The 144179-nt window shown below is 38.6% G+C and overlaps 1 protein-coding gene and 1 long non-coding RNA gene across 6 annotated transcripts; one reads left to right on the top strand and one right to left on the bottom strand.

Annotated features, from left to right (window-relative positions):
• Window positions 1-32280: 32280 nt before the first annotated feature.
• Window positions 32281-141104, top strand: ncor2 (nuclear receptor corepressor 2). 5 transcript variants are annotated; one of them, XM_051904428.1, is made up of 47 exons: window positions 32281-32728; window positions 61128-61324; window positions 62238-62368; window positions 70307-70484; window positions 81710-81898; window positions 84547-84660; window positions 89684-89740; window positions 90624-90676; window positions 92158-92224; window positions 92532-92704; window positions 92813-92903; window positions 93278-93292; window positions 93691-93869; window positions 96855-96909; window positions 97030-97128; window positions 101120-101247; window positions 103802-103959; window positions 104427-104489; window positions 112015-112157; window positions 112263-112401; window positions 119766-120183; window positions 120635-120740; window positions 122081-122321; window positions 123963-124010; window positions 124349-124510; window positions 124747-124859; window positions 125024-125126; window positions 125207-125305; window positions 125427-125530; window positions 126898-127045; window positions 127146-127268; window positions 127396-127470; window positions 127563-127777; window positions 128068-128428; window positions 128507-128719; window positions 130092-130346; window positions 130631-130726; window positions 130837-131079; window positions 131523-131703; window positions 131797-132317; window positions 134289-134392; window positions 135158-135495; window positions 135745-135881; window positions 136009-136062; window positions 136174-136392; window positions 136717-136884; window positions 138152-141104. In XM_051904428.1, the coding sequence occupies exons 2-47, from the start codon at window positions 61223-61225 to the stop codon at window positions 138346-138348; spliced, it is 7176 nt and encodes a 2391-aa protein (XP_051760388.1). In that variant the 5' UTR covers window positions 32281-32728; window positions 61128-61222; the 3' UTR covers window positions 138349-141104. The 5 variants fall into 5 exon arrangements, with proteins under 5 accessions (XP_051760388.1, XP_051760389.1, XP_051760392.1 ...); XM_051904431.1 differs by having other exon boundaries at window positions 32282-32728; window positions 131797-132203; XM_051904429.1 differs by lacking the exon at window positions 93278-93292.
• LOC127518089 (uncharacterized) lies at window positions 36265-45434 on the bottom strand. Its single transcript, XR_007931460.1, has 3 exons — window positions 42447-45434; window positions 41343-41503; window positions 36265-41269 (listed from the first exon to the last, which is right to left on the bottom strand). It is a non-coding gene; the product is annotated as an uncharacterized LOC127518089 (long non-coding RNA).
• Window positions 141105-144179: the final 3075 nt, after the last annotated feature.

Here is a 144179-nt window from a genome sequence, read left to right as displayed (position 1 = left end):
CATATTCCCAAACTAGATTTTGCAAAAAAAAATGCCACCACATTAATAGGGTGTTTCTGTGTGGTTGCTAAGGTGTACAAGGTGGTTGCCAGGTAATTGCTTACTGACCCAAGTCTGTATTTTAAAAATGTTTTATATACAGTTGGACTTTTTGTCGAAGACTTGAAACCTAGTCTATGCAAGTACATAAATATAATGTTATTATATGTTTGTTTTTAATTATTTATTATTATTATTTTTTTTTTTAATTTTTAAAGTGTTAATATTTTCAGATAATATTTTAGATAATAGATATTTTATGAATGCAGCATTCCCTGGTGAAAAATCCAGAATAAACCAGCATGTGTTCCAGTGTTGGTCCAGGCTGGTTTATGCTGGTTAGAGCTGGTATAGTGCTGGTCTAACTGGTGGACCAGCACAGTCATGCTGTTCACAAGCAAAACGTCTCAGGTTACGACTGTAATCAAGGTTCCCTGAGAAGGGGAATGAGACACTGCACCTTAGATTGATGCTATGGGAAACAGCATCAGGGTGACCAGTATCTGAAGCATGTGTGACAAACACACCGATTTTATTGGCTGACGACAGTCCATTACGTCACTACTGGAGCGTGAGTATAAGAGGGCGCCCTTAATACACGTCATCAACTCTTTTGTCTGAAGCTGATGCGTAGGCAGGCCTAAGGCATAGCAACAAGACAAAGTGTCTCGTTCCCCTTCTTACGAAACCGTGGTTACAGTCGTAACCTGAGACGTTCTTTTTCAAAGTGGAACTTCAACACTGCGTCTTGGATTGATGCTATGGGGAACAAATACCCACTACGCCATGCTGAGGGAATGCCTGCCTCATTAAGCTGTGAATATGCACAAACATAATGGGCATAGCATAAGTTGATAACTTAATTTATTCCATTAGTTGATATTTTTTTTCCATTGTTGGAAACATTTGGGATAACATAAATACACAAGTGAACAAAATATATAACACTTTGCTAGTGGTTTTTGGATATTTTAATGCAAAAATCGTACATATTGTGCCTTTAACGGAAATTTCTGTAAAAGTACTGGATAATGTCCTCAAATTGCCAGTACATTTTTTTTTTTTTTTATTAAAAAAAAATTTCAGTAACATTTCAATAATTGTAACTTTATTAGGTCCATAACTAAAAATAAACAAATATGCAACAAACAAAAAATAACAAGTTACAATATGGAATTAATTGTGCAGTGCTTTCACTGTGAAGTTGAGTTATCATCTGAGGAGCATAAATACTCCTTAGACTTCTGTGTCTATGTGTGTGAGAGAGTGAGTGAGTGAGTGGGTGAAGAACAAATGCTAACACAGTGGTTACTTCGACTGTTTATGTGAATACTCAACAAGGTGGGCATTTTGACGTATTTCTGTGTGTATTTGTCCATTTATGCGTGCAACCGAAGACAAAGGCTACTATGCTTGTCCATGTTCCGCTCTGAATGCATGCACAGAAAGCATCCTGTCAGTAGTAGATTCAATTCTCTTTCGCAGCTTATTTCACATTTAATATTTCTTTTTAATATCAATCATATTCCACTCTTTACTTTCTCATTCATCCATGTTTCTTTATTAATAACAGTCCCGCCCACTGAAAGCTGCGGGGATTATCATATAGACATAAATACGAAACAGTAATAGAAATAAAAGTTCTCTGCAGCAAAAGCGAAAGTACCCGGAAAATGTTTCAAAATGTCTGTTTGCATAGCAGAGCACCAGTTTCAATAAAAGGATATGTTTCTGTCCAGTCACTTTTTTATATACTTCTAAATCTTCGCTGCTGTTCTAAAAATCTTTCATAGAAACGTAGTTTAAGTGGTTTGCTGTTGATTGCTTTCGTGACCCGTGACACTGAACACGCACTGTGGCCGGTACAGCTTGAAATATATTATTATTCTAAACTTTTAATTAACTTTGGTAGGCTGTACAACAAAGGAATTGCTTTCCTGCAGAAATCTTATCTCTAGTTTTATCCAAAGGGATGAAAAAAAGGATCATTGAAGTTTTTAGAGTGCAAAATAATGAGGAATGCTCTTTACCAGGCAAACTACCTCTGCTTGTCAGGTTCTTTGAACATGGAACATACCAAACTTTACGTGGAACCCAACAAAAAGGGAGCAAAAGACACAACCTTAAGATCCAACAACAGTTGGGGAGGCAGGCAAACTAAACGGGGGATACAAATTGTCTGCCATACTTAAGTTCAGCTTACTCAACCCTAAGGGGTATCTTAAAGAGCAACTACCAAAGCCTTTCAGGCTACAACCTTGATGTTGCTGCTCCTCCAAGGGGGACCCTACATTCTTACACTTACTCTTACTTGTAAAGGAAGCCAAACAAGAGCAGGACATTATTTTGCAGGGGAGCTTAGGTCCTACTTAAAGACTCCAATGTAACTTGGGGAAGGCATCTCAACCTTGCAATGAGTAAAAGGCACTCTACGCAAGCCCTGCTTTAGCTAGCTCTTCATCATTTTCTTTTAGCACCAGACCATAGTATGTAACAGATAACAAGACACATAACTCCATTCACCTTGCATCAACCTTTAGGGCCATCCAAAGTGAAGATATCCCAGACAAGAGAAAGGCAGGCTGCAGTTTGCCAATAGCTCTCATCCACCATACTCTAACCCCATACTCTAAAGGCACTTCTCTAGGACCCGCTATATGTAGCGCTCTATTCTAGTGCTAACTATACTACATTTACTCATTTGGCAGACGCTTTTATCCAAAGCGACTTACAAGTGAGGAAAACAACAAGCGAGTCGTCATGACGAGGCAAATAGACACAAAAAGTGCTCACAATACAAGTCTTAGGTAACGCTCAGAGTATCATAAGCTTCAATAGAGAGGGATTAGAGGAAGTGAAAGGATAGGTATAAGAATTTTTTTCTTTTTTTAAGATGAGGTTAAGTGCTCACAAAAGAGATGAGTTTTCAGCTGTCTTTTGAATATTGCCAGGGATTCTGCATTCCGGATAAAGGCAGGAAGATCGTTCCACCAGCAAGGAACAGTGAACGAGAATGTCCTGGAGAGTGATTTCGTGCCTCTCTGTGATGGTACCACAAGCCTTCGCTCCTTTAATGAGCATAGGCTTCTGGTAGGAGTGTAGACTCGTAAGAGTGAGTGGAAGTAGGAGGGTGCAGAGCCTGTGGTAGATCTGTAAGCAAGCGTCAACGCCTTGAATTTGATGCGAGCAGCAATTGGTAGCCAGTGAAGAGAGATGAAGAGAGGCATGACGTGGGCTCTTTTGGGCTCGTTGAAGACGAGACGTGCTGCAGCGTTCTGAATCATTTGTAGAGGCCTGATTGTGCATGATGGCAGTCCAGCCAGAAGAGCATTGCAGTAATCAAGCCTAGAAATGACCAGGGCCTGGACCAGAAGTTGTGTTGCATGTTCTGTTAGAAAGGGCCTGATTTTCCTGATGCTGTATAGTGCAAATCTGCATGACCGAGTGGTCTTTGCAATGTGGTCTTTGAAGGTCAGTTGGTCATCAAGGATTACTCCAAGATTTATGGCCGAATTTGATGGGGTAATAGAAGATGTGCCTAGCTGGATGCTGAAATCATGATTTAGAGACGGATTGGCAGGGAAGACGAGAAGCTCAGTCTTTGCCAGGTTGAGCTGTAGATGATGTTCCTTCATCCATGCCAAGATGTCCGCCAGACAGCTTGAGATTTGTGCAGCTACTGTGTCATCTGGTTGGAATGAAAGGAAGAGTTGTGTGTCATCAGCATAGCAATGGTAGGAGAAACCATGTGCCTGAATGATGGGACCAAGTGATGTAGTGTAAATGGAGAAGAGGAGGGGTCCAAGCACTGAACCCTGAGGAACCCCTGTGGTCAGTTGATGAGCTTTGGATACCTCCCCTCTCCAGGCAACCCTGAAAGACCTTGAGAAGTGGAGTACCTGTTATGCCAAGTGATGAGAGGGTGGACAGAAGGATCTGATGATTCACCGTGTCAAAGGCAGCAGATAGATCGAGCAGAATGAGAACTGATGATTTGGAATTAGCCTTTGCAATCCGCAAGGATTCAGTAACCGACAGTAGTGCAGTCTCAGTCGAGTGGCCACTCTTGAAACCAGATTGATTGACGTCCAATTGGTTGCTCTGTGAGAGGAAAGATGACACCTGGTTGAAAACAACTCGTTCAATTGTTTTTGCTATGAATGGTAGGAGAGAAACAGGTCTGTAGCTGTCTACAAGAGACGTGCTTAATGTGGGTTTTTTAAGCAGTGGGGTTACCCGAGCCTGCTTGAATGTGTTAGGGAAAGTGCCAGTGTGGAGAGATGTGTTGATAATGTGTGTAAGTGCTGGTAAAAGTGTAGGAGCGATGGCTTGTAGAAGGTGTGAGGGGATGGGATCTAGAGGGCAGGTGGTGGGATGGCTGGAGAGGAGAAGTTTGGATTCTTCTGTCTCAGTGAGGGGAGAGAATGAAGAGAGGAGGTGTGCAGCTGTGTGTGTGATTGGTCTGAGTTCCTGTGTGTGTGGAGCGGAGAACTGACTGCTGATGGTAGATGTTTTGTCAGTGAAAAAATTAGCAAAATTATTAGCAGTTAGTAATGAGGTGGGTGGTGGTGGAGGGGGACAGAGGAGAGAGTTGAATGTTTTGAAAAGTGTGCGTGTGTTTGAACGTAAGTCATACTAGTGCAGCCTATGAAGCAAAGGGGAGCATACATCCCACTTCCAGACCCACCAGTAGTTGGGGAGGGAGGTGAACGAAGTAGAGGGAATCTATACTGCCCTACATAACTCTGTTTGCCCTGCATCAACGCTTAAGAGGGTACTTACTAAGCAACCCATTCACAGGGGAGCATAATTCCACTTTAGACCCTAAAATAGGGGAGAATATAGCTCAACCTTGGAAAAAAATACTTTCAGGATATCAGAGCAGAGAGAAAAAGATGTCTTCCAGAGACAACCAACCTCTGTCCACAGCCACTGACCACTGCCACACTCACCTTGGGGACAGGTGAAAGTATCTTGTCAAAAATGCACCAGCAGACTAGACTCTCATCCCTCAAGAGAGAATCAAGCCAGGGCGGAGCTTCTCACGGCGAATGCATCACAATAAATACATTCAGCTCCTTCAAGACCTGAACGTGCTCGGTACATATGCTAGAATCTTACATTGTTTAGAGAGAATCAAGAAATAACAGGGTTTCCTACCATGAATGCATTGCCATGAGTGCCTCCTATTCCCTCAAGCCGAACACGCTCCGTGCAAGCTCTATATTCTCATCCCTTGGGAGAGAATAAGACAAGAACAGAGCTTACCGCAAATGCAACGCAATGAGCACGTGTGCATACAAACAAGTGGCTCGTGAAGACAAAAAAGTTGATGACGTGCATTACAGGTGGCATCTTATACTCACGGGCGCTCTGCTAGTGACGTCATGGACTGTAGTCAGGCAATAAAATTGGCGTGTTTGTCACATGTGCTTCAGTAACCCAGTCACGCTGATGGCGTTCCCCATAGCACTCCTGCTTCCCGTGCTGTTGACCAGCAAACCAGCATCCCATGCTGGTCTTAGCATGCAAAACATACCTTATGCTGGTGACCAGCAATGCTGGATTTTTCAGCAGAGTTGGTGAGCTCAAGAGACTTCTTTCAAAAACATTTTAAGAAATCATAAGGCGCTTTTCCACTGCGTGGTACGACTCGGCTCGGCATGGCACGACTCGGCTCAGCTCGGCTTGGCTTGGCTTGCTTTACTTTGGGTCAGTTTGCTTTTCCACTGCATTTTAGTAGCGCTTCAAAGTGGGTGGGATTATAGACTGATTGTTATAGTTGCGCCGCCACCTCATCTACTGACCACGATACAGCCATTTCTTTTTTCAAGTTGCATGCGACGGTCGTTTAAAGCAAGTCGTTTAAAAAAGTTGAGCGAGCAAATTATACTGCGGTGGCTGTTGCTGACTATTTAAATCTAGCGGGTTTGGTGTCTCGTGTCGCAAATCAAATGACGCTGGTAGTGATGATTCTCTCTGACCTCTCTGATCAGTGATCTGCAATGTTTACATGTCACATTTTAGTATTGGTACGGCTCGCTTGGAACCTCAACCGAGGTGGTACTAAAAAAAGTACCAGGTACTAGGTACTGTACATAGTCAAAAAAAACAAACAAAAGTAAGCCTTACCTAGCCGTACCATGCAGTGGTAAAGCGCCATTACTAACCCCAAACATTTGAATGGTAGTGTAGTTTGGCATGTTTGCAACAAGTTTCCAAATAAGAACACATCTGGTTTTATGAGACGGACATGAGTACTGTAGTATGTTACATTAAATATGTTCATCAGGACCAAGTGTTTGCATACTTGTGGAATATATGTTACAATATATTACACAGGTTTACACAGTGCATGTGGAATATAGGCAAAAGGTAAACAGGTGTGGCCTCCATACTGACCGCAATGGCATGAAAACCCCTATGGCAAAGTATTTAGTTAAGGTGGATGAGAGAATCTTCCAAGATTTATGGTGGTGTATTCAATATGCATTCATCAAAGACAAACATGTCTTTCTCCATTTCCTTCTTTCTCTCTCACCCTCCTCCCCAGTGAGATCAAGATGACTCAGTGTATCTGTAGAGGACAAAAGTGTATTCTATCAGCCTGAGACTGTACAATACTTGGCTCTGCTTTGAGCGCAGGAATGCCTGCGATCGCATTACAGCCTTCTAACAGTGACCTATCAGTTCTCGATCTTCTACACTCTCAATTACTGATTTTCTATTACAAAAAAGCACTGTGGCGGCATTGAAAGTTTTTATCATCTGTCAGAGATTACAGCACATGCACTCATTAGGTTTCACACTCTGAGAGGACTTGGCTCAGAATACACACGGCCTCCCCCACACATTTGTGCATGCACACTCTCATCCATATTTATGGATCACTCACACTGTCACACATTATCGCATAGGTCTACAAGCTAATTGAGCCTCTCTTGGTCTCAGTTTCTCTCTCTTTCTTCTCCTTCTCTGCTCCGGGGGCTCAATGAAGGAGACTTTATCTTGATATTTCAGCACTTTTCGGAGCAGCTCTGTTTATTCCGCTGTTAACGGCATGCCTGTCGAGGGGGGAGGGGAGGATTTCTGCTGAGACACACCAGCCGCTCTATCAGCTGTATCATCTATCACCACAGATACCAGCATACAGAGAGCACTGACAGAAAGAAAAATACAGTTAACAGCAGATAACCTTGAGACTCTATATCTAGAATAGAGTGGATGCCTTCACACACTCAACGGAAGAAAAGTCGGCTGTAAAATAAATGCTAATGAAAGACATTTTGCCATAATTGTGCTTTTTCAAAACCTTGAGCTGCCCTCCAAGACCATTGACATTCTCCTGATTTGAAGGCCGACTCGAAAAATCATGTTGCTTTCTAAGATACCTCATTTACATCAGCAAGATACATCAGTGAGTACTTAACAAACTATAAATGTGTTTTAATGTGTATTTAAATGTCTGAAACCTAAAATAAACATAATGTGGTTGAAAACACTGAATAGTTGTGATATATGAAAAATGCACTTTCAAAGTGAAATGTCCAGTGAATGCATTTAAAGAGCATTCAATTTTATCTGAAACATGAATCTGGCAATCTTTTATTATGTTAGTTGTTGTATGCATCATAGCAGTTCAGAAATGAAATGTCTGGTGAGTGGCGCAAAAAGGTTAGTGTTCTATCGATTTGAAAATAATGTACCACCTACCCCTACACTGATAGTGTCAGTGTAAGATAAAAACACATTTGCCAGTTTAACTTGCTTCTAAGTCTGACCAATGCTGACTATTATTGCCAAGGAGAGACTCGCCAAACTTTTTGAAATATTGTCATCTGTGATAATCACTTTAAAGGTGACAGAAGAAAACAGATGTTAAAATATCTCAGACGGGTGTTAAAATATGATGTATATTCTTTTTTTGGATGTTTCCAAAAAAATGTTTTCTAGGTCTGGGCAGGTTAGATGGTAAGCAGACAATCAGTTCTCCTAATCAACATGTTGGATTCAGGAGAAATGGGCGGGAATAAAGATCTGTACCAGGTGAGCTACCAAGCAAGTTTACTACATCACAAAAAGCCATACATATGGAGCTGGTTATGTGACGCAAATGTCAAACTGTAATATTTTACAAATTACTATGGTACAAGCCTTTTGAGGTCATAATGAATGAAAGTTGTTGTTTGTGTTTTTTTTGTTTTTTTGTCCATTTCAGCTGGAAAACGAAAGTGAATTGTATGTATAGTTATGTTTTGTTATCAGTTTTGCAAAAATGTAGGTAGAGGCATGTTTTTCCAATGAGCTCACACTCTTAAAAATAAAGATTCCAAAAGGTTTTTGCAGCGATGCCATAGAAGAACCATTTATGGTGCTCCAAACAACCTTTCAGTGAAAAATACTTAAAATAACCATATTTGTTTTAGTGTGAAGAACATTTTAATAATCTAAAGAACCCTTTTCCACTATAAAGAACCTTTTGTGCAATGTAAAGCATTCTTTAAGGAATAAATGCCAAGAGTGTATATGAGGCACTGTAATCTACTAAGGTTTATAATCTGTCCCTCCATTTCTCAGATTGTACCAGCACCCCTAGTATAACCATCTGATGCCTTCATATGTACCATGGTACCACCACAGTAGAGGTGTACACGTCACACGCTTATGGCAGAGACAGGACACCCCTACGGTGCTCATGGGGGTGTAGGGGGATTAAATGTTACTGGCGCTGGTTCAGAGTTTGTTCAAGGTATATCTGTCTAGCAACAGCAGAGCATATAAACAGCTTGAGCCTGCTATCCTTTCTTTTCTTGTCCTTTGTCCTACACGAGGGAAATGCGTGGGCCCACTGCACTGACTCATACAACACTCACACTGAGAGAAAAACAGCCCACCCTCAGAGAAAGAAGGATGACGCTCTATGGAGAAGAAGAAAGGCATAAAAATGAACAGTAAACCATCCAAGAGATATCTCTTTATTTTTCTGCTCTCTTTCTCTCTCCGTCCCACTCTTCTCTCCAGACCTCCCACGCAAGAGTCCCCACCGTTCTCTTCTTTTACAGATGGAGATCCTTTGAAAGCAGTTTGAGGTGTTCTATTTTTCTCCTCTTCTCACCCTCTACCTCTTTCATCTTTCTGCCAGCTCACAGCTCTTTGAATAACCTGAACGCCACTTCATACACTTCATTCTCTTCTGTATAATTACCCACAGCATGAGCCAAGTCAAATGGATCTGGCTTCAACCAACGCTGACCATTATTGGAATTGTTGAAGACTAATATGGGTAAAGAGGTTGTCAAGTACCCAAGTGAGAGGCCAAGGAAAGCAATTAGCCTTTTTGAAATATTGTCATCTGCGAAAATCACTTTACAGGTGACAGAAGAAAACGTCTCAGAAGGATGTTAAAATATGATGTATATTCTTTTTTGGATCTTTCCACTAATGTTTTCTAGGTCTGGGTAGATTAAATGATAAGCAAACAATCAGTTCTCTCAATCAATGTGGATACAGGAGAAATGGGCAGGAATAAAGAAAGACTGAAGATCCGAACAACCAAATTGTTAATGGCAAGGTGACTGGGTTAGAGTATCTTAAACAGCAAGGCTTGTGAGTTGCTCCTGATCAACAGTGGTGAAAATTTACCAACAGTGGTCCGAGAGGGACAAACCTCAAACCGGCGACAGGGTGTTGGGTCCCCAAGGCTCATCGATGCACGAAGGCAACGGAGGCTTTCCCATCTGGTCCGAGCCAACAGAAGGTCTACTGAGGCACAAGTCACACAAAATTTTCATGATGGTTATGGAACGAATGTGTCACAACACACAGTGCATCGCACTCTGCTGCGTATGGCCAGTCGAAGTGCCTATGATGACCCCTGTCCACGGTCGAACAATGGACATTCGACGAGTGCCGAAACTGGACCTTGGTGCAGTGGAAGAAGGTCGCCTGGTCTTTTACGTCACGTGGATGGCTGTGTACGTGTGCGTCGTTTACCTGGGGAAGTGATGGTACCAGGATGCACTGTGGGATGACGACAAGCCGATGGAGGGAGTGCAATGCTGTGTGCAAAGTTCTGCTGGGAAACCCTGGGTCCGGCCATTCATGTAGACATAATTTTGACACGTGCCAAGTACCTAAACATTGTTGTAGACCAGGTACACCCCTTGATAACTATAGTGTTCCCTGGTTGAAATGGCCTCCTTCAGCAAGATAATGAACCCTTCCACCCTGCACACATTGTTCAGGAATGGTTTGAGAAACGTGATCAAAAGTTCAAGGTGTTGACCTGGCCTCCAAGATCTCAATCCAATTGAGCATCTGTGGGATGTGCTGGACAAACAAGTTTGATCCACACCAGCTCCACCTTGCAACCTACAGGACTTGAAGGATCTGCTGCTAACGTCTTGGTGCCAGATACCACAGGACAGATACCCCCCTCCCCCTTTCACCTTTTAATTTAATTAGACTGAAACCACAGGATGTTGAACTGCAATGGCAGGAAGAAGAGTTAACAAAAGAGGAATTATATTAGCTTGTGACTAATATATTAGAAATATATTAGTCACAAGCAACACAACGAATAATCACACCATTAATTTTGACTATTTACACTTATTTATTCACTGATATAATCAAAACAATAATCATCAAAACCATTTTTTTTCACCTCAAAATAAATATTGGCATAAACAGTTTAAAGGTGCGGTAAGTAGTTTTTCAAAAACATTGTTCAGAAGTTAGTCGGGCCGACACCAACAACAAACGTGTAACCAATCAGCATTAGGGGGTGTATGACGATCGAGAGTTTTATGACTGGGCAAGCGCTTTAGGACCCGCGTTAATATTAGAAAAGCTTTCCAGCGCTGGAGAGAGCTAAGCGGGAAGGCCTGAAAACAGATGCGGAAGGTTCTTTGATTCTGCTTCACACGTGAGTAACACTGGGTTTGAGTGTCATTGATTGTCATTGGAGCTGCTGTGCTGTTGGCGATTAACAACGAACTCTTGTTTGTATTTACTCTTGTGTACTGTACATTCATTTTTTGTGCTTCCTTATCATTCGTTTGTCATCTGCGCTTTATTTTGTTGCTCGTCAGCTGTGACAAACAGAAATCCACTCTCGCATTGCGTGTGTAACAGTGGCCAGATAGTGAGAGTTGTGCAGGTAAACCACTGCGCACTGACACTCGCCTCATCTGCCAGCAGCGATCGGGCCGGGGTTCGAGACCGACTCGGAGCAGGGTGGTTAGGATTGGAGGGTGAGATTTGGAGGCGGAGCAATGAAGAGAGGGGTGGGTTTGTTTGGGTTGATTTCAAATATCAACAATGTCCAACAGCGTTTTTGAAAAACTACTTACCCCACCTTTAATCTTTTTATTTGACATTGATGTTGTTTGTGAAAAGACAAACTTCTCTCTGGTGATGTATGCAAGACTTCTCCAATCATTTGCTGTGTCTCATTTCGAACGGTGTATCATCTAGAGGTCACATTTGTCAGCTGCTTATGTTATTTCAGAAAAGTAACCACTACATTCCAAAGAAAGAAACTACAATAATTTACGCCTCACAGAGAATAACAGTCACTTTTATAATGGTTACTTTTCTGAAATGAGACATCCTCAATGATATATGCTCAGCTAATAAATGCGATCTCCGTAAGACACAGACTTTGAATTGAGAGTTTAATTTGCTTAAGTCTGCTTTAGTCTGCTTAAACTCCGCCCCTTTCTTATAATTAACTGCAAGCTTGCATTCAGATGTGCCTCCGTCCAATCAACAACCGAGAACCTACAACAACAGGAAGAAAACATATGTTGCTATTTCTGTTTCATCGCAACTTTAATTGTACTTACTTACAATTTATATTTAAATTAACAATCATATATTCTTTTTGCTTCTACAGTTTACATTCAGGAATTTGAATTCAAAGGCTTTATCATTTGACTTCTGAATGGCTCACAAACTTGTAATCACATGATCACATCATTAGCGAATACCAAACTCTGGAAACAGTTTTGCGTTTTGAGCCATGGTGCTCATGTGAATGATGCAAGTTCAAGTCTGCCTTTTTATGATTCCATTCTCACTTTCTCACGTCACATACCTGTGTTTCTGCCCAAAAGACAAAATCTAAATAAATGTCATACACTATTTCAAATCCCCAAAATAAAATAAAAAACTTACATCAGAGATCTGATTTGCAAGAACTGTTAACCCACTAAGCAGAGAAACTTTGCAGTGGTTTAATAAAAGTGGAGAGGAACAACTGGTGTGAGTTTGAACTGATTCTCCTGTTACATCCCTCCATACGACTGGTAATTATAACTGATGTGAGTCTTTGTCAAGCAGCCCGAGGGCCTGTTATTAATATCTCCTGACAACACACTCGCACATAGAGCAGAGAGAAGCAGAGTCGATAAAGACGTAACAATTGAAATAGACGCTCCATATCTCAATGTGATGTTAAGACATCCGTCTTTGCTCTGGATATGTGTTTATGAGAAAACGAGAGAGAAGCAGAAAGACTCTAACAAATGTATGAAACACAAGCCCACAGGAGTGCTGCTCCAGGCTGTGATGAATAATGTCGCTGCACAGACGCTCTCACACACACACACACACACACACACACACACACACACACACACACACACACACACACACACACACACACACACACCTACACACATATGCAATCCAAAGAGCTCCAAATGTGCCAATATTACACACAAATCCAGTGTGTGCCGTCACTTTAGAGAAATCCTCCTCGGTTTCTGTAGACAGACTGAGATTTTGGGCTGGTACGTATTAGACAGAGAAGTTGAAAAACCTTCCCATGAACAGGAGACACAGGAAGCAGTTAACCCTCAATGTTCTGGCCTGGGAAAGCTCAGAAATAATACGTAGAGTCAAAGTGTTTAGCCAAAAATGTAACTGTGACAGGTGATATGGTTCCGCATTTAATTGCAGACCAGATGTTAAACTGAAACCTGCTACCTGAATTCGTTAAACATTAAATTCAACCGCAGCTAATATTATAATTGATACTTTAATAAAGTCTTTTATAGACTGATCAGTAACTGTTCACAGTCAAGTTCATCTTCAGTGATGGTTATAATATAATTAAAATGCATTGTTTTAGGTCAAAAACCCTTTGAATAAAAGGTCCGCAAAATTCAGAAGAATGTAATTTCAATTCAGAAAGAGAAAGAAAAATAGGTTTTAATAAAATATGAGGATAGACTTGCACTGTGATGACCAGTGAAATATGTACCTTGTACTCTGATGGTCTTAAAGGCATTTTTGGGATTCACCCAAAAATGAAAATTATCCCATGATTTACTCATCCTCAAGCCATTCTAGGTGTATATGATTATCTTCTTTCAGGCAAACACAATCGGAGGTTTAAAAATATCCTTAGTCCTCCACCTCCGATGTGAATGGGGGGCCGCGTTTTGAAGCCAAAAATAATGCATCCATCCATAAAAAAAGTAAACCATACAACTCCAGTGGGTTAATAAAGGCCTTCTGAAGCAAAGCAATGCGTTTTTGTAAGAAAAATATCTATATTTACAACTTTATAAAATCAAATAACTAGCTTCCAGCGGATGACTGTACGCAGAATGCGCAAGTCGAATTGTGCCAAACGAGTAATCCTCTGACACGATGAATGTTGCAGGATGTAGGAGTATTGTAAGCTTAGACACCTCTCACGGTTCAAACAAATAGGGCTGTGCAAAAAATTTAAGCTCCTCTTCTCTTATCCTCTGACATTTCTCTTTAAAAATGATCACTTTAAACTTATAATCCTTGACCGGTGATTTGTTTTGCTCTATCCTCTGCACCTCCGCCTTCGTCATTACGTTATGCATCAGGTCAGAGGTTACTCTTCCGCCGCAAATCGACTTGCGCATTCTGTGAACGGTCATCCGCCAGAAGCTAGTTATTTGAATTTATAAAGTTTTAAATATGGATATTTTTCTTACAAAAATGCATCGCTTCACTTCAGAAGACCTTTATTAAGCCCCTGGAGTCGTATGGATTACTTTTTTTTTTTTTTTTTATGGATGGATGCATTTTGGCTTCAAAACATGCCCCCCCCATTCACAACCATTATAAACCTATATATTTTTAAATATACACTGTTAAAAAAAAAAAAAAAAAACGTAAAATTTACGGTAAAAAATCTGCAGCTGTGGTTGCCAGTGGTTGCAACTTCACCGTAAAAAAATATGGTAACAACATTTTAGGTTTTACGGGACAGCACTTAGTTTACTGTCTATTTTACAGTAAACATTAATTTAACAACATTACATGTAAAATAAACCCCTAATGTACATAACTGATTAGAAAAAACTAAGAAGAAACAGTTATTTCAACGAAAATACGTCAAATGTGAAGTGTCGCAGGGAATTGTGGGAATGTCAATTTACGGTTTTTCACTGTAAATTATACAATGATTTTTCACTTTCAAAAACTGTAGATTTAACAGTATTTTACCATAAAATTACATTAAATTTACCATTAGATCTATTACAGTTATTCACCGTATATAGTAGGGAAACTTTCTGTAAACCAGAAACTGCAAACTGTTTTTCAAGGTAGCATTTTTTAGTCTTTTGCTGTTAAAATCATGGTCGTTACAGTGCGATTGTGTTCGTCTGAAAGAAGATAGTCATATACACCTAGGATGGCTTGAGGGTGAGTAAATCATGGGATAATTTTCATTTTTGGGTGAATTATCCCTTTCATAAATGATTCGCAACCCCCAATATGTTCAATATTGTTTTTCTTATAGTTTTGCTGTAATTATGACAAGATATTTTTTTATAAACTTGGAGTACCTATCATTTAAAAACTTTATAAAAAATGCATCTTGAGGCCTTACGTTTTTTCTCCATTCTATTGTCAGCGTCTCGCGTTTTTCAAAGCAAAAACGTGAATGGTCCCTAATTCTGTCATTCTGCACTTTCCTTGGAGGTTTGTTGAGTCCCCCAGGGGACCACGGGCCCAAATAGTTCCTTTTCACAGACTGTGATGACGCATTTCCGTTTTAATTTAATTTATGATTTAATTTAATTGTCTTATCTATAATCTAGCAAACTTTTTTTAATATAATATAATATTTTTATAATTTAATGTCCATTTATAATACTATCCTCCTTTGCTGTTGGGACAGCTGCGTTTTCTTTTCTGTCTTTCTATATTTTTTGGAAAAGTCAATGCAATAGGTTTCTTCTTTTCTTTTTTCTTTTTTTTTGGCTGTTGGATCTCACAGGTGCCTGTATAAATGCTTACCCTGCTTTATAGTTTACCTGCACGTTCCAATGCCGTAAATGTTAAAAGAGTCTATATTTTAAGGAGTAAAAAGTATAATTTTTACAGTAGAAATGTTGAGTAAAAGTACAAGCATGAACTTTCAATCGTGCCCAAGTACAAATTGCCCAAAATAAAGCGTAATTAGAGTAACGAAGCACAATTACTGAAGTAATTTACACTCCTGGCTCTTGACGCGCTCTTCTCGTGGTTGTGGGTGCTAGATATATGTGAGCAACATGATATTAGTACCCTGGAATAGGATGTGTGTCTGGGGTGGGGGTGGGTGATAGGAAAAGAGGAGGTAAGAGGGAGAGAGAAAGAGAGAGAGGTGGATAGATGGGTCTGCTGTGTACTGGGACACAATCAGAGTAAATCAGGCTAAAGGCCTGGGCCTCAGCCATCTAAAGCACGTCATTTCATTAGCCTTATTTATGGCCCTCCAGCCCCCCAGATGACCCTCTCTCTCCTTCCACCCCATCATCCCTCTCTCTCTCTCCTGCTCTCTCTTTCATCCTCCCACAGAATCCTGGCAAGCTCTCCTATCTTTTTTCCTCCATCCTTGAACTTGCATCTATATCTTTTCCCATTGTGGATCTCCACCTTATTCATCGCAAGTAAACTGACAGAGCGGTGTAAAAATTCGCACGGGATGAGTTATTTTATTCAGCTTGGGGAGAATGTGCAGAGCTTATGTATGAGATCCATGAATGATGCCCTCTTGTTTTGATGCAGTGAGATAATATGTCTGTAACCGCATAAATATTTATGATACATTCAGCGGATCGTAGCTTGATAATCTCAGAAGATTTACTTCCCTGCCTGCTGCATTTTTATACGCGGCAGATCATCCGTTTCCCAAATGTTAACGCGGTGTCCTTATTTTTCCCTTCTGTACTCCCAGATATCTCCTGATCCCTGCAGAGTTATAGGGTGCAGGAGAGCATTTTAATGTGCTCTCTTTGATGAATATGGGATTTTCCTATCTAAAGGCTGTCAATCTTCTCTCTTTCGTGTTTTGTGCCAAGTTCCTGCTAGGAAGACAAACCGACTCAAACCTCTTTTCTCCTTGAAATAACTCAAAAATAGCCTGTGGAAATATCAAACAACTGTACTCTCATGTGGCACAATGGTTGGAAATGAAAAGAAAAGGCATGTGGAGATTGATGCTATAGGTTGTTTTGGGAATGCTGCAGGGTGTTGTGGGTGGTTGCTTACTGGCCTAAGTGAAAAGAACTAACACCCAGTTGTTTATGATATTCCTCATCCCTAGAAATTGATTTTTTTCCTCACAAACGTGATTGTTTAGAAAACTAAAAGCACACATATCCTCATCAAGCTGTGCTATTTGAGGTATCATTCATGTCCATGATTGTTTCCTTCCAAGTTGCGAATTTAATTTATATGATAAATCGGAATAAAAAATAATAAAAAAAAAACCTGAAAAAAAAAAAGCAGTGTGTCTTTCCCATTCCTAAAACATCCCTTTTGGGATAATGTGTGCAAAATGAAAGTTGGAAATGAAAGTTATAGCAGATGAAGAAGCGAATGTTGATTTTTTTTTTTTTTTTTTTTTTTTTTTTTTTGAAGTGCTCTCGCCAAACGCATTTACACACACAGGAGAATTTCCATTTCCAACACGTGTACATGAATTTGTTCTTAACCGTAATGTTAAAGTGAACCCCGGGTATTAAGACTTGTGTGGCTTATTATAAGGTAAATGATGTCTCTTGCTGAAATATGTAGTAGAAAACCCATGAAAGATTTACGTTATTTAAAAAAATCCACATTGTTTTATACATATTTTGGACAATGGGGGCGCCATTTTGTTTAGGTGTGCAGTGCATTCTGTGTCGATGATGTTAAATGGTTGCACTAAATGGTGAAGACTTACATCGCTTCTCTTGTTGCCCTTCGACTGAAAATTACAACCAAATACCGCATAATGTGACATCGTATTCCGTATGGCGAGTTGTGTAGAGGTAAAATAGCAACAGGGTGCTCAGGGTAGCTCAATGAATGCAACCGTTTGACGTCATTAACGAAGAATGCACTGCGCACCTAAACAAAATGGTGACATATGGTCTGTAATGGAAAGAAATGACCAGCAACTTTGCCAAATTCTGTTATAGTGAATGTAGAGGATAGGAAAGTGTGGGTGGTTTCTTTTTCTGTGTCTGTGCCCCCCATTGTCTAAAATATGTATAAAACTTTCATGGGTTTTCTACTACATATTTCAGTAAGAGACATCATTTATGTTATATTAAGCCATACAAGTCTTAATATCCAGGGTTCACTTTGATGAATTTAGAGTATTCTAGGACTAAATGAGCAACTGCAAGGTTACTAATTTGTATAAAACACGCACAACTCCTTTCCATATAAGGGGTTTCCGCACAGCCTTTTGTAACTCTTGGCAAACAACACTTTCTAAAGATGCAATCTCTCCTAAGAGAACATGCAACAAATTTCTCCAGCAATGCCAAGTGTGCTATCCTGAAGGCAAGTTTAAGGCCCTCGAGAGTATGTGATTTTTTGCATGCTTGTGGGTTTAGTTGTTCCCACATTTTTTGTAAATTTAGAATAATTTTTAGTACAAACATTATTAATAAATCATTATTTGTGCGTGAAAATGTAGATATTGCTCACAAAAATGTATGACATCAAAGTACCGCAGTAGTGATTCGAAAACATATGGAGCCGTCTGCTCGCGGTACTTTGATGTCATACACCGATCGGTCTGCGCAGCTCCGTTTCAAGTTGAACACACCTGTTGTCTCTGTGTGAATTATTCAATCACATGACCTGAAACAGTCACTTGACTTTGCATATAGGAACTTCACTTTCTTTGCATATATATAGGAATTTATTTGGAAACTGTGTTTTCATCATTATTTATGTGCATTATTATTATTATTATTATTATTATTATTATTATTATTATTATACACTTCAAACAAAGACATATGTTTTTTATATTTGCATTCTTGACATTTTTATTTGCATCTTTGTGTTTCTCTCCAGCATTTTTAATGCAGTATTTGAAAATTAGTCTCTGGAAGTCCAGCCAGGGAACATTCTCAGAACTTTGGCACAAGGTTCTCTCAAAGCTGAACGAAGGTTCTTTCAGTAATGTTTCTAGAATGTCCAATCAAAGTTATCTGGTCTTTATTAATGTTCTTAAAATTAATGTGCACAAAAACATTATCTATACATCGTTCATGGAACATTTTACTTGGATGTTCATCTGACATTTTCTTTTTACTATTTGTTTTTAGAATGTTGTTAGAACTTTCAAAAGTAACGTTCTATTAAAGTTTGCAAAAATGTTAAAATGGAATGTTCCGTTAACGTTCACATAACCAATAAAAACATTTAAAAAACTGGACGTTTTGAACTTTCAGAGAACATTCAGAAGTAAGGTTTTTATTTTAATTGAAATGGTTCTTAAGGGCAAAAATATAGCAACTGCCTTAATGGATGCTTGCCATGATGGGTTCTCCCAGGATCTATACTGTAACTATATGTAAACCTGTTTCTACAGTCATACAAACACTTCAGCTGACATATGGTCTGTAATGGAAAGAAATGACCGACAACTTTGCCAAATTCTGTTATAGTGAATGTAGAGGAAGGGAAAGTGTGGGTGGTTTCTTTTTCTGTGTGTGTGTGTGTGTGTGTGTGTGTATACAGAGAGTGTGCTGTGATTGCAGTCTACCAGGCTGTGCTCAGTACAGGCACTTTTCTGAGAGTGCTGAACATAACAACTTGAGAGAAAAAAAAAGAAATGGGGAAAAGAGTGTTGGCTGCAGGCCCAAGGAAGGCAGACACTGGAATACAGGCTGGAATGTCAAGTATGCGAGTGGTCAATAGGGCCATCTGTGTATGCCTGCTAAAGAACCAAAGAAAGAGAGAGAGAAAAGAAAGAAGAATGATTACACTAAAAGCCCTGGACACCAGTGCAAAAAGTTTCCTTTTAGGGTTTAGGTTAGGGTCAGGCTATATTAATTATAATTAGCTTTTTATATATATATATATATATATATATATATATATATAAAATGTCTCTAGATGTAGATGTCATAGTAGATGCTATGTCCTCATTCAGATAGCTAAATGAACATGAACAGGTTTAGCTCCTTCATAGTTTTAAAAATATCCTCACAAATATAGATAAAGAGTAAAAAATGATTGTGAGGACGCTTTACTTTAAATATACTGATTAGCTGGTTTATGAGAAGATAAGGTTTAGCTGTAGGTTAGTCGTAGTATGAAAACCACTGCATTGTAAAAATGTTTTAATCATAAACAGGGGCGTTTCTATCCTTAAACAATCCTTTCCATCGTCTGATAAGAATTTATCAGTAATATTTCTTTAGTGTGTGCCCTAACAAAAAGGGTCCAGTGATGCCCTGATCATAAATATGCTAAAATGTTTTATAAAACAGATCCGGTCCGAAAATATGATTGGTCGAGCAGCATTTCAAGTGTGCTAATAAGCAGTCCCGCAATACTTGGACTTAAGGTCTGTTTATATCATAAACGATATCTGTAAAGATAATAACTATAAAAAAACTATATTAGTGTCCACACCAACGGATGATAACGATCTGTTTATTATAGGTGCACGCTTTAGTTTTGTTGTTGTTTGCTGTTCTTTTTAAATGCACAAGCTCTTTAAAGTCAGTTGGATTCTGATTGGCTGTCAACGTTTTTTATCACTCATCAGCCGGAATCATTCTGAAAGACGGTGATTTCTCTCCCTATTTTGTTGCAGATCATTAAACCGTTATGCTTCCTCAGAAGTCTCTCTGAAATCAGTTTCATGAGGTACCTTTGTTGCACAAACTAGAACCCGGAAGTGCTGCACTGTGTTTACTACTTTAACAGCGTAGGAGACTGACAGGGAAGAGAAGAGATTGTTGAATAAAGTCTAGGGCTGCCCTCGACTAAAGATTTTTCTGGTCGACTAGTAGTCGTTCGTTTTAAGTGATTAGTCGACTAATCACACGTTTATTAATAAGTGTTTATATATTAATATAAATCATAATAAAGAGCCTTTAATGCCTACATAGCGTTCAAGCGCGTATTCAGCGTTCAAGCGCACACATAAAGCTTGCCACAGAGCATCAGCAGAAGTAATGATTATGAAAAACAGCAAGGAGATTGCTTTAACATTTTAATAATTAATTGATAAACTAGTGTTTTCTGTATTTTCGGCTGCAGTGATGAAGTTGACAATGCTGACTCATCATCTCCACAGTAGTGGATGTGCCTATATGCACGTTTCATATGGATTACATAACCTGAGAATATTTTCTTTTCCATTTGAATTGGTTCATTTAAAAGTAGACATTTCACTTTCTATAGATCTTTAATGTCTGTGAGGCAAGTTCACATTACGTTTTTTCAGCGCACTCAAGTTCACAGAGAGAGATGGCAGAAAGCGCACCCGGTTCATTATTTTAAAGCACAACGTTTTGTTGTTATTGTAAGTGCACACAAATAAAATTAGACTCTTCACAGATTCAAAAGATGTATTACTCTTATCTGTATGACCAAAATGACGGAGTATTTTAAAGGGTTAGTTCACCCAAAAATGAAAATTCTGTCATTAATTACTCACCCTCATGTCGTTCCAAACCTGTAAGACCTTCGTTCATCTTCAGAACACAAATTAAGATATTTTTCATAAAATCCAATGGCTCAGTGAGGCCTGCATTGCCAGCAAGACAATTAACACTTTCAATGCCCAGAAAGCTACTAAAGATATATTTAAAACAGTTCATGTGACTACAGTGGTTCAGCCTAAATGTTATAAAACAACGAGAATACTTGGTTGTGACACCAGTGGCAGGTTTTTGTAGGGAGTTTTGGGCGTACTCCGCCCAGAGCAGATAACGACTCCAGTCAGTCTGGTTGCGTTGGCAGTAGGTGCGTAGAAATCGTGTTAATTCTTGGTTCATGCGCTCTGTTTGGCCATTGGATTCTGGATGGTACCCTGAAGTGAGGCAGACTTTGATATTGAGATTCTTGAAGGATGACCAGACTCGAGATGTGAACTGTGGGCCCCTGTCTGACACAATGTCCTCGGGTAGTCCATAGAAACGGAACACATAAATTGCATAGAAGCTCAGCTGTTTCGAATGCTGTGGGTAGCTTGGCCAGTGGTATGAGTCTGCATGCTTTTGAGAAACGGTCGATGACTGTGAGAATGGTGGTGTGGCCCTGGGATTCTGGGAGATCCGTGACGAAATCAATGGCTATGTGAGACCAGGGACGTTGAGGAATGGGTAATGGTTGTAACAGTCCAGCTGGCGCTTGGTGTGATGCCTTGGTGGTTTGACAGGGTGAACAATTAGTGATGAAGCGGGTAGTGTCGGATAGCATGGAGTCCCACCAGAACTGGTTTTGTAGCAGATGGAGAGTGGCTGTAACACCCAGGTGACCAGAGCTTGGGAAGTCGTGCACGTGATGAAGTAGTCTGTCCCGAAGCTGTGCTGGGACGTAGGTGCGGTCCGGCGGGCATGTTGGAGGAGCGGTCTGTTCGTTAGCATGTGTGATCTCTGTGATAATGTCCCATTGAACTGGATCAAGCAGTAAAGTGTCAGGGATTATGTTCTCTGCGTTCTCTGTCCGTTCCACCTCCTCATGTTGCCGTGACAGCGCGTCTGCCTTGGTGTTTTTAGAGCCTGGTCTATAAGTTACCGAGAACTGGAAGCGTGTGAAGAACCAGGCCCATCTAGCTTGCCGTGGATTTAGACGCTTGGCGGAACGCAGGTATTCCAGGTTTTTATGGTCTGTGAGAATGGTGAACGGATGTTTTGCTCCCTCCAGCCAGTGACGCCACTCCTCCAGTGCTGCCTTCATAGCCAGTAATTCCTGATTGCCCACATCGTAATTACGTTCAGCCGCCGACATTTTCCTTGAATAAAAGGCACACGGGTACATCTTCTCTGGGTTACCTTGGCGCTGAGAAAGGACGGCCCCTATGCCCGTGCTGGAGGCGTCCACTTCTACAATGAAAGGGAGTTCAGGGTCTGGGTGACGGAGAATGGGTGCTGAAGTGAAACGCTCCTTTAGCTCCTGGAAAGCCTGTACTGCCTCAGAGGACCAGATGAGACGTGAAGACTGCCGCTTGGTCATGGACGTTAACGGGGCTGCAACGCCGCTGAAGTTCCGTATGAATCGCCTGTAGAAGTTGGCAAACCCCAAGAACTGTTGTAATTCCTTCAATGTGCGAGGTTGTGGCCAATCCAGTACCGCCCTCACCTTACTGTCATCCATGGCCACGCCCTCACGGCTGATAACGTAACCCAGAAAGGTTGTGGAGGTTTGGTGAAATTCGCATTTCTCGGCTTTTGCATATAGTTTATGTTGTATCAGTCTTTGAAGTACCGCCCGTACGTGCTGAACATGTTCCTCGAAAGAGTTGGAATAGATGAGGATGTCATCTATGTAGACTATGACCCAGTGATTGAGCATGTCACGGAAGACGTCGGTAATGAAGGACTGGAAGACAGAGGGACTGTTGGACAGCCCGAACGGCATGACGAGGGTCTCGTAGTGACCGGTGGCTGTGGAAAAGGCTGTCTTCCATTCATCTCTCTCTGATGCGGATTAAGTTGTACGCACAGCGGAGGTCCAGCTTGGTGAAGTATGCAGCTTGTCTGAGTTGTTCAAGGGCTGGGGGAACCAAAGGCAAGGGGTACCGGAACTTGACGGTGATGTCATTTAATCCACGGTAATCAATACAGGGCCTTAAACCACCATCTTTTTTCTTAACAAAGAAGAACCCTAATGCTGCTGGTGATGTGGACGGGCGGATAAACCCTTTGGCTAGTTCCTCCTCAATGTAGGTTTTCATTGCTGCCGACTCGGGTTGTGACAGGGGAAAGATCTTGCCCTTGGGAGGCGTGGTACCAGGCAGCAGGTCGATGGCACAGTCACCGGGACGATGAGGAGGTAGCTCAGTGGATTTGTTTTTACTGAATGCCACAGCCAGATCAGCATATATTTCGGGTATGTTAAGTTTTCCGGTGTCAGAATCGTGGAGTGAAGCAGTTTGAACTGGCAGGGGAGTGATTTGTTTCAAGCAACTTTTATGGCAGTTAGCGTCCCATTGCACAATCTGGCCATCTTTCCAGGAAACGTGAGGGTTATGAGTTCTGAGCCATGGTAGACCAAGGATCACAGGGTGAGTGAATAACGTAGAAGCGGATTTGTTCATGGTGAAGGGCTCCTACTTGCAAAGCGAGCTCGGCGGTGATATGGACTACTCTGCCTCCACCGATGAGCTTCCCATCTAGCGCCTCCACTGTCAACAGGGAATTACAGTCTGTTAGAGGGATGTTATGATCTTTGATGAATGAGTCTGACATGAAATTCCCAGCGGCTCCAGAATCCAGTAGAGCGTGAGTGGATAGATTTTGGCCATTAACGGTAATTTGAATTGGAATTTTGAAGCAGTTGGAAGAGTAGTTAGAGTGATGTGGAGAACTCACCGCTTTGGGATTGGAAGACTGAGGTCGTACGGGGCAATTGATCTTGACATGGCCAGCCTGGCCGCAATAGAGACACAGGTGTAGTTGTCGTCTCCTTTCTCTCTCTTCGGGAAGTAGTGGGGTATAGCCGAGTTGCATGGGTTCCAGAGCGGGACTGGCTGAGGCGGATTGCCGGACAGGGTGTCGGGTTCGTAGCAGGTTGTCAATGTGAATGGCAAGTTCAATGAAAGCGTTGAGCGAACTTCCCTCATCCCGGCATGCGAGTTCGGCCTGCAGTTCCAGTGTTAGGCCCCTTCGTAACAACAGCTTTAGAGTGTCTTCAACCCAGTTCGTTTGAGCGGCCAGAGTACGAAAGTTCAGCGCGTACTCGGCTGCTGTTTGTTTACCTTGGCTGAGAGAAAGTAACTGATCACCAGCGCTCTTGCCTCCTTCGGGATGTTCAAAGACTTCTTTAAAGTTTCGCAAGAAATCTTGAAAGGTGGAAAACACGGGGCTGTCATCTCTCCACACCGTGGTGGCCCAGTCCAGTGCTTTGCCAGTGAGCAAGTAACGCACAAACGATATCCGACTGGATTCGGTGGGATACAGAGACGGTTGCTGGTTGATGAACAGGGAACATTGGAGAAGGAACCCCTTACATCTGGCTGGAGTGCCGTCGAACTTTTCTGGGAGCGCTAGGCGAGGATTGACTGCAGGGGAGGCCGCGAAGCCTGGATTGGCAGGAGCAGCGGGCGGCGGCGTGACGGTTTCGGCAGGACTGAATCGGAGGCCTTGAAGCGTTTTCACCAGCTCTTCAGTAAGGGAAGTTAAGCGGTTGAGTTGATGTTGATGCACCGCAAGCTGGTTAGCCTGGGCAGTTAATTCAGATGAAATCTGCATGAGGGCTGCTGGATCGCTGTGTGGCGAAGTCTTCTGTAATGATGGGTCGACAGAATGTGGATCCATTTGCAGCTATTTTATTAAAAGGACTTACAGAGCAGACAGGGCAAAGGCAGAGGCATAAACAGGGACAGGCAATGGTCGAGGCAGGCGGCAGACAAACAGAATCAGGGTACAGGCAAGGATCAGGGCAGGCAGCAAAACAATCACAGTCCAGGAAACAGGCAAAGATCAGGGTAGGCAGCAAAGGGTCACAGGGAATAAACAGTCCACAGAAAAATGCTCAGAAATGAACACCAAGGCAAATCAAGATCAAGCCACATTCGTGACAATACAATCTGAGGGTACAAAAAAAAAAAAAAAAATCAAAATATTGAGAAAATCGCCTTTAAAGTTGTCCAAATTAAGTCCTTAGCAATGCATATCCACTTACAAAAATAATTTTTTTTATATATTTACGGTAGGAAATTTACAAAGTATCTTCATGGAACATGATCTTTACTTATTATCCTAATGATATTTGGCATAAAAGAAAAATCGATAATTTTGACCCGTACAATTTATTGTTGGCTATTGCTACAAATATACCAGTGTGACTTATGACTGGTTTTGTGGTCCAGGGTCACAATTGATTCAAAGTGCTCAAAAAAAAAAGTGCTGTAAATTTAGGTTGTAACTTTAATCTCTCTTTAAATTTAAGGCAGCAATTGAACTAAACTTTAGTGAGTTGAAATGTTTACAGTGTGTGTGTCTGAGTCTTTCTTACTAATATAGCTTCTAAGGTCTGTTTATGTAAACCGTATTGACTCTGTAGCCCATAAAGCCAAGCTCTTCCTCTAGACAGAGGGAGAAACGTTGAAGAGCTGATGATTTATCTCTACCATTACTCAACACACCCTACAGCCATTCTGCCAGAGCTCTTCTGTGTGTGTGTGTGTGTGTGTGTGTGTGTGTGTGTGTGTGTGGTGGGCTGGAGGATATGAGATTAATTTAAAGGCCACCCCACATCCACACTTTTATTGATGTTGTATTTCATACAGATATATTTTCTGTTCATTCTCCTGCTTTCTTTGAGCAAATGTCACCTGCTCCTCATATCCTCTATTCTTTTGTTCTCCCTCTCTTTCTCTCTCGGCTGGGGAGGGATAATTCTCTGGAATGTTCCCCCTGTTCTCTGGTTGCGGTAATGAATGCCAGCTCTGGTACGTTAAATTTTGTCTAGACCTGAAGATTGCACACACCTCTCTCTCTCTCTCTCTCTCTCTCTCTCTGTCCCTCTTTTGCTGATTGAGAATTTGTGATATAATTATAATGATGCTATATATAACCCACACGCTGTTCCAAATATGTCTCCTCATTTTTATTATCACAGCTCAAATCTTTTCCTATTACTTTTCCCTGTAGACTAATTATGTAATGCTTAAAATGGGTTCATTTTTCACAGTTTTGACTGGTGGCTTCATTTCCGCAGATGAGAAGTAACAAAAAGCGGAACGCAGTGTGTGTGTGTGTGCTGGAAGACTTTGAGTAATCTGTGTGGCGAGAGTCTGGAATGTAGATGATCTGTCCGAGGAATCCAGCATGTGGAATTGTTATCACAGATGTGGCTGTGTGAAGTAACCATCCGCCTGAGCGTATCTAAATAAAAGCGGCGTTTTCTTTTTCTCTTTCTTGTCAGCCAAATTCATTTGTCACTTTTGTGTCACGGTAATGTCTTCAGCTGTATCAACAGGGAGAGCTACTTTGAGCGCCTTCCATCATTTCCAACCCCCCTCTCTCTGCCCGCTGCCTCTGTTGATGTTGCTCATCATTAATTTGAGCTAGGCTAATGGCTCTCTCCTAGATAACCACCAATTTAGAGGCTTTGAAATCAATAGCTTGTAGCTAAAGCTTTGCTTGCAGAAGAACCAGCAGGAATAAGACTTTGATGCCGGCTTAGATATGAATGTGTGTGCGCAGCTGAGCAGATTTTTTTCCCCAAAGCCTGACAGAACAAAAGACCAGAAGAGGAAGGCGTTGTGGTGAGAAGGGACTTCCATTGCTTTGCTTCCAATGAATCTGAATGTTTTTTTAGTTTAATATGCAGAGACAACTGAAAGAATGCAATACGTAGGTTGATTCTCCCAAAGAAGTCTTAAAGACATTTTAAAATGGACTGTATTTAAATTCTTAATACATGTTCTTGGTCTTATTGGATGCATGTTATTCTGAGGAAGCAAACAGTTTGTTTTGTTTTTTGTCCATGATAAAGAAAAATTAAAAATCTGTAAATATCTGGTTTAAAACACTTAAATCAAATCAAAACTTAAATTCTTAAACTCAAATCCTTAGAAATGTCTTTGTATTCATGTTGGATTTGTGTGTTTTTTTTAAAAAAAACTTTTATCACATTTTCAAGAAATGTTTTGAAGTTAAAGTCATCATGAAATGGAAGTTCACTCTATGCATGATGATCTTATCTTAATGTGAATGTTTCATTTATGTATATTACTTAATTTTTTTCAATCAAACTTAATTTTTAATCAAATAAAAACTGCCTCCATCCAATTACCAATTCCAATTCATGTTTATTTATTTATTTGACATGTAAAGGCAAAGTATGGTAACCCATACTCGGAATTTGTCCTCTGCATTTAACCCATTAAAGTTAGTGCACACACATTAGGAGTAGTGAACACACACACACACACACCCCAGTGGGCAGCCATTTTTGTTGTGGCGCCCAGGGAGTTTTTGGGCAGTTTTTGTTCGTCGGCCGACTAAGTTTTCTCAGTGTGTTCCGTGCCGTCGAAGTTGGTCCTCGTCGGCTGATTCGACATGTTGAATCGGTTCCGGAGCTCGTCAGTCTGTCGGGCCATCTGATCATTCTGATTGGCTGTTCAGCTATTGCCACCTGCTGGTACGGAAAGGCATTTCATCTTACGCAGGCGCAGAACGGACGTGCTACTTGGCCGTCGGCTGTCGAGTGTCGGTTTGGTGTGTCAGGGCAACTTTGGACCCAGACGCTGCCGACGTGAGCCAACCCCGCAGTCTGCTTTCGTTGCCACTAGTTCGTCTGCGTTGGCTTGGTGTGTTCTTGCCTTAAGGGAACCTCAGTCATTTTCCTGCCGGTAATGAGAATCAAACCCGCAACCTTAAGGTTACCAGTCTGACTCTCTAACCATTAGGCCACGACTGCCCCCAAACCCCATGTCGTTCCAAACCTGTATGCATGTCTTTCTTCTGCCGAACACAAAAGAAGATATTTTGAAAAATGTTGGTAACCGAACAGTTTCGGTTCCCATTGACTTCCATTGTATTTTTTGTACATATTTTATGTTTTTTTTTTTTTTCTGCAAAATTATCATTAGCCCTAATGCTAACCAATAGCCAAATGGCAATTAAGTTTGGCTTCATTCTGTAATGCATACATTTCACCATTCATTTGTTTCCTGCTCTACATTTGTGTGTGTGTGTGTGCTCGATATTCTGTTTTACTGTTACACAGTTCATCTTTCTCTTCTCATCCAAATCTTTGAGCTTGTTTTCCATGGGCAGTTTGTTATAAGGAAACCACATTGTAATCTATTGCAAAACTATAAAAATAAGACTAAGTTATAAGGGGTGGTGGAATGTGATTGCAATATTTGATATACCCAGTTGGGGTTGCTTGTCTGTTAGTCCACACACACACACACAAGCAACTGTAACTGCTTTAACTTTATCGCAGTGCTGAGTAATTGGCCATTGTAGAGATTGAGGGTGAGATAACTCCGTGACACTTCAGGCTCTGGGGAACTTTGATAAAATAAACAACCCTCTTTCCTCTTTAGTGGTGGGTGACCCAGGAGAGAGAGAAAGACAGAGGAAGGGAGGAACGGTGGTTCAGCCACATGGATGGGCGGAAAACTGGATGGATAAAGAGAATGAAAAGACTGCAAAGCAGAAAGAAAAACAGAGCTAAAGAAAAACAAACCCTTCTGACATCATGGAGTAATTTGGAAACTGAATGTAGGTCAAACCCAACCTGGCCTTAATGTTACGGTATTACATATAAGACACATTTCCAGGCAGATAATCAGATCATATTGCCAAGGCATAGAAATCTGATCAAAACACTGAAAAGCATTCTTTCAACATTGTTCTTGAGCAGTGTTGGGGGAAGTTGCTTTTAAAAATAATGCATTACAATATTGTGATACTCCCTAAAAAAGTAACTAATTGCGTTAGTTACTTTTCATGGAAGTCATCTGGGCTGGGCTGTTTGTATTTTTAATAAAAAAAGTTAAATTTTTGGCAAATGTAAAGACCCTTTTACACCAAAAGTGAAATGAATAAGCCTCCTGTACAGTAGAGGGTGCATCTCAAACAAACAAGCCTTTCAGCTGTGTTGCCATTCTGAAATACAGAAGAATAGGACGCAGGAGAAGTAAATGAGTAAATGTATGCTCACATTTAGTCTAGAACTAGTCTCATAAAGTTCACTCACAGCGCACACGGCGCCCCTGTAGTGATGGGAGATACGAAGCTTTTCGAAGTTTCGAATCAATTGAACTAATTGCTTCGCCAAATGATTCACTGTTTTGAAGTGTTTCGAAGTGTAAATGCAACAAAAACTAAGGCCAAACATGCATAAAACAGCTTTTAAAAACCCATTTCAAGTGTTTTATTGAAAGTATTATCTATAAAATACAATTAACTAATCATCTAATATCATTAAATATTAAGTGTCTGTGTTATAATTATAATAATATGTTTTATTTATTTAGCACCTTTCAAGAACCCAAGGACGCTTTACATGAAGTTAATGTTATGTGTTCTTTTAGTAATGTTCAGGGCTTGTTTTGTGTGTTCTATGGATGGCTCAGCTAAACAGGCCAATAAGAGATTATTAACTACAAGTGCATAAAACCGATCAGAGATCAGGGGGCGAATCTCAGTGAATCCGCATTATTCATGGGTTCACAGAGATCGCCCCCAGCGGTGAACCATTGAAATTTTGAAACGTTTCGAAACAGTTATAATGTAACGAGGCCTCGTTTACTAAAATCACGTGACTTTGGCAGTTGTCTCCGAACCAATGATTCAAAACAAAAGATTTGTAAAAGCTTCGAAGCTTCATGAAGCAGTGTTTCGAAAGCACCCATCACTACGCCTCTGCACTTATTCCCGATTTCTCTCAACATTGGGACAGAGGTGTCAGTCAGTAAATTGGAAAATTACTGACTGACTTATTTAATAATTACTGACTTATTTGAAAAAGTAACTCAGATATTTTGTTGTAAATTTAAAAGTAATGCGTTACTTTACTAGTTACTTGAAATTAGTAATCTGATTATGTAACTCTCATTACTTGTAATGAGTTACCCTAACACTGTTCTTGAGTTAATTTCTCTCGTTTGACCTCTCCCTCAAGGCGAATAAGCACTGGAACATCAAGCGTTTGAGGCAATGTGAAAAACTACTGACTCACGCTTATGAATGTCAATTCAGAGATTGTTTTTTTTTTTTCCTGGCTCTCTGAAGGTTACCCTGACACACATCCATTGTAAATGTCAACATGCAAATCCGTAGACTCACACACATGAGATTAGCACCACAGGGCAAAGATATGAGGTGGCTGTGTGTCAGAGAATCATCCTGTGAGATCACTGCCATATTGTTATACTTTAGAAAAGCAGAATCGCATGTAATGAGCAGACAAAGCTATGAATGCTTACAGTAAAAAACACCAATTACACAAGAAGCTGCCCACACAAACAATATGCCCCTAGCGGGTCAACATCGTTTACACAGAGGTATGGAAATGATACTCTGTTGACATATAAGACTCCTCGGGAAGATTGTGTGTGAAAGGTTGATTAATTCTGGAGCGTCACGGATGCGTGGCTGTCGGTGCCTGATGGCCGTGGGTGGCTGAACTGCAGAGAAAAGGATTCAGATCATTAGAGAAACCACAGGTCATTTACTGAGCCAACAGTGTGATCTCTCTGACACTATTCTTCAATGTTAAAACACTGTATCCACAGCTTGTGTCTCTGCGGGCTTCAAATAGCCCAGATGTGGTGGGCCTGGAGAGACCGCTCAGGGGGTACAACACATTAGTGTCTGCAAGAGCCATTTGCAAAAGTGTGCATGTGTTTTCTGGAAGTGCAGTGATATTTCAGTTGGATGACAGAACCTCTGATATTTTGTTTGGCCATGTATTTTAGATCATTATGCAGACCAAGGTTTGTGGTCTAAATAAGTTAAAGTCACAAATACATGGATATGGTAATGCCAAACAGTTTCGTTTCCTATTTACTTCCATTGTAGTTTTTGTCTATATACAATGGAAATCAATGGGAACCGAAACTGTTACCAACATTTTTCAGAATATCTTGTGTTATGTTCCACAGAAGAAAAGTCAAGGGTGAGTAAATAATGACAGAATTTTCATTTTTGGGTGGATTATGCAATTAAATCTAACACAATGGACATATCTGCAAAACGTTCAACTGCAGAACCTTCTCATATTAATTATTCTATTGATTTTAGACATTAAATAATGGAAGTTTTTTCCTAACAAAATTTATACAGATTCATTAACATTTAAATCATAAATCATTCCATATGGATGTCTGAGCATTTGATTCTTCCTTTAATATGTCTCTTTTAGTATTTGATATTTGATTTGTCATTATTGAATTATAGTTTTAATTATGACGGTTGTTATGGATTGATAATGACAATTAAAAATAAATCAAACAATTCATTTGATTTTTGTTATAGTTTATGCTACCTCAAAAAGTAGAGTTTATGCTACCTGAAACTGAGTTTAAGCATTTGATTTATCATTTGAGCAGCTGTTTTGAGCATTTATCGTGTTAATTTTCTTAGGACAAAAACATTAGACTATTAAAGGCCAGATTTACTAAACAGGGCAAATTAGCGTGAGAGCGCAATTCCAAAAAACGCAGATGGGAGTGGAAAGTTCGCGCGTGATCTACTGACAACGTGCAAATTAAAAACACAGACGCAGCCGGATCATTTCCATAATGACCAACGCATTCTACCAAGAGCAACCAAATTAGCGTCTGGTTTAAGACATGCTTTTTTTGGGCATTAATTATGGTGCAAATACCAGTAAATTGACTAGCGCAAACCTTAGTAAATCACCTTGCATGATTAATTTAAATACTCTCCTCTTATAAATTTTGTGTCTGAAAGGAAAACTTCTACAAATGCATATGCAACAAGGTAAGCTGCAAAAATAACTGTCCCACACCTTTTCAGCGCTAATTTTTCACTGCGTGTCTTTAGTAAATCCTGACAGTAGTTTTTTAATGGCAAAAGAGGTTTTGCGTTAGTAAATAAGCCCTTAATGTTTTTGTTGTTGTTTTTTTTAATGCATGGCTTGTCTATACAATTTCCTCTATCTATCTATCTATCTATCTATCTATCTATCTATCTATCTATCTATCTATCGATCGTAATTTACATAGCAGTGGAACCTATTTTCTAAAGAAACGCACTGTCCCTTTAAGAGCTGAGAAGCTGCACTTGACGTCTAGCGACTATCGCTTTGCCAGCAGCAGTCAGTCAGTCAGTCAGTCACACACACGGACTCAAGTCATCTCTGATCCGCAGAGATTCTCGTTCAGTCCCTTCGTGTATTTACAGCCACTACTGCGAAAAACAACTACACAAAATGGACACGAACTGCTCTTCTCGAATAACAGCCGTTTGGAGATAAGAGGGCGGAAACGCGAGTAAAACAGACGGCGGAGAAAGAAAAACAGACGAGGAGCGCGAGAAGGCCAAACCATTGAGGGAGCGCGAGAGCAGCTTAGTTTCTCACGCGACAGAAGCGCGGCGCTCAAGTGGATTTAGGGCTCAAAGCAACGAGGACGAAAACACGCCCGTAGCAAACCGTACATGTGGATTAACGTTATTCGTGGAAATTTCTTTATTTCTTTCTCCACAGAAACTACATAAACGTCCGGTAGCGACAGACCTTCACCTTCCACGGAGTGGTAAGTTACTACAAGACGTTTTGCCCACGAGTCTGTCTGCAGTTTATCGGTTTTTAGGGTGCTGAGAGTTCTTAGATCCGTTTGACGGAGAAATGGGGTCTGTCGGCGGCAAACGGCCGTTATTCTTTCACTGAACCTCTACTAGATTGAATGAGTGTCCCTGCGCAAGGCGGAAATCAACCCCTCCGTGAAGACTGGCCGGCTAGTTAGCATAGCTAACAGTGTTTATGATTTAACGTTAGACGGAATGTTGTTAAATTTCGCTCGGCAGGTTACGTTATGTATTCAGTTAGCTTTCTAGCGTTATATACAATGTTTTGCAAAGCACACTGTTGCCGTTGAGCGGTTATTTGGTTTAAGCTAGTTGAGTTAGCTCGGTTTATGTGGTCTTGAATTGAATGCTTAGCTAGTTCTGTGGTAACGCTGCCGGGTGCAAGCAGAGAACAAGGCGTATATTTTCAATCTGTGAATGTTTCTTCGGTGTTTATCAGATTAAATGGGTGGTATTTAGGATTTCTTGTCAACATCTCGTTATTGAACGTGTCTAGGTGCTACATGGTCCTGGTATAGAAAGAATAGCGCCATAATGTTGTTTCTTAAAGATCATTTTGTTAGTTGAATCTTCTACTGGTGTAGTAAAAAAAATTGGGTTAGATCGACACATATCTTATGAAATATAAATAATGAACATAAGAAATAAATGTATTGCTATTAATCGTATGTTTTTCATGGGAATGGCCTTCATAGACTCCAGCAATATGTGGTTTATTGAGCCCATATTTAGAGCTGGAGCTCGTGCAGTGACGTACTGAACTGCGATTTATTTGTGTAGCACTTCACAAATCTCTACGCTGCCTCACTGTTCCATTGTTTTCATGTGAAGCGGAGACTTTGGTTTCCTTCACTGTACTGTAAATATCACTCAGAAAGTGTTGAAGACTTGCATAAACACGGTGAGATAACATCCCCGCCCCCTTCACAAAGGTCTCTAACACCTTCATAGCCCGCTGATTATAAGGCTAGACCTACACTCGCTCACTTTCCATGTCTCGGATGTTGTTATTAAGGGTCAATAAATCATAGTGGATACCAAATGCTTGTCAACAGCTGTTGATTTGCACATGAAAGGCAGTGGAATGTGAAAAATGGAGGCCACACAGCTTAAGTGTATTAGTGTAATTGGACATGGGCCAGCGGAGGGCTTTTTTTCTCTTGAGCTGCATTCTTTCCCACTGTACATTAGAAGAGAACAAAGCACAGTGTCATAAGTGGACCAGCGAGATGCCTGAACCCAAAACATAACTGGCCTCAGACAACCTCTTTGCTCTGCAGGGCTGCCAGAACTCATGGCCAGAAAACAACAGATTTGTTTTGGACTCACATCAACTCCAGTTCCACCCCTCTGCGTTGAGTATTGAGTAATGATATTCTTCCTCCCTCTCCTCACCGCTCCATGCAGATTAGTGATAAGCATTGAAAAGAAATGAGTTTGCCTTTTAAGCATTGTCTGGTGAAATGTGGAGCTAGTTTACCACTTTATCTCTGTCTGTTTTTGAAATGCTTTGCACAAACTCTAATACATGGTGCACAGCATTTTTGCAGCTGCAAGCTTTATTAAAGCAGGCCTTTTTGTTAATTCATGTCAGATGCCTTGTTTCTCCTTATATGAACTCTGGAACATGCTCAAGTAGTATTCAGGGACAAGATAAGGAGTTGATAGCTTACCAAGTGTTTGTCCTTGACCGTTCTTCATTTTGATAAACGAGCAGCTAGAGTGAAACATCGGAGGAAATTAACCATATGCAAAATGCTTTCTGTGTAAGCAGACTTCTTGGCTTCCCATCATGCCGTTACTCTTTGTATCGACTGTGGTGGACCACTTTGCTGAGTTGGCTGTGTTGTAATGAGTGGGTTTTGACCCTGCTGAAGTGCTGCTTCTATAAGGCTCCAGAAGATCTGCTCCTGCATTCACTGTGCATTGAAAAACACATTGTTTGTCTTATTCATTAAAGGTGTTCATCATCATCAGCCATGTCCATGTAGATTATATTTTATGGATCCACCGATGTGGAAAATTTTGCCCGATACCGATAATTATTTATTTTTGAAAGCCGAAAACCAATATATTGGCCAATAAATCTAAAAGATTTTTATATAATTTTTGAAAGCCTGATTACAAAAAGAAAAGTCTTGCTATTAGAAGCCTTTGTCCCAAGCACACAATTATAATGTTCTCATTACAATATTATGTAGTCTATATGACAGACTTGCGCTGTATGTTGCACTTAACTGTATTTTCCTTTTTGAAGTGATTTTAATCATATTTCAAGCAATTTAAAACCATAATGGTGGACAGTGTGCATCTGAAGTGTCTCAGCTGAAGGAAATAATCCATTATATATCGGCTTTAATATATCGGTCAAATTTTCTTATCGGGCTGATAAGGATAACATTAAAAATGAACATATATCGGCTGATACCGATATGGTGGCCGATTTTATATATATATATATATATATATATATATATATAACGAAACGACCCCAAACTTTTGAACGTTCGTGTTAAATATATAAACATTAATAATGTGTAAATATAGTAGGGATGCACAATATATAAATATTATATATATATATATATATATATATATATATATATATATATATTATTATTATTATTATTAATTTATTTTTTTAATGTTAAAAGAAGTTGCAAAATATTATTACTATTACTGTTGCTAAATATACTATTTTAATATACTTTAAATTACTCCAGTAAAGGCATCGTTGAATTTTCAGCATCATTACTCCAGTCTTCAGTGTCACACGATCATTTAGAAATCATTTTAATATGCTGATTTGGTGCTCAAGAAACATTTCTTATTATTATCAGTTAAAAATGGTTGTGTGCTACTTAATATTTTTGTGGAAAGTTGAAACAGTGATATTTGTTGAAAGAAGAGCATTTGGTTGAATTAGAAATCTTTTGTAACAAATCTTTGTCACTTTTTATAAATTGCAGAATAAAACTACTGATTTCACATTTTAGTTAATTAGCATCAGTTTGATGCTGTAAAGAGCATTTTACTATGATCTTCTAAATGTTGTTTTCACTACTTTCATTTTTACAGGTCTTTTGGGTCCATGAATTGCCCTGTTAGAAGAAAAAGCATTCTCCTGTCACCCACCTTTGTGTTCAGTTCTGTTGCCTGCTATCAGCATCAGTTGTGTCATATCAGGCACAGTTAGATAAGACAGAATTGCTGGAGTTCCCCCAGTGGTGGAGTGATATCAGCATGATGTAACCACTAGTGTGCTGTATGTGTAATGTTGACACTGCTGTGTTTGTTAGCTCAGTGAGGCAATAATACCCCATATCTGCTGTTGATGGCACCAAATCTGGAGAGGCGTTTATGCAGATCAGTCATGTATATAGGGTCAAAATATTTTTAGATTTAACCTTCTGACATACATTGAGTGAGATAAAGTCATTGTTCTGCTATTTGGAGTCATAAAAGTAAAAGAAATTCTCTAAATAAAAATGATAGTTTTTAAGGGTGTAACGGTACTCAAAACTAACGGTTCGGTACATACTTCGGTTTTGAAGTCACGGATCGGTTCGGTACAGCAGGGGGAGAAAACTAAACAAAATTTTTTTTTTTTTATTAAACAGTAGTTTACTGAACAAAATCTGTCTTTAAATGAATTCAATTCTAATTAAAAGTTTCTTAAGGATAAGGATTTCTTAATAATTACTATAATTATTATAGTAATTCTCTCAATAATTACTATAATATGAAAGGTTCAGAGCCCAAACTATTAGCCTAAATTCAGTTGCTATTTATTTTTAGATATGATAATCATTTTTGAAATATAATCATTTACACAGTGGCTGTCATTTTCATGACAGATATATTTAAACATACATTAAAAAAGACATCACTAATAAGTTAAGTAAAATATAATGAATATGTAGGCTAATATAGTGCATATATTTAGCGAGAGTTCATTTCTCTGGCGAACTAACAAGCTGTGGACTCACCTGAGGTAAATGCTACGTGACACAGTGTTTACAGGCTGTTTTATTGATGTCTTTCCGCAGTTGAAACACTGATTGAGCGATTACACAAGATATTATGTTTCAGTTAGGGCTGGACCAGAATATTCGAATATTTGAATATTTGTTTGGTAGGTTGGTATTTGATTTTCAATTTTGGGATTCAAATTTCGTGTTTGTTTGTTTTTTTGCACATCTGGCATCCCCCTTGCGAAACGGTTCTCATTTGCGCTTGAATGTGTACAGTATAAAATCTGGCGAAATACAATACTCTTTTTTTTTTTTTTAACAATAATCTTATAACCTAGCCGTTTTTAATATGACGGACAGTTTAAGGAACCCAACCTGGTTATACTTAATAAATATATTTGCTTCTTAACCTACTGATGTGTTCCCTGCAACTGGAGTATTCTCTGTCTGTAGCGCACAACTGCGTGAACTCGTATTTTGGGTTAAGCTGCACTGCTTTGTCATAGAAACAAAATATATTAGTCTTTTTACCTAAATGAATACTGCGAAATATAGGAGCTTGTTAAAACTCAAACGTGAGATTTTACTGTGACGGCGTGTTCTTTATTTATTACCATTCGTTCATTTATTTTTCGTTCTTCTTTTATTTAAATACCCTACCCTTTACTGTGTCAGGAATTACTGCTGCTGCTAATTTCTGATTTGGGAGCGATTTGTTTGTCAGAAAAATGTTAGGCTACCTTTTTAAAAGTATTGACTTAACAGACCTGTGTTTTGTATCACTCACTAGTGCAGTGTCCATTCTCGGAGCATATTAGCCCTGCCCGTGTGAGGCGCACCGCTTCTGGCTCGCAATATTTTGTAGTTTATTAAAAGTTTATTAATTCTGAGCGTGTTCTCGACATAATCAAAATGCAAACAGGCAGACAGACACACAGAGATTCCTGCTGTAACGCGTTGTCTACGGAGCAAATTGGGATAACGTTAGCTCACTTAGCTTGAGTTATTGTTACCAGACAGAGTTCACAGAGGCGATTGACATTTCAAAACTGGCGCTTTATTCCCCAAGAAACTCGTGTAACTGTCCGTTGCAAATGTTGTACCGTCCACAGCATTACTTAATAAAGAAAATAACTTTAAATAGCGACAGAAAAACAAATAACCCGCATACATGCGGTGGTCGAGTCTTTCGACATAGTTCAACCGGGAGCGTGCAGCTCTTAAAGGGGCTGCACCATATTTCTACTCGTTACACATGCCTTTATTAGAGAGAAGAATATCTTCAGCCCCCTCCTGCCGAAGCTTCGAATATTCGGTGCTGATTACTACCGAGCTTCGAAGCTCAAAAAATGGTATTCGGACCAGCCCTAGTTTCAGTAAGTTGTACTGTATCTTTCAACATACCTTCAGATGTTCATTAAAGTTTATTCTGTAACTAGTATTAAAGAGGAAGAGATGATCGCGTTCACTTGCGCTCCGCGCTGCTGGTTGGAACTGAGGTGCCTGTACATTGATCTGTCACGCCACATTAAATAGCGTCAAAACAGCATGTTTTGGGGGCGCAATAAGAGTATCGCAGTACATACCGTGAGTGGTGTATCGTGGTTTTTCGGTTCGGTTTATATATTGTTACACCCCTAATAGCTTTAGCGTTAGAGTGTTGGAAGGTAAAATGGACAATTTCTATATATTGGAGCAAAACTACATGGTAACAGTAATAAAGCTGTAAGTCAAATTTGTTTGTTTGTTTTTTTTTTTTTTTAGACAAAATGCACTATTGCAGAATAATGTCTTAATGTATGACTTGATTCGATCAGAATTGAGCCTGACTGATCCCATTAGCTAAGGCAGAGTTTTGGACTAACTCCCATGGCGTCTGTCCTGCCCTAGTGATGGTCAGTGTGAGTGTTGTAAACATGTGCCCATGGCCGAGTGTTTGATTGCTAAAAAAAGACCAGAGTAAATAGGCTGCAAATACCATTAAGACTATTTGACTAATGGCTACATGCCAAAGGTCGGGAAGCCTTTGTTTTTACTGCAAGGAATGTGTATGTTAGCGTTGTTGTTAGTGGGTGGTGTTTTGAACCATTTGAATGCATTATAAGAAGGTAATTTGAACTTAAGTGTCTGGTGGAGTGTGGAGTGGAGAGCACAGAGGCCTTCTGGGTGTTTTAGAAGAAGTCCTTGATCTGACATCAGTTTTGTATTTGGTCAGAATGGAGTACTAGTGCTGAGTGCCCCATTAAAGTTCAGTAAATGCACTGTCTGGAGGCCCTAACTGTCAACCACTCCCCACAGCCCCTCACAGGGATTGGGCAAACAGCCACTACTCACCTCTCCTCTACTCTCAGACGCCTCCCGTTTTATCTCTACAATCAGTTCCTCTTTCTTTGTTACGTAATGGTGACTTGCTACACAGCTTAAAATAACAGCAAAGTCTTTTAGATTTTTTATCACTGATTATGACCCGCATATACTTGAATATAAGCAAATGTATGCATGCTCGTTCTGTCGATATGAGAATTTTATCCAAGCACTGCTGACAGGTTTACCCTGTTTAATTTGACTGTAGAAGGTGATTATCACATGAACCCATCATATTCATATCAGCACAGCAGCATTTTGCGAGTATTTCCTGCTAAGCAAAATAGAACAGTTACAACTTCCTTTTTTCCCTACTGCTTTATTTGCTTGTGCTGTTTATGAGTAGTGAGCAATCTTAGAATACATTCTGATCACTTCTCACCTCAGATGTTTAATCAGTCTATTTAAACAGATTCTCTAAGGAAGTGAATGTACTTTAGTGCAGCTGTAGCATTAAACTAGCTGCATGCACTCGTGTTTGGGTGCACACTCAGCGTTTGTGCTCTTTGTAAGAGTTCTGTAGTTGTCAGCAGTGGTGTCAAGTGCAAGTGGTCTTACAGTGGTGGCGGTCTGTGGAGAAAGTCAGTGTCTGTCTACACAACCACATCAATAGCAGCTGCTACTTCTCTGACATTTTTAGTAATCTGGAGAGCAGCCAGCAAGAGGGACTAAAAATGTAGGTGTGCGTGTCTGTATGCGTTCATGTGACACTGGGTGTCAAGTACAGCGTGTATTCAGATAGTGATTGTGGTGTCGAGTGCTGGGGATAGACTGTATTGAGTGATAGAATGTATTCGTGTGTTCTACTGAGCCACATGAGCCCTGTGCGTTCCTGGCATTGAGTTGACTGCAGGCATTGTATGAATGCAGGCTCTTGCTATTGGAGAATAACAGAATTGTTGATGGTAAAATTGAAAGATTTCTGTAATGTTTTGTGACAGAAGTCACATTATTTTGGAGATTCGTCCTGTACTAAAGGCTCTTATCACTAAACGTTAGCAATCCAACAAGAGATTGGAGTTCATTCAGTTCAAAACAGATGACAAATAAAGCCCTTAAATCATGAAGTACAATGCCAAAAATGTTTTTCAGAAATGTGTTTTTAGTGGCTGATATTTAATTGATATAAGCTTTATGCTGATATTAAACATTTTTAAACAATATTTTCTCTATATTTAAAAACATAAAGTTGTGCATTATCCATTTGTCAAGGCTGTTGGGTTGAGGTTGAAACTGAAAGTCACTATGAAAATGTTTATAAATATAAATGATTTATCTGTGCAAATCATTATTTTTTAAAACTTCATGCACCCTCATAATCTTTAATAAAAATAACTTGCCCTTTCTCTTGAAGCAATATCTCTTCTCTTCTCTGATGACGGTTACTGGCGTGAGGGCGGGACAACCTGTCAGACATTAACAATCCATTCAGTTCCCAGTGGACAAAATTAGAGATGCACGGAAATTTCGGCCGAAAGAGAAAAATGACTGAAAATTTGAGTCGAAAATATAAGCCTCCCCTCTACGCTCTGCTCACATGCTCTGATAATAATAGCTTTGTAGGACTATACAGGTGCTGGTCATATAATTAGAATATCATCAAAAAGTTGATTTATTTCAATAATTCCATTCAAAAAGTGAAACTTGTATATTATATTCATTCATTACACACAGACTGATATATTTCAAATGTTTATTTCTTTTAATTTTGATGATTATAACTGACAACTAAGGAAAATCCCAAATTCAGTATCTCAGAAAATTAGAATATTACTTAAGACCAATACAAAGAAAGGATTTTTAGAAATCTTGGCCAACTGAAAATATGAACATGAAAAGTATGAGCATGTACAGCACTCAATACTTAGTTGGGGCTCCTTTTGCCTGAATTACTGCAGCGATGCGGCGTGGCATGGAGTCGATCAGTCTGTGGCACTGCTCAGGTGTTATAAGAGCCCAGGTTGCTCTGATAGTGGCCTTCAGCTCTTCTGCATTGTTGGGTCTGGCATATCGCATCTTCCTCTTCACAATACCCCATAGATTTTCTATGGGGTTAAGGTCAGGCGAGTTTGCTGGCCAATTAAGAACAGGGATGCCATGGTCCTTAAACCAGGTACTAGTAGCTTTGGCACTGTGTGCAGGTGCCAAGTCCTGTTGGAAAATGAAATCTGCATGTCCATAAAGTTGGTCAGCAGCAGGAAGCATGAAGTGCTCTAAAACTTACTGGTATACGGCTGCGTTGACCTTGGACCTCAGATAACACAGTGGACCAACACCAGCAGATGACATGGCACCCCAAACCATCACTGACTGTGGAAACTTTACACTGGACCTCAAGCAACGTGGATTGTGTGCCTCTCCTCTCTTCCTCCAGACTCTGGGACCCTGATTTCCAAAGGAAATGCAAAATTTACTTTCATCAGAGAACATAACTTTGGACCACTCAGCAGCAGTCCAGTCCTTTTTGTCTTTAGCCTTTCCTTAGTTGTCAGTTATAATCATCAAAATTAAAAGAAATAAACATTTGAAATATATCAGTCTGCGTGTAATGAATGAATATAATATACAAGTTTCACTTTTTGAATGGAATTAGTGAAATAAATCAACTTTTTGATGATATTCTAATTATATGACCAGCACCTGTATATTTGGATAATTGGTCAAAAAATAAATCTGTTAAATCTGATTCTGTTGCATAGAAATGAATAATATATTGATATTTAATATTAATATATTTCCTGTCAAGTGTTAGTTACTTTCAATAAAAGTGTGGTTATTTTATTATATTGGCTTGTATTTTTAAAATTCAGTATAAATAAAATGATTGAATTTCATTAAAACGTCTAATATAAATACAATTATACAAAAAAAAGAAAAAAAAGCTAATTTAAAATAGTAAATAAATAAATAATTTTGAAAAAGCATTTTCGGTTTCGGTTTTCGGCCAAGTGCATCCAGAAGTTTCGGTTTCGGCCCAGAGTTTTAATTTCTGTGCATCCCTAGACAAAATTAATCAATCATTTTACTTTTGGTAAAAGTAATCAGCAAATCCCCTGTTGGCTGTGATATGAAGTTATCACTGAAGACAGAAAAAATCAGTTAATAAAATCCATGGAATGCTTTCTGAAGTTTGCAAGCAAGGCTTTATCACTCGTTCTGTTTTAGTGGATCTTTTTACCAGTCTCTGTGTATCTAATGTCTGTGTTTTGAGTTTAGCTCAGCTGTTCTCTGGATTCTCACTCGACCTGCACTTCGACCTGAATATCAGGGTAGAGTAAAGGCTGTGTGTGGGCTGACTGTCATGCATCTGATGTGTTTTCTTCATTACCTTACATTATCCTCAGCAGCAGTTGTGAGGGTGTAGTGTATTGGTGGTGACTCTCTCTGCCTCAGGGTTTTGTACTCACTGGCCCATTATGAAACAAGCAACTGCTTATGAAACAGGATGCGAGGGCTGGACAGATTTTGCGTAGCAGAGCATATAGCAGCTGTGTGTGTAAGAACTGGCGAAATTGACAGATGTGTGTGAAGATGGAATGGAAACAGGCTGCACCTTCCTGCTATCAACCACTTATTGCTGACTTCAAGGATCTTCTTTCTCCACGCAAGTCACTCCTCTGAATATGAATGCCAGCTTTAGGATTTCTTTGCATAATATGAGCTAGGAAATATTGAGTGTGTTGAATAAGCCCAGTGATGTAACATTGTATCCATGAACAAAAAGCTTGTTTACCTGATAGAAACAAAAACTACTGTTTCTAATACCGTAAGTAGCTTATGCTATTCAAATGAACAAAATCATGGGGGTCAGTTAAAAATCAAGAGAGGTAGGAAAAGTAATCAAGTTGAGATGGAGAAGGATAGCCAAAGGCAAGACAGTGGAAATTGCCTGTTGGAAAAATCCCTCTGACACATCCTATTTCCCATTGTTTTCTTAGCAAGCCTGTAGGATGTCCAGAGTGGCCCGTTTAGAGCTATGAGCTGGATACAGCTCTGCATTTGAGATTTAAATATGTCTTTACCATCATCCCTTTACATCTACAAGTGCTTGTTCTTAAGCTGTAATAAATTCTTTAGCCCTCATGTCATTTAGCTTGAATACTCCTCAGGTCTCTGTTCTTTACCTGATGTCTTATATGAGGGCTGTAGCTTGTGGATTTTGTATGGAAGTTAGATCCAGTATGAGTTTGCTATATGTGTGAGTGAGTTTCTGGCAGCATAATAAAGTATTGACTCATGTGGAAGAGTGCCCAAGACTTTACTGGAAGAGAAGCTGTGCTTTCTATCAGTGTCTGTTGATCTAATAACAGCAGCAGTCTACGGTGAGCAGAGGTTGACTGATTTATCTATGTTAATCAGCACCGACAACAGCATTCAGTTATCTGAGAATATGAACACTGATAATAGATGTTTTTTTCCCCCCAGTATAACGCGTGACTACATTCTGCCAGGTATGTGATTTCTATCCATCTGGTCAGGTTGATGCATTTAGCAAGATTTGTTTCATTACCTGTTTGTGAGGAGCACAGACTTTTCAAAAAGAAGTCTTTGGTGTATCTCAAGCTAAATAGTCATTAGTGTAAATATTTTCTTTTTGGGTTGCACACATTTCACACATTATGAACTCCCGTAGCTTCCGTAGGTAGTAGGGATGGAACCGGTTGAAAATCGATTAAAATATGTGACCATTCAAGACGGTTGAGATGCTAAATGAATCGTGATACATTTCTGGGCAGGGTTTATATGAATGTATATCTGAGGAGAACTCAGAAAAGTTTAGATGGTATTTTCTTATCTTACCTCCGTACAATGCATTTTAAAGTAGTGTTTATAAGCACGCAGCGCTGCTTTTACAGCAGTAACCAAGGAAGTGCTGTATGGCCGCTGTTCCATAAGCGCCACCTGCTGTCAGACAGTGAATTTGTTCTCATGCAGCCGTCTGCTGTTATGAAGTTTTATGTAGCATATTTTCACAATGTTAAAGTCTGAGCATTCTGTTTTTTTGCTTCAAATGTTAAAAATTATACAATCTAATTTAAATTAAAAACTTGTAAGCATGTATGCAGCATCTTTGTTGGGATAGAGATTAAAATACAGTGGTTGCCTCTAAATTTAAATGGCTACTGATAGTTCAGCCTAGATTAATAAACATCTTGTTCATGTACTCATATGAAGAGATTTCTTTTATTTGTATTATTAATTTGTTTATTTATTTGATTTAGGATGTGTTTTAAAATTTCAATTTAGTTTTGTTAAAAAGATTTTTCAATTTCACAAAGAAATATGCAGCATTTTGTCTGAGAAATAATAATAAAAAGACACTCTCTCATTTATAATTTGCCTTAAATCTCATTTTGTTAAAAAAAAAAAAAAAAAAAATCTGAGAAAATCGTATTGTGAAACCAGTATTGTGAATCGTATCGAATCGTGAGTTGAGTTAATCGTTACATCCCTACTTGGTAGTGTTAATTTCGTTAATGAAATCTATGACAAAATGTTTGTTGATGAGCTAAGACGAGACGACAAAAAGTTCATTAAACAATAACTGACTATATCAACATGCAGTATCATTGGTGAAAAAAGACGAGACTAAAATGTAAAAAAGGAGACGTAATATTACAGACTGTAGTACAATCCTCTACTACGAGCTTTCATGTTTGTTTTTTGTTAAACGGATTTATTTTCTGCCCAGTTTTACTTAATCTTTGCAATCTGGAAACCATGTGCATTGTGCATGCGCTCTCTCTATACTATGGAAGAAGGGCTGATGATCTGAAAACACTGACAAACAAGTAAGCTGGAGTTCAGCGATCTCTACTGAGATATTCTGCTTAAATGAAAGTGTCATTCAGTCAGTCCGTGTTCTGTCACGACTCACGAGCCGCTTGGGCTGTTTGCTGCGACTAAATCTGCGATCAAACCTTCTCTGTGATGAACTGTAATAAATCCAAATATGGATTTTGACTGTTGTTTGCGATTGTGGTTGCGGATTAAATTCTCTTATGCAACCTCTGTGTGAAAACAGTGTCTTTTTTGCTGTTGTTTTAATAATATTGTATTGTTGCAACATATTTTCTATTTTAATATATTGTAAAATGTAATTTACTCCCGTGATGTCAGCATCATTATTCCAGTTTTTTTTAGTGTCATATGATCCTTCAGAAATCATTCTAATATGCTGATTTGCTGCTCAAGAAACATTTCTTATTATTATCAATGTTGAAAACAGTTGTGAAATCTTGTGTAACTGTAACATAAACATCTTTACTGTCGCTTTTAGTCAATTGTATGCATCTTTGCTGAATATAACTATCAATTTCTTGCCATATATATATATATAATATATATATATATATATATATATATATATATATAATATGTGTATTTCAATAATATTTTTAAAAATGTTAAACAGTCGATTAGTTGGAATTCGGACATTTGGGAAATGTGTAAGGGTTTACACAGAGTATCATATGAAGTGTGTTAGATTGTAGACGGATGTTATTGGTCTTCAGATCATTGTTTTGTTAAGCACTGATGATGTCATGCTAACAGAATGCCAGAGGGTTGTTTGGGTGCACCTGTATAAACAGCACAAGAGCAAAAGCAACTATCACTGAGCATCTCTCACTATGTGAGTTACAGATCTCTCTCTCTATCTTCATCTCTTTTCAAATTTCTTCACCATGTTAGTTTACAGTGCATTAACTAACTAATTTACAACTTTTGATACACTTTGAAAAGCAGAGGTTGTATTAGTAAATGTTGAAATTAGCATTTAAGATTAGTACATCCTATAGAAGTTGTATTAATTGTTAGCTCATGTTCACTAATGTTAACAAATGAAACCTTAGCTTGAAGCATTAATAAAAGATGTTTTTGATTTATGCCTGAAAGAGGAAATCTTTGCAGAAAATGTGATCACATAAGCATTCATTTAGCTGACAGCAACAAACTCGCATTTCAGCACACATTTTTAGATAGCCTAGGATACGATGAACGGTGAAGAGAGAAGAAGAAATAGGGGTCAGTGAGTTCAGACACACACATGCACTCAGCAAGTGTCAAGCAGAGAAGGTGTAAGAAAAGAAGAGGGGGAGTGGAGAGATTGTGAGCTCTTGAGTTACCCTCAGCAACCATGACCCTTGGTTTCGTTTCTGCACAAAAGAAGACAGCCTTAGAGACAAAGGCACTTAGAGAATTGAGACTTTCCCAATTCCAAAAGCCCCTCTCCCCAGCCTCTCTCTAATATCCATTCATAGCTTTACTGTAAAGTCTTCGTCTGTGACGTCTCTCTCTCCAGACTGTGGAGGATGTGAGCGCTTGGCTCAGGGGGAAATTCCAGACTGCTAAGAAGAGGCTTGCAGGTTATTGATGGTGGAATCTCATTTTCTGCTCGGCCGCTGCTGAAAAATGGTTGTCTGAAGCAGCTTTGGCAGACAAAAGGGTAGCTCTGCCGACAGCCAGCGGGAGTGTGTTTGGGGTTTGGAGTGCTAGGAGAGAGGCTACTGGTGTTCCCCTGCTAACTGTGTGTGTTTTGTTTTGATGAGAGGAAACGGGTGGAGATGTTTATCAACTGCATATACGCACGCACACACACACACACCTGATGCAACTCTCATTCATCCTGTGGGAGGTTTTGAGATGTGTGCATGGTCGTTTGTTTGTGTTGAGTAACTTTTAATCTGCACCTGAGACTATTTATGTACATATTGTAATTGTGGTTTTTGAGGGCAGTGTGAACAGTCATCCACACATTCTTACTTGGGATGTTTATTTTGTTTAGTTTGTTTCCTGACCATTAACCAACGCTCGTTTACCAACAAGATTGTTAAATTAGAATTAAATTAAATTAGAATAGATCGGTGTCTTTGACCCATTAAAAATGTCAATTTATTTCCATGGGTTTAGTTTTACATGTGCAAATAGCAACATAAACAACAGAACTTAATTCACACATCACGCACCTTCACCACTTCTATGAATGGAGAAAAACAGAATAAAATTAATATAATATATATAAAAGGAATAGGCTTATATGCAAAATATTCACTTAAATAACAGAAAAAAAAACAAAAAAAAAACTGTGCGACTACTTAGGGCTGCACGATTTGGAGAAAAAATCTAATTGCGATTTTTCTGGTTAAAATTGCGATATAAAATGTGATTTTATAAAACATGATAAAAGAAAAAAAATATATAAACAATACCACAATTTGGCCCGAAATTTTGTGCTAATATATTATTTTGACTAATTATTTTTATTATTTTTATTATCATTATTGTTAAATAAAAATATTAAACCAAATAAGAAATATTACTGTTGTAATAACTTTCATTATTAAAGTATTTAGCATTAGTTTTTAATTATAAATATAACCATAATAATTTGAAAATAATATTTAAAACTTGTATGACAAAATGTGGGGTTACCTGTTAACGTGCAAGCAGTATGTCTATAAATCATTAGAAAGGTCTAAGGATTTATTATCAAATATTATATTATTATGATAAAAATCTGTCTCAATAATTTCTTTATTTTTGTCAGGAGGTATGCAAAAGTCCATGTATTTAATATGAACTATGTGCCTCTTATGCATCCACTGTGGAAAAAAACCCCTGTACACTTATGTACGCTGGAGAAAAACATATTGATTATATGTTCCCCTTAAAGTTCTTTAGAGAGAGGAATTATTTTTCCTATTTTTACCCTGAATAGGATTGAGTGAGCTTTACTTGGCGCTAAACATGTCTGTTTCATACTGGACGCCGGAGGGCGCCCTTGAGCAGATACTCCGAATACTCCAAATATACGCAATATAACAAACGCTGTTCCAGGAAATCCCCAATGGGCATCATGCTATCGCTGTGACTGAATAAAAAGAAGGTAGAAATGCTTTGATTGATTAAACATAAAATAAACAGATGACTACAACAATACATGGTTTATATGTTTTCTTCAAGCCTTCTCTGGTATTTCCGTAATAATAAAGTATATTTATAATCCAGTGCTAATCAAAATGCTATTTCAAACACACAACTGACGTTATGAAGTGAGTTTGGAGTAAAAACACATTAAATGTTGTCTTTTGTTAGAAAAGAAGTTCATAAAGGCTTCTCATGTTTGGAAAGTTTGTATATTTGACGTGTGTTGCTTTTTCTAATGCGGTGCTCTCAGATGGAGCGTCATTTACTACTGATCACAGACGTGTACATATTTATATAATTAAAAATCGCAGCCTTTGTGATGTCATAATCGCACTAAGCCAAATTGCGATTTTCAATCCGATTACGATAAATCGTGCAGCGCTATGACTACTACTATATGCTGAGTTTCAGTTCATTTTTGTGACGCGTTCGGCAGACCAGTTCAGGGAAAGAAACTGAGACAGCAGAAAGTGGCATCCTGAATGTCTTATTCTTATCTGTATGACCATAATTGGCAGAGTATTTTAAGTTGTTTCCGCTGTTATAAGGAAGTGATTCCACAGGCGCCTTGCACACAACATACAAATTCTTACATTGCTAACTTGACATCCACAGTCTGTTATCAAAATAAAAATCAACCAAACATAAATTTATGTCAAAATGCCCGTATTAGCGAGTTTCCTTATAAACAGTCTGTTATGTCTTAAGTGAACATAGATATTATTGGAATAAATAAAACTATTGGAACCATTTTATTTTTTTCTTTTAACTATTTGAAAATAAAAATATTAAATAAATGTAATTAAGTATTAATGCTATTAATATTGTGTATTGCACTTACACTGCAAGACTTAATGCACAGATCTGTTTTTACATTCTCGATTATTTATTAATAAATTATTACTTTTTTGTTGCTTTGTGTTTATTTTATGAAACCTTGCCAGATATGTGGTAATTATTTACAAGGCCCGTCGTGTTCCAATAAGTTTAAATAAATTTCTGGAAAAAGCCAAGCTACCATCACATTATCTAGGTCAACTTCAGAAAAAATGGACTGGTGCATTTAAATAATTCATTTTTGTTTTAGTTTGACTGATCTCAATTTTTAAAGTGCATGCGAGCATAACATAAGCTAGATGGACTTGTTTGGCCACTGCGTCATGTCTTGCTATTTTTGTATTTCAATGTCTTAGTTCAAAGCAATTTAGTTTCTTGACACCCTCTCTGTAATAGTGTTGAATAAGCACGTGATTAACTGTTTGTTTTATTTTTGTGGTGCGAATGAAGTGTTCTCAGTTACTGCCATTTGTGCATTCCTAGTCATGAGACTGTGTTTCGTGTTTCACACTGTGACAAGTGTTTGTGTGTGCATGCATACACAAGATTCTAGCATCACTCTGTTTTCAGGCCGTCTACATCCTGTGTTACCTCTATAGTTGTGTAGTTGTGTATGCTCTACCCTGCCATCGCAGATATGTGGAAGCACCTTGTGGTTCATTATATGACCTTGATCAAAACAATCATGGTTTTGCTCTCTCACACAGAAAGACACTGATCATGAATGATGCAGGCAGAAAGGATTAGCGTAGATTATCCTGCACATTATTGGTAAGTCATTCACTCTGCTGTTATGCAACACAAATTCTTCTCTCTTTGTGTGTGCTTGTTAAAGGGATCAGGTTGTATGCATTCTTATGAGCGTATAGTAACTGTAGTTGTTCCTTGTAGGCCTGTTATAAATTATTTGTTTATGTGATTATTTGTATATCATTAGTTCATACGTGCTGTTTGGGGATCTTCTGTGTGGCTCTTCATGTTGCTTTTTGTCAAAACACGAGTGCTGAAAATATTCTAGGCGTTGATGTACAGGTGGGTGGGGGTTGTGTCCGTGCTCGTGTGTTTTGAGAGGTGGGGGATGGGTGAGATGTCTATGTATTTGAGAGCAGAGTGGAAATACTGTCAGGATGTCAGGAAATGATTGTACTTCCCGGTTTGGACTTCAAAAATCAGAACTCAATGTTAGCATGCCAAAAATTTTTTAGGGCTTTTTTGTCTTTTTTTTTTTTTCTTTTATCTTTTATTTATTTTTGGTCTAACTTGACAACCTCTGCATACAGTTTATTGGCCTTTTCCCATTTGGCATCCATTCAGAAACTCCTTAAATATGAATTATGGTAGTGTGGTTTATCAGCAGTGTTGAAAGGCAGATGGCTGATGATGGGATTTGAAGGTGAATGTGATTAGCTTTCATCGCTCTGAATGTAATTTTGCACAGAGCCGTAAGCATTTGACTCGAGTCCAGATCTGTAAATATGGGTTAAAGTGGTGTGAGAATGCAGAGAGTAATAGACAGTTTTAACTGTGTTAAGAGGGGGAGGGTGTTTTTATTCACAGCCCGTCGCAGAGGTCAGACAGCTGCCCTGCACTGTGACCCCAAATAACCTACAGGGGCCACTGGCTGAAAGAACAATGGAAAGGTCAGATGAGAGGGGAAAGAGGGAGGAAAGGAGAGAGAGGGGGTGGTACAGAGGAGAGAACAGAAAGAGGCACTGAAAAGGGGAAATACAGTTTGTCTTGTCTGTCTGTCTGACACACACACACACACACACACACACACACACACACAGGGCAGGTCTTTACCAGCAGGCCCACTGTAGACACAATAACCTCATCTGCTCGCAGTCACTGAGTGCATGTAAGCAGTAGTGATATTAAAAGCTTTGCTGGATGCAGGTGAAGGTGCATCCTAACAGCTGTCATATGCCATTCATCCTGCTCGACGTGTGTGTGTGTGTGTTTGAGCACCATAAATACTGCTCCTGTTTAAAGGCTTGTTCCACGAAATTCACACACCAAAGGCTTGTTAATGCAAAAGCTTGCATCTTACTAGTTAATGTGTAATGTAAATAAAACATCAACCTGCGTGAGGAATAAAAATGCTTTGTCAGTTGCATTTTTGATTTAACATCTTGTAAATAGGTCTTCAGAACAGAAAGGAGGCTGTTGTTTTTTTTTTTTTTTTTTTTTTTAACCTTTTTACACGGTTTTCCTGTGTCAAAAATGGTCTTCAGTGGTGGCGGACGAACGCAGTCATCCACACAGACATCCACACACCTTACCCTTGTAGGGTAATAATATTAACTTATCAGATTTATTTATGAAATAAAAAATAATAACTGTCAGGACAGATCATAAAACAAAGTGCTTAGAACTATTTTATATTTAAAAATTTATGTAAAAGAGACTGAGTTACTGATTTGAAAAGTTCGTAATAAAAATGGTCCACAAGAGAAATATTAAGCTAATAAATTAAGATGATATACTGTAATACTATACTGCTTTCGTTGTGTCTCAGAGAATTAATGCTCCATGCAGTGTCAGATGCCAAAAGCTCGGTCAGTTTTTGCTTTGACTTTCAGGGAATAATTGACTGTGGTTTGAGACTCCTTCACTGGCATAACCCTCGTGCAAAGTTTACAAATTGCATGTGTAATATCCCTGGGCTAGCCTTTTGGGTGAAATGTTTCTATGCGATGTGACATTTTTCATCATCACCAATTCCATCTTTGCTCACAAAATTATAGAAAAAGATTCTCATTTCCAGCAATAATAAAACAAAGTTAAAAAATAAATAAACAAGTACATAAGCAAATTAATAATGAAATAATTAATTGCATTACTGCATGTGATAATATTGTGTATCGGCAATCTCACAGGCTCATGATAGGGTTAGGTTTAGCAGCTTGAAAAATATATATTTGTATACAGAAAGTGAGCAAAGATCGCTGCTATCACTGAAGCTGTCAATTACAACGCAAAGTACACAAAGCAGCTCTTTTGCGAAAACTCCCGTTATAATCAATGAAGCTGTCTATGCTGCACAGTGAACACTAATGGGAGCATTTTAAAGCACTGCAGAATGCCAAAATATTTTCCATGCTGGAAAAACACTCAAAACATTAAAAACTTTCAAAAGTTTTGGGTTAGAAATGAATACTTTTATTATGCATCAAATTGATCAAAAGTGAGAGTAAATACATTTATAATAGGGGCTTTCGCACTGCATAGTTCTATGAACTCGGTTATAAGAACTAGCCACTAGGATAGTTCCCCAAGAACAATTTTTTTTTTCCCCCCCCCCCGGGGCCATGTTCCTGGTTGCATTCGCACTGGAAATCTGAACTCTGAAGCAGCCGACAGCGGTATCTTTAAGCACAGCATTTACAAATGCTAAAACCCGGTGGATTGAGGATAACGGGTTTTGTGAAAACGGAGATGGAATGTAGAACCGAAAGAGCAAAAAGTGGGGCTAAGAGACTAAATCTCCTATGAGAACTTTCAGTATTACATATCAACGAGGTGGAGAAAAGAACACAACCCTGCAGACAACAGTAGGGGTGGGCGCTATACCGGTATGAAAGTGACTACCGGTATTATGTTTTGCCATGATATAGATTTTGCTATGCCGTGGATACTGTTAAATATTCATGAATTCTAATTTTGCATTTATATTGTTTTGTTCAATTTTGTACTCTTTACAACTTTTAAAACTACTAATGTCGATGCTGAACGTTTAACGTTTAACGTTTAACCGTGTCCAGTGTCTTACTACACAGGCATTAGTAATCAAACACAGAGAGCATTGTAACAGTCCAAATTAATAGAGCACAAACCGCCTACTCAAAAACACAACAGCAACAAACAAGCGTGCATATAGACAATAGGGGTGAGAAAAAAAAAATCAATGCATAGATGCAACAATTCTGGATCGATTCTGAGCTTAGTTTTTAACTGCAGATGCGCGATGACGCTGCGTGTGCATGGTGCGTGTCCACTGGCACGGAGCAGAGAGAGCGTTTTCAATTAATACTGAAGTTGAGCGCGAAGCTCGGAAAGTTCGGAAAAGCTGAAGCACATTACGTTCGCGGGATTCATTGCACATGTATGAGAGAGCTGCGAGAAACGTGTGCTTTGCTTGATGTTACGTTTGCAGTTTGTGGTCTCGCTCGCCGGTAGGCCTATTTTCCTTACTTTATTCCTTTCCTTATTTTCCTTATGCTCTACGAAGGCATCATTTATGTTGTTTGGAATGCTGTGGGCTTATATTAAAATATGAAATTCACTGACAGAAGGCTGCTTTCAATTTCAAATTCTCATGTTCGCTTTGTGAAGCGCGCTCACGCGTGTGGCTGTGTGTGACTAGTGCTTAAATGTACTTCTCAAAATGCTTCTATGATGCGAAATTGATATAAACACAGTCAGTTATGTCTTGAAGTGTTAAACAGACAGGACAGAAATCTCTTATTTCAAAAGAGATCTGTGCATTAGTCTGGATGCAGCTTATTAGATCGCTATATCATCATAATAATCAAACAACTGTAAAGCCGAGAAAGTGAGAAATCACTCGCAGCTCTTGAATGGAAAATGTTCTGAAAGCACTCTTTTTTTTTTTTTTTTGCTTGTAATGTTTCGTTGTTCCTCTTTATTATTTACTAGGCGACTCACTTGCTTGTTTTGAAACTTTAAATAGGGTATGTCCCTAATATAAAATTCTTAACATACAGTTGTATTTTTTAACTTGTAATTATTTAAAAAGTAGACTACTTATAATTCCATATGTAATTAAAAAAATAATTAATAAACAAATTAATTAATAAGAAAAAAAAAAGTATCAAGAATCCTTTTAGAATCGGATCGTGACTCCTAGAATCGGAATCTGATCGTGAGGTGCCTAAGGATTCCATTTCCCACCCCTAGATAAGATACATATTTTGCCTGTAATTTAACTAAGGTCTACTCAAATTGATTCCAATTTTTTTTTTTCATATCGCGATATAATATCGATATCGTCTGGACAGTGGAAAATATCGTGATATGAATTTTAGCTCATATCGCCCACCCCTAGACAACAGGTAAATGCCATTGTTGCTGTTTTCCATGTTCGTGAGGTAAATATGTTTACACGGCTTTTTAAAAATGCTGGGTGCCGGTATTTGACATGCGTTTGACCAATCAACGTACACTTACGTCACTGATAGTTCCTATAGGAGCTAATTTAGTTCACCCAAAAGGAGAACTACAACTAAAATCATTCCTAGTTCCTGCAGTGCGAACGCGGCAAAATCCGGGTACTTCAGCCAATAGTACAGCCAATAGAACTATGAAATTGTTCCTCCTGTGTGAAAGCCAATTTTTCCATCCCAGAACTGGAAAGGTCCATTCAGCAGAAAGGCTGAATGAGAAAAATCCAGATAATCTGTGAAGAGTTGCTATATTTGGAAGAAGATTGATCCGTACTGACAGAATGAGAAGGAAGAGCTGTGTCTCAGTATATATTCCTGCCACAAGACATTCCTTTTCCGCCAGAGGATGATATACAGCCTGTCTTCAGAGGATGGAAATTAGATTGACAACATTTCTACAGTCTAAATGTGGTGCACTAATTAATACACAACATGCTTCACAGAGAGTGTCAGATTCAAACTAAAAGCCAGACTGAACATTCGAGCTCAAACACTGAAGGTGGGAAATTAGAGGTGATAATGACAGTGCTGATTGAAGTGGCATTTTGTGCCGTGGGATTATGGGAGATGTTGTGGCGTAGACATTGGTGATGCAGATGGATGGGAACATGCACACAGCCACCCCATCTCACGCTGTCTCTGACATTACGGGGCCAGCAGGAGGGACCTGATCCCAGCTCATCAGCTGATGCCTTTCTTCCAGTGCTAACACCTCACATTTATTACATCCATCATGACAGACAGAAAAACTGGGCTCAGCTTTTGTGAGAGTCAATAAAACACAAGATGTCAACCTAAAATGTGTGTTTGAATGATAGAAATACACAGTGGTTAGTGGTAAGGCAGTTAGCACTGGTTCTTTCCAGTTCTTTCAAGCTGAGTGTTTATCAGCAGAACGAGAGGCGGAAAAAGGTAGGAAGAGAGATGTAACACAAGAGCGAGGTGGAGAGAAAATAAGGGAGAGCGAACATACAAAAGCCAGCCACTCCTAGAAAGGGAGAATAAAGAGTTGGGAATGAGTGAGTGCTGTGATTGAAAGAGGGAGAATGAGAGAAAAGAGAGAGAGAGCGAGGGGTAAGTGAGTTCATTCGTGCTGTTGGCAGGGAGCCATGAGTTTGCCTGTGGGTGTCTGTATCCGTGCCAGGGCATGTGTTTCCCCTTCTGTCTGAGGGCCTAGTCTCTCTCTCTCATACAGATATCTCCTCTTTTCTTTCTCATTCCACAGGAATACTTTCCAGGTCTTTTGCTGTTCCTCACTCTTTTTTCACTCTTCCTCTTTCTTGTTATCTTTCACTTTCTTTCACAGTCTCTCTCTCCCTCTCCCTCTCTCTCTCTCTCTCTCTCTCTCTCTCTCTCTCTCTCTCTCCCTTTTTGTTGTAGCAGTTGTGGTTTTTTGTTCACAAAGCTAGATGATGCCAGAGAACAGTGGTAAGTTTGTTTCCAGATTTCCACAGTTCATACTGTGCCAGTAGATCAGCCAAACCGGACACATGTGCACTTCACACCCAGTGTCTTCCTTTTTAAATAAATCTTAGTTTCCCTGGGACTCATCTTTGGGAGGCTAGTTTGTGAAGCCTGTCAACGGACACATGATTAAGCCCATGACCGTTTGCAAAGACCCGCCCCCTTTAGTTACTGTTGCTATATCCGACAAGCCATGCTGCTCTCACGCCACACATCATGTTCTCACGCAGTGAAAAATACATTGCGGAGCAAAGAGGACACTGACAACGCGTTGACAGACAAGACAGAGCAGGTTACTTTTGATATGAAACAAAGTCTCAAATTTCAAATTTTGTCACTTTTTTTTTAAGAAATGTAAACAATAAATACCATTTTGTGGCTTTTTAATGTGTTGTGACAGATCGCTGTAGCGCCTCAGTTCAAGCGGCTCGTGAACCGATCATCACTTCCTACTTGTAAATTTATAGCATCAAATAAACATGAATGAACATCAGAAGTAATGTTGTTTCAAACGTGGAAAGTTGTCAGTACACACCATTTTTCAAGTTCAAGTCCACCTTCGTTAATCGGGTAACTCCCCTGACTGCTTTGTCAGACAAAATGGCGGATTCTGCATTATGATTGGTTAGATCACCTGTCAATCAAACTCCCGGCAAAGGGTCAATTAGCATCTTCTGTCATGACCAGCTAAATACTTTTGCTTGGCGTCTGTGCAAAAATGTCATGAAGAGATGGTTATGATCCACAGGAATTGTTAATAATAAAGAAGTTCCTCCATCTAGAGAAGTACCAAATCCAAAGGGCGAAAGTTTGTGTATAAATTCTTTGCAAAGTTTCTCTTTCAAATAAATGCTGTTCTTTTGAACTTTCTGGAAATCCTGGAAAAAATGTATCATTGTTTCCACAAAAATATTCAGCACAAGAATTTTGATAATAAGAAAAGTTTCTTGAGCAGAAAATCTGCATATTAGAATGACTTCTGAACGATTATGTGACAATGAAGACTGATTATCTTCAGCATCACAGCTCATGCAAAACAGATAACCCATAAGTGATCTTATTGCAAAAACAAGGAGCACATATCAGACTTGTGTTTTCTGTGAGTTATGTGTGATTGATTTGACACTGCATGTGGCTTCATGTGTTAGTCTACAATGTGCCTTCAGGATGACAAAGACTTTTTGTTTCTCCTCAGAGCTCCAAACATTCCTGGACTATTGAATATCCTCCCCCAGCACACATACACCCAGCACAGTAAAGCACGGCCAAGCGTTCTGCTCTTTCCATGTAAATCATTCAGTGACAGACAGGAAGGAAGAGGGACGGTAGTGTGCCTCACTTTGTGTAGTAAAAGAGCTCCAGGGGTTTAGAACAGAGGACCTGACTTTGTTTTAATGTCAAAGAATTTGACAACACTCAAGGACCTTGTTTTAAGTTGTAATGTACAGAGTAGACTAGGGCTGCATTATATATCGGTTTAGCATCGAAATTGCGATGTGCACATCCGCGATAGTCACGTTGCAGGATGTTAAGTATAGAGATCATTAATCCGTATGGACCAGACACCACGGATTAATTGCAAAGTTTGTCCATCATACGATGAAAGGTTATCATTTGAACGTGTTTTAGGTCCTGACAGTTTTAACAACATCCAAGCGATTTTATATCATTTGAGCTGTTTTCTGTGTTTTCTGTGCACACGCACACAGATGCACTTGAACACCGAATGCTGTTCTCTTCCGTGTCTATTTGTGCCTGAACGGACATGCAAAAAAAATAAAAAAATTGTCAATGCACGTAAACATCGAGTATCCTCCTAAACACAGTTACTTATGGCTTAGGTGAACGAAACAATTGAGAAAGAAAAAACTGGATGTGTAACAACATCCATGCATTCGGTCTTAAAGTGACAGCAACCTAATATTCCTGCTGTGTTTTGCATCATGAATGTTAATCAAACAAAAGACAAAGAGAAAAATTACTTTTGTTACTTTTTTAACACAGATTAATTATATTTAATTTATACAGTGAATACTATGCAGTGTTATTTTACATTTGATTATTCAATTTCTGTACCTGAATACTGTTAGACTTACCTGAAAAATATAAAGCGCAACTTATTTATTTTGTGTCTTTATTCTATTGTAATTTGTTCATTATTTTCTATGCGTATTTACTCACCTACAAAATCACCCGAATCATCCTAGAATGATTAATTCTTTCTAAATAGAGCTATTCAAGTCATCTGGTGAATCTTTTTCATATCGCAATATATATCACAGAAAAACAAAATATCGCAATGTCTGTTTTTTTCAGTATCGTGCAGCCCTAGAGTAGACACACAACTGTCTGTCTGTCAAATGTGTGTCTGTGAGAGAGAGGTCATGGGGCCCCTTGAGATGGCAGTGGGTTTGTATGTCTATTGAGCAGGAGGGCTAATGACACACAGCAATCACAGGGGGAAAAGCCCATTCAGAGAAGTGTGTCTGTTTGCATTTGTATTTATTAGTGTGATAGCACTACCTCCAGTTTATCTGAAGCCACAGAGTGTGAAGGGCTATTCTTTAACTTTTAACTAGAACAGCTTGATAGAATTAAATGGTTTGTAAATGTCATTCTATTGGACGCCCAGTGGTAAAATAGGTTGGAGGTATCTCTATAGCTGATCTATCAACTTTTTACCCACGACTGATCACCACAAATCTGTATGTCACCACGGTTCCCAAGATACGTTGCTTCACATGGGCTGTCTCTTTCTGTTACCTCAGAGGAGGCATGTTGTAGCCGTGAATGGTGTCACACCTGAGTTGACCATGTTCCAGTGCCCAGGTCAGAAAAAAAAGATGGACACGACCAGGCAAACCTTTATTGTCCTTGCTGTTTTGGTATACAAACGCATTAAAAGCAGTATTTTGCACAGATAATGGTAAAGTATTATGTCCAGAAATAGAGGTTGGATAGTAGTGTGTGTGCACCACTGAGTTTGAGACACAGACCAACTGAAGTGCTAATAAATAATATACTCTTTCAATATAGTTGATGCACTGAACAGCCATATTGGATTCTGAAGTTTCCCAGTCGCAACTCTGACCTCTGACTTGGTAAATGTTTGTAAGGGTGGTGATTTTGGGATTTAAAAGTCTTCTAACTTTGTTCATGGCACATTTCTCCTGTTTTCCTCATCAGTCTTGTTGAGAATGTTGAGGCTGATTCATCCGATTTAAAACTAGTTTAATCATGGAGTGATTTGTGGTTTGTAACTGAGAGGTGTGTGTCGAATTAAAATGCTTCTCACTGGATGTCTCAACGCTGTTTAATAATTGTATCCGGGACCGGGGATAAACACTGCTCCTTTAAGCTTTCGTTCCGTTATCCACTGGGCCGTGCTGCGTAAACTAGTGAAACACCTGAAAACAGCGCGCTTTGTTCTGTATTTGTTGTTACTGACCGAGAAACCACTTCAGATGATTCAGTGACAGAGCAGTCCGAATGAATCCAAATAATTTCAGATCGTTATGCAAGCGCGTTTGGCCAATTCACGGAAAAGAAAAAATCGAGACAAAAGAATGATTAATTCGTGAATGATTGGTATCGCTGGTTCAGTCGACAGAAATACGGGATAATAATAACATAATAACTGCTGAAATATTAGCACGGAAAACGTTTCTCAGGTCAGTCGGAGGAGCGTGCGTGGTACAAACAGTGCAGCTGCAGGCGCCACTGCGGCCACGTATCTAACCAAATTTAGCCAAACTACCAGGAAAAGAGGAGGGAGGTTGGGGTGCCCTCGGACCGGATTTAGATGATTGGTGGGCCGCCAGTTAAATAGCACTGCCATACGGCATATATTTAATTGAATCGCTGCCTTTGTGAATTTACAATAGCACTATGCTATAGTATGTTTTTTAAATGGTTTTAATACATCGTGCAGCCTTAGAAAATGGTCTAATAATAATGCGGTTCATGGATTCTCGTCCGTGGAATGCGCCACTTCCGCTATTTTGCCAGTTACTCAACACAGGTAAATTGCAATCGAGGATTTTTAAAAATCGAGTACTCGAATCTAATCGAGAAATCGTGACAGCCCTAGTTAATTCTGTTAATTTATTTGCAGTTGCAGTTTCAAAAGAGTAATGTTACATTTAACTGATAACCACAGTAGTTAAATGCATTTTATTTTTACATTTATAATCTCTCTCTTTTTTTAATAGATAAAATTTGGAATTACACTTTATATATTAATGTTGTTAGGTTAATATCATCTCCATTCTTGTCACCTGTTGAAGACATCTTTAGTGAAACCCAAGCGAAAGGGCCAATGGTCTATTTCACCTGTAGCTTACTTCAGCTTTCTGAGCTGTAGTAACACCATCATACCACAAGTAGGCCTGTATTTGAACAAAACAAGCCACACTACTTGGCTTCTTGTTACAAAGCAACCCTGTGGGTAACATCTGTTTGTGATGGTTCTTGTAAGGTCACTGCTTTAACATTATGTGAACCCATCCTTTAGGTCTCACTTGCTTGTGACGTTTTTGCATGAGCATTGTATTCATGTCCATTGAATTCTTGGGCATTGCCTGGTTTGTTTGGGATTCATCCATTCTGGGTTGGCACTCTCAACAACTGGTGCTTTGCTTTTCTTGTCTCCAGTTCACGCTGTGGTGAAAACAGTGTTGATGAGCTCCTTTTGGAAACTGGGCTTGTGAAAACACCACCTCTGATTGACACTGTCAGAGTTTTAAGACTGCAGTGTGTTCTTGGCCCTCCAGTCTCTCTTGTCTGACAGTTCAGTGATGCTTTGAGAACACAAAGAAACTGGTAGATTAAATGCATTTTAATATAAACATAGAGGTAAATGTAAAGTTCTTTGCTGCAGTTTTATTCTAGTTCAGCTGATATTTTCTCAGCCATCTCAATAGAACATGTAAATCTGCTCATGGTCGTGTGAGTTAAGCATGTTTTACAGTAAGCTCTTTTGCCTGATTTCACAAAATAAATGAATATTAAATGATCCAGGCGTTGTTTAATTTGATTTGTCTGTCCTCATTCAAGTAGGTTGTAGAGCTGTATAGAAAATAGCTAGCCAGGGATGTTACCAAGATAGTCGCTAAACTGACTTGCCGTAAAGGGACTTTGAACGTTAACTTAGTTTAGCCATACTATGTATTTTTGTTGTACCTGTGAAAAAAGGAGTTTCAGCATGCAGCACAGCACACCATCTGCCCTAATGAGGATAGGAAGAGATGAGAGGGGGGATACAGAGTGATCCATTCATTCACACAGTTTGCCTACATGTATCCGGCCAGCAGCAGGTGTTCTCTCTCTCTCTCTCTCTCTCTCTCTCTCTCTCTCTCTCTCTCTCTCTCTCTCTCTCTCTCTCTCTCTCTCTCTCTCTCTCTCTCTCTCTCTCTCTCTCTCTCTCTCTCGTGATCAAACTCTCAGTTGTTCTTCCTGGGTTTTCTTAAATTAGGTGCAATTAGATTTTTTTTTTAATCCCTAGGAGATTGTTTGTGTGTCAATACATTTTATTATTTTTATTATTATTATTATTAGCAATTAATCTACAATGTTTTCTCTCTTGTTCCTTCCAGGTCGGTGACTGCCAGGACTCAACACCCCATGATGCACAGCGTTTGTGACAAGACCACACCTACTTTTAGAGTGTAGAGGAAGTTGCATCGTCAGCATGTCCTCGCACCCTCAGTCAGTGCCTCAGGGTCGGAGGGCAGTGGACGCTCGTCACCTTCCCAGTCCTGCCACCCTTCCTCTGCAGCTGAGAGCCCATACGGTACTGCACTTACTGGCTACAAAACAAAAACATGAGAATTGCATTATTTATCACTAACAAGTCACCTGTGACTTTGACGAATGAGCTAAAAAGTGTTACACTAACTGTTATACAGTATGTAATAGTAATCTGTGTCTGTGGCTATTATACACACTACTAAGCATGCACACACTCCTGTGACGTACATACAGATCTGAACATTGACTCTGGGGTTTGGCTTATCTTGGGAAAAGTAATAATTATCTTGCATAGGATATGACTTGTTAATCATGTGAGATTTGACCCTCAGCCATCATCTTCATCCAGCAGAGATTACCATTTGCTCTTATTAACCACACTGAAGATATAGATCAGTGGGACTCAACCCTAGCCAGCCAAGTGAAACACTTCCTCATCCAAACCTTTGTTCATGTTGGAATATATCTGACACAAAGCAGATGTTGTTTTCGTACACCATTTGACTCCAAAAAATTGGTCATTCTTAATATTAGTCTTGATAAAATTTAGCCTAAACTAGCAATATAACTAGTAACTGTGTAACACTTCAGAGTTTGAGACTCTTAATTAGTTAATAAGTTTATTCTAATTGATGGATTAGTTTTCAGAGTAGGTGCATGACTGATATGACGTGAGCAATTTCGTGCAAAAAGTAAGACTTTCAGCTGCAACTAAAGGGCTGTATGATATCTGTAAGCTTTGGGTTGAGTATCAAGGACTTAGAATAATTGTTCTCAGTATTTAGCACTGATCTGGGATTTTTTCCCCCCTTTTTTTTCACCTCGTAAGGAGCATGGTTTAATCTGGAATCATTGCATTCAATATAGAATAGAATCATATAACTTATACTTCAGCCAGCACATTCTTCATACAATTTCATTTTCTGAGTATTTGAAATGTGTCATGTTTATTTTAGGATGTCGGTGGACTGGTGGACTATCACCCTCACGCTCGGGACTATGGTTCCCATCTTCCCCACGGATCCCTGTCCCAGCCTCATCGCCGCAGACCATCCCTTCTGTCTGAATTTCAGCCAGGCAGTGAAAGGTACACACAAACAAACAAACAAACACTTTGTGGCTGCCACAGTTGCCTAGCACTGAGATCTTGTCTATTTAGTCCTGTCCATTTATGTCCTTCTAGCTAGTTGCACATTCTGCCCACAATCTATTTTTGTGATTGTGCCACAATCAAAATTGTGGCAGAAGACTGTGACCACAATGACCAACATAGAGGAGACTTTCACTTTCGTTCAAGAAGCTGCTTTAGGGAAGCATTTATTAGTCCTGGACATAAAGTCCTGTTTTGTCACTGTCCATGTCAGTTTTACTCTGCTTCCTTGGCTCAAGGTGGTGACTGAAGCAGTCTACTGCTCTTATGTAATGCTTATGCAATGACACTGTAGAATGTCACCTTCGATATGAGGGGATGAATTTTCTTCTAGCGTGGTCTCTGAAGTGGTACTCCTGTGCAATCCTTTAGTGTCTTTACCAGTACCTATATATCAAAGGAAGGAGCCATATTAGTTGTTTGTTTATTTAGTCTACATCTGTGTTGCCATAAAAAAAATTTCTAATCAATAGTTTTTAACCTTTCACTTACTTAAAGGCAACATGAAATGAAAATGTACCCTATTTTCTAAATGGACAGTGCTGGGGAAAGTTACTTTTAAAAATAATGCATTACAATATTACATTACTCCCTAAAAAAAGTAACTAATTGCGTTACTTAGTTAGTTTTTATAGAAAGTAATGCATTATATTACTTTTGCGTTACTTTTTCTCACCTGGGCTGGGCTTGCCTGTTTGTTTGTTTTTAATAACAACAAAAAAGTTCTATTTTTGGCCCTTTCACACCAAAAGTGAAATGAATAAGCCTCAGGCTGAAAGAAGTAATGCGTTTCTTTACTATAGGCATGTGACGGTATCAAGTTTTCATGTTGCGATAATTGCTGAAGCTTTTATCACAGTATACGGTATTATCACAATATTGAAATAAGTTGCAAAAAAAGTGTTGTCATAGTATTTCAGGTTTAACAACTCTTTTTCTTAAACAAAAAGAACTCTGAACATTTAAATACAATAACGCAATACACAAAAAAATGTTTCAAACAGATTAAACTGCAAAAGAATTATAAAGAACAACAGGTAGCACTTTACAATAAGGTCTCATTATTTAACGTAAGTTAATGCATTAACTAAAATTAAGAATGAGCAATAGCTTTGTTACAGAAGGTATATTTTTGTTAATGTTAGTTAAGAAATACAAATGATCATTGTTAGTTTTAACTCAGGTCCATTAAATAATAGTTACAACTTTTGATTTTAGTAATGTTATTAAACATTAACTACGGGTGATGGGGAAAGTATTCTTAAAATGTATTATAACAATTTGAATAATTCATAATAAATAATTATTCATGGTATTTTGAAGTGTCCATGATAACAATATCGTGCATATTCATTATCGTGATATATCGTATTACCGAATATCGGCACATGTCTACTTTACTAGTTACTTGAAAAAGTAATCTGATTAAGTAACTCAAGTTACTTGTAATGCGTTACCTCCAACACTGTAAGGTTACTTATCGACAGACTTCAATCTGGTGATGTATGCCAGGCTTCTCCAATCATTTAATCCAAGTTGGCATTCAGATCTTTCTCCATCCAATCAACAGCTGATGCATAAAAACAAATCCCTGCCCTACTATTTTTTTTCTTTTTTCTTTTTCGATGTTCTGTTTCACACAGATGTATGTCACAATATGGAATAGAAGATCTCCCACTAATTCTGTAACATTGCGACTACGGTCAGCAAGAGTGTAAATGGCCAGGAGATCACAACCTCTTCGTTTAAGTGCTGTTATTGCCATTGTGCGGTTCATACTATCCTTACTATAATGCAGTGATATCAGTGTGTGTGCTCTAGGTTAAAAATATCATGTTTTTCCTGTCCTGCATACTGTGATTCTTTTTTGCCATATAAGAAGCACGGTGTTGAATACATATGTGAGTGTATTGGGAATAGCGGTGTTTCTTCTCAGTCTGAATGCTGAATGTGGAGTGGTGTGGTGTGGGGTGTGTGTGTTTGAGCTGAGCTGTATAATCAGAGCCTGGTACAGTGTTCTCACAGGAGATGGACTAACACCCCCTGAGATACCGAGAGCTGCTGGTAGGATGGATTAACTTGAATGCTAAAGTGTTTATGTGTGGGTAAGATTTGTATGTCTGCTCTTCAGGCTGCACAATATGAAGAAAAAGGATTGATTGCAGTTGGATCAATTGTATGCTTGTTAATTTTGGTCTAGTTTTGGCTGTGTAAATTCTGGTCTGCCTTTGGTGTTTTAAAGACGTAAGCCTTTTGTGTTGTTTTGTGATGACATGAGTGATAGGGATTGAAAAGGTGTTTTGTGGTCTAATCACCTTTTATCCTCTGCAGAGTGAGAGATGATAAGGGATAGATCAAAGCAAGATGGATGGAAAGGAAAAGGGTTGGGAAGTATGTGAGCGAAAGACTGAGAGATGGAATGATGGCAGTAGAGGGAGAAGAGGAGAGACAGAGAGCATGGCAGCAGTACAAGGGCAAAGTTCCTCTACAATAGCTCAAACACTCAGCATGCATGATCTGTCCTCAATTCAGAATGAGGTCAGGGGCCAGTTAAACCTCTCTCTGTCGCGCTCTCTCTCTCGTTGTGTGTGTGTGACTCTGTGTATGACAAATCCTGCCTGCAGATCAGATTATCTTGCCCACTCACAGAAAGAGAGTGAGAGCATGGATGAAAGCTGCAGTGTGATGTGATTATGTAAGTGCCAAGCACCTATTGAAATTGGGGGATTTTGGTTATAGTGTTTCAGTATTTTTCCTATACACACTGTTTCACAGATTGTGTTTTGCTAATGTATGTTACCTTTGCTCACTCTTTAACTCCAGACACAAACACATCAGGGCTTTGATGTGATCCTGTCATATTTTCTTCTGTTTGTGATTCGTGAAAGACACTCAAACAGTTCTCTCGTGTGTCTGCATCATCTGATATAAATTACATGTGTTCTTTCAATAAATCATCTAGATCAAAATCTAAAATTCTTTAATTTGGCTGCAAAAACAGCATATGTCTCTTAAACGTTTTATTTTGGGATCTAGTGGTTCCCAAATGCTTTTTAGGTGCAGTCACATTAGTGAAATTTCGCAGGGGAAAAGGTCCATTGTCCATAATTGTTAGTTCACCCAAAAATTAAATTTGTCATTAATTACTCACCCTCATGTCGTTCCAAACCCATAATGAAATCCGAGGTTTTTTTATTCTTCATTGAAAGCAAAGAAATGACCACGTTCAATGTCCAAAAAAGTAGTAAAAACATCGTTAAAATTGTCAACGTGACTACAGTGGTTCAACCTTAATGTTATGAAGCAATGGGAAATACTTTTTATGCGCAAAAACAATAAAAATAACGACTTTATTAAACTCTTTTTCCTCTTCTCTGTCAGTCTGTTAAGCAGTTGGCGCAGTGCTGCGTTTCCGTGTTTACGTCAGAATGCCAGCTCATTATTGGCCGGCTCCTGCGTCAGCATCACACGCATTCCTCGTGCTGCTCACGTGTACAGGCGTCGGCCAATACTGAGCCGCTGTTCGACGTAGAACCTGGAAGCGCTGCAACGAAAATAGCGTAGCAGAATGACAGGGGAGAGACGAATTTGTTGAATAAAGTTATTTTTTTTGTTTTTGAGCACAAAGTATTCTCATTGCTTCATAACATTAAGGTTGAACCACTGTAGTCACGTTGACTATTTTAACGATGTTTTTACTATTTTTCTGGACATTGAATGTGGTACTTTCATTGCTTTCAATGGAGGATAAAAAATAAACCTCTCAGATTTCATCAAAATATCTTAATTTGTGTTCCGAAGATGAACGAAGGTCTTACGGGTGTAGAACGACATGAGGGTGAGTAATTAATGACAGAAATTTTTGGGCGAACTAACCCTTTAATCCACTGAGTCATATACACACACATACACACACACACACACACACACACACACACACACACACGGCCGCACAGTCACTTGGCTACAGCTGAATTTACGAATGACACACACAAACAGTTTAGTCTAGGGCTGCACGATATACCAACATTAAATAGAAATCACGATATTGCTTAGTGCAATTTTTGAATCGCAAAGGCTGCGATTTTATTACATAAATATATGAGCTGCGTGTTTTAAAATGAAGCGGGTCTCAGAGTGACTCATTATAAAGTGGCTCAGTGTGCATTATTAATGAGAAGAAACTCGTTCACTCTTATTACTGCACTGATTTCTGCATGATATTGCATTACACGAGAGAATTCAAATGTCATGAAAAGCTGTTTCAGGTGTGTTCATTCATCTCTGTCGTCTGTTCAACTCAGCACTGTTGTCTTTCAGAGACATGGTTGTAAGAGTGCGTTGTTTGCATTTGGCTACCTAACAACACACAAAGAAAATATGTCTGTAAAAAGCATTTCATATATACACACATGGAATGGGCATGAGAGCGTTTTCTGCACTGATCTCTGCGATAAGTTTAACAATACTCGCAGTGTGGATTACACATCCGGACCGGAGTGAGCATATTTCAGTTTTTTTTATGGACCTATTTCATATACACTCTAATGTCTGTAAATAATTTCATTTGAAATATTTTGGAGGGTCTTGAGATAGATTATACTTGTCTAGGTGGGTCCATGGGCTAGACCAATGATAATGGTCAAATATCATCTGATAACAGGCCCTGCTTGGTTAGTTACATCTTATTTGCTGTCATTTTTTTTAATTTTTATATATATATATATATATATATATATATATATATATATTTATGTTTATATATATATATTCAATAATTTGATGTAATAATGGTTATTCACACGCCAGTGCAAGTTCAGTCAAAACCAATTCCAATGTGACTCTGATTCTTTGAACTGTTTGACTGATTGCAGGCCAAGATTGAGCAGTTATGTGTGATTATATAATAAGGAACATTGTCTGATGTCTTTTCCTCTTTTTCTCTCCTGACTTCAAATGCTCTGAAAGCGTTTTGATTTGCCTGTAGTATTCACATATCATTATAATGTTCCTGCTCTGTTTCATTGTCTGTGTGGTGTGGTACCAGCACACATGCATTTACGTCAGCGTTTGTTTGCATTAATCACTCTCTGTGCTGGAGTCTGTGTGTACTGTTTATTTAAGCTGGGTAGACCATGTAATTGATACGAGGGTTACACCCATTCTTGTTCTCAATGGTGTACAATCCACTCATTTAGACACACCCATTTATACACAAGCGCTATAGTTTTAAACCTCAGCAATGTTGTCTAGTTTGTCTTAAGAATCTTAATGACCTGATTTCATCTCTAATTGTTTTTTACTGTATTTAAATGCAAAGTATGTGCAGGATATTGTTTATATAGGACATATTTTACAAATGTAAAACAGACGCCGTCTGCAGTATGTGGGGAAACTAATGGGGATGTGAAGATGTAGGGGTATTGAGTGTGTTCATATGTGTTTGATCTCTGGTTTTGGCACAGGAAGGGAAAGTCTTTTGAAACGGTGTGTGTGTACATGTGGTTTCAGTGTGATGTATACTATTGCCGTTCAGGGTTATTGAGTTCATGTGTGTGTATATGTGTTTGCTCTTGATCAGTCTGAGCTACAGGAAGGCCTGTGAACCACCTGATCACACAAAGTACAGCAGCTCACACCATTCAGGCCTCAATCAAAACACGTACATGTAGGGCTGCACGATTAATCAAAATAAAGCATAATAAAAAGTTTGGCTCAATTATAACGTGCATTTGGGAATGCAAGATATTTCAAAACAATGAGACAAAAGCTCTGCTCCCTGCAAAATATAATGCTTGATGGTTTAATGTTTAAAAAAGAAGAAATTAAGCTAGCCATAAATTACATTAATGTAATTTTACAATTGTACTGTTCTCTCAGTGGGGTGCTAGTAAATTATTACTGTTTTTTTTAATTTTTTTTTATTTTATTTTTTTTTGAGATTGAAATATTGCAATAGAAGAGTCTTGTTTTATTTTTAATAATAATAATCTTTTTATAATCAAATTATATAATCACAAAATGTTGGGCCAAATTGTGCAACCCTAAGAACAAGCATAGCAAACCTCAATTATTATCTGAGGTTTGCTATGATAATAAAAATCGTACAGCCACAGACAAAATTTAGTCTGTGATGAAGCATTGGCATCAAATCACACTCAAATAAGTTGCTGCTTTGTAGAATCCGATATAACACAGGAAGGACAGATGTTTGGTTGACATCGAGAACAAGAGACATAGTGTATGTGTGATTGATGTGAATAATGTATTTGTGTGAGGGTCAAGCACCTCTCTTTTCCTCTTATATCGCACACTTAGTCCACCACCATCAAGGTCTGTTCACTCCTCGCACTCATGTGTAAAAAGGCTCACTCCTGTACCAAGCACCGCAAAGCACTGTTGCCTCCAGCACTCAAACATTGCCATGGTTATGCTCATCTTTGGTCCGGGCGGCCTGTACTTAGCCGATGATTTGTGAAATAATTGCAGAGATCATGACCTGTTCTGACTGCTCTTGTGTTACTGGTTGTTTCATTGGACCCATCCCTAATGGATGTGTAGCGCTGGTGTTAAGGTAGTATGTCTATGGGTCATACAGGACATTGTATTGTTTTTTTTTTGTAGATTTTATTGGACAATGCTTATTTTCCCTCAATTGTTTGAATAAATGTATCATGAGTATTGTTTAAAGTCAACTAGGGCTGGGCAGTATGACAGTATATATCCTTACAACAGTATAAATTGTCTATTGTTCAAAATTTTACTTTATAGTTTATTTTGCGGTATGTAAAAATATCTGCATAGCACAGTACTACTTAAAGTTATATGTACGTAAGAGTGATAAAGAGACATGCATAAATGAGAATAATAAGTAGAAGTAGGTGCTTGATGTTGAGAGTAATTAGTTAAGCACAATAAACTGTGAAAAAGAACTCAATGCGGTTGGTGCTCTCGCTGACTGACACACCTGAAGCGCGCGCACAGAAAGCTGCCTCTCTCAGACAGCATACGATCGTGAATTCAGTTCTTATTGCACTTGAATGGTCAGATAGACGCACAAAAATGTCAAATGCCCATCAGTATTCAAGTAAACATAGTCGATTATGTCTCAAATTAACATAAACAGTTGGGTGAAAACCGGATGTGTGTCAGTATATTGAATCCGGTCATTCTGTCCGTCTCATTAATGTTAATCAAACAACAAAAGACCAAGAGAAAATCACTTACTTTTGACTGAATCATTGTATCCTTAATAAGAATATTTTATTCATACAGTGAAGACTATGCAGTGTTTTAGTTATACTGATTATTCAATTTCTGTAGTATTACTTACTTCATGTTAAATAAACCTACTGTAGCTGAAAAACGTGTTTTGTAATTTGCTTCTTTGTTCTTATTTTTAATAACAAAATAAAAATAAAAATAGCTGTACTGAGATATCGATATAGTGAAATAAAATTTCTCATACCTTGAAATAAGATTTTGGTCATATCGCCCACCCCTAAAATCAACTGTTATAGGTAATGCAGTCTTTCTAAAATCTTGTCAATAATGCAGTGTATAATTGCTAATTGATGTAAGTAACACATTTAGCCCTCTTTTTCATGATCCAATTAATTCCCAATGGATAAAATGAAATCTTGCCCTCCTTATGAATATAAAGTGGAAGTGTCTTGTATTACTGGAATCATATTCACCCATCTGAGGTCTGCTGTGTTCTGATGATGTAACTGCTGTTAAATGTCAACTTTAGTGTGTGTAAAAAGATGAATCTGCTTTGTTAACCTTTTCATCCTGACATTCTTTTGGAATTTGGCTAATGTGTGTATCTTACCCATAATTCACTTCTCCTTCTGCTCTTTTCTCCCTCTACAGAGGTCAAGAGCCCCACATCCGATATGAACACATTTACCTGCAGGATCCCAACAGCCAATCAGAAGTGGAGTACTCTGAGATGAAGCGTCCTCGCTTGGAAATCGGGACGGAGTCTCTTATTCGTCACTCGGCCCACCGTCAGCCCCTCACTGTGGGTGCAGCTGAGGAAATGGCAAAGGTCAGCAAATCTGATTTCCAGATTGATGTTAATACCCACACATATGCCATATTAGTAACTATTGCTAATTACTGGATACGTCCAAACTTTTGCTGGAATCAAGATGCCAGTGAAGTGACAATTACAGTCCGCAACAACTAAAAAATTTTAAAGACCCCCTGTGGGGTTAATGTTGTTTATATGTCTATGTGGTGTTTTTAATATGTTTTAAGACAAACCATGTGCAAATTCATGTCAACACCATTGCTGAGTATTTTCTATTTAAAACTGCAGTGAAAAAAAAGACAGTCTCAACCTGCGGTTCGAAATAGCTGGTGTTTCTTACGTTACAAACTACCATGTAACCAATCATGTCAACGTGCTGGTGGGCGTTACAGCATATCATTAACAGCGAACTAGCAGGGGAGTCTCGAGAGAAGGCAGGTTATCACGGTATATTTTTCTGTTGATATGAAAAATCGTGTAGATTTAGCAATATGGCGTGTATATGATGCATATTACGATGTTATGATGAACTATATGCCTTTCTCCACCAACGTTCTGAGTTGTTCAAAGTGTAAAGATACTGATTGTTAGAAGGCAGCTGTCCAACTCATATTAATCATATTAATTATCGTTATGTGTCCAATGTTCTAAAGAGTGATACCATTGTGCAGTGTTTACTTCAGTAAGTTGACCAAGTGGATGGCGTGAGTGAGTGGAGACAGGGCTAATTAGCATATTCATTGATCTGCGTAAATGAGGCAAGGGTGTAGAGTTACATTCAAGCTATTTTAAGGCATGAAGATTTTTTTTTTCACAGGAAAAAACGTTTAAATATGTCATTTTGGTGATCAAAGATGAGTTTTAAGGGATAAAATTATCGACTACAGGGGGACTTTTTGTCTCAAATCCACACTACTATTACTACACTACTACAAAAGTTTGGGGTCAGTAAGATGTTTTTCCTTTGAAAAAACAAAACTTCAGTGATGCATTAAATTGATCAAAGGGGACAGTAAAGACATTGTCTTTGTATTTCGCTTCAACCATGAAACCATATGCAAATTTATATACTTATGCAGAGGTTTTGTGTGCGTTTGTGTGATTGGCAGCAAGCAAAATCTGGCTGTCTGTAGCACACCCAAGTGTCATCGCACACATGCGAGAAAAAACTAAATTAAACTAAACTCAGAATCGCGATGCATAAGAGAATTTTGATTTACTCCTAATAAGAAGCTTTAAAGTTAATATTCTGGCTCTGAATCCTCAGGCTTGTGCGTTGTGATTATTGTGGGATTAGGCTAGAAAGGATGCTACATACTGTACATGGATTAATTTGACTGTAGAGAACAGTGATAATAAGTCTGTTTAGCAGATTATCACTTACTCCATATTTATTGGCCTCGTAAATCAGCCTGTCTTTTTCCGTTGGCCTGAGTTTTTATCACCCGGTCAGCACTGCCATTTACCACCACACAAGCCTGTTAAAACAGGCATATGTGTCTAGATACTTTTTGGTTGTGTGTATCTAAAAGACTGCATCTTAGAAAGTTATGTCAGTAATAGCAGAACCTCTGACTTTGCAGCTGTGGCTTTATTTGTTAGGTTGTGAGGGAATGAATGTATATGTGGTGTAACGGTAAACGGCACAGGCAGATGTTTGGAATAACTCTGCAACTTCTTAGGAACTCTCTTTTCTAGGTCAGGGGCTCTGTGAAGGGTGTGTGTGTAGGTGGAGTATATGCAGCCTCTCTATTACAACATACTGCTGCCTCACACCATGTGAGATTCATTTTTGGTGCTTTACAACTGTAGGTGTCACCAGACTGTATCAGGTTTTGCCAAGTGTGCATCACATAGCCAATACTGAGAGTGTTTATTGACAGCTTGAGAGACTCGCACTATTCTCTTCCTCACAGGAACAACAAGACCCAGGAGATGAGTCAAATTGTGCGGGAAGAGGCATGATGCTGTTAGCAAAAGTTTTAAAGCATTTGCGGTATAATCTTAGCTATGGGAACAGTCTCATCTTGTGGACAGTATAGCCGATTGTCGGTATATTCTTGACAGAAGAACACAAAAATATTTTTGTATTCTATTTATTAAGCTCTGTGCTTAATAGACCACCACAGTAGTTGAGCACCAGAAGCGAAAATCATTCAAATCTCCAAAGAAAAATTGATTTTAGCAAGTCTTACAAATCTTAAATGTTAAAATATGCTTTTGTAGAAGCTGTAAGTAAGGGTGATTTCAACTACAAAGTGGAAAGACAGTCTTTCTCTTCTGGGAAAATGACAGTTGTCTGGTTGTGTGGCACTTTTTTTGTGCTGCTTGCAGTAGGGATGTGCACGAATATTCGATCTAATTATTATTCGAAATTATTGGCCGTAAATGCAGTGAATCCATGATAAATCCCAAGCACACAAACTAAAACTCTCAGTTATAATTAAATGCACTGGGTGGCACTGTGGAGTGTGTTAACAAGATGATTGTATTTGATCACATAATGTCGTCATCTGCCTCACGAAGTTTGGAATTACTTAAATGAAAATTCTCATTAAATGATCTTACAAAATGGAATTACTTTTGATCAAATGAATTAATGAAATTGTTATCATAATATCACCACTACTATGAGAAATCACATGAAATCCAAACACCAATCAAATGAGGAAAGACAGCTGTCCATCACTACATTCACGACTGCAGGTAAGAGCAGCTGTACCCCAAGGCTCTGAGGAAATGATCTCGAGGCATATGCTTCCTTTAAGTTTTGTCGAGGGAGACAGGTTTAAGAACAGAAAACACAAAGCGCTGTATAAAACTTTGCTTAGCACACTGTTATCTTTGTGTCTGTCAGTGGAGCGCATTTTCTCACCCGAGCATAGGTATTATTGTTTTTCTCAACATGAATATGTGAAACAATATAAAAATGATAACCATATGCTGACTCGAGTATATGTACGTTCTGTACGATCTTTGTCGCAGTCTGCTTTATTAGTGTTTTTTTTTTTTTTTTTTCGTTCACGCTTGAGCTTAAATGCTTTTGTTCTGTTTTGTTTTCAACTAAAAGAAAACCTTAAGATATAATGCAAGCTTGTTGTGTATATTGCCTAATCGTAAGCTTGTTCAGGAATGGTGACGACAACTTGATGAATAAAAAAAATTACTTCTTTCTCGTTAAACGTCATTTAAATAAACAAGTATTCGAAGATTAGTTTTTTATGAGCCCAAATATTTGAATACAATATTTTTGAAAAATGCAGATTATCATAATAGTTACAAGTAGGGATGCACCGATACCATTTACCAAGTACGAGGACCAAGTACGAGTACCAATACTTTTTTTTTCTAGTACTTGCCGATACCGATGCCTATACATTTATTAATTTCTCTCTCTCTCTCTCTCTTTTTTTTTTTTTTTGGTGATGTTGCAGTTTTCCAAGCACAACACAGTGAGACTAATGAATGTAGGACAGCTTCTTTATTATTACTCTAATGAAAAAAGTAATAATTTTTATGTGCTTATCACAAACTTAAAGAACAAAAATTTCACAGTGTCCAATAACCTTCAAAGGGCATAATTACATATATATATATATATATATATATATATATATATATATATATATATATATATATATATATAAATTGTTGTTATATAAAAATAAATTTACAAACAATACAACAAATAATATAGATATACAAATTAAATAAACTTGTTTTTCAGATACAGTAGGTTTATTTACCATGTATACATTTATTTAACATATTTTGTTTTATTAACATTAATGACAAATATAGGCTACAGTCCCTTTAAGACCGAACCCATGGATACTGACACACATCCTGTTTTCACCCAAATGTTTACGTCCACTTAAGCCATAACCGACTGTATTGATGTGAGATACTCCGCACGATGGACATTTTGACAGCTATGTGTGAATGTGACCATTCAGGCGCGAGGAGAACTGATCGTGCGCTGTCTGAGAGAACTGGGATCGCCCGCAAGAAAGAGATAGAGAGAGAGAGAGCGCGAGCGCTTCTGGTCTGTGTCATTCAGCGCGATTCCGCCTATCCCGCCTTCACTAATCGATAACGAATTGTGATTGAAAGCATGCAGTTCGCAATGTGTGTGTTGTCATCATTAATTTTTAAGTATTTTCACACCTCTGAGGATGACATTGTTTCTGCTACTGCCGCCGGTGTCTCTGTGCACGGAAAATTCTGTCAGTTACGTCACGTGAGGTATCGGTCTTTGGTATCGGGGGTATTTTTACGAGTACGAGTACAAGTACATGAGCTTGGTATCAGGCCCAGTGCATCCCTAGTTATAAGCACACAGCCTCAAACACTATTTGTTGTGACAGTAATCAAATGTAAAACAACATTGCATATAATCTTCACTGTATAAATTAAATAAAGATTAATCATTATTAAAGTTACAAAAGCTATTCAGTTAAGAGCAGTGAGTGACTTCTTGACTTTTGTTGTTTGATTAACATTAAAAACACAGACAGGAGGAATATTAGGCTGCTGTCACTTTAAGACATAATGCGCTGATCCAGTACACTGATACCATTACACATGCATTCTTTCTCAGCTGTTACATTCATTTAAGACACAACCAACTAGGTTTACGATGAGGATACTTACCAAAATGGCATTTTGACTTTTTTGTATGTAGGCCAAATCCGAAGCCCACAGTATACTTTGCTTTTATGTGCGTTCCGCTCCGTCTCTGACTGCGCAGACTAAGGAACAGTGTCTCTTTCGCGGCTTAATGCTCTTTTAATGACACTGTTTATTATCAGGCACATCCCGCAGTTTAGCAACAGTAGACTGCATTTTACAACACTCACTTATTTGGCTGATTTGGATGTTAGGTTTGGCTTAAGGAGGAACAAAAGTGCACCGCAATGTGGCAGCGCCACAATAATCGGTTTAGCTTGATAATCTTGTTTTCATAATCGTTGGAAGCCAAGATCGAAAATCAATTGATTAATCGCACAGCCCTACCCCTTAATGTGCATCTGAGTTTGTGTTTGTGCAGCAGGATTAAGGTCACTGTGATCACACCTCCTGCTTGTGGCATGATGTAAAGGGCAGAATGATTACACCCTCAGAGCAAGCCTGTGTGAGTTGTGCTCTAAGGTCAGTGTGATCACGCTCCCCATCCAGAGTTGTTATGACTTCCCCCTAAAGCTTTTGTGTATTTTTAGCAGCCATGACAATATGGGGCTTGCAGGCAGAACTCTCTCTCTCTCTGTGTAGGTGGAAGCCATTGTGCAACAGTGATTAATTAGTAATGGAGCTGACCTAGATGTGACGGTTGAGCGATTGAGGATATTTACATGAGGATTTGAGCATGTTTGGGTGAGACAGAGGCAGTGGGAGTTTTGAAAGGACACTCAAGTCAAAGTGGACAGAGGAGAGATCTCCCTCTCTTTATGTAAGAGCTGTCATACTGGATGACACTCATGAAACCAAGCGAGTGGAACTGAAAGCTCAGGGAGGGGAAGAGACTCTCTCACATACTCTATTGTGGGCTGTATATGCCATTTACGGCATACCTGCAGCCGTCTGACAGGTGTGAACCAGCACGTCTGTGTCTAATGGCTTGTTACAGCTCAGGGTGTCAGATGACTCATGTTATCCTGACAGCCCATGATTCATAAATGTGTTATTGAGTCAGAGCTCAGAACTGGATTTTACATGTTCTTCACGTCTCTTTAGAGTGACTAATGCTGATCTATGCTGGGATGAACAATCGATTCTGAAGTGCCACATGATCCTAGGGTATTCTGGGTGGTTGCTTGGTAGTTGCCTTCTGGGCCAAGCCAAGTGCCCACCTTCAAGTCATTAGATATGGCTCAAATCCAGTGCAAATCTATTGGGTATTGCATTGTTGTAGTGTCGGCCTGGCAAATCTGATCGCTAAAACCACATGAATACTGCCAGTGGCTTTGCTGCATGTTACCAGTTGCTGTACTGCTTGGTCATTAGTAGTCATTCCTAGTTCTGGTTGCCCTAGTAATGCTTTTTCATTTTCAAGCTGTGCGATTTGAGATATCATTCATGTCTGTAACGTGAAACGTTGCATGAAATGGGTCTGGAACAGAATGAAATGCGAATACACACACGTACGTGCTGGTATGTCCACAGTGGTGGGTTGTTTTGCCACAGCTGTTGTCATGGCAGCTGAGAGCTTTCATGTAGAAAGATCTAGTGGAAATGTCACCACAACACACTGTCTAGTCACCCCATAATCACAGACACACAGTCAAAATATCACTGCTTTCAATAATAGTTCAGCAAGTGTCATATCTTTTTTTTTTTTTAAATATCAAAAAGACTGTTTTGTATTTTGAAAATGAGTTCTTTGAATACACACTACCATTCAAAATTTGAGTCGATAATTATTTTTTTTGAGTGTCTCGTTCACCTAGAGCCCTATAAATCTTTATTTATTTATTTATTTATTTTTTTCAAAATTCTGAGTTTTTCAATTAAATTTTGTCATTCCATTTGAATGGTTTAATTACATGTTAAAAATCAAAAGGACTATCTAATCAATTGAATCGATAAAAGTCTTTAACAATTTATTAATTTATTATGAATAATAATGATAGTAAGCTATGAAGTGTTTTTTCAGGAATTCTGTTGTCTGTTTTAAAACCTAATACACACAATCCAGAAAAATGTATACAATTTTATGATCAAAATAGTAGTAATCAGATAAATGTATAAAACTTTAACAATTTAATTCATCTTTTTAAAAAATGTAATAAAATTAAATTTAAAAAAAAAATTGACGTTCTGTGATATTCCTTACATTTTTTAATAAACTATTATTATTACTTTAAGGAGTACATTCTAAAAAAAAATTAGTAAAATTTACTTAATTTTTCTTTTTTGCACGCATATTTTTTTTAAGCAAATTTCAAATATGGAATTAAGTAACTCTACTTAACTAAGTTAAGTAAAATTAACAAAGAAAATAAGTAATTTTAACTTGGCCAGTAAAAGGTTGAGTAATTTCTACTTTCTACTTTCTACGGTTAAAGTTTCTTTTGCAATACATTTTACTCAAACAATATAACACTGAATTAAACCATGATTTTAAAGTGAATGTTTTACTTAGAAACATCTAAGTAAATAATTCAATAGATATTGTGTAGACACCATATCTACATATTAGAAGTAACGCGACACCTGAACACAGAAACCTCAATACTTGGTACACAACACACAATGACGGTAACATTCGATGGATCATTTTTGAGGGTGAATGTGGCATTTTGAGTAGAAAATGAACTCCAAATGTCACAAGTTACTAAATATAACCACAAAAGCAATAATAAAAGTGTAAAAACAGCGAAAAATCGACCTCATTAATTATTCAAGGCCCAGTGCGTGATGGGAACACCAGTATCAGAAAAGTTTAGTTTTACTTAATTTTATAATGTTGATATTTACGCTTTAATTTCTACAAGCTTAAATTGAGTACTAATATAGAATTTACTTAGTTTTTTTTTTTAATTCTTTTAAATTCTACTTTTTCATGTAAAAATTACATTTTTTTTATTCTGTAGTATTTACTTCACCATAAAATCAGTGTTTTACAATAGTGATACATTTTTATTTCTGTAAGAACTTCTGTAAAAATGTAATTTAGTCTTGTGATGATGCTGAAAATTCAGCTTTGCATCACTCCAGTCTTCAGCGTCACGTGATCCTTCAGAAATCCTTCTAATATACTGATTTGGAGCTCAAGAAACAGTTGTGCTGCTTAATATTTTTGTGAAAACTGTGATAGATTTTTTTTTTCAGGATTCTTTGAATAGAAAGTTTAAAAGAAAAGCATTTATTTGAAATAGAAATCTTTTGTAACATTATTAATCTTTTCTGTTACTTTTGATCAATTAATACATCCTTGCTGAATAAAAAACACTTTCAGTATAAGTCTAAATCTGCTAAGAGGTAAATTAAATGTAACAAATCATGTAAAAGTTTAAAAAGATGTAAAAATCGTCTTTTATTGGAAAATTCAACTTCTAATTAAACTTTAATAATTGCCATAATCTTTTAAACAAGTTGAAACTACTTTTTATAAAAATCACCTGAGACTGACTTGTTGAAGATGTTTTTATTGTAACAAAAATCTTTTATTTAAACCCATGGAAATGCAGATCCTGTTGTAAATAATAGTGAAAAATCACTTTTTAAAACTGTTGTTCCTTTATTTACAACTTAGCAAAGTTTTGACTCTTATACATGCTCTAAGGATTACGGTGTATGTTTCCTTCCGCCAGTATGACAGATTGGTTGATTGATAAATGAATCAGGCTCACTGCACAGCACTTCAAAGAGAACACTTATTCAAACAGTAGCTGCACAAAACGTGAATATCGCACGCACAGAGAGGAACGCAGAAACTAGTTGTCAGCGCTGTCCTGTGATTTTATCACTAAAGTAGCTTAGAAACTCAGTTATTATAGCATATATTTTTCTACTTTTGAAGGAACTATTTACAACCCACAGCTTCACAATTAATAGAGACTGTATGACTAATTCACACACGCAATCGCTCTCATTACTTACTGGTACTGTGCTAATTTATCTTTATCTGATTTACAACGAGCAGAAATCTGTAAGAAATGTTACGAACCAGAGATAAAATAACTGCGTGAGCTGTTATGTCAGATCACTCTTTCAATAGGAAAAAATATCCCACCTTTAATAGTCAATCATATTTACAGTACAAACCTTAAAGTGAACTTTGAGGACAAAAAATAAAAACAGAAACAAAATAATCATTCATTAATCATAATCGAGGTAAAATGTTCAATTAGGTGACTTATGAGGACATTACCCCATGTCCCCACTTTTCAAAAGGCTTATAAATCATACAGAATGAATTTTTGTGAGAAAATAGAAATGTGCAGTTTCCTGTGATGGTTAGGTTTAGGGGTTGGGGTAGTGTAGGGCGATTAGAAAATACAGTTTGTACAGTATAAAAACCATTACGCCTATGGAATGTCCCCACAATCCACAAAAAACGTGTGTGTGTGTACCTGTTTGTGTAAAGGTTACTGCAGTGCATATCCATTTCTGAGCACTCAGGTTTATGGTTTATATAAAGCAGCTTGGGGTTTTTAATTCTTATACACACATTTCACTTTTCATTCTACACTGTGTGTGTGTGTGTGTGTGTGTGTGTGTGTGTGTGTGTGTGTGTGTGTGTGTGTGTGTGTGTGTGTGTGTGTGTGAGAGAGAGAGGGAGTATACAGCTTTGAATCCTAAAGTGACTCTGTCAAATCTTCTTTCAAGTGTTAAATCCTGCCTGAAGTTTGGAATGCCCCTAGGAATGTGTTTTGAACATTAGAAAGTCTCTCAGGGTGTCCTTGGGCATTTGGGCTTTCTCTCTCTTTCCATGGACATTCTGGAATTATATATTTTAGCCACACGTTTAAATGTTGAGGGGTTTCATAAAGATGAGATTAATTATGGAACATGGCAATTGCATTGTCTATTTTCTTGTAAATAATAAATCTGTCTATTTATTTGTTTGTTTGTTTGTTTGTTTAAATAAATCTTTTTATTTTCTTATTTTAAAACACATGGGGTGTTAATAATCTTTCATGTGAGCCAGACGTCAACAAAGTCTTGTTAAAAAATGTTGTTTGTTGTTGTTGTTTTTAGTTATTGTATTTTTTTTTTAGTCTCATTTTTGTTTGGTGATTCTGTCCACGCAGTCCAGGCATTGCCTTGAGGGCTGCTCTGCCTGTGTGATCTTTAAAGGGTGGTGAGAGAGAGAACAGCAGGCGCCCTCCCTGATCACTCCTCTTATATAACATTCTCTTCATGTCAGAGGATGAACCCAGAGGCTCTTTACCACACTTTAAATTAGCTGATTTTCCAATAGTCTCAACCACTGATCTGCTGTGTGTACATTCACCATTTTATTATAAGAGTTTCTAAACAGTCTCCAAGCGGTTCTGTGTTGTAACCTCATTTATTTTTAGAGAAGAATGAAGTGCATTGTATCTATTTCCAAGAACCCAAAATGTAAAAAAAAAAAAAAAAACTTGAAATGCTGAATTGTATTAATTTGTGGTGCTTGCCAAGGCATGCATCACTATTGCTATTGCTCATGCTTGAGGTTAGGGGTATGTTCAAATCCCCAAACCTTTGTATGAAACCTTGACACGTAACGCGTCCCACCCTGTTTGTGCTAAGGACATGAGAGAGTTCTCAAATGGTGCAGTTTGTTTTAGGGTGTGTTCACACTTGTAGTTCGGTTCTCTTGGTTCTCTTGGTTCTTTTGGTCCAGACCAAAAAAGAAAATGATACATTTAGTCCTGGTTCGCTTAGCATTTACAATGCCATTTTTAAGACCAAACCTAAAGATACAAAAAAAAAAAAAAACAAAAAAAAAAAAAAAAAAAAAAAATTGTGGAAGAACTTACCGCAGATCTGCGGCAAAGAGGCAGTGTTTTTGATGCCTGTATCGAGCTGTGATGGGCAACATAGCTCCTATGATTAGACGTACATTTTAAATTATATTAAAATTGAAAACTAAAAGGCCACCTTAGTGAGCAAACTGACTTCTTTCAAAAACATTAAACAATCTTACCAACCCCAAACCTTTTGAATGTTTATGTACTCTCTCTCTCTCTCTCTCTCTCTCTATATATATATATATATATATATATATATATATATATATATATATATATATATACACAGTAGTCAACATTTGAAGTGGATCAAAAAAGTTCACCAAAGTTGTCCTAAGAAGAAGGTTTTAGGACAACTTTAATGAAAGGTTTTGATCCACTTCCATATATATATATATATATATATATAAAGGAGTTCACAAGCATTTTATCATACTATGTGCTAAAACCCTGGGCACTTTAGCAACCATTTAGTCAGGCACAGCAACCAACCAGAACACCCTTTGCTACAAAAATATCAGCTTGCCAACAACCCCTCTGAACACTTTAGCACCTGCATGGAAATGATTTTTCTTGAGAAAATATAGGAGTCTATTTGATAATTAATAATAATAATTAACATTAATCATCCTAGATGGGACTGTAGTGATTCCAACCAGAATGGGTAAATGTCTTTCTGATTCTTGTTAATCAGAGGAAAAATCATTTAAACCCACAGCTTTGACAAACACCATAAAGCATCTACAAGGTCTGAATGAGTACAATGATGTTTTTATGCAGGAGCACAGCAGCAGCAGTTCCATTGGAAAGATTGAGCCCATCTCTCCTGTGAGCCCGGTGCCCATGGAGGCCGACCTGGACCTGGTTCCCACCCGCCTCTCCAAAGAGGAGCTAATCCAGAACATGGACCGCGTGGACCGGGAGATCACCATGGTGGAGCAGCAGATCTGCAAATTGCGTAAAAAACAGGTAAGCTTCAACCCAGCTATTTTGAAGCTGTTTAGACAAGCAACTCTATGGACCCTCAAATAAATGTCCCCTCCAAGCACATTCTTTCCCCTCCAAGCACATTCTGTCCATTTATTTGCATAAAGGATTCTAAAATGCATTTTTGAATGCAACTTTTCTTATTTCTGGAAAAGTTGGCCTTCTAAAATAAGCATCAGGAAAGCGTTGCAAAGCTTTTTATTTAGAAGAAAACAAGGATTTCTTTCTAAGTACAGCTTTCAGAGTAATAAGCATAAGTAGATACTTTTCATCCACAGTGCAGTTAGTGTTATGTAATCTGTATGTTTTGAGTCTAGTAGCAGTAGTAGATGAGTGTGTGTGTGCGGAGAAGAGTTGTGATTATTGTGTGGTTATTGCCACAGCAGGCCACACGGCTACAAACACACTTCCTCTGTTTCCTCTCGGTCTCCTTCCTTCCTTTTTCTCTCCCTCTCTAGCTCTCTTTCTCTCTCTTGGCAGTGCCATTACTCAGTGGTCTACTTCAAACATTAATGCTGCAGTATAATTTTAGGTCACTTATTTCAGCGGAATAATTGCATCAAGTAAATTCAACTATTATATGTTTTAATTTGCACAAGAGTAAATGTATGTATAATAAGGCAATCTTTAAAGGTTGCATTAGAATTTTTTCTCTGATATTTCTAGTCATTTTTTATCAGGGCCATTGCAGAAAATATATAAGCAGACCCTGTCTTCTTGTAAAACAAACCCCCCATTCACTTGAGGTTTTGGACCGTGTCCAAACGGCTTCTCAATAAATCGAAGCCACCTGCGCTCCATGGGCTAGTCCATTGTGGGGGTGATGGAGGATTGGAGAGGGAGTGAAACGGCTTCGAGCCTGAGTGGTTGTATAAGTACAGTCACGCTACTAAGAAAAATGAACCTCTCCTCATCTGCCCCTCAACCCCATACTGTTTTCTTCTGAAAGATTTGGCATCTTTTTTCAGTGAGGTAACGGACCCCGTCCATCTCTCTCCTCTCCCCTCAGGTTTCCTCCAAGCATTAAAACATCTGGGGCAATTAAATGGTGCGGTAAACTTTAATGTAAAGCGAGGGAATGATGGAGAGAAAAGAGAAGTGAGAATATCAGATTACTGTGTGTTTGTCTGTCTGTGAGCACGACGGGACGGCTCGTTTATTTTCTTTAACTCAGCGCACACACAGCATCTTGATCCTGCGCTAGAGCTGATCCATATGAGTTTGGGCTTATGTTTGCAAGGAGGCCCATTTCAGGATTTCATTGCTGCCAGGGCCTCAGCCTGTGTGTGTGCATCTGTGTATAAGCTGTGAAATTTTTGTTGATCATCAATCTTTGACTATTAAGTTGTCTCACTGACTCTCTTAGCTAAAGAGTTAGTGTTATTCAGCCAATAAGAAAGCTTTTCTGCCATTTCTTCTGATGAGGATGTAGCGTTAAATTAGCTCACTTAATGTTGGATCCTTGTTGTGTCTGACTGCTTATTTTAAAAGTTAAATTTGTCCTCTTTCATAAGTATAAATAAGAGTTTCAGTTTAGTTATTTTTAGAGATGCACTGGTGTCAAAAGGGTACGGAAAAACATGTCAGCCTGCAACTCATAGTGTGTGTAAAGAAAATGTATCTTGTGTTGAATTTAGGGCAAGTTAACGCGACAATAAAACAGTTAAAAAAAAATAGCTACATAAAAGCAGGCTCTGTCTGACCCTATGAATCACCCGTAGTTCAAGCCAGGGTTGCCAGGTCCACGATTTTTGCCCTACACCGAGCATTATTTGTGACGTGCCTCTCATCCAATAATTGCAAAGTGCTTTGTGCTTTGTTACTTCTGATAAGAAACAAAGTCTCATCTTTCAAATTCTGTACATTTTATTACGAAATTCATACAATAAATGGCGTTTTGACGCTCTTAAATGTGATGTGACAGATCACCTCAATTCAGGCAGCAGCGCAGAGCACGGGTCTTTTCTTCCACTTTTAATTCAAGTTATATCTTAAACATGCATGAATATCAGAAGCAGGTATGTTGAAAGATACAATACAATTTACTGAAACCCATATCATGTCTCATTTAATCATTCAATATGTGTATCAGCTTGTGAACAATGTCACTTAATGTTGCATTTACCTCAGGAAACTTATCCGATGTTCACAGTTCATTATTTAGCTATTTAAAAAAAAAAAAAAAAAACGCTAGAGAGGAGCTTATTTACTGTTAATTAGATATGCATGTTTGAATAAATTTGCCATGAAGACAAGTGCTTATGAAAACTACCTTATGTGCAACCGAGTTGTATACAAACATTTCAGTTTTTATTTGAGTGCAATTATTATATCTGAAAATAAATAGCAGTTGAATATAATACCTCTGTTGTTAATTGTAACCTCTAATATTATAGTGTACCAAATGAGATGGCTCCCTGTACAGTTTGCAGCGTTATTTGGGAGAGTTTTTTCCTCAAGAAAAATCAAACTATCAGTATCGGCATCAGCAGGTATCATTCTGAATGATCAGCTATCGTATTTTAGTTATTTAGTATCGGTGCATCTCTAGTTATTTTATTTTGTAATCTTTGTCACTGTTGATTTATGGCAGTCAGGGAAGGTCTTTCATGCTCTGTATTTTCTTTTAGCAACAACTGGAGGAAGAGGCTGCGAAACCCCAGGAGCCAGAGCGCACCATCTCACCTCCACCAAGTGAAGCCAAACACCGCAGCCTTGTCCAGATCATCTATGATGAAAACAGGGTGAGAACAAAAAAAAAAAAAAACACTCCCTGCACACACTGCATCTTGTATACACCAATGAGGCCAAAACATTATGACCACTAGAGACCTGCACTAGAGATCCGCAGGACCAAAATGCAACAGAGTGCGGCACGGGACAAGATTTGATGGGCGCGGGCAGTGAGACACTACTCGTGTGCGGGTTGCGGGAGAATCAAATGATTTGCGGACTTCCGCAAAATAGAAATATCTAAACATAAAATATCTAAAAACTAATAAATTGTTATTCATATATTGCAAAAAAAGCAACAATAACTAATATAAAATAAAAACGATTTACAGTCGCAAGCATATGCGAGATTCTATTTATAACTTGTGTTTGCAGTGTTGAGCAATATAGCCAATCACAGACATATCTGTTGATTTCTGAGACGCAATGGAGACGCAACACAATCACGTGTTTGTTAGAATCCTCTCACCACTCAAAATGAGTTTTTATGCAGTGCTGAAATTGGCATGCTCATGAATCCTATTATTATAACACACGAAGTGTAAACATTATGAAAGATTTATTGTTCATATATTCATTGTGTTATAACAGAGCTTTGTGAGATCGCGATGAACTGAGATGTCAGCTTATTAGTCATTATAAAGGGAGCGCTCTTTGCACGCATTCTGCCATACCAAACCATGCACGCATGCAGCAGCTTGCTTTTCGGTTAAAACTAACTGTGGCTTGTGAATGTTGATGCTTTAATAACAAGTATTTTATCGGAAGCGTTTATTCTGGGATGTTGTGGCGACACATAACTTATTTCATGGATATACGGACAAAAATCTATATAAGGTACTTTTATGCGGGATTTTGTGGGCGGGAGCGGGACAAAACATGAATGTCGTGGGCGGGAGCGGGACAGAATCCTGCGGGAGCGGGACTGAAAAATCCGTCCTGCGCAGGTCTCTAATGACCACCTGACTAATATGTTGTTGGTCTTCTGCGTGCTGGCAAAGCACGCCAAGTTGCCAAATTTACGTCCACATGAATGGCCGGACCCAGGTTTTCCCAGCAGTACACTGCCCAGAGCATCACACTCCCTACATCAGATTGTTGTCGTCCCACAATGCATCCTGGTGCCATCACTTCCCTAGGTAAATGGTGCACACATACACTGCTGTCCATGTGATGAAAAAGAAAACGGTACTCATCTGATCCAGGCGACCTTCTACTACTACAAGGTGCAGTTCTGACGCTCTCGTGCCCATTGTAGGCTCTTTTGACGGTGGACAGGGGTCATCACAGACACCCTGATTGGTTTGTGGCTACGCAGCAGAGTGCAATGCACTGTGTTGTTGTGACACAATCCTCCCATAACCATCATAAAAATTTTGTGTGACTTGTGCCACAGTAGACCTTTATGTTGGCTCGGACCAGATGGGAAAGCCTTCATTGCCCTCGTGCATTGGACGTCCAATACCTTGTCGCTGGTTTGTGGTTTGTTACTCCTCGAACTCCCCTGCTGCCTGGAGTAACCCACAAGCCTTGCCGTTTCAGAGCCAACTCTGACCCAGTCACCTAGCCATAACAATTTGTCCCTTGTCAAAGTCGCTCACATCTTTATTCCTGCCCATTTCTCCTGCATCCAGCACATTGATTACAAGAACTGATTGTTTGCTTACCATCTAATCTATCTAGACCTTAAAATGAGCCCTTGTTAGGAGATGATCAACGATATTCCCTTCACCTTTGACTGGTCATACGGTTTTGGCTCATCATTGTGTGTATGTGTGTGTGTATATATATTTGTGTGTGTGTGTGTGTGTGTGTATATATATATATATATATATATATATATATATATATATATATCAAACAGAACTATATATATATATATATATATATATATATATATATATATATATATATATATAGAAATTAGACAAGTACACACACATATTAAACAAAGGAACTTTGGTGTTCAAAAAAAAATAAATCTCAACAGACGCAGGTAAGTCAAACAGATGTGACAGATCTTAATGAGAGAAACGAGCTGTTAAAAGTGTAATGAGGTGCTGCAGTCGATTGGCGGTGAACTCAGCCCCGCCACCACCATATGACTCACAGACACACAGTCTATTATGCTGAATCACACCACTTCTGTAGCTCTAGAGACTCTCTCAAACAGAACCATTGGCTACGTCTTAATTCTCACACTGTGCACTACAATTCCTTTGCTGTTAATGGCATCGTACATACTTGTTCATTTGTATTGTACACCAGAATTGGCATATACCACCTTGTCATACATTTGTGTATTGATGCGACACACCCCCCTCTACTGCATACTATAAGCATTAGTTTCTAGCTTAAAATTTTGACATTATTCCTTGCCTCTACTTGTCTACAGTAAATTACTGAAAAAGTCCAATATAGCATTCCATCTTGGCTCCTTTGAAATACTTTGAGGCACTATCATTTGGGGTGCACTACTCTTACACTTGCATATTATATACTATGGATTGTATGTAAATTGGGATGCAGCTGTGGAGAGTGCCACAGTATCCTGCATACGCAGCATTGATGTGTCTGTGGTGCTAGTGGTCCCTCTAGTGGTGAGAGACTAGAATATTAAAGCAGAGTTTCAAACCAGAAGTAGGGAGTATGAATGTCTTATATATGATATAAAATATTTATTTGCATCTTTTTATGAAACATTGACCAAGTACTTGGATTCAAATCTTGAAGTCAGTACTGTATTCAAGTATACAGCATATATGTTAGGAATGGAGTTTTGGCTGTGACAATCATAATGTTTATAAAGGCACAAAAAACATGATGACAGTTATCCAGTATTTGGACCATCTGAGAGTCCACTGTGTATGTAGCACATTTTATTTTTTTGTGTGATGGTGGTTGCATCAAACCAACCAGAAAAAATCCTGTGGTTCGAGTGGTTGGATTGCTGGATATCTTTTTCAGTGTCTCTGGGAGGTCATTTTTAGCACTAAATTTCAGTATACCCTGCTGAAAGCTGTATCTCCATCATAATTTGATCTGCCATCAGCCTCAAGTGTATCCAGGTCTGTACTTTGGTTTCCTCGGTCAGGTGGTTCTAGCTTCTGTCATGCTGTGATCTTTTAATCACACCCTCCATCTCTTAATCCATTAAGGTCTCTCATGCTGCAATACTGCTGAAGAGCGCTCACTCCTTCCTGCTCTCTTTCAGGAAGCACTCGATGCTCTCTGAAATCCATGGGATACAATACAGAAGCTAGTTTTGTTAAAGTGCCAGTATCACGCTGATTCACTGTGGGAGAGGAAATTGTCTTATTAAAGGTGCCATGTTCTACAGTACCTGTTTGTTGTTTACCTTTGAAGTTCACTTATAATGTTAGTCAAGATTCCAGCAGGGAAACAGGTTTTGCATCCTTTCTCCCTTGGAAATAAAAGAGCTGATTTGGCTACAGTACCTTTAATTCTCTTATGATTGTCTAACCTATTTGCATTGGGCAAATCAATAAAACAGATAATCAATCAAAAGCTCACTCTAACAGTAAACTAGTATTCATTAAGCTACAAATATTTCATAGAGCATGCATATATGTCAAACAATGAAGCAAAACCTATTTTTTGAGCATTGATTTTGACCAATACATTTGATAAAATATATAAAAATTAAGTAATTTATTTTATTATGTAACTAATTATAATTTATATAAATTAAATAATATATAATTATATATTTTATAATAAATAGTTATATTTAACTGATTTAGTTAGTATTTTGATGTATTATTATTAATCAGTAAATCATAATTTAATTATTTCAATTAAATTTTGTAATTTAAATCTATACCTACATAAGAAAATAAATGTAATTATTATTTGTATAAATGAAATTATAAATTCAATTCAATTTAATCCGTTTTTATATTAATATATCTAACTATGGTTTAATTAATACTTTAATGTAGTAGTATTAATCGTTCGTAGTAATATTATAATTTAATAATTTCAAATCAATTTTGTAACTTAAATCTGCTATTTAAGTCATAACCTTCATAACATAAAAAAAAAAAAATTGAAGAAATAACAGAATAATCAGTTATCAGTGCAGCTGCTGTTAGTAGCCTTATTTATCATATGAAATGTGTAGTTCATATGTCAGGGCAGCTGAAGTTGCTGTATTGAATAGATGTTATGTAAATGTGGGTGGTCATAATTGTATGTGCTCATGGTTGACGTCATAATCACAGTGATGACTCAGTAATAACTCAGTTTAGTTTTATAATGAGTGTACCTGGTATAATGAAAGAGCAATTATTAGATTGACAATTAAAAATATGAGCATTTCATCTGGTGATCAGATCTGCTGAATGAAAAAGATGATTTCAGAGTGTGAGTTTGCTCTTAGTCTGGTCATAAACAAGAATATATCGCACACACTAGGAAAATTAAGTAAGCATCAATGGCTAGTAGAAAGTGCACTATTTATCCAATCTCAGTAATGGAATAAAATCACCCCATTATTTTTAGACAGTGCATTAGTACCTGTGTGTGACTATTCTTAAAGTTTTCAGTTTTGTTTGCAAGAGAGAAAGATAATGTAGTTTAGATAATTTAAGGCTTTCATTTTGTATGTTTGTGTGGAAGAGACACACAAGCCACACAAAACTGCCAGTTTTGGCAGTTTTGCCAATCTGCTGCTTTTGTCACCATGTCCCTATTAGGTCTCCAATTTTGTTTTCTCTTTCTCTCTTGCTTTCTCTCTCTGCATTTAAGCAGGACAGCACAGAATGTAATAGATTCTTCTTTCTTTATTGCATCTAATTGGATTACCTCCCCAGCCTCTCTCTCTCTCTTTCACAAAGAGAGAGAGGAGAGAGGTAGATGGCAGAGGGCAGCGAGTGTCTTCTGTTGAGAGCTCTATTAATAGTGCATCCCTTATACACTCGCTTGTTTCTGTGTGTGCGCTAGAGAGAGTGTAAGGTGTGTTGCTGTGGTGATGTGCTGCTGACATGTGTGCCTTTTGTGCTTTTTGAACAGAAAAAGGCAGAGGAGGCTCACCGGATCCTGGAGGGACTTGGACCTCGAGTAGAGCTGGTGAGTCCACATTTCTCTCCTTATTTCCTTTTTTCACATATCGTCCCTCTTTTTTCCCCATCAATCTTCTCTGTTAAAAATAGCTTAAGGTGTCAGCCGATCCCATTATATTCGTTTATAGCACTTGCACAGTATAGTTTTCAAAGATAGATGGGGTCAGGTGTCACATTAGCCATTTATGTCAGAGTTGACTTTGACAGGGTCTTCAGATTGTCATCATGCTCTGTGTCAAGATACATCAAGACCATGTACATGTTTTTGCTTCATAGTTTTTAAATGACCTGATTTCCCAATTCATTCAAAAAAAATTTGTTTTTTTTTTTTGTTTTGTTTTTTTGACCTACACATTCGAGGTGTATGAAAACTGACTGCTGTAACATGACCTCCAGAGTGTGAAATATGAACTCCTTCAGCCTGCAAGTCTCTGTGTGTGATCACATATACTGCTGCCTATTTGTTTACAACATGGCTGTTGACCTCGTGCAGAAGCGTTTGGCACGATGCCACTCAGCATCCGTTACATGAGAAACCAAACAGGAAGTGACCACCAATGCCTTGATAGAGCAGCCTTTCTGGTGCCAACTATTTCATCAAATGCTCTGGACTTCTGTGACAGAGAGGAGACCTACTGCCAGAAAAACTCTTCACTTGACATCTCAAACGAGTGTGTGATTATGATGATGATGATGATGATGATGATGATAGCAGAAGGTTTTAGATGTGGTGTTGGAGAGGACAGTCTTCTTTGTGTTTCTGGGCTTGACTGAAAAATGGGACGGTAGAAAAAGAGAAGTTCTCCCAGAGCTGGGCTGCCTTGATGTGACCGCGGTGTGTGTTTGTGTGTGAAACTGAACTCTACTGCTTTCATCTGTCTCCCCCACAGCCTTTGTACAACCAGCCGTCTGATACCAAACAGTACCATGAGAACATCAAGATGTGAGTTTGCCTCTCTCTGTCTCTCTCTCTCTTTCCTTCAAAACTCAAACAACTGTGTCCACTGAGAGATAAAGAAATAGGTAGCTTAACCAATTGCAAACATGCTTATATGCCATCTCATTTGCTGCAGTGTTTATAATGACTGAGGGATGAAACTAGCATTGTAGAGACACAGGCATAGAGCCCAATTAATATTCTAATATTGTAGTTCCTTAGGCCCTGTTTACACCTGGTATTAAGATGCGTTTTGGTTGATCAGATCACAAGTGGAATAAATACAGGTGTAAATGGGGTCTAAAACTTTTTGAGCTTGTCCACTTTTGACCACTTTCAGAGGTAGTCGAAAACGTATTTGATCGGATTGCTTTCATAGTGTAGACGCTCATGTGGTCGAATGTGTTCGAACAGCTACAAAAGACCACCAATTTTTCTGATTTTCTTTGTCTTTTGTTGTTTGATTAACATTAAGCACACAGTTGGAAGCAGGTTTATTAGGCACTGTCACTTTAAAAGTTGCACGGATCCAATATATTGTTACACGCGCGCTTTTTTCTTAATTGTTCAACCCACTTAAGACATAACTGACTGTGTTTATCTGAATACTCACCAAAACGGGCATTTTGACATAAATTTGTGTGTATTTGGCCATATAAGCTGCGGAAGAGAACTGAATTCGGGATCACGCGCTGTCTGAGAGGCAGCTTTCTGTGCGCATGAGTACTTCACTTATTGCATTAACCGTGTCACACGTATTAATATTATACATTTCACACGTATGTAGCAGTCATGTGTCCAGTCTTCTCTCTGCTGTCTACATCTACCTTAAACTTGGACTTTTGAAATCTTTTGGAGTATTAAAATCATGCAGTTACTGTAAGCTGTAGCGATACGCATATCGCGATATGTACATTTGCGATTTTTTTTTTTTTTTTTTTTTTTTTTTTTATAATTTTGATATATCGTGCAGCCCTAGTGTAGATCATGGGCGTTGAGCTGCATTCTCGTTTCCAGTGTGTCACATAAAGCAGCTAATCCTCCAGCCATCTGCTGTGTAATGCAGTGCCACCTCTGCACCTACACAATTAATCTCACTCGCACAAGTACATGCATTAAACAACAATTTAAAGTGATCTAAGTGCACCAGTAGTACATGTCAATTGCACATGATGCCAGTCTGAGAGACATCTGAAACCAGGCGCACACACACCCTCATGTAGGACTCATTAATGCTGGATGAGAGTAGATTAATGATCGTGACCTCTGCCATGTAAGAGGTTGGCAACTAGGAATTAATCAGTATGGAGTGAGAGAATTAAGGCTGATTACTAATCTGACCTGCATTGCTAGCTAACCAACTCTTTCTCAAACACACAAATAAACAGATTAAATGTAAAAGTTTGGGGTCGGTATATAATATTGATGAGACGCATTAGAAATGGCATTTTTTGTTATGTTTAATGTTTTATTTTTCCCCTTTACAGAAATCAGGCAATGAGGAAAAAGCTCATTCTGTATTTCAAAAGAAGAAATCATGCTCGGAAGCAGTGGGTAAGTGATAGCACTCAAACACGCACTCAAACACACAGTAGGATGGCATTGTTGGAGCTCCCTATAGCTGAATATTAGGCATATTTGTTTATTCATTACCAGGGCAACCAACATAGCTATCCATAAAAGTGGTTGAAGTGATCATGTCATTGAAGATATTGAAGGATGGGGTGGTTAAAACTACATTGGAACTGTTATCTGTCAGCAATAAGTTTCATTCTAATGTTTCCTCTCTTGATGACTCTACTGCAGTATAGTCTAGCTAGACTTTGATTTTCATCCTTTACATTCTGACTTGTGTGCTCAGGAACAGAAGTTCTGTCAGCGCTACGACCAGCTAATGGAGGCCTGGGAGAAGAAAGTCGAGCGCATTGAGAATAACCCACGCCGCAGAGCCAAAGAGAGCAAAGTGCGGGAGTACTATGAAAAGCAGTTTCCTGAGATCCGTAAACAGAGAGAGATGCAGGAGCGCATGCAGAAGTGAGTGGTCATGTGCCATCTTGAGCTTTGGAGACTTTTGCATGGTCTTGTGTGTTTTCATAAGCTCATGCTGATAGAAATGTGTTAACGGCTGTATTTTCTCTACAGTAGAGTGGCTCAGCGAGGTGGAGGTCTGGCCTCTGCGGCCCGCAGCGAACATGAGGTTTCTGAGATCATCGATGGCATTTCAGAGCAAGAGGTAGAGTGCAACTTAAACACATAGTGTTTCCTGCACTGCTTTTCAGTGTCAAATCTACAGCACCATAGCTGTAGAATACATTTTACCATACTTGATAGCGTGCAGTCTGAATTTGATGAGATAAAACACTCTGTATTGAATGTTTTTTTTTTTTTTTTTTGCAGTTTTTGTTAAAAAAAAAAAAATGTATTAAAATAATAATCAATATATCAAATCTTATACCATTCAAAAGTTTATAATCAGTAATTTAAAAAAAACAAAAAAACTTTTATTTACCAAAGACGCATTTAATTGATCAAAAGTGACAGTAAAGACATTTATAATGTTACAAAAGATTTCTATTTCAAATAAATGCTGTTCTTTTGAACTTTCAGGAATCATCAGCCTTGGTGAGCATAAGAGACTTCTTTCAAAAACATAAACTTTTGAACGAAAACAAACTTTTGAACGGTAGTGTATGTATGTTTCCTAAACAGTATTGTATACACTCAGGCGCTGCAAAAACGATTCTATAGGAAATGCTGTTGCACACAACAGATAAGCATACTCTTGGAAATCAAATGTTTGTGTGCCTGTCTGGAAAGTGCACACATATCAAAGTGACTTTACAACTCAAGGTCTCTTGCACAACCAGGAGGGTTTTGTGGCTGATGCACTTCCTAAACTCAGACACAGATTCAGTGTCCACTCATTTTTGCAGAATGTTTCTGACTATTCTTTTAAAATGTCTGTTTTTCGGTTCTTTTTACATATTTATTTTTGTTTGCCTTTCTTTCTCCTTCTGCAGAACTCAGAGAAGCAGATGCGTCAGTTAGCTGTCATTCCTCCCATGTTGTTTGATGCCGAACAGCAGAGGATAAAGTTCATCAACATGAACGGGCTGATGGACGATCCCATGAAGGTCTACAAAGATAGGCAGGTCATGAACATGTGGAGCGAACAGGAGAAGGACACTTTTCGTGAGAAGTATGTTCTGCACTCATGTGCATGTTGATTTTGCATGAAGGAATGTGGAGTTACGAAATCTGTACTAAAATGTATCAGCATGTGGTTTAGCATCTCTCCCCTGGCTTTCAAGATCTCAGCAGTTTTTGTGCATGTGGTCATGTTGTTAGTTGTGCAGCACTAGGTGAAAAGTGAACAACTGAAACATAAAGCTCTGTGCTGATGCTAAAGTAAGCACGACTACTTGAGCATACGTGTCTCCAATCTTCTACAGGCCAACTGAATATATCATGCAACTGAAATAAACATGCAATAGAGTTCCAGAGTGACCATGAGCTGTCCTTAATTTAAAAAGCTTAAAAAAGGACAAAGAAGTGCTATAAAAGCACTATAAGTGATAGAATGTGGTCATACAAAATAAGGCATTAATATGGACTGTATAAGTAACAATAAACAGCCAATATTAGGGGTGTAACGTATACAAACGTTACGGTTCGGTACTTACCTCGGTATTGAAGTCATGGTTCGGTACGGGTTCGGTACAGCAGGGGGGAGAAAACTAAACATAAAATTGCTTCTTTTTTTTATTAAACAGTGGTTTATTGAACAAATTGTGTCTCTCTTTAAATAAATTCAGTTATAATTAACATTTTCTTAAGGATAAAAAAATCTATCTATGCTGTAAACTATATACAGGGACCCCTATCTTACACATTACTATAATATTAAAGGTTACAATTAACAACAGAGCTCAAACTATTCAATTCAGTTGCTATTTACTTTTAGATATAATAATCAACACTCAAATTTAAAAAACAAACAAAACATGTAAATTGCACATAAGGCAGGTTTTGCATTAACTTCTAAATCTAATTGTAAAGTTATTTTTCTATTTCTGTTCTATTTTTCTACATTTTTTAAATATAATCATTTACACAGTTACTGTCGTAACTTGTTTTCATGGCAAATTTATTTAAACATATATTAAATAATTAATAATAAGTACTATTACTAAAATAATAAGATATTACTAACAAGTAAAGTAAACATAATGAATATACAGTCAAACCAAAATTTATTCAGACACCTTGAACATTTCATTCATTAATACAGTTTATTCACTATAGTTTAAAAAAAAATGGTAATAAAATATGACAAGATCTCCAAGTTAAACTGTGTCAGAAAAAAATGATCTTAATGATGTCAGATAACACTTAAGCAAAACATGGTCAGGTCAAAGTGTCTGAATAATTTTTGGTTCCAAATTTTTTTTTATATCAATTTTACTGGTAACCCACTATATGAAGAATTTTTGGGTATAATATGTCACAGTTTACTTTATTTTCCTATCCTCACTTACATAAATGAACTATAGTGTCCTGCACCCACTAGTAAAAATCTATCAAAAATATAAAAAATGTCTGAATAATTTTTGGTTTGACTGTATAAGCTAGCTAATATAGTGCATATATTTACTGAAATGCTCTCCTCTAGAGTTCATTTCTCTAGTTAACTAACATGCTGTGGACACTAATTGACTTGCCTTTGGTAAATGTAATGTTAAGTGAGAGATTCTCAAGCTGTTTTATTGATGTCTTTTTTCTGCAGTTGAAACACTGGTTGAGAGATTACACACACATCTAGATATCTAGATCTGTTGTTCTTCTTCTGTGCTTTTTCCTGTTGTGGCGGTTAGCAAACAGTGTTCCATTACCCCGTGCGCCCCCTTCTGGATTGGAATGTAGATCGCCTGTGACTGACTGTATTCGTCGTCTAACTGCATGAACCGAACTGTGATGTCCGTACTGTACGGTTCGGGACGAATAAATGTACCATTACACCCCTAGCCAATATGCTAGTAAAATACATGCTAATAAGCAACCAGTTAAAGGTGGGGTAAGCCGTTTTTCAAAAAACGCTGTTGGACATTGTTGATATTTGAAATAAACCCAAACAAACCCACCCCTCTCTTCATTGCTTCTCCTCCAAAACTCACCCTCCAGTCCGAACTTCCCTGCTCCGAGTCGGTCTCGAACCCCAGCCCGTTCGCCGCTGGCAGACGAGGCGAGTGCACTATCAATGACGCTAAACACCGCATTCTCTAATTGTTGTCGGTGTGCAGTCGTTTACCTGGACAACTCTCAATATCTGTCCACTGTTACACATGCAATGCAAGAGTGGATGTCTGTTTAATCACAGCTGACGCGCAGCAAAATAATGATTCACGAAAAATAAAGCGAACGAACGACAAGCACAAAAAATGAACGTACAGTACACAAGAGTTCATTGTTAGTCGCCAACAGCACAGCAGCTCCAGACAATTAATGACACTCAAACCCAGTGTTACTCACGTGTGAAGCGGAATCAAAGCAGCCTCCGCGTCTGTTTTTCAGGCCTTCCCGCTTAGCTCTCTCCAGCGCTGGAAAGCTTTTCTAATATTAACGCGGGTCCTAAAGCGCTTGCCCAGTCATAAACCTTCATTCTAGTGATATTCTTTTGAGCTCTTTTGAATTGTCTCATCTCTCTTTCTGCATCTCTCTTTCTGTTTTTCTTCAAATCTCCCTCTTGCTCGTTCTCCTCGATCGCCATATTCCCCCTAATGCTGATTGGTTACACGTTTGTTGTTGATGTCGGCCCGACTAACTTCCAAACAGTGTTTTTGAAAAATGACTTACCCCACCTTTAATGGTGAATATGTGTACCTAATCTAAAGTCTAAAGTTTTTGTTTTTGTAAAAAAATTCACGTTAGTGCATCACTACCAATCTGCACCAAATATGCAGAGGTCAGCAGCAGAAGGAAGTGAGAGAGAGATCTTGTCTAGTCTGTTTCTTAAGCATGACTTTTACTGAGTGAATGAGGAACATTACCAGGCAAATCAACCTTGTGTCATGCCACTCTAAAGAAATCACCTTCACGAAAGTCATTGAAATAATTAAATGGTTAAATACAGCATTTGAAGGTTGTGTTTGCTCTGTATCACAGCTCTTCCTCTCCCTCACTGCAGGTTTATCCAGCACCCAAAAAACTTTGGCCTGATAGCCTCCTTTCTGGAGAGAAAGGTACACCTGCGTCTTTATTAATACCATCCTCTTCATCTCACTGTTTGCACTGCATGAATATGATCAGAGAGTATGAGCAGAGCAAGTAAGGTTTGAAGTGTTGTGTGTGTTCGCCCACAGACTGTGGCTGAGTGTGTCCTGTTCTACTATTTGACTAAGAAGAATGAGAACTACAAGAACATCGTTCGCAGGAACTATCGTCGCCGAGGCAGGAGCCAGGTGAGCCTGAGACTACATCTCCCATCCTGCCCTTTGACAATTTAATGCTGTTTCATTCAAAGTTGTATAAAGAAGCAAACCACCAATGCTAGCATTTGTTTTGAGGTTGATTATCAACAGAAAAGATTATTATTTTATACATTGCAAACAGATTTATTATTGTGTAATGTTACAACTTTGAAACATTAATGTGCTTAAAGCCCTGCCATTTTGCATGACGTCAAATACCAGCATCTTTGCAAAATCAATTGTAGACTTCTGCGAAGGTGTTCAAATTAAAAGTCCCACATCAAGTGGTGTCCTCCTGCACTTTTCAAGTAGAAAGCTGGAATTACGACTTTCCAAATTTAATGGAACGCAGAATAAACACTGAAAACCTCAAGGATGTTGTCTAGGCCATTATGCTATGTTAAATAATATAAACATTGTTTATTTGCTTGTGGTTCTGTCCACTTCGCATTTACTTCATGATTATAGTGTTTATAGTGTTGGTGTGAATTTGGTGTCTTTTTAATGAGTGTGCGTTATTAAAAATAAATCGACATGACTCTAATGAGGATCACAGGCGCACACCTCAAAGTGAGCTTAAACCATATGAAGTAATTATCCAGCTCTGTGCCCTGTTGGAGTCTGCCGTGATTCTCTCCTGATCTAAAACACTCATTATTTCTGTACGCGTGTGTGAGAGAGATCACGCACAAAGAGAGTCACGGCACTGTTGCGTCGTGAATGTATAAATGTTTGTGTTTTGGTTTAAAGAGAGAGAGCAGTAGATGAAATTGTTAGAAAGAGAGCTCTGTGTGTGTGTGCTGCCTGCAATTATAGCAGGCTCAATAAAATCTGATAGAATAATGAGCCCACAGCCCAAACACATTTGTTTTACTGGTCTTCTGCTGCCGTAGCGGTTCTGCTCAGGTCATTAAATATCGCCTGATCTTAATGGGCTCGCATTAAAACGCTCTCAGCCAGTGCCACAAACACAGAAAGCGAGGGATACAGCGAGATGAGCCTGATGGGTGAGAGAGAGCATAAACAAAAGGGAGACGTGGAAACAGAAAGCAAGTTACAGTATGGCTGAGTGCATCTGTATATGTGTGTTTAACTGTGCATGAATAACTGAGTGTTTGTGCATGCAGCACTGTAATGAGGGATGTGGGCAGCAGACGTGACATCTAATTGTACTGAAAAAGCCCATTCAGTTTTTTCTCTTATATTGCTCAAAATGAGTTATTCAGATAAGTAAAATGTGAAAAATATACTGTAGTGTGACTATACCTATCATGTGAAATGTAGAAATGTATACTTCTTATCAACAAGAAGTTTGCTGTCAGTATATTTTTTAAAGACATTTTTGCTATACTAATAATAATTATTATTATTAATAATATAATTAATAATTATAAAATCTACAAATTAATATATTTAAACATTTATATTAATGTATTTAAGAGAAATAATATATAGCCATATCACCCTGTAGCCCAAGACTAGTTGCCCACTGAAGCTAAGCAGGGCTGAGCCTGGTTAGTACCTGGATGGGAGACTTCCTGGGAAAACTGGGTTGCTGCTGGAAGAGGTGTTAGTGAGGCCAGCAGGGGGTGCTCACCCTGTGGTCTGTGTGGGTCCTAACACCCCAGTATAGTGATGGGGACACTATACTGTCAAAAAGCACCATCCTTCGGATGAGACTTTTAACCGAGGTCCTGACTCTCTGTGGTCGTTAAAAAAAGAGTAGGGGTGTAACCCCGACATCCTGGCCAAATTTGCCCATTGGCCTCTGTCCATCATGGCCTCCTAATCATCCCCATATACTGATTGGCTTCATTGTCTCCTCTCCACCAATAAGCTGGTGTGTGGTGGGCGTTCTGGCGCAATATGGCTGCCATCGCATCATCCAGGTGGATGCTGCACATTGGTGGTGGTTGAGGAGATTCCCCCTTCCGTATGTAAAGCGCTTTGAGTACCCAGAAAAGCGCTATATAAATTATTATTGTTATTATTAATATTAATAACATAAAAACATAAGCTAGTAATTATTGAGTCCTGTGAAATGGAATGCAAAACAAAATCCATTTTTATACAGGCAATTTCTTGGAGTTTATTAAAGATGTTGCTAATCAGGACCCCAAAAGGAAGTAAATAAGACTTGAAATTAGAGATGCACCGATACTAAATTTCTCTACCGATAGCAGACTATTCAGAGTGATATCTGCCGATACGATAATGATACCGATAGTTTGGGTGTTCTGCCTTTTATACCTTCTTAAATGAATGATAATTCCATTATAATTAATCATTATATTCTTAATTATTATATTTTGAAAGAAATGCAAATAAAAACTTTCTCTCGTTTCAGAGTAACTGGTATCAGTTATAAACAAACACACATTACTCAAATTAATATTAACACATTAACTAAATTCTGAAGATTAAATTAATATTTCTTAACTTTCTGAATGTTATTAATTCATATAATTACTATTAATATTGAACATCAAACTGGTTTCTTGGCATTTTCTTTACACAAAGCACAAATTCATTGCATTTCCTGCCCTCTTTTGATTGACAGGATATATTGGCCCTGACTATCGGCTGTTTTTAAACTATCGGCCGATAGTGTGAAAATTTGCTTTTATTATTGGCCGATATATCGGTGCATCTCTACTTGAAATGTCCTGTGGTGTGACAAGCTAAACTCTGCTACAATCTAAAACTGCTTTAAACTGTTTCTCGAATTGTGTTATTATTGTGCATGCTGTTTTCATGATTTATTTAATTGAGAGACTACATGGAATATATTTACTTGTAAAAATGAATTTGTCACACCACAGGACCAGTGAAATCAAGTAATGAAATAGTCAAAATCTGGAGAAAAACACACAAATTCCCTTATGCAAAAACATTAGGGCTGGGACAATAAATCGATGCATCGCAAATTGAGAAATCGAGAAATTCTGGATCGATTTTCCAGATGCGTCATGATTCTCTCTCAAATAGATTCTGAGCTTAGTTTTTAACAGCAGAGCAGATGGCACTACGTGCTTTAGAAACAGCTGTACTCTGCTTGCTTCCAATTCCTTACATATACCACTTAAACCTTCTATAAAATAATCATTCATAAAGTTTGAAAAGGTTGAAGCGAATTACAATGGGTGTTTGCAGTGGGCTGTTCACATTAATCTCGCATCATAAAAGCGTTCTGAGGTGCAAGTACATAGCCAACACACAAGCGCTCTTCTTCGTGAGCATTTGAGCATGTGGTTAAAAACTAGCCTAGAGTGCCATCTGCTGTTAAAAACTAAGCTCAGAATCAATTCAAGAGAGAATGGCTATACATTTGGAAAATCTCAGAATCGATCCACGAATCACAATGCTTCGATTTATTATCCCAGCCCTAAAAAACATACATGTTAAAACAAAATCATGTGGGGAAAAACATTATATACATATCTATTTGCAGCTACCTGTGTGTGTTTGTGTGTGCGTAAGGTTATTTGAGGTGCTGTTTGTCAAGCTGAAAATCCATGAGGCAAGATCAGAGCACGGAGACATTGAGATTCCTGCACTCTTTCACTCATTGATCTCTCTGTCCTCGGTCCCCTCAGATTGTATCTGTGTCCCCTCCCCCTTCATCCTTCTGTCATCCATTTTTCCTTTCGTACAAGCCGTAGTGGAGCATACTCTCTCTTTCCTGACAAAAATTAGATGGTTTATGGTGCCTCATAACTCAAAATTGAATTCTTATTTGAAGGAAAAAACGGATACATAGAAGTGAGACCTGGGTGATTGGAGCACCACTTCTTTCTATGGGTGTTTTTTTTTTTTTTTTCTCTCCAATAAAGAACGTCCTTGTCCTAGACAGCTTTTTGGACATGATAGTTAAAGTTGAGCTTGAATGGACATTTTCTATTTAATCAGGATGTTATGTTATTTATGACCGCAAAATGGAGAATTTTTTTTTTTGATTTGCTGTGTTTTGATTGGCTAACAGAATAACCAACAGGCACAGCAACAGGTGAACCGCAACAACCAGGAGGAGAAAGAAGAAAAAGAGAAAGAGAAGGAGGCAGAGCGTGAGGAGGAAAAAGCAGAGGGCGATGAAAAAGAGGATGGCATGAAGTGAGTATCTTTCTCTCTTTTAATCGCTTTTTTCTTCTCATCTTACATCAGTTCGTCAGCTGTTTTTTTTTTTCCTTGTGTTTTCTTTCATCAAATCCTTTGAACCTGTGGCCTTACAGCTTGTTTTTCTCTGTGATTCAGCTTAAACAGAGAAGGCACAGTTATATAACCGGCAGGTGGAAAAAGCATTCTGCTGACTTGCCACTCAACTCCGGTGCTAAAGTCCTCTGATTCAGAGCTCTTTTGAGGAGTTTGTGTGTCACAGACTCTAGGTTAGAACCGTGGTCTTGATACCAAAATTCAGTAGTCAATACCAGTGAAATGTTTTTGATTCAATTTCAATACCACTTTTAAATCTTCCTAATTTAATTTAATTTCAAGTAAATGTTGCTTCAAGATTTTCAAGTAATTAATTAAGTAAACTGTCAGCAATGAAGAACAAAAGTTAAATATATTGTATATAAAAATATATGTATTAAAATCCATTTAAATTAAATATTAGAGTAATAAATAAAATAAAAAAAGACCAGTGAGTGGGTTTAATTTTTCTTGTCAAGGCTTCTTGTCCTGGTCTTTTTCAATATTCATGATTGTTTTATTAATAGTAACGATGTAGTAGATACTGGTACTTTTGGTATTCCTATTTCAAACACAGCATTCTAGTTTCCACAGAACAATGGCTGTGTACAGATGCAGGTTCTGTATCATTTCAGCCTAATTTTGTAAGCTGTTAGTTTCTGAATGCTAGTTCACTCACAGGTGCACACTATATTAAAATACTCCAGGGAGGTACATGTAACGGTGTATTATTCTAAACTAAACCTGTGAAGTCAGCAGTACTGTAGGGTGTGATTAGAGCACATTAACACTAGCCCGAATACACAGCCCTCAGTATGCGCCCCAGCATGCCAGCTATACATTAAAGGAGTACATTAAGCAGAGTCTGTGCATTTCTCTGACTTTTCCCCCATGATTCTCAACCTGCGGGCACAGCTGCTGCTCCTATATTTAGTATCTGCAAGATGAATAATGTGCATGTAAGATAAATGAGGGTCTGCTCATCCCACAGCCACTTCCTGACACGGAAGGTGGGATGCACTTGCTGGTGAGCCAAAATTTGCATAGTGTGTGCATATGTGTTTGGCTTATATGCATATATGGCTTTATTGATTGGAATGTGTAGAGATCAGACAGTAAACCACAGGGTAGAGAGAGAGAGAGAGGAATGGGATTGGCAAAGGAGCTGGGAATCGGTCGGCGGAGGTGCAATTGCACTATGTCGGAGCGCTGCCGACTCAAGTAGCCTAATTAAAATGGCAATTAAATTAACCACCCAGCCAAATTTGAATGATTAAAAAAAACGCCAAGTAAATGAAATAAGTTATCAAAATCTTGAAAACATAAGCAGTATTCGCTGTAGTAACTAACGGTACTGACAGTGACTTGCGATTGAGTGGGCGAGCCACTGATGCTAATATGCTGTAGTTATTGGTGAATTGGTGAAAAATGGTCTAAAGCCCTATTTGGACGGTAATAGTTTCTCAGGGGGACATAAGGTATTTTCACCATTTACAGGGGGTAGTGTGTGATTTTATTGCCGTCTGAACCCAGAATTTTGGTGTTTTTGTCCGACCACCCGCGCAAAAATTCCCTGCCGAATTACCTACTGTTTTTTGACAAATACCAAGGTTGTGTGGTAATTTAATTGCCGTCCGAATCCACATCTCTGAGTTTACAAGAAGAAATCAATACAAAATGCACGGTTTCAATCCTTTTTGACCACTGCGGAGCACCGTATGATACGCGTTGAGCTTCACTGTAATTTGCATGCGTTTTAAAGATATGTTTATTTCGGAAATGTTGGAAAAAAGGCCTATTTCATCACCGCTCCACCACAGTGGCGGGAAGATGTTAAGAACAAAAAGGAGAAAGAGAAATAAAGCACAAATGGGCAGTTATTCTGGCAACAACAGGTGTGCAATACTTCAAATTTATTTTTACAAACGGCGACATGAGAAACAAGCCCTATTCAGACAGCAATTAACTCCACAATTCAGTACTACATAGTTCACAGTCTTTGTAATGTGTTTCAGCAATACATTTACAACATTTATAATGTGTTTAGAAACAATTCTCAGAATTGACTTTACAGGGACTTTAATAAGGTTAGGAAATATTGCTCTTTATAAAGTTAAATGCCTTGGAAATCAATGTAAGTGGGCAAATATCACAAATATGCTAATTTAAGTACGAGCTGATAGAACACTGATAAGAATATTGCTTCAGAATAAATTACATTTATACCACATAGCAAAAAAAAAATTCCTTTTTTCTTTTCTTTTTTTCTTGGACCGAGTGAATGACCAAGCACGTAACAAGGCTTAATGTTGAGCCCTGTATATATATTAATTTATTTTTATTTGTTATATATAATATATGTATTAAATGTGGGCAGGAAATAAATAAGCAGATTATAAAATGTACAGTGTGATTACTGCATCAGCAAACTGTAGGATGTGACTTCGATAAGGATTTTTTTTTTCTGTTCTTGCAGAGATGACACCTCTGGTGAGGACGGGGAGGAGAAAGAGCCTCCTGTAGCCGTTAAAGGCCGTCGAACCGCAAACAGCCGCGGACACCGGAAAGGACGAGTCACTCGCTCAATGACCAACGAGCAGGAAGAGAACACTTCACCTCTCAGCAGTGAGCTAGGTTAGCACACACTCTCACATACCGTTGACTTTTTCAGTGGGTCTCTGAGGTCACGTGTTCAAATGAGTTCTTTGTTTTGCTCTGCAAATTAACCGTGCCCTACCTTTTATTGTAATAACATGGTCCCATTTTAGTTTTATAACTTCACTTTTCTATTTTCCTCAAAATGTGAGGACATTTAAACAGCAATATTAACAGAACAATAATGATTCTAATAATGAAATGCTGTACAAATTCTTAGATGATTGTGTAGAAACCATCTGTCCCCTGAATGTCACAAAGCTCCCTAAAAATATATAGTTTTGTAGTTTTTAATCTCTACCCATAAAATTAGACAGTAGCTGCACTTAGAAAGTAGAAAACAGAAAATAGCTGCTCAGGTTCTCACCAAAATGGTTGCTGATTTGCTTTATATAGACTTTGGTATTATTTCACATTATGTGACATTCTTCTTATTTGTATTTTAGCAAACCTGGAGATGAATGAAAGCTCCCGCTGGACTGAAGAGGAGATGGAGACTGCAAAGAAAGGTCAGGACCCATGTTGTGTGTTTGTGTATTTAGTCACTACTTTGTTTATTGAATAGACAACATGCCCACTGGATGGAGCCATTTGTGCACATACAAGTAAGTTAAAAAAGGTCATAATGGGCTTTCTGTTTGTCTTCATAGGTTGTTGACAGTTAGGATTTCCCTGTGTCAAATTAACTAGATGTAATTCTGCCTGATAAGACCTGCAACAGTCAGCCTAGCAACTCCACAAACATTTACATGAGTATTCGATCACACGCTGTGCCCTTGGCCTCATTTTATACACATGCACTGAGTGATACACATAATAATGTCTAAATGTGGGCACTATGTCTTTATTTGACAGCTGGTTATTCAGATCTGGTGCTATCAGAAATGTGTCATTTACTCATGGTTTAATAACAAGAGCTTCGTTACTGGACCTTGAAACGTCTTCATGAGGGATTGTATTTAAGGAAAAAGGACAGAAAGCTTGAGTAAAGAGCAAAGGTCTAATCATCTTGTATGTGTTTGGACTGTAATGTAGACTGTTAGTTTGCTAAACGGCCGCTCCGCTGACCTACTTCCGACAAGCTATTTCCACGTCACTCTGTTAACGGCTCTGTGTTTCTCTGGCACCCGCACATATCTGATCCATCGGGCTGCCTTCCTTACACTGCTCTGGCTTACAGGATCTGTAACTTAATAACACTTCATTAATGATAAAGTCCCCTTAGGCAAATCAGATTTGTTGTTTACAATCACCAGAACTTGCCCTTGCCTCCATGCCAACAAGGATTAATTTATGTAATATTTTATGTAATGTAGAATCTGAATCTGATATATATAGATATATATAGATATAGAGATATAGATATAGATAGATATATAGATAGATAGATAGATAGATAGATAGATAGATCTTCACATTTATTTTGCAGAGCGTTCTTCTATTTATCCTTCATTTATATACATTTAAATGCAAGAACCCTATTCATTCATTCATTTAAATGAGTAAATATTATTTTATTTACTCGTTCATTCCTTAATTTGCATATTTATTTATTAATTTATTCATTCTAATATTTAAATGATTTTGTTCAAGAACCATGTTTATTTATTTATTTTAGGGATGCCCGATATATCAGCCGCTATATCGGTATTGGCCGATATATGTTCATTTTTAATATTACCCTTATTGGACCTGAAGAGAAAATTGGGCCGATACATTAAAGCTGATAAATAATGGATTATTTTCTTTCAGCTGATACAGATACACACTGGTTGATATGACGGTTTTTAATTGCTTGAAATATGATTGGAATCACTTCAAAAGGGAAAATACAGATAAGTGCAACATGGGCAGCGCAAGTCTGTCATGTAGGCTACATAAAATTTTAATGAGAACACTATTGTAAAAGAATGTTGTGAATTCTGTGTACTCCCGTGAGCAATTTTAGAGCATTGTGGGATCCACAACGGAGTTACACCTTAATGACTAAGTTCGGTTGTGCATTCACAACCCCAGCCTTTTGTTTTGTGCAATTGTAAGTTGTAAAATCATGTTTAATTTGTGTGTGTGTATGTGTGTACCTTGTTTGGTTAAGAATTAACGCGATAATAAAGCATGCCGGTGATCATCTAGCTCTTCAGCGCATGCAGCTCAAACAGCAATGCACTTCATTAATAACTATGATTGGGACTGTCATATACATAACATTATAAAGAAAACACTATTGTAATAAAACATTGTGAATAGTTTGGGTTTAGTTGCCGTCTTTCATTGCGTTGTTACAAGAAGAGCGCATCCACAACAGGAGTTAGACATTCTGACTAGCACGTAACTTAGTTCACTGGTGCATTTGCGTCATTTTGTACAGATATAAGTTGTAATATTATGTTTATGTTGTATAAAAATATGATAAATCTCATATAGGATGTGTTTGGTTGAGTTAATTAGCCTACTAACAAGCGCTTTAGTTTCCCAGGGTTCATTCAGCTTTTCAGCTTCAGCGCACGCAGCTCAAACAGCAATGTTTCTTTTTCAAAATCATTGATGCATCATCAATAATAAGTGGCTCTTTTATTTTTTTGTATCATTTTCATCAGCAATATGGTTTAATTAGTAGCGGCTCCTGGATCTTAACGCTAATTTATTATAAACATTTTGTAAGCTTTCTATTCTAATCGCTGAACACATCAGACACACTTTTGGCAGAGTTCTAGTGTCCTTGCATTATTCAGCCTGAGGGTGGCGCTCTAATGATGATTGACAGACTTTAGTACGCATGACAAATGCATAGAATGCCATCTTAGAATGCCTTAATGTAGTATTTATTGCCTCAGAATGTTGTTTTAGAATATTACAAGTTAGGAATTCCAGTGAGGGGAAAAAAAGTCATGTCTATTCTTAGAGCAAACATAAAACACAACAGAACTACTGTATATAAAGGCTATTCACACACGTTTAAACTAAAGGATTTATACCTTCATTAATTTTTATACGCTACTCTACATAGGAAAAACAGACATGCCAAGTAGTTACTGACCTGATGCAGACACATATCTGAAGCGGACTGATATCGTCTTGGTCTGGTTTACATAAGGTAACATAAAAATATGCAGGGCAGTCTGAAATCTGCCCCAATGGCTCTCTATGAGAGTGCGCTCCAGTTGTATTTTTCACCACAAATTTACACTGGAAATTTGTGGGGCGCTGTAGAGCTGGGGAGTATCATGATACGTGCCTGCCGAAGCCATGCGCTAAATTTTAATATATCCTGCTCACTTTACGACTTAAAATAGTCTAGAAAATGTGGAAAATATTTGTTGCAGAATGCTGAACGCATTTACCTGCCCTTACAGATAAGTGGCTGGGTTTAATTAAAATCATTTCATTGTTGTCCGTGTGGAGGCTATTCCATTTTATTTATCCATGGCACGTGCATTTTAATTCTTTATACGCAAGTAATGTTGTCAAATGACTTGTTTGCATTATTTAGGAATTATTTATTTGCAAGGAAATACTTTTTTTTTTTTTTTTTTTTCTTTTTTGATAAAGAAAGTTGGCCATAGGTGTGTAAAATTAATTTTAATAAACTTACACTGGTTCAAACTAAACTACTGTACTGTATGCTTTTATTTATGTTGAAGTGCTTAGGACATGGCTTTTGGTGGACTTCTGTTTTTGTAGTCAGGCTCTCAAAAATTATGTAGATTTAGATTTATCAGCCAATATTTCAATTATCAGCTTTCAAATATATAAAGAATTAACGGTATCGGCCAAAATTTTCACATTGGTGCATCATTATTTATTTAATTACTAATTCATTTATGTATGTATGTATGTATGTATTCTTTTATATTTGAATTATTTTGATGTAAGAACCCTATTTTTATTTACTTACATATTCATTTACATCTTTATTTATATTTATTTATTCATTCATTCATTTTCTTGAACTTTTTTTGCATTTTTATTTTAAATGGATTCCATGTGTCTCATTAACATAGTGCACCGTCAAAGTAAAGCCTAGACCCACCAGAGTGCTGCTCATATTAACCTCAGTGTATCCGCTTTATCTTCTAGTCTTACTATAACTCTGTCCCCAAATACCCTGCCACCCCTCATCCCTTGACCCTTTTAATGCCAGCCAGATACCCCGTTTGTCCTTTATAAAGCAGCTTACAGCTCTCTATGCTAATGTGTTTATCTGTGATCATTTTTAAAGTGAGAGAGACAACAGTAATATATGTTAATGGCACCTGGCTGTCTCGCTGCATTCCTGCACAGAGAGAGAGCAGCTCTGCTCTGTGACTAATGCGCACTGGCACAGCCTTTTAAAGGCAGGGTGGCCTCGCTTGTGTGCACGTCTCCGAGTAAATGAGAGGAAGTGAGTGTGTATGTGGCTGTGGGGGCACTTCATGGCAGGATAGAGGCCTATGTGACATATAACCCAGAGCTATACCCTGTCTTTTTTTAGATGCTTTACTTTAGAGACATTAGCTGCAGACTGATGCGTGTGATGTGTATGGTTATGAACATCATCTTAGCTCTAGTAAATGCTGGTAAATGTGTGACATTGTACTAGTGTGTTTGTGCATAAGGAAAACTTGCAGCTTTGAGAGTAACAGCTGTATTTAAATCAACAGGAATGAGTCGCTCCAGTTGTCACTCCTGTAAGTAACTAAAGTCAGTGTGAACAGAACAGGATTCAGCTCTCCGAAGAGAAGTGACAGCTGAATTTAGCTGCAGTGTGTATTCTTTTTCTAACTGTCTTTGATTTTCTGTCATTCTTCATTTCTTTTTCTGTTTCTGTCTGTCTTTCTCTCTCTCTGTCGCTGTTTTTCTCTCACTCACTCTTTCTTTCTGTCTTTATTTTTTTCTGTTGCTTTATTTTATTTTATTTTTTGTCTGCGTGACTCTATTTTTTCTGTTTTTCTTTATTTGTTTATCTGTCTGTCTTTATTCCTGTCTGCCTTATGCTAGGTTTGTCTTTTTATCCATCTGTCTTTCTGTTTTTCTTTCTGCCTGTCTCTCATTCTGTTTTGCTGTCTTTCTGTTTTTCTTTCTCTTTGTCTATGCCTATCTTGTCTTCTTTGTCTTTATTTCTGTCTTTCTTTCCCTCTGTTTGTCTGTCTTGTTTGTTTTTGTCTTTCTGTTTCTCTCTGTGTTTTTCTGTTTTCTCTGTCACTGTCATTCTAATTCTCTCTCTCTCTCTCTCTCTATATATATATATATATATGTGTATGTATAATATATTTGTCTTTCTCTGTCTTGATTTCTGTCTCTGCCTTATGTTTGTCTTTCTTTTTATGTCTCTCTCTTGCTGTCTTTCTATCTGTCTTTTCTCTTTGTCTTTGTGTCTTTCAGTTTCTTTCTGTAGCTTTGAGTGAGTGGTTAGGTTCAGTTGTTGGAGTGCAGAGAGAGAGGAAGTGGCTGAATTGTGGGTTGGCACGAATTAGAGGATTTGGCAAGCCTCCCTGTTTCTCTCTCTCACACACACACACTGTTGTTAAGGACTGTGTGTAGAGGTCACATTGAAGAAGAAAAGCAGGTCAGTTAGGAGGAATTGCTTTCCCTCTGCTTTCTCATGATATCAACATCAAACCTCTCACATCTCTCTCCCTTTCTCTCTATTTCGGCCACAGTCTCTTGCTTTTATTGTCTGTTTGCTTTAGTGTTTGAATGTAGATGCGTTTTGGCGCAGATAATATGCATTAGAGAGCGTAGAAGAGACAGAATGATAGAAGAGATCAGATGAGGTTGTAGAGGGAGGGAGGGAGGGAGGGAGGGAGGGGAGAGAGCAAGAGAGAGAGAGAGAGAGAGAGGGAGTGAGGACAGGCATTAGGGAGGTGGAGTCACTGCATCTCAGCTTCACTTTGCTGTTAAAGTCCAGCCAAGCGGCAGCCAGTGAAGAGGAGTGGAAAAAAACTGTGGCCTTGAGACAGAAAGAGAGAGAGGGCTGGCGAGAGAAAGCATGTGAGTTTGATAAATAGACAGAGAGAGAGAGAGAGGAAAAAGAGAAGGGCTGCTGCGTTTAGAGAGAGTCAGAGAAACGACAGCACAACTATCAGAGGAGGAATGGGGAGCTCATTTCCCTCCCAAACACCACTCCCTTTTTCTCTCTAATTCTTGCTCTTCCTCATACTATGCTGGAGCTCCAAGAACCTCTGCTGTTCATTTCTATGGAGATCATGTGGGCGAAGATGAAAAGACAGATGGAGCGATAGAGAAGAGTGGACCAGTGGGCCGCATATTTTCTTTATGCAACTCCCTGATTGGACGATCCACAGTGGGCCAATGCTGAGGATTTTGATTGGATGCAGCTTTGGCACATGCTCTTGAATTACCAAAGCTGATTGGACAGCGTCATCTTATTGGAGTACTCTCATATTTTACTGTGTATTAAACAAAATGCAGTGTGTTAAAATCGAAGATGGATGAAAACTGCATTTCAGGAAGTTAATTGGGCTTTCACTGGATTTAACTGTAACTTTGTCAATTGTTGGATTGGGCAATAATGGAGTTTTCTTGACTTTTGACCTGCTATGTAGAAGTACTTCTGGGTGATTGTGTGTGTAAGAATTGCTAAGCAGGCTTTATTTAAGCAGTCTTTGTACTGCAGTGTCAGTGGGTGTTTGCCATGTTACATAGATTAGGATGTGCGTGCGTTTCTGACAAACAACTGGAAGTTTGATGAATAAACAGAGACAGAAACAAGGATCAGAGATGGTGAGGATAACAAATCAGACTTCAAATGATTTCTTGCTTTGCTTGTTTGTATGTCACCAAGGGCATTTTTTTATTGAGTTCAATGCACTTACACTCTTTATTTTATCTCTTCATCTCATTTTCTCTCTCTCCCTGTCCAAGCTCAGTTGACTGCCTTGTAGCTTTGATGTGGAGGGCAGCAGTGCTTTATTGTGGTCACTAGCGATGTAAATCAAAGCAACTATTTAGACTGGACAAGATAGGTTCCTAATGTGAAGCTAACCAGCACACTATGACTTGGCTAATGTCTGCTGAGCGTTAGTGTGGTGTTAAATGATTGAGAACAGTTCATGTCAGACTGCTGCCCCACTTTTCTTGAGACGGCAAGCGGCAGCACATGATCTTTGACCTTTTATTTAGGTTTTCCTTAATGACGACGCAAGGCTGGGCAGATGGGAACACTTGAGGCTTCTGTAACCGGCACACAGGGATCTTGTTTGTTAGTGTTGAAAGATATTGTCTGTTAGACGGTGTGCAATATAAATCTTATATAAACTGTAATAGCCTTGGTGCTGCCCTATTTTGAGTGAATGAAACCTAGTGGGACACCAGGTAGAGGAAAAAATATGAGACCTACACAAACACTACTGTTCAAAAGTTTGGGGTCAGGTTTTTTTTTTTTTTTTTTTTAATGCTTTTGAAAGAAGTCTCTTTTGATAACCAAGGCTGCATTTATTTGAATAGGCTGCATTTTCTATATAAATATATTTTAAAATGTAATTTATTCCTGTGATGACAAAGCTGAATTTTCAGCATCATTACTCCAGTCTTCAGTGTCACATGATCCTGCATGTGATCACATGATGTTGCTTTGGTACACAATAAATTTTTTTTTTTTTTTTTTTTTATAGAAATCTTTTGTAACATTATAAATGCTTTTACTGTCACTTTATACAGTAAAAATTTCTTGGAAAAAAATCTTTCTGATCATAGTCTTTAGAACTGTAGTGTAATTACTAAATTTGCCAGTTATTTTACAGTTTTATTCAAATTTCACAAAAAAAGGAAATAGAAATGTTTAAAATCCATTGTGTACTGTATACAATGTTTACTGGTTGATCACCAGACCACTCATTCCCCTTTTTTCTGTTCCTCATTTCCTGTTCAATGTATTAATAAAAGTGAGAAATGATTTAGGTGCATCATGCTGACGATGACACGGTTTCTCATGCATAGAAATAACTACGATGATAGCGCTATCACTCATAGCTCTTTTTCCTGTTTTTGTATTAGTAAAGTGAGAATGTTCCTTCTCTTACTTTCACTCCATAGGTCTGCTCCAGTATGGCCGAAACTGGTCCGCCATTGCCAAGATGGTGGGCTCTAAAACAGTCTCCCAGTGCAAGAACTTCTACTTCAACTACAAGAAGAGACAGAAACTGGATGAGATTCTGCAGCAGCATAAAATAAAATCGGTCCGTTCCTTTTACAGACACGTTTCTTAGAGAGCGTTGGATTAATTATTTATAATTGTCAGTAGTATTGGTTTCATGTTTGTTTTGTGCTTGTGTTTTTTGTAGGAGAGAGAGCGTAAAGCCAGGCGTAAAGGTAAAGCTCTTCAGAACGAGGAGGCCAGCGCTCCATCTGCCGCGGAGGAAGAGGAGATGGAGGGATCGGGAGTCAGCGGCAATGAAGAAGAGGCTCAAGAGGATGGAGAGGGTACGTACACACACAAACACTTAAGACTCACACAGCCACATCGTCATCCAGTAACTTTTAAAAAGATTAATGTCCATTCAAACACAGTCATTTGTTGCACATTACTCACTGACTGTGTAATGGAAGTAATGAAACTCAGTGTTAACATCTGAGAAACAAATTAGCAGTTTGGTAATTGTTATCAAACATAGCTATGAAACGAGTCAGAATGAAACCAAACACCTCTGAGGTTTTGCGGTTGCCAGGAAATCCCACAGCAGCTCGAATCAAACAGCAGAGTGCTTTTCTCAGAATATCAGGGACACGTGGTTGAGACTCACCTATGACCTCGCCCTTGACCTACTTTTGTCAAGTTCTGAGAAAGAGGCGACACTGTGCGCAAACATGAATTGCTTTTCCAGGAGAGCTGAGTTTTGTGAAGTGACTAGAGGTGTGGTTATCTCTGTCTGGGTGTCAAAGTGTGTGTCGTGTTGTGGACATAGTTTTGGAGCTGTACTTCCACAAGTTCGCCAGGCAGCTATAAAATGAACGCTTTGTGCTGTGTGTTTGGCAATCAGGTGTGGCTTGCCGATAAATGGCTTTCGTAAGCTCTCATAAAGCCACATTTATCAGGTCAGAGCTTGTGAAAGAAAGCCAGCAAGGGAAGTGCTTATTATGTTATGGTTATTGTGTAATTACATCCAGCTGGGAGAGCACACTCAACGGCTGGGGTTAGTTATGCCAGTGGGAAAATGAGGCTTATCATAATCCCCTGCTGTGTATTTACTAGTTATGTTTACTTTTTGATTTGACAAAGGACATGTTAGATTTAGATAAGAGTGATTCTTTTGTTTAGGATCTTTTGTGTCCTAGGATGATTTAAAAAAAAAAAAAAAAAAAAAAAAAAAAAAATTTAAACGCAATCATTCAGTTTTAAAAGATATGTTATATTAACTTTTGTTTCTTATTGTGTCTGTCTAATGGCTTTTTTTATTTTTTAAGATTGTTGTTTCATATTGTTAAATGGTACATTTGTTAGAATTTCACTATTTTGGACTTTTTAACTTTCTTTTTATTATTTAAATATATATATTAGTAGGGCTGTGACGGTGGCAATTTTTTACTACCGCGGTGGGAAATCACCAGCAACCGCCGGTGTTGTGGTGGTGGGGTCCGGGTTGGTTTTTATATATATATATATATATATATATATATATATATATGAGGTTGCGTTAGACTTGCGTTTCGCAGTCATTTTGATGGACAAGATCGTAAAAAAATCTGTCATAATCAATTATTTAAATTTTTATATTTATAAGACATTTAATAGCTTCTGATTTCATCCACATTTTCATTTTTATTCACAAACTTACAGGATAAGCAAATAGGCATAGGCTATGCATTCATTTATATTATGAAAAGAAAGTTGATCAAAGACTGCGTCACTTTTCATCTTGAACACTTGTCGAGGATCGTGAGTGAATGCGATCATCCTTTCCTCTTTACTACTGTACAGAACGAAATAAACATGAATGAAAATCAAAAAATATGTTGAAAGATACAGTAGCTTACCGAAATCTGTATCACGTCAATTCAGTTCAATCAAGTAATTGCAAACAATGTCACGTAACATTATACCTCAGAAAAGCCAGTCGTTGACCATAAACTTAGAGTCAGCAAGAAAAATAACAAAACGAACCATTTAAAACAAAACTAACTGGATTAGAAACTCAATTATGTAAGTAAGTATTATAACTTTATTATTATAAAATGGACTTAAACTGGGTGCTCGCCTGTGTCGTTTTCATTTTATTCTGGAGACTGAACTAGTGCTCTGCTGCCACACTGGAGCGCACTCACCACCAACTGGACAGGGGTGGGAATTACAGTTACAAGCAACATCAGCCTCAGTAATCTGTCAAAATGACGGATGGGCTGCAGATTTTTTCCGTCACTGCTAAAAAAAAAAAAAAATATATATATATATATATATATATATATATAATATATATATACGTCATACTACCGCCGGTAACACTGCATGACGATTGTCATTTAAAAAATGTTGCGATTATCATGCCTACTGTCACAGCCCTATATATTAGGGATGCACCGATGTATCGGCCGCCGATATGTATCGGCTGATTTTTGCTCAATTTACAACCATCGGCATATTGGCTATAGCAGGAAAAAGGCCAATATAACAAACCGATAGTTTATTAATTAACTGCGTGAAGGAAGGAGCTGTGTAATGACTGTTGCGTAATCCTAGCGCTGCTGTCTGCGCTTTAATGCTAATCAAATAACAAAAGACAAAAAATAGCACACTGTTCTTGTCTAAGCAACTTTTGTAACTTTCATAAGTGTAGCGGACCCCATCCGAATGATGACCAAAACTTTACTGATGTTTTATTAAGTTTACTGTGTCTGTTTTCACTCCAAAAAAATCACCATAAGAGCTAAACAAGAAGTGCACATTAAAATCTGTCTCTCCGTTTCATTATCATCAACATACAGCGAATTACACAAAACACTTATTACAACTAACAATAAACAAATACATACATATCTCATGCCTTTTCGGAGGATGCTTAATAAACTGACAAACTTTAAATCTGCAAAATATCTCTGAAGAACTGCATGCTCTTCTTTTCATAACCCATAGAGCTCAGACTAGAACACCCGTCAAAACAAGAGTCCCACCTTATTAAAGAAGATCTCGTACATATTTAAACTTACAAAAAATATTAAAATGTATACAAAAACAAATTAGAAGATGAATCATAATAAAGTCTGTTACAATAAAGGATTAATACAGGTGCTGGTCATATAATTAGAATATCATCAAAAAGTTCATTTTTTTATTATAAATTATTTTTAAAAATGAAACTTTCATATATTCTAGATTCCCCACATGTAAAGTAAAACATTTCAAAAGTTTTTTTTTTTAATTTTGATGATTAGAGCGTACAGCTCATGAAAGTCCAAAATCCAGTATTTCAAAATATTAGAATATTTCCTAAGATCAATCAAAAAATGGATTTGCAAAACAGAAAAGTTCAAGTTCTTTAAAGTATGTTCTTTTGTGCACTCAATACTTGATCGGCAGGACATATTACAGCAAATGACTTGCTCCTAGCACAAATTACTGCATCAGTGAAGTGTGGCATGGAAGTGATCAGCCTGTGGCACTGCTGAGGCACTATTGAGCCTTCAGATCATCTGTATATTGTTGGATCGACTGTTTCTCATCTTTCTCTTGAAAATATCCCATAGATTCAGGTCAGGCATATTGGCTGGCCAATAAAGCACAGTAATATCATGCTCAGCAAACCACTTGGAAGTGGTTTTTGCACTGTGTGCAGGTGCTAAAGTCCTGCTGGAAAAGGAAATCAGCATCTCCATAAAGCTTGTCAGCAGATGGAAACATAAAGTGCTCCAAAATCTCCTGGAAGATGGCTGCATTGACTTTGCACTTGATAAAACACAATGGACCAACACCAGCAGACGTCACGCCCCCCCCAAATCATTACTGACTTCAGAAACTTCACACTAGACTTCAAGCAGCTTGGATTCTGTGCCTCTCCAGTCTTCCTTCAGACTCTGGGACCATGATTTCAACATGAAATGCAAAATTTACTTTTATCTGAAAAGAGGACTTTTGACCACTGTTCACTGTCCAGTTCTTTTTCTCCTTAGCCCAGGTAAGATGCTTCTGACCTTGTCTCTGGTTCAGAAGTGGCTTGGTAGTCCTTTTCCTGAAGATGTCTGAGTGTGGTGACTCTTGATGCGCTGACTCCGGCTTCATTCTACTCATTGTGAAGCTCTCCCAAGTGTTTGAATTGGCTTTACTTGACAGTATTCTCAAGCATGTATTTAATTTATACAGTGAAGAATATGCAGTGCTATTTTACATGTGTTTACTACCTGAAAACTATTAAACCTACCTAAAAAGCACTGTTTATTTCATGTACTGTATATCTTTGTTCTGTTGTATTTATGTTGGCCTGCTGAATGTTAAATGGATCCAATCGATGTTCATTAGAAATTATTTGATGTAGCAATAAACCTGCTAGTATAATTTAATGTAGGTGTTTTTGAACTTTGCTGATTTAAAATATGATCAAAATACTATCTATTTTGATGACAACATTTCAAAACACAGGAAGTGACAAATATCGGTATCGGACAATAATTATTTGTTAAAATCAGTATCGGCCCCAAATAATCATATCCCTAATAAATATATATATATATATATATATATAATATTTATAAGGGGTGTAACGGTACACATATTCATCCCGTAGCTCCAAGAACCATGGTCACGGTTCGGTTCATGCAGGTAGACGACAAATACTGTCAGTCACAGGCGATACTCCAGCCAAGAAGGGGGTGCACGTGGTAATACATCACTGTTTGCTAACCACCACAACAGGAAAAAGAGCAGAAGAAGAACAGCACTTACGCGAATGACTTGAGTGCTTGAAAACAAAGTCCACTAGTTAGTGCGCACGCGTTGACTGCGTCTTTCTGCACTCATGGACAAAGGAGAATACTTTGAAAGGTTTGCATACTCAACTGTGCGCAAAATGAAGCAATGTTGCTGTTTGAACGTAAACAACGTCTGCAAAGTTATGAAGCTCAAAGTTCAATGCAAACGGAGATGTTTTCTTTTAAAGAATTCTCTGTTTAAGGACTACAACAAAAGGCTGGTAGGGACTACAACGAGCTTCTTCCTGGGTTAGTGATATCACTAACCCTAAAATTTACATAAAGAAAGTAGAACATGCAACAAAGGGAGTGAGGCAATGTTGGGCTGCTTTAGAGAAGAGGAAGAGTTGTTGTAGTAGAGTGTTGTTACCATGTTACCACAACCTGTAAGTATGTTTTATTCTTTGTTGATGTGTTTTCCATTAATAGTTTCTATAGTTATTTTTATGTTGTAGCAAAGATGTAAACAAAGGGCAACGCTGTTTGGCTTCGCTAGCCAGTTGCCAAATTGCTAATTCAAACTTATCCGACAAACATCTTTTTAATCCCACCAAGCGAAATTTATGTAATCATTGTAAATTATTCTTTGATTAAAGCTTTTATGTAGTGTTTACTCATATGTTCATTTGGCTACAGGCACGCTAAACATGGTTCTGTGTAAACATGGTTCTTTACTGTAGTAAAGCCTTGATTAGTCTTCATAATGGGCTCATAGGTCTGGCGACATAACTCGTTCTATAAAGACAAAACTAATGGCACGATAAAATCAGTAACGATCACTATAGATCCGCAGCCTGTAATCAAATAATCCTTTCAAGGAATCATTTGTTAGAACGATTATATGAAATGCATGGATTTTTATTTATTTATTTTTTTTTTGCCTGTATGAAGCTTTGTTTCTGTGGTCTTCGGATTAATATCCAGTAATTCAGTTTGTTTATTTTTATAAAAATAGTGCAGAGTACACTAAGTTTTGTTAATAGAAAAAAAACTTGACAGTTACTGTTACAAATTTAACAATTGCTCTACAAAAATGCTACAACGCAATCATGTATTATGCTGTACTAAAGCTTTATTAAGGATAAAACTGTATATTAAAGCTAACATAAACAGCAGTAGTATTTACAAATAACAGCGTATCTAAAAAGTGTGACACAACTTACAAACTAACAAACATACCATTCTGAGACATCCTGTAAGAGCCGTGCTTGCACAGGTTCTGCTCGATCCTCTTCAATATATTCTCTGGGTCTGATTCTCTGGGTCAATACACCGGAGCACATGCAACTGTAATGGTAAGGGCCGTGAAGTTTCCAGACAGCGCGCTCTCCAATCACAACACACAGGGCCAGCTAACCAATCTGAGCCCATTGCGTATTTCTGAGGGAGGGGCTTCATAGATCCAGGAACTCAACAGAGCATTTTTAGGAGAAGGGAAACAGTGGTGTAAAATAAAGGTAAAATATGTGAAAAATAAGGCGCATGAACACCAAATAAACACAATCAAGCCTTCGAATATAGCTGATCAACCACTCCTTTAATACACTATAGGAGGCTTTACTGTACCAACTAGCATACTAAATGCCGCTAGGTGGAACAAATTGTGATTTGCACTACTGTCTGTTCAAAATAAATGAAAAGAAACCTTGCATTGTGGATTTGTTACTTTGTCTGGTAAATCTTTAGTTTAGGGTCTAATTCTCATTATTAACTAGTTTCTTATTGGCATGCATATTACTAGGATATTGGCTGTTTATTAGTACTTATAAAGCACATACTAATGCCTTATTCTACACCATATTCTACATCCCTTAATCCTACCCAATCCCTAAACTGAACAACTACCTTACTAACTATTAATATGCAGTAATTACGGGTTTATTGAGGCAAAAGTTATAGTTTGTTAGTTAATAGTGAGAATTGGACCCTAAACTAAAGTGTGACGATTTTTCCTATTGTACTGAAATCGTACCGAACCGTGACCCCAAAACAGAGGTATGTACCGAACCGTGACTTCTGTGTACCGTTACACCCCTAACATATATAAAATATATTAGTACATCTCATCTCCAAGAATCACTGTCCCAATACTTCTGTCATTTCCATCATGCAAAACATTATTGAGAGAAGTGAAGTTTTTCTAAAACTTTGTTTGGTTATCATGGAAATGAGAAGTGAGAGGAGAGCACGCTTCTGCTAGGACAGCAGAGTGATGATCAGAAGTCAGTCATTCATTTTACAATTTTGCAGCATGATCTGAGTGTAGGTTTATTCAATGTCATTACCAAAACACTTAACATAGCGGTCAGAAAATGTATTAAAAGTTAATTGACAGCTTGGCTAACTTGTGTTAAAGGTTTATCCAGCCATTTCTCCAAAAAGTGAAACGTCATTACCATCATACACAATATCAATATTGCACACAATCACACACTACCATTCAATAGTTTGAAAGAAATGAATACTTTTTATTCAGCAAGGTTGCATTAAATTGATCAAAAGTGACAGTAAAGACATTTATAATGGTGCAAAACATTTCTATTTCAAATAAATGGTGTTCTTTTGAGTTTCCTATTCATCAAAGAATTCTGAAAAAAATGTATCATGATTTCCACAAAAAGCATAAGAGACTTAAGAGACATAAAACATAAAAAAAATCTTACTACCCTAAACATTTGAACAGTAGTGTGTTTTACCATTAAGGCTCTCAAGCCTATAATCAGATCTTTATTCAAGGACATGGGATAAATGTTTTAACATAATTTTCAAGCAGTCAGAAGTGCCCCTAATCACCCATAAAAACAGCTTTACCAAGCAAACCACACTCAAAAGATCAGCTGGCATCCATGTCCTGCCCTCTTACAATTCTTCCCATCACCTTTTTTTTTCAGGTGGAGCCAATAACAGCTCAGACACCGAGAGCCTCCCTTCCCCACGCTCCTCCGATGACAGTAAGGTCAAAGAAGAGGGCTCGGCACGGCCCAAAACTGCACCCAACACCACTTCCTCCTCATCCTCCACGGACAAGGACATGGCAGCTGTGGAGACGGGGCCGGATGAGAAGCCAAAAGTGGAGAGGGGAGAAGGGGAGCAGGGAGGAGTGAAGCAGGAAGTGAAGATCGAGCCAGGCGAAGGTGGTAAGGAGGTGGCAGGAGAGGATAAGAAGCCTCCTGTCCTGGAGGTGGAGGAAGGCAAGAAAGAGGTCAAGAAGAAAGAGCACGGAGGAAAGAGCGGAACTCACGACAGCGACTCCAGCGCCACATGCAGCGCCGATGAGGTGGAGGAGACTGAAAGCTCAGAGAAGAACAGGTGAGAGTGTGCATGTGTGTGTTTGAGACAATGAGGGTTGATCGGTTGCTTGGGTGGGGTCTGATGTGTTTTGTGGTTAAGAAGGCTGGGATTGTTGATTTGTCCTGTAGGACTCTATTTTTTCCATGACAGCAAACACTGTATATGTTGGCCGAGTCAGGGGAAACATTACCCTGTGAGCTTGCCAAACATAACAGAGCGAGAATTGTGTGTGTGTGTCTGTCTGGCTGTCTTTTGTGTATTTTGCATTTTACATTTCCATACGATTGCATGTGGAAAGTCTATATTTGTTTATGTGTGGTGGGATGATGATTAAGTGTGTGTGTTTGTGGTTTTGTGGCATTAATGGGCTGTTTACGAAGACAGTAAATAAGAGAGAATGAGGCTCTGACCATATTAAGCAATAACACTTCTCTGCTCTTCTCACTCTCAACACAATGACGTCTCCTAGGCCGAGTTTGTTGAGTTTCGCCCATGATGGAGTGATCTCTTCTCCAGTTCAGAAACCGCTGGACCTCAAACAGCTCAAGCAGAGAGCGGCCGCCATACCTCCTATAGTGAGTATGCCAACATTCATCTGCTTTACATCCTGCCGTTATTCGTGTTCAGTCAATTGTGGTTTGAATTTCATGAGGTTTTTGTATTAACAACTACCATATCTGGCCAGATTACACAGATTAGCATCTTCTCTCCATGTTGCCATGGTTACTAAAGCTGTTTTTAATCCCATGAGATGCTAGTTTTCCACCTCTGCTCTTAGCTATTCAGACACTCGTGATGAGCTAACAGCCGGCTGAATGGACTGAGCTCTGGTGAGAGGAGAGGTGTGGAAACTGATATGTGCTGTTTTAAGAGGAGCTTGTAATTTTTCCTCTCTTCTTTATTAGTCTTTTTTTTTTTTTTAAGGGACATATTTTCCCTCGAGTGCGGACTGACATTGAGTATGTTTGCAAAAACAAAATCATACCTTGATAGTGAACACTTTTGCTGTGTGATGTAGCCTATTATAATTCAGTTAGAATGGCCCAAAAATGCCTCTGTATGAGTTTTTGTCTTGTAATTTAATCATATTATGTAGTTAAGCAGTATCTCAGAAGCAAAGTGCTGTTTGCCGATTGCAAATGCGATATTGACAGTTCAATATATTTAAGTTAATATTGGGAGATACATTTTAGATGCAATATTGTCTGTTTTTGCTTCATTTTGCAAATGAAAATACTCAGCAGAATCATGGCACATCTCTGAGTAACACAAATTGGTGTTTTATTACTCAATGAATCCACTTTTTTTTTGATCAGGTGAGTTAATGATTCAATCACCCATTCATAAAGACAATCACTTGATTCATTCCTGAATTAATCAGCCATTTGAATCAATCGGTTGAATGAATGACTCAATGAGTCACCCATTAAGACAGTGACTTTCATGCCACCTACTGTGTTGACCTTATAAAGGTAAAAATACCCCTCGAAATCAATTTAAGGGGCAAATATTGTCCCCTTGAAAATTGAATTTCTGTCACTGCTGTGAACTGATCACCGCACAGAATGAAGAAAATAAAAAGCTTTGAGAGTCAGCTTTCCATGACTGGCCTAAACTAGTCAAGGTGCCAGAACAAAAACGCACTCAGCAAATTATTGTTTTAGACAAAATCACAGAAAGTATCATGATATAATTTTTTGTCACTATTGCACACCCCTAGCTGTCATGTTCATGTGCTTATAGTTGTGATTTAGCAAACGTGGTGTTTTTTTAATGACATCGGACAACTCCTCTTCCTGTTAATTCTGTTTTTCATGATATGGCACTTTTAAGTAAAATAGAAACATGTACACGTCTTGTGTAATGGTTTATAATAAGCATAAAATAAACAGTTTGCGTATATTTGTGTGTGTAGATGCCAGAGGTGTCGGTAGCAGGACGCGATAACCGGCCTGGGTTGCTAGGGAAGCAGCAGGCTATGCCCCATGCTCTTGCGTTGTATCAGCAGCAAATTACCATGGCACATGAATCATCCCAAGAGGCCAAGCAGCAGCAGCCACAGCCAACCAAATCTCAGCATTATCCAGGGGGCGGGGACTCCAGCAGCCCACGGGTCAGGACTCGCAGCCCTGGTGTCTCTGACAGAGAGAGAGAGGGTAAGCTGCTCTCTGTTCCTTATCCCACGTTATCCTTTCATCTGTTCCTTCAGTCAGCTTCCCTCCTCAGCTTTCTCAACCACCATTGTTTTCCTCGGTTGTGTCTACCCCACCAGTAAGCAAGTTCTGATGTGTGTGTGTCTGTGCACATGTGAGCGAGGGTTGTTGTATTTTTGAGCGCTGTGAAGAGTGTTGGTTGTAAATATAGTAAAAAAAAAAAAAAAAAAAAAGATGGTGTATTCAATCAAGACCCAACCACTTAGACAGACAGGCAGTGAACAACCATCAACAGCAGTTCACCTTGTTACCTGACATGTGCAGATATGAAATTAATTCTGTCTCAGTAAAAGGCTGATATGCACATTTAACATTGGCAAATTTTCACAGACAAAATCCAGTAATTTCAATAGGAATCTGGAATTTCATATCAGAGCAGAAGATTTCCCCATGCAGATTTTGCAACGGGTTTAAGTTGGTCACCTGGAATTGCCGCCTTAATATAAGAATTAATATAAGAACTATAAGAATGATGCTTGGTTTAAAAGTGTGAGCTGTGCTTCATACATCACTACACTGTTGACTATAGACCATCATCTTTTTTTTTTTGCCAGTTTTGCCAAAACTTTGCTAATGTGACCACACCTAAACACAGAAATCTTGTTTAGTTTCAATAAAATCTTGTAAATGCATAAAAAGTAATTCGCTTAAGATCTAAACCATTTAAACAAAACCATTGAAACTAAGCTGAAAACCAATTTTTTTTAAAAAAAATGTTTAAACATATAATAACATTGCTAGTCTTTACTCTCTGAACCCAAATTAAGGATGCACGATATGGTATGAGCTGAGAGAAGTTATTCTTATTTTTTATAATATCAGGAACAATTTCATATTTATTACACTGCTCTTTGGCAAACTTGAGTCTGAAAGGTTAGTTGCAGCATTCTGCTGTCAAATATGTTTTTGTATAATGACCACTAAAGTGTATGATTTCCATAGCTGTGCTAGATGTTATGTCTCTTTTATCACTCTGGCCTCTTTCAAAGTAAAAAAAAAAAAAAAAAAAGTTTCAACCCAAATCAATATTTCATGTTCCATTACTGTTATTTATTTGAAGATTGGCATAATACATGGGATAATATACAGTCAGCAGGTCATTTTATTTTATTTTGCAATAATCACTGTCTGTGCATTATCCTTTTCTTAAACTCTTCTGTATATTCTTTATTTAAATGAAATTAAGAGTGCAGACAAATTGGTGTAGATTTTTAGTATCGACCATAACATGAAAATATCATTGTAAGCCTTTTTTTTTTTTTTTTTTATACAAAGTTTCATGTCGGTGATTAAACACTGAATGAAAGACAAGCCTTTTAAAAAGAAGTTAAATGGATGAGGACATAGAGAGAAAGTCATCTTTTTCTGGAAAGGGTGGGATTATCTCATAATCTCAGTATCACTACATGCCATGAATAGGAGTCCTCAACAGGGAAATTTCATTAAGCAAATATTTTTGTGGTGTTACTTATTGTGGCCACTCAGCACTAAATTAAGTCACAAAACTGCTCCTTTTGAGTACTTGGAGAGAAAGAGTCTTGGGTCATGGCCATGTGATGAGCTGCAGTGTGTCTGTCCCTGCAGAGCTGGAGTGGAACGAGAGATGGCTTCAGGCTCTGCTACATGGATTACGTAGGTTTACACACCACACGCGCATACTCACATACTGTTAGATCAGACTCTAATCAAGCGTGTTGATTTCTGGGAGTGTGAATGATTCGCAGATGTGTTTGCATGCCGCTACGCTCGCAGATTCCAGCTTACAGTGTTGATGAGCCTTATGATGAGTGGAATAACTGAATAACTGCTATCCGTGTGTTTTCACACTGGAGATTGCTGCTTTTGTTGCAGGGGTTGTGATGATTTGAGCTTTGTCATTTTCACCTTCGCCAAAAAAGAGTGACATTGACTGCTATCCAGTAATCTTCCATTTGACAGTCATCTTTGTACGTTTTTGTCCATGTGTGCAGATAAATCCCGGGCATTCTCTCCTCTTGCGGACGGTAAAAAGATTCCCGGGGCTGATGACATTCGGGCTGTAAGTCTAGGCCGGCCAGTGATGTCACCGTACCAGCTCTCGCCCAGAGACATGGCCAAATTCAGCCACGAACAGCTGCTACACTACAATCCCTGTAAGACAATACTGCCCTGTCTAAAGTCCAAAAAATATGTTTGATTTATTTATTTATATCAGATAATATTCTATAATAATAAAATAAACATATATATTCATTCATTAAATTACAATATAATAAAATAATATTAATTAAAATATATGAATAAAAAAAAATCCATTTAAACATTAATGAAATTAGTCATTGCGTGCGCACATCCCTAATATATAAATGTTTTAATCACTCTCTTTCAGCATTGGCTTCCTCTCTACAGCCACAGGAGAGAATGGCTGCAGTGCGGCCTCTACATATCCCAGAACCCCCTCCTCTCATCTCCTCTGCCAAACCTGGCGGCTCTATCACGCAGGTAAGAGCAGCACTTAATCTCTCACAGTACCAATGTTCTTTTGATGTGGTATTACTGGGACCAATCATCAATATTATGTACAGTACATTCAAAGTGTTTTAATGGCATTTTAATATGTACATGCATAATTACGCTGGTGTTGTTGTTGTTGTTTTGTATTGAAGGGTACTCCAGTGCAATTGCACAACCCATCTCATGGCTCCGACCACGGGAAAATCCCAGCACCAGGATCCTTGGGTCTATCCTGGATGGACCAGAGGAAAATGGGTGAGTGTTAGTCGTGAGTGTGAGCGATCATACGTCAGCTATCCGTTTTCCATATCCAACGTCTCTTTCTGTCTCCTCAGGAGGGTTTCCAGTGGTTAAACAAGAGCAGTTGTCTCCGCGTAGCGCTGCCTCCTCTCAGGCTGAGAATCTCTCCACACAGGACAGTGCTGCATCGCGGGGTGAGTTTGGGACAAATCATCATCCCTCATCTCAATTCAGTCTTAGTTCAAAGAGATTAAAATGCAGAAATAGGGCTCATACCGTGAATAGATTGAAAACAGTATTTACTCTCTCTCACAGGCCCCATGCCAGCTGTTCAGGGTGGCAGCATCACAAAGGGCATCCCTGGCACACGTGTGCACCAAGAACCTCCCATTTCATATAGAGGAGGTTCGATCACTCAGGTAAGAAGCTTCCCTCCCTATAAAGGCCATTTTAGTCCTTTTTTTGTGAAAGAGAAGTGACACTGAAATGTATTCACAACCAATTGAATGAAATTTTACACAAATTACAGTGAGCAGTCAGCTCAGATAAATGGCTCTTCGACAAACAAATGAAACAAGCAGTTTGCGTCACAGCCATACCACATCATATTACGACATAACTGGTAATCAGTTGCCACAACAGCAGGTACACAGCGTCCAATCCTGTTTTCCCCTTTTATTAGTGTGTTTACACGTCTCATCGCAGCCTGACGTTACTGATCACTCAAACACACACTCGGTGTGCCAACTGACCTTCTGTGACACATATTACATGCTCAAACAAATCAGAATGTTGTTGGGTCGAGCGTTTAATCAGACCAAGGTCAAGTCTGCGTGCAGAGATAAGCTCTGTGTTTAACTCTGACATTTGGAAGAGTTATTGGCAGATTTATTGGGAGATAAGGAGCCATTGTCTACCTGATACAGGTAGTTATATGCAGCTGTACGAAACAAGGTATTTTAAGTAGTATGCTTGAAGCTGAAACATTTTTGACAAATTTGAAGTTGTCAAGCCTCTTATTTAAGCACATTTTAACATACATTGTTCAGTATTATAACCTAAAAATTTAATTATGAAATATCAGCAACACAAAGTGCTTGCTGCTTTGAATTCTCTGATCTCACAACACGAGGGTCAAACCAGGCCAGACTTGAGGAAGTCTGTCTTTTACCCGCTGTCTGTACACATTATAATTAGAGAGAGTATTTTAACTTTTTATTTTAAGTATTTATACTTATTGCATGGTGTAAATTTAAAGTCATTATCAAATTAAAATTGACCACAGTTGCTATCTTAGTAAATTTCCCTTATTTTATGGTAAACAATTCATCATTGCATGTCAAAAGTAAAGTAAAAGTGAAAGTTTTCATAATTTTTTTGAAAGACTTTGTGCCTCTAAAACCTTTTTTCTGCTGATTGTTGGAACATTGCAGTGTTTATTAATGAAATTTTTAAATAAAATTCATGTGTCCTCATAATATTTAAACAAAAAACATTAACTTGTCCTTGCAACAACATCTCTTCTCTGGTGACGTACGCACCGATGCGAGGGCTGGGAAACAATCTCCCATCCAGCAACCTGTTACTCGCATAAAAATGACTGCAGCAATTAGCAAGCAACAACCATCCAATCAAAATCAAGTCCTCAAGTCCCACCTTAAATTTTTTCTTGTTTGAGAAGTCGATTCACTCATATTTAGGGTTAAAATAGGGAAGAAGAGATGATCGCAACTTTAATTTTATGACAAATTTAAACAAAGCATTTTTTTTTTTTCATCTCTTTCAGGGCACTCCTGCAGATGTTTTGTATAAGGGCACAATAACCCGTCTAATCACTGAGGACAGCCCCAGCAGGGAGAGAAGCAGAGAAGACACTCCTTCCAAGGGGCGTGTAGTCTATGAGTGCGACGGTGCACACATCCTTTCCTTTGACCGTAAGTGTACACAAATATGTAAATGCTCACAACTTGTGACAAAGATAAAGTGATAAGGACAGAACTAGTCTCTTACTTTTGTGAGTGTTTGATCACACAGGGGGTCCAAATTCTAAGGAAGAGGGTCGTGGGGACATGGCTGGGATGAAGAGATCCTATGAGATGATGGAGGTTGGCATTTCTCGTGGGCCACCCATCAGAGACTCACTATCTGCCGCTGAAGGTAAGCATAAGACACTTTTTTTTTATTTTTTTTTTTATTTTTTTTTAATCAATCACGGATATGAAGTTTCACCATTTCTCGTTTTTTCAGTTTACATTCCTTAACCTGCCTTTTCTCTCTTCTGCAGGCTTGATCAGTCGAGCAATGCCTCATGAGCGTGATAGTCCTCATCCACACCACATCCGTGGATCCATATCCCAAGGTCAGCATGATCTCAGAAACACAGGCCACAGCCTTGACTGACCACCGTTAGCTTGAGGTGTTCATTGTCTGTCTGCTCTCTTTCTCTCTCAGGAATCCCACGAGATGACTGTCAGCGTCGGGAGGTTAAACAGATGAAAAGAGAGGGCTCTCCATCACCCCGTGGCCCTGGTCATCCCACTGATTCTCTTAAATCACGCTCTCATGAGAGTATGGTGCCCACCGTCAAAGAGGCAGGGCGCTCCATCCACCTGATCCCTCCTGAGGGGGTCGTGATAGGCAAGCCCAAAGAGGGCTCAATCACGCAGGTGACTTATAAATCTGACTTTTTTTTTTTTTTACTTGTTGTGGTGGAAAATCTCCCAAATTAATTAAAATATGGTAAAATTTTGAAAGTATGACACTTTCATTGCCATGTTATCATATTAGGTTTGGATTAATGCAGGAAGTTTGGCTTTGGTATCTTGGTATTGATAATTGATATATTGGCGAAAAATTAAACCGCCTTTGCAGCTGATGAAATTAAACCAAGGCTTTAAATACGGATATCTGTAGAAATTATAATTAACCAAATGCTCACTCAATGTGTCTTCTACAGGGCACCCCTCTGAAACAAGAGCCCATTGGTTCATCCAAGCGTCATGACGTACGCTCCATCATCGCCAGCTCTCCTCGGCCTTACTCCGGACTGGCCCCTCATCTAGAGCTCAGAACTGAGCACAGAGGGTCTGACAGGGCCCGCTATGACGAGGTGGGGAGCAAATCTCGACCCAGCGCTGTGGTCAGTGCCCCCAGCTCTCTGTCCCGTGCCTCCCCACTGGCGATGAGTGGAGAGCAGAGCAGCAGACCCCACCACAGTCCAGTGGGCTATGAAGATCACAAAAGATCTGGCTATCCTCCACCCTCACACAGAGCCTCTCCACTGTCCAGCAGAGAAACCTCACAGCGTGCACATGAAGGTATCATGTTCTACCAGTCAATAGCATTCAGTAGCTGGTGTGAGTTTTATGAGGTTTTAAAACTGCTCTGTGTGTTAGGCTCTAGTAAGGCTCAGCAGCAGGAGAGAAAGGCCACTCCCACCCCTCGAGAGGCGAGCTCTACTAAGTCTCCACTAACGGTGGGTGAGCACACTGCGTCTTTGGCCTATGAGAGGATCCTGCAGGGGCTGGGAACAGAGATGTACCACCGTGGCCAGATACCTCTATCATTTGACCCTGCAACTCTCCCCAGGGGCATCCCAATTGACCCAGGTATTGCACACATTTGCAATTTAGCAGTACAAATGACAGGGAATTTTAAAATGCCTGTAAAATGTTTGTAAAATCTTAAAATTAATGAAAAACTTTATGGAAAGTAAAATTACAGATTTTACCTTTTATTTTATATGATTTATTTGGAATTTCTCTTTTATTTTTTTATTTTCAAATTAATTAAATTATTTTGAAATTACATATACACTACTATTTAAAAGTTTGGGATTAGTAAGTTTATTTTTTAATTTTAAGAAATTAATGCTTTTATCCATCAAACATGCGTTAATTTGATCAAGTGACCGTGAAGACATAAATGCTGAAAGATCATGTGACACTAAAAAATTAGTGAAAGATTTCTGAAAGATCACGTGACACTAAAGATTCGAATAATGGCTGCTGAAAATTTTGCTTTGCCATCACAGGAATAAAATGAAAATGTGTTAAAATAGAACAGTTATATTGAATTGTAATATAATTTTACAATATTGCTGTTTTTACTGTATTTTTGATCAAATAAATGTAGCCTTAGTGAGCAAAAGAGACTTTTAACAAAATATCTTACCGATCCCAAGCTTATGAATGATAGTGTATTTGAAATTAATTTAAATATATCATTGGTGTGTCCAAAAGATCAACGTTTGATGATTTTCTTTATTCACATTATTTCTATCCATATTATACATTTATGATTGGTTCCTTATCAATTTTATGATCTTTAAATTCATGTATTCCTACTTCATATATTAACCATCATCATATATTCAAGTATTTATTCATTATTGTTACTCATTTGTTTCTTTTACGGTTTTATTTTATTCATGTTGTGATATCCAAGAATATGCCGATTGTATTCACATGTTCATATATGTTAAGAGATACATCTTAGGTATTTTGGTGTTTTGTCAGATATTGGAAGCGTTCCAGCTACTGTCTGAGTGATGATGTTTCTCAGAATTAGTAATTCACAGTAGTTCATCTGCTTTTCCAGAAACAGTGTTTTGCACGACGTAAGATATGGTATTTAAAAGTACTAGTTTCGCTGACTTTGTTCTAAAGGTTTTAAAACCACACCTCGTATATTTATTTCCGTCTATCTTTGCAACATTAACATTTGACCGGTCACGCCAACCTAATCTTTATATATCCCACTGTGATGTAATGGACCATTCTGTTTGACCTTTTCTTATCAGACCAAAACACAATTTAGGGGGCATGCAAGTTTCCTGCATATACATATATATGTTTATTGCTCTTGGTTCCTTACTTTATTCTTCCTCTTCTAGCTCTCAGCTAAAAGGGCCCTTCTTTTGTGTTCTCTTGTATTGTATTATGTATTGTCTCTGTTTGACTTTGTTTATTTTCTCCACAGCAGCGTATTACCTGCCCCGTCACCTGGCCCCCGCTCCTGGCTACCCTCACCCCTATCCACCCTATCTGATCAGAGGTTTCCCTGAAACAGCAGCCTTGGAGAACAGACAAACTCTCTTCAATGACTACATTACCTCCCAGCAGATGCACCAATGGCCCGCCGCTGCTGCCATGGCTGCCCAGAGACCTGACCTGCTCAGAGGCCTCACCCCTCGAGAACAATCCCTTAACTTAGCCTACTCACCCACACCTAGAGGTGAGGGGTCCTCAAAGGGGCCATAGCTTGTCCTTCACAAGTCTTCTAAGGAAATCGAGCACAATTTAAGTAGTTAATTCACTGAGAAGTACATGAGGGTTAGTAAACGATGGGGAATTCTCACTTTTTTGAAGAACTGTCAGTGACCTGGTGGAAGCTTTTATTTAGCTAAATACAGAAATTGGCACTGATATGTAAATATGGGCAATCATATTAAATATTACATGTTATATTAACATATGATCGTCAGAGGCACATTCATTTTTTTTTCTGTTTATTTGCAGGAACATCTGCATCTCCCATGGATCGTATCGCATACATCCCAGGAACCTCTCCAGGTTTCCCCAGCGGAGCCTACAACACCTCTCCAATCTCTCCAGGTACAGAGCAGTACACTCACTCAAACACTCCACATGGTGATTTAAAAACTAATTTTCAGTGCTATTCAAGTGCTATTCACTTCACTTTATATTTTATTCTCTCTTAACAGTGGGAGCCTCTCACATGAGCAAGATCCAAGGCAGTTCAACGTCCTCCGAGAGAGAAAGAGAACGAGAGAGGGAGAGGGAGAGAGAAAGAGAGCGCGAAAGAGAGAGAGATCGCGAGAGAGAGCGAGAGAGGGACAGGGAGCGAGAACGAGAGAGAGAACGTGAAAAAGATCGGGACAGGGAAAGAGAAAGAGACAAGTCTCTCGGTCATGGTAACGTGGAGCACGCCCCTATATGGAGACCAGGTGAGCGCCCTTACCGTCTTTGTACTGTCTACATTTGGGGGCATATAGTATTAATTGTATGGTATAATTTTGGCAGATTTAATAGTTAATTTGATAAATCATTAATTGATTTACAGCTTTTTTACTACTGTTTATATACTATTATAGTATTTATTAATATTTTAAAATTGCATTTATTTTTACATTTTCAGGGTTTTTTTGTTGTTTATTTTAGTAATTTTATGTACTTTTGACGTTTTTATTAGCTTTTGGAGGTTTTTATTTCTATATAGTGTTAATTTAATTTATTTTAAATAATTTTAAACATTTATTTCAGATGAAGTAATTTTGAAAGTTTTTCATCTAATATTTATATTTTATTTTATTTCAGCGTTAGTGTGCTTTAGTCAATAGTCAGTATGCAAACCATTATTGCTAAACATCCAAACATTGTGTCCAAACAGGAGCACCAGAACAAATGGGCGGCAGCAGCAGTTCTCGTCCCCCTTCTCATCCATACAGTCACCAGTCGTCCCCGCTCTCCCCCCGTCCCCAGGACAGCCTGCAGCAAAGACCCAGTGTCCTGCACAACACCAGCTCTAAGAGCCTTACCAACTCTGAGCACAACAGTCCCTCTGTGCTGCGGTGAGTCTCCACCTCTCATACTGCAAATGGTCAATCTAATGAGATAAATGTGATGAAGCTGGCTTAAATTTGTTTATCTTTACCTTTCTTCAGGCAACCAGGTTCTGCTCGCTACCCGGGCTTCAGTGGGCACCTCCAGAGGTCTGGTTTACCCAGCGAGGGTTACCCATCCGGTACGGACCCAAACTCTAAAGACTCAAGTAGAGATGGGGGCAAAAGCCATGGGCGAGGAGGTCTGCCCAAACATCAGGACCTTTCATCCTCTTCCAAGTCTGACCCCAAGTTGGCTAGTCCTGGTGGGGCATACCCGTACAGCCAGGCCTCTGGTGCCCACCTCGGTCTGTCCACGAGTCGAGGGCACCCCATGCTGGCTCCCGAAAGCAACAGCGGCAGCAGTTCCATCCCGTCCCGCGGTGGGGACGGCGTCAGCAGCGCGTCAAGTAGGGAAAAGACTCAAAACAAAGTGATGTCCATACAGGAACACGAACTTCGAGCACTCGGTAAGACCACCATGACAGCGGCCAACTTCATAAACGCGATAATCATGCATCAAATTTCTTGTGATGCGGCGATGCCAGAGACTGGTGCGCTCGCGACCAACGGCACCTGTGATGGTAAGACGCTCTGGGACCTTTGGGCCGTTAACGCCACCTTCCCTCCCCTTCCCATCCTTCCTATTCTCTACCAATCCACCCAAAACCTTTCCATCCCTCCACCATTCCTCTACCCCTCCTGCGCCCCTGCCCCATCCCCGCCCCCTTACGTCTGTGGCCTAGTGCACGCTTGTGGTGGTTGGCATTGATCAGAATCAACCCAATTTCCATTATTCTTTCGGTTTGGTTCATTTTGTTTACTTTGAATATGCTTCTACCCTTTGCTTTTTATCTTTTTTGGCATCTGAAGCATTGCTTAAAGACCACCAAAGGTTTTCCTCCCCATTTTGTATCACCTAAACTCATTAGACCTTTTGCCAAATCATAATTTTCAAGGGGAGATTCTGCACGTTTCGGTCCAAACTTCCACAGTTTAAAATATTGAAGCACATTAAACGATTTGAGCTTCTGCTCGGAAACGGCCACAGGCGTATAACTTAGTGAACTGATAATTCACTCTGCCCTAACGGTCCAGAATCACGTGTCTGGAGACAAGCTTTTCTAGACCAGAGAGATCCTGAGGTGAACTTTAAGAGCTCATTCATTCAACAGTGATGTGGTTGCTCATTGTTTCATAACTTCCTTATCGGTTTGCCTCTTGTGTTCCCCTATTCTTCTTCTTTTTTTTCCATTTGGGGAACATTTCATAGCTCTTCGTGTTTGCTTCCTGTTTCATTTCCTGTTTTGGAGGGAGGGCACTCTGGCACTATGACAGTTTGATAGCTGCATGAAGCAAACAATTACACAAGTTATATAGAAAGAGGGTCAAGATGGATCTGGACCTGAAAGAATTTCAAGGTGTTTGGTTCCTTAACGGTTGTTGAACATCTGCATTCTTCTGCCATGCAGAACGTGTTACTAAAATACATTTAACTGAATCTACAGCAGAAATTGTTTTGTGAGCTTGCAGTCTGAAATGAATGTGAAAGACTCAGACAATACTACCGAGTCCTTGGCTGTTGCACAAAAGCCAGTGTAGTTTGATTCACATATAAATGACTCTTATGAACTAGGTTTTTTTTTTAATGAATCAGGCAAAATCCTCATATCTCTCAAATCCTCAAAGCTATTGAACGCATGAGTCATGTTATTAATTTTAGTACACACTGTTCAAAAGTTTAAGGTCATTAAGATTTTTAATTTTTTTTTTCTGGATTTACTTTTATTCAGCAAGAATGCATTAAATTGATCAAAAGTGACAGTAAAGACATTTATAATGTTCTAAGAATCATGATTTCAACAAAAATATTAAGCAGCACAACTGTTTTCAATAAGAACTTTCTCTTGAGCACTAAGCACCCAACTTTTGAACGGTAGTGTATATTGTTATGATCATATTTATCAGAGGGGCTTCTGCAAAAATGCTAAAAGAATCGCTACGTACCTTAATTCTGATTCCACGTAATGATTCCAAAATCATTAATTCTTTATGATTTACATTGGTACATTTAACCAATGTTATCCTTGGATTTTAGATCAAATTACCAATAAAGGTCTATACTTTGTTCAAGCCTGCGTAGTGTGGAGAAAGTGAAACAATACAAATGTACAGCTGCAGGAAAAAGGAAAATCTCTTTGACTCTTACTCCTGGTAATCAAGCAGATGTATCCACCTCTCCAACCTTCACAGCTCATTTGAAACACATTTTGCTTCTGTTTTATTGTTGTGTTTTTGTTCTAAGCATTTCTTAAGCATTCAGTCGGCACAGTGCTCTGCTACAGTCAGATGCCTCCATAATGTTGGCTTGATCTCTGAACACACATGTGAGCAAGTCATTAAGTAATCCCAGAGCCTGTATGTGACCGCACTGCTTTCACACCCGTCTCTGCTCTTAACTTCAGAGTACTCCAGAGCTTCTGCCACACCATACTCAATTGCACTTTCATGTCTTCTTCTCCACCTGTGTGTGTGCTTCCCTGTCCTCTCTGCAGCTCATCAGCTGTATGGGTCTGAGGATAGACTTTCTCCAGGTCAGCAGCCATCCTCTGCCATCAAAGGCTCTCAGAGAGTGGTCACCCTCGCCCAGCACATCAGCGTAAGTGTCTGTCAGATCAAGACATTTTCTTTGTTGAAAGTGGCTCATTAGATTTCTGAGTCAGAACCTGGGTCAGAAATTAACAGGGGCTTGGGGCAAAAATGTCATGAAAATGCCCAACAAATTCAAGGGGGCAAAAAATGCCCCTGCACAATTTAACTAAATCTATTTATGTTGTGAATAAAGTGAACACGCATAAGTGTCAATTTGCAACATTACATTAAGATCTGCGCACGTTGCATCAGATTTCTTTTTACGCATTTTTTGCAGGGTTGAGCATTATAACCAATCACACGTTTCTGTTGAGCATATGAATTCAATGACCATTCAGAGGTGTTTAGGTTAGTCACCACTGAAAATGTTGAGAGTTTTGTTCAGTGCGCACACTGACTGAATTCTACACTCTCGAAAATTCTCAGTGAGTACGAGATTCGTTTTGCAGTGTTCCTCTTTTTTAAATTTCTCATTTATATGTAGGTCATGTACATTATGCAACTGTTGTGAAAATACATATATGACACCTTTGAGCAGTATCAAACAGTCTGTTGATAAAATTTTACTGGTAACAGTCTATAGTATTAAGATTAAAGTAATTGGTTTTAATTTAAGAATTCGACACGGATAACAATTAATAAGGTAATTATAAAAAATGCCCAAATATTAACTTTTAACAGTATCACATGAGTAAGAGTGTTGTCCTTCTGAATAGAAATGTGTACTTGTTCCCTTCATGCTCATCATCAAATGGACGTCTTCTCTTTACAGGAGGTGATCACTAAAGACTACACACGCCAGTCACAGCAAGGTCAGATGGGAGGTCAATCATCTCTGCAGCCTGTGTTTGGGTATCACAACTCCCCTGTGCTGGATCTCACCCGTCCACCTAGCACCCCCCAAGCCCAGACACCCACCGAACCCAATGCCCGCTACACCCCAGAAGGCACTGCTGCGGAGAGGGAGAGAGGGAGAGACAGGTCTCCTCCTCAGAGTAAGGCGTCTCCAGTGAGTCTGGCTGCTGATGGGATTGAACCGGTTTCACCACCAGGGGTTTCGGAGCCTGAGACGCCAGGAGCCGCCTACCCCAATGAACAAGCAGAGCAAGGGTATATAACATACAAAGGCATTCACACAATAGGGATAGAAGTCAGACTCATTACCATGAATCAGTTCTTTATAACAGTTTCACAATAAACTGTTCAAAACAACAATTTAGAGGTTCTCAGTCCACTGTCTGGTTCTATCCAATTCTTGAAAGAATCATTAAAAATATTTGACTCAGTTGAAGGTTTCATTCATGAATTGGACATCTTTCGTACTATATTTTCATTAATTGTTCTCTACTTTTGTCTCAGTATGGGATCTCGTTCTCCGGCCAGTAGCTCTCAACCACCAGCCTTCTTCAGTAAACTGACTGAGAGCAACTCCGCCATTGTCAAGAGCAAGAAGGAAATGATTAAAAAGATGGTGGTTGGAGCAGAGGCTGAATTCAGTAAGTTCATGCGACTCGATCAGTTTTTTGTTGTAGTTTTTTTTGCAGAGAAAATAACTGGCATTGATGTGCATGTTTGTTTCTGGCTAAAAGGCCTCAAACTTATCTTTTTCTGTTTCCCTTTTAGACCAGGGCCAACCTGGGACAGAAATCTTCAACATGCCTGCCTCTACAAATGCAGGTGAGCAGCTCCGCCTTTTAAACTGCTTTCCTGTGTCTCAGGAAAAGCTTGACAAAGAACAGGACTGTGTGAAGTAAAAGTTAACACAACCACTGTAACATCTCTTCATAGGACCTGTGAGCGTGCGCAGTCACCCGGCACCAGAGGCCAGTGGTAATACTATAGGTCTGGAGGCCATCATCAGGAAAGCCCTCATGGGTAAATATGATGAACAGATGGACGATCGCTCGCCGTCCAACTCTGTCAACTCGATGAATGCTGGCGTACCAGCTGCTGTCGTGCCACCAGCTTCAGCGGATGGGCGTTCTGAAGACCCCTACTCCCTGCCAGGTGCGCCAAATAAACCCTTGATAATTCACCTACCTTCATGGCAGCATGTGTCAGGTTTTGACACCTTTTTTGGACCAAATGTCCCCACAAAGATAATAAATTATTAACAGCATATTATTACAGGACGAACCTGTATTTAATGCAGTAATTGTAGTTTTGTTGTTTTTTTGAGGTAAAGGACATGTCACCTAACCTGTCCATTTTGGCACCTGCATTGCTGGAAAAACTTGTCAATGGCGGGGAAGCGTTGTCATAAATGGCATTAAAAGATTTAATATTTGTTTGTCTGAATGTGTCTGATTTGTGCCCTGTGTTTGGGTTCAGGTAAATCCAAAGGGGGGCGCTCTAATGGTCGCAAGACTAAGTCTCCTGGTCCTGGTCTGTCTGGAGGTGAGAGACCTTCATCTGTGTCCTCTGTCCACTCTGAGGGAGACTGTAACCGTCACACCCCACTTACCAACAGAGTGTGGGAGGACAGGCCTTCATCTACAGGTACGTACAGTCCAGGCGAGAAACTAATCAAATGTTGCCAACAATGCATTTGGACAAGTATTTTTTTATTATATAATATATATTGCTTAATTTATGTTTAATGCAAAATTAGATCTACAAATCTACACTACCATTCAAAAATGTAGGGTCAGTAAGATTTTTTTTAAGAGAGGGAGAGAGAAATTAACTCTCTAATTCAGCAAGGACACATTAAATTGATCAAAAGACATTAGCTGCGTTTACATGGACCCTAATAATCCGAATGAAATCTGACAAGTAGCACAGTTGGAATAAAAAAAGTCACATGTAGCCACATCAATCGGAATTGGCCAAATCCGATTAAAAATTTTAAACCTTTTCTAATCTGATCGAGAGGACATGTAAACACTTGATTAGATTGAAAACTGAGACTGGAAAGTATTGCACATGTTCAGGTGACAGAGATGGTGCAATGATGTATGACGCGAGGAACGAGCTGTTGTTGTTGTTCAATGAAGTGTCGTAAATGACTGTCATGTCAGTCTAAAATTCTTCCACTCATCGTCGGTGAAGTGGAGAAGGACAATGTCCCACCAGTCCTTGTTTCAGACTCTCATCCATAGACACCTTGTTTTGGGAGCAAGAAGGGGTGTTTTTACTGCTTGATCAATATAAGCAGCACAGCAAAAGATGTAGGAGAATAATATGCGCAAATAGCGGGAAACTGTATATTTATTCAGTGCTCGCATGTCAAAAAATCAATTCCTATTTGAAGCTTGTGACATAAACATGCACATTAACCTGATCACTTTATTTAGCATTCATGTAAACACTACGTTCAGATTCATCAATCGGAATGATTTTTTCCCGATTGAAACAAAAGGTGTCCATGTAAACGTAGCTATTTATAATGTCACAAAAATTTTCAACATTGATATTAAGAAGGAATGTTTCTTGAGCAGCAAATCATCATATTAGAATGATTTCTGAAGGATCATGTGACACTGAAGACTGGAGTAATGATGCTGAAAATTCAGCTTTGATATCACAGGAATAAACTACATTTTAAAATATATTCAAATAAAAAAGTTATTTTAAATTGTAACAACATTTCTAAATAATACAGTTTTTACTGCATTTTTGATCAAATAAATGCAGCCTTTGTGAGCATAAGAGACTTCTTTCAAAAACATAAAAAAATCTTGCCAACCCCAAACTTTTGAATGGTAATCTCTATGTATTTATTCATCTATATTTGCTGATGTTTTTTTCTGGTTCCTCCTCTCAGGCCCCACTCCATTCCCCTGTAATCCCCTGACCATGCAGATGCGTCTCCCCAGCGGGATCATGTCGGGACCCTCACCTTCCCCTACACATCCAGGCTCTTCGGCGCCCACACAGGGCCAGACTCAGCCCCGCACTTGGGAGGAAGAACCCAAACCTCTGCTGTGCTCTCAATACGAGACCCTGTCAGACAGCGAGTGAACACAACTCACGCCGCGTACACTAGGACTGAACGTTTGCTGCTTTATGAACAGAAACTTGTTACTGTAAACAGGGATGTTCGTGAACACACACGTACTCATGTCCATTCTGACAAACTTATGGGAACATACATCCATCTGCGCTCATGCCCTCTGATACCTCTTCACACAAATTCATACATACAGAGACACACATCCCGTAATCGATCCCTAGCGCACGCACGCAAGCTGTTAGTGAAAGAGCATTACATGGCCACAGACGTGTGTTGATGTGTCTGTGTTTGTGAATGCGCACACATGTATTAGCGTGTGCCGTCACTCCAGGACTACTCGTTGGAAAAATCACTTTTTAGTTTTTTTTTGTTGTGTGTGTGTGTGTGTGTGTATATATATATATATATATATATACACACACACACACAACACACACTTCTATTTTGTTTTGCTGGCCTTATAAGAGTTGACTCATGGACTTGTCTGTTTTGTTGACACATTTTGGAGCATTCCTCATTAGACTGCTCAGGACACATACTCTTATACTGTAAAACAACTGCAAACTGTTTATTTTGTGTGTGTGGCATAATGCAAAGGCTGGATGAATCCTCTGCAGAAACACATGTACGTCCTCTTAGTTCTCATATGCATCTGTAGCCCTTCATTATGGTTTCTGGGAGTGTTCATGTGTTGCAAACATGACCCTGTAATTTTTTTGTAACTGGTTTGATGCTGTTGGGCCATCCGATTGTGTGTGATGAAACAAGACCTTCAGAGAGGCAGGTTAGCTGATCCCTGTGCTAAACCGTGCTGGTTTTGAAGCAAATTTCATCCTGTAACATTCTGTCCTTATCTTGCTATTTCAGAGAGTTTACATGGGTGACCATATCATTGGTTTACAGGGTACACACGTTTTGACATCAAACCTTCATTTTTTACTTTAGTTTTGACACTCAGAAACGACTCTAGCTGACCAATAATATTCTTTTCTGTCATCTCTGTGACAGCTGATGGGAGACGTTTCATTTAGTTTTGAACTATTTTGGATTGTTTTTTTTATGTACATGAAACTTGATTGCATGTTTTTTTGTAATGAGTTAAGCACTTAGTCAGCAAACGGTTCCTGTTGGTGTCCTTCAACAGATGCCGACCTGAATGCAACTTTTTACACAGCATTTAATTTTGTTAATTTCTTATACAGTGTTTTGTTGATTTGTTTCTTCACCTACCCCGTCGAGTGTTCCACTCTCTAGCGACAATCACCGGCAGAGAGTTGAGCGAGTGGACGCATCTTTAGAGGAAGCTGCTTTATCGGGTCTGAATGTCCCAACAAACCTGATGTTTTCACGTCACCTATTTGTTCAAGAGTTAAAGCCATGCTGTCTGGCCAGTCCTTTGACATGACACTCACTGAGAGCTGCTTTACTTTCGCTCTTTGTGCTTGAATGAAGGGTTCGGGTTGTTTTTTCCCCCCCGTGGGCTCATATGAGGAGATGATATATCCTGCATAATAGAATAAAGAGGTGAGCAGATGCCACACCTCATATAACCTGTAGTCCTTCACGCTGTACAGTTTTAAAGATAATTCTAGTGTTAAGTGCCATGTATTTGACATACATTTCTGAAGTTAAAACTACCAAGTGACTACGCACAAGTTTTTTTTTTTTTCCTTTTTTTTTTTTTTTTTATTGTTTGCTCCTTGTTATGCCAGAGTTGTACAATTTGTCACACAGGCACAATTTAAAATCGTGAAGGAGACATTGACTGTGTCAGTCTCTCTAAAACGCCTCTCTTTCGGACCACCTCAGTGGTGGGGTTACTAATTGTTTTGCATGCATATTAGATATAATGAAATGTTTTAATTCGTATTGTTTGACTTTTATTTGTCACTATGAAAGGTATCTTTAACAGTTCAAACTGCAATATTCATTGTAACCTCCAGACTTTGGGGATATTTTTGGAAGCTAATTAAAAGATGAAACTTAAAGTTCAGCAGTGGGTTTTATCCGGTTTGAGGGCTTTTGTTGTTGCTTTGGTGGTCAAGGACAGTTTTAGTGCACTACCTAGTGTGGTTTTGTAAAATGGGCTTTATCTTCAGTCACTTCAATCCCAAATACACTCTCATCAAGGTCCCCAAATGGGGTCTGCAAACAGTAGCTATACTTTTTTGTTAACCTTAACAACCACACAAACATCCCAGAATGCTCTGATTTTGAGATTCATTCTCTGACATATCACTCCAGACAGTATTGTATTTAGTGGACAAGTCACTCTAAAGTTCAGTGTTTTCTTGTATAGCGAGCCCTTTTTTCCTCTATATTGACTGTTTGTTTGATCTTTTGCTGAGGACAGTATTGCACTTTCCTTAGACGAGGCGCCGTTTTATTTGTAACCGATAAACGTAAACAAAGCTGAGAGATTAAAACAAATGAAGAGGAGCGAGATGGGAAAACAGCGGTAATAGTCGCCCCTCTTTAGAGTGAAAAGGTTAAGTGGGTATTTGGGTGGCATCTGTTTTTGTACAACCATTTTGTGCATATTCCTTTTCTTTCTTTTGTATTAAGACCCACTGTATTATAGCGAGGAGTGTAAATAGACCTAAAAGGATGTAAATATTTATGTGATTTGCTGCAAGATTGATATTCACACTGTTGTATTTCAACATGGCCACCAGCAAGCTTTGTGGATAGCAGTGTAAAAATTAAACCGGAAAAAAAAACAGACACTGCCTTAATGTTTAAATAAAAAGCTTATTGCCATTGATTTGTTTGCTGTCTTTTTTTGGGGGGAGGGTTAATGCTAAACATCTTATCCAACTTAATACATCAGAGTCCTCATAGTCATGGAGAGCATGCCAATATCAGGGAGGTTTGCAACCTGTCATTTCCAGGTATGGGACTTTCTCAAAGTCCCCCTGTGGTGAAAATTAAGTTTTTAAATGTTGTTTATATGTCTGTGTGGTGTTTTTAATATGCTTTAAGACAAACCATGTGCAAATTCATAAGTTAACCCTATTGCTGAGTATTTTCTCCTTAAAACTTCAGTGTACCAAAGACGGTCTCAACACAGTCTGAAACCGCCCGTTTCCTACCGTAACAAACATGTAACCAATCCCGTCAACGTGCGGGCGGGGCTTTTCTCCACTGACTTTCTATGATGTTCAAAGGGTTTCTAAGAATGCAGATTTTTAGAAGGTAACTGTCTGAATCTGAGATGGCGAGCGGGAACATGGTTTGTGTAACATTAGCAACACATTATTAGCAGTTTGATAACAGTCAAGCCAAAGGCTAATCAAATCAATTGCCGTTATGTGTACGTTGTAGAGAGCGATACATAAAATGCATTACCATTTTGATATACTGACTTGTAGATTAACCTGTATAACTCTTCCTCTTATGAATCAATTTCTGGTTCAAACATATATGGCTGAATTAAACTAATATTTCCACTTGCCATTGTGTAGCGTTTACTACAGTTGACGAGTGTATCAGGTTGCCCGAGCTGGTGTGATTAAGTGGGGATATAGGGACTAATTCACATTTTCATTGGTCCGTGTTTACTAAATGAAGCAAGGGTGTACTGTAGAGTTTAGAGGATGGGCAACTCTGGTCCTGGAGCGCCACTGTCCTGCAAAGTTTAGCTTCAACCCTAATCAAACACAGCTAAAGATAATACATTTCTTAAGGATTACTAGGCTGCATTTAACTCCACTTTCAGATATAAACTCATGAACTTTCCTATACACTTCCCCTTGGGGGAATCCCTGCCGCCATTTTGAAGTGCATTCAACTTCAAGTGGGCAAGGGAAGTTAATTTGAACAGACCCTCGACCCCTCGATTTTGACAGAGGGAGCGAGTCTACTCAATAGCTTCGTCCCAATTCAGAGTGACATTCTATCTAGATCTTTTTGCATCCTCCGACTCGGAATTATGCGTTTCCATGTCAACAGTATCAACACCGAAATGAATCTGCAGCAGTCAGGTACAATCTCTGTAAGGTGTTTTCATTCATTATTATTGTAATGTTATGTGCTTTGAGACATGAGGTAGTTTAACGCCATCTCTTGTGACGCTTTACCAAGAGTAGCTGTGTGTGTGCCTTCATGTGTTTTGGAGGAGGCTTGGCTTTGAGACATTCTAAAGGGTGGGATGTTATGATTTGAAAGCTAGCTCGCTATTGCTAGCCTCTCCGAAAATGTCCTATTGCACCTTTAAGCTGACTGTTATACAACCCAAATTCTGTAAATGTTGGAACGTTTTTTAAATTTGAAAAAAATGAAAACTAGAAGACTTTCAAATATTTTATTCACAATAGAACAGAGATAACAGCAAATGTTTAAACTGAGAAATTTTACAATTTTATGCACAAAATGAGCTCATTTCAAATTTGATGCCTGCTACAGGTCTCAAAATAGTTGGGACGGGGGCATGTTTACCATGGTGTAGCATCTCCTCTTCTTTTCAAAACAGTTTGAAGATGTCTGGGCATCGAGGTTATGAGTTTCTGGAGTTTTGGTGTTGTAATTCCCATTCTTGCCTGATATAGGTTTCCAGCTGCTGAAGAGTTTATGGTTGTCTTTGGCGTATTTTTTGTTTAATGATGCGCCAAATGTTCTCTATAGGTAAAAGATCTGGACTGCAGGCAGGCCAATTCAGCACCCGGACTCTTCAACGACGAAGCCATGCTGTTGTAATAGCTGCAGTATGTGGTTTTGCATTGTCCTGCTGAAATACACAAGGCCTTCCCTGAAATGGATGTCCTCTGGAGGGGGGGGATATGTTGCTCTAAAACCTTTATATACCTTTCAGCATTCATAGTGCCTTCCAAAACATGCAAGCTGCCCATACCGTATGCACTTATGCACCCCCATACCATCAGAGATGCTGGCTTTTGAACTGAACGCTGATAACACGCTGGAAGGTCTCCCTCCTTTTTAGCCCGGAGGACACGGCGTCCATGATTTCCAACAAGAATGTCAAATTTGGACTTGTCTGACCATAGAACACTTTTCCTCTTTGAAACAGTCCATTTTAAATGAGCCTTGGCCCACAGGACACAACAGCGCTTCTGGACCATGTTCACATATGGCTTCCTTTTTTGCATGATAGAGCTTTAGTTGGCATCTGCAGATGGCACGGCGGATTGTGTTTACCTACAGTGGTTTCTGGAAGTATTCCTGGACCCATTTAGTAATGTCATTGACACAATTATGCCGATGAGTGATGCAGTGTTGTCTGAGGGCCCGAAGACCACGGGCATCCAATAAAGGTCTTCGGCCTTGTCCCTTACGCACAGAGATTTCTCCAGTTTCTCTGAATCTTTTGATGATGTTATGCATTGTAGATGATGAGATTTGCAAAGCCTTTAAAAACAATGTTCCTCAACATCAAATTGCAAAGTATTCCACAATCTTTCACAGATTGGAGAGCCTCTGCCCATCTTTACTTCTGAGAGACTCTGCCTCTCTAAGACATCCCTTTTATAGCTAATCATGTTGCAGACCTGATATCAATTAACTTAATTAGTTGCTAGATGTTCTCCCAGCTGAATCTTTTCAAATTTTCTTGCTTTTTCAGCCATTTATTGCACCTGTGCCAACTTTTTTGAGACCTGTAGCAGGCATCAAATTTGAAATGAGCTCATTTAGTGGATAAAAGTGTAAAATTTCTGTTTAAAAAAATATTGGCTCATGTGATTTGAAAGTCTTTTAGTTTTCCATTTTATTCAAATTTAAAAAACGTCCCAACATTTCCGGAATTTGGTTTACACAATAAACTACCGGTTGTAGTTTATTGTGTTATTTCCGTTTGTGTAATTTTTTTTTATATTTTCTCCAA

Source organism: Ctenopharyngodon idella, chromosome 8 (assembly GCF_019924925.1).
Source record: "Ctenopharyngodon idella isolate HZGC_01 chromosome 8, HZGC01, whole genome shotgun sequence".
In the NCBI taxonomy this organism is placed as follows: domain Eukaryota; kingdom Metazoa; phylum Chordata; class Actinopteri; order Cypriniformes; family Xenocyprididae; genus Ctenopharyngodon; species Ctenopharyngodon idella.
The sequence above is the reverse complement of the archived record's forward strand: the minus strand, read 5'-3'. Positions and strand labels throughout refer to the sequence as shown.

Coding starts and splice junctions, on each gene's coding strand:
- ncor2 (XM_051904428.1), top strand. CDS start 61,223: ATGTCCTCGCACCCTCAGTCAGTGCCTCAGGGTCGGAGGGCAGTGGAC. Junction 93,870..96,854: donor AAGGACACTTTTCGTGAGAA/GTATGTTCTGCA, acceptor CCCTCACTGCAG/GTTTATCCAGCACCCAAAAA. Junction 122,322..123,962: donor CTCTGACAGAGAGAGAGAGG/GTAAGCTGCTCT, acceptor CTGTCCCTGCAG/AGCTGGAGTGGAACGAGAGA.